General features: G+C 55.3%; 5 protein-coding genes across 10 annotated transcripts; all 5 read left to right on the top strand.

Annotated features, from left to right (window-relative positions):
* Positions 1–10210: 10210 nt before the first annotated feature.
* On the top strand, positions 10211–19095 carry PRELP (proline and arginine rich end leucine rich repeat protein). Its single transcript, XM_030965910.1, has 3 exons — positions 10211–10341; positions 15681–16626; positions 17354–19095. Exons 2-3 carry the CDS (start codon positions 15696–15698, stop codon positions 17530–17532), a joined length of 1110 nt encoding a protein of 369 aa, XP_030821770.1. The 5' UTR covers positions 10211–10341; positions 15681–15695; the 3' UTR covers positions 17533–19095.
* A 3264-nt stretch (positions 19096–22359) lies between these two features.
* OPTC (opticin) lies at positions 22360–27856 on the top strand. Its single transcript, XM_030965586.1, is given in 8 exon segments — positions 22360–22431; positions 23485–23732; positions 24028–24166; positions 25621–25725; positions 25728–25778; positions 26008–26210; positions 26916–27011; positions 27564–27856. Coding segments are annotated over 7 exon segments (987 nt in total). The 5' UTR covers positions 22360–22431; positions 23485–23510; the 3' UTR covers positions 27735–27856.
* Positions 27857–51513: 23657 nt separating this feature from the next.
* Positions 51514–104863, top strand: ATP2B4 (ATPase plasma membrane Ca2+ transporting 4). 6 transcript variants are annotated; one of them, XM_030965585.1, is made up of 23 exons: positions 51514–51666; positions 72442–72929; positions 78043–78240; positions 79397–79654; positions 81224–81349; positions 81595–81723; positions 83176–83211; positions 85042–85203; positions 85306–85520; positions 85888–86130; positions 86973–87107; positions 87773–87879; positions 88573–88807; positions 89990–90169; positions 90797–90884; positions 90985–91091; positions 92373–92564; positions 93397–93610; positions 94243–94454; positions 95316–95423; positions 96177–96359; positions 97916–98005; positions 102269–104863. In XM_030965585.1, the coding sequence occupies exons 2-23, from the start codon at positions 72734–72736 to the stop codon at positions 102563–102565; spliced, it is 3711 nt and encodes a 1236-aa protein (XP_030821445.1). In that variant the 5' UTR covers positions 51514–51666; positions 72442–72733; the 3' UTR covers positions 102566–104863. The 6 variants fall into 6 exon arrangements, with proteins under 6 accessions (XP_030821445.1, XP_030821444.1, XP_030821440.1 ...); XM_030965584.1 differs by having other exon boundaries at positions 97916–98105; positions 102269–102585; XM_030965580.1 differs by lacking the exon at positions 97916–98005.
* Positions 104864–108753: 3890 nt separating this feature from the next.
* ZC3H11A (zinc finger CCCH-type containing 11A) lies at positions 108754–127778 on the top strand. The gene is given in 19 exon segments (XM_030965857.1): positions 108754–111276; positions 112444–112496; positions 114247–114431; positions 115811–115930; positions 116681–116804; positions 117951–118148; positions 118346–118462; positions 119652–119732; positions 119990–120100; positions 120463–120525; positions 120674–120775; positions 121341–121406; positions 122705–123199; positions 124235–124308; positions 124427–124648; positions 124650–124731; positions 125551–125702; positions 125993–126057; positions 126698–127778. Coding segments are annotated over 17 exon segments (2412 nt in total). The 5' UTR covers positions 108754–111276; positions 112444–112496; positions 114247–114377; the 3' UTR covers positions 126984–127778.
* A 1331-nt stretch (positions 127779–129109) lies between these two features.
* Positions 129110–137946, top strand: SNRPE (small nuclear ribonucleoprotein polypeptide E). Its single transcript, XM_030965553.1, has 5 exons — positions 129110–129330; positions 129518–129544; positions 130266–130328; positions 130840–130918; positions 137717–137946. Exons 1-5 carry the CDS (start codon positions 129277–129279, stop codon positions 137944–137946), a joined length of 453 nt encoding a protein of 150 aa, XP_030821413.1. The 5' UTR covers positions 129110–129276.
* The last annotated feature ends 310 nt before the right edge of the window (positions 137947–138256 follow it).

Here is a 138256-nt window from a genome sequence, read left to right as displayed (position 1 = left end):
TCTGGTGCAAACTTGGGTCTGGGAGGCATCCTGAAAGCCATACCATGGTACAGGAGCCAACCCGGCCACTACAGGGCCTATGGCCCCAAAGAAACACGCAATCCCACTTCCTGCAGAAACAAAAGTCACCAGCCCCGCTCACTTATTTAGCTGGTTGTGGCTGGGACTCCGTTGGCACTATCAAACAAAGCCAGAGTTGGCACTGAATTGCCAGCTTGGAGTCCTGGGAGACATCGGCGTGCTCATGATTTTCAGAGCCATCCCTGGCCACTCTCCCAGCGCCCTAAGGCCCCCAAACATAAAAGGGCCTTACCCTCTGAAACACAAGTCACCAGCCGGGCGCAGTAGCGAATTGTGGGACTCCGGCGCTATCAAACCAGCCCGAGTTGGCACTGGTGCCAGCTTGGGTCCTAGGAGAGCATCCCACTGCTCCAGCGGTTTTTCAGGGCCATCCGGCCACTCCGGACTATGGCCCCAAACATAAACAAGAGTCCTATCTCTCCTGAAACCAAAAGTCACCAGCCCCGGTCCTTGATGGCAGATTGTGGGACTCCGTTGGCACTATCAAACCAACCCGACTTGGCACTGGTGCCAGCTTGGGTCTGGGGAGGCATCCCTAGTATATTGAATTTTTTTTTTTCAGAGCCAAAGCCCGGCCACTCCGGGCCTGTGGCCCCAAAACATGAACACCCGTGTATTTTCCTGCGAAACAAAGTCACCAGCCCGGTCCATAGATGGCGGGTGGTGGGACTCCGTTGGCACTATCAAACCCGGCCGGGATTTGGCACTGGTGCCAGCTGCCCAGGTCACAGGAGGAGCATCCCTGCGTGTCATGATTTTCAGGGAGCCAGCCTGCCTCTCAGAGACTATGGCGCCCAAACATAAACAACTGAGCCTTTCCCTCTGAAACCATGTCACCAGCCGGGTGCCGGTGGCAGATTGTGGGACCGTTGGCACTATCAAGCCAGCCAAAGTTGGCGCTGGGTGCCAGCTGGGTCTAAGGAAGCATCCTGCCGTGCTCCGTAGTTTTCAGGGGCCAGCTTGACCCACTCCGGACCTATGTTCCCCAAAACATAGACACCCCGTCCACTTTCCCCCTGCAAAAAAGTCCACCAGCCCCGGTCCTTGATGGCTGATTGTGAGTTTTCCGGTAGCACTATCAAAACCAGCCAGAGTTGGCACTGGCGCCAGATTTAGTCTAGGAGGCATGTCCACAAAGCGGTTTTCAGGAGCCAGGCCTCTCGGGGCCTACGACCCCCAAAAATAAATCCAATAGGCCTTTCCCTCTGAAACAAAAGTCACCACATCCCCGGTCACGCCCGAGGGCACATTTGTGACTCCGTTGGCACTATCAAAGGCCTAAGCCCGAGTTGGCACTGAATTTGGCAGGTCTGGGGAGAGCATCCCTAGCATTATCCCAGCGGATTTTTTCAGGAGCCAACCGGCCACTCGGGGCCTATATTTAAAGCAAAAATATTGGTTTTCCCTCTGAAACAAAAGTCACCAGCCCCGGAACTTGATAGCCGGGTGTGGGATTACGTTGGCGTATAAAACTCCAGCCGAGGGAGGTGGAGCACTGGTGCCAGCTGCAGGTCTGGGGAGACATCGGCGTGTAAGCAGGATTTTCCGGGAACCAACCCGACCTCTCTGGACTATTGCTAAAAACATAAACAACGGGCCTTTCCCTCTGAAACAAGTCACTGAGCTGGTCCTTGATGGCGAATTGTGGGACTCCGTTGGCACTATCAAACCAACCCGATTTGGCACTGGTGCCAGCCCAGGTCTGAGAGGGCATCCAGTATCAGCCAGTTTTTCCGGGAGCCAACCCGACCACTCCGAGCTATGGCCCACCGCGAACTTAAACAACGGGCCTGTCACTCCTGAAACAAAGTCCACCAACTGGTCGCCCGATGGCGGGTATTGTGGGACTCCGTTGGCACTATCACACCAGCCCGATGTTGGCACTGGGGTGCCGCCTTGGGTCCTGGGGAGGGCGTCGCATTATCAGCCCGGTTTTTGGGAGCCAGCCGACCCGCTCCGGGCCTATGGCCCCAAAACGCAGACACCACGTCCCTTTTCCTGCAAAGAGCAAAGTCCTGGCCCCGGTCCTTGATGGCAGATGGGTGTGGGACTCCGTTGGCAACTATCAAACCAGCCGGGAGTTAACACTGGTGCCAGCTTAGGTCTGGGAGGCATCCTGCGTATCGTGGATTTTCGGGAGCCAGCCGGCCACTGCGGGCCTATTGGCCCCCAAACATAAACAACGGGCCTATCCCTGAAACAAAAACTCACCCGCCCCGGTCCTTGATGGCAGATTGTGGGACTCTGTTGGCACTTCTATCAAACCAGCCCGAGTTGGCGCTGGTGCCAGCTTGGGTCTGGGAGGCATCCTGCGTATCGCGGATTTTCAGGAGCCAGCCCGGCCACTCAAAGCCTATGGCCCCAAACATAAACAACGGGCCTTTCCAGCTGAAACAAAACTCACCCGCCCCGGTCCGCCGATGGCAGATTGTGGGACTCCGTTGGCACTATCAAACCAGCCCGAGTTGGCACTGGTACCAGCTTGGGTCTGGGAGGCATCCCGCGTGTCAGCGGATTTTCAGGAGCCAGCCGGCCCACTCGGGGCCTATGGCCCCAAACATAAACAACGGGCCTTTCCCGCTGAAACAAAACTCACCAGCCCCGGTCCTTGATGGCAGATTGTGGGACTCCGTTGGCGCTATCAAACCAGCCCGAGTTGGCACTGGTGCCGCTTGGAGTCTGGGAGGCATCCTGCGTATCGCGGATTTTCAGGAGCCAGCCGGCCACTCGGGGCCAGGGCCCCAAACATAAACAACAGGCCTTTCCCTCTGAAACAAAACTCACCAGCCCCGGTCCTGGTGGCAGATTGTGGGACTCCGTTGGCACTATCAAACCAGCCCGAGTTGGCACTGGTGCCAGCTTGGGTCTGGGAGGCATCCTGCGTATCGCGGTTTTTCAGGAGCCAGCCGACCCACTGGGGCACAGGCCCCAAAACATAAACAACGGGCCTTTCCCTCTGAAACAAAACTCACCAGCCCCGGTCCTTGATGGCAGATTGTGGGACTCCGTTGGCGCTATCAAACCAGCCCGAGTTGGCACTGGTGCCAGCTTGGGTCTGGGAGGCATCCTGCGTATCGCGATTTTCAGGAGCCAGCCCGGCCACTCGGGCTATGGCCCCAAACATAAACAACGGGCCTTTCCCTCTGAAACAAAACTCACCAGCCCCGGTCCTTGATGGCAGATTGTGGGACTCCGTTGGCACTATGAAACCAGCCCGAGTTGGCCCTGGTGCCAGCTTGGGTCTGGGAGGCATCCTGCGTATTGTGGGTTTTCAGGAGCCAGCCCGGCCACTCCGGGGCCTATGGCCCCAAACATAAACAACGGGCCTTTCCCTCTGAAACAAAAACTCACCCGCCCCGGTCCTTGATGGCAGATTGTGGGACTCCGTTGGCACTATCAAACCAGCCCGAGTTGGCACTGGTGCCAGCTTGGGTCTGGGAGGCATCCTACGTATCGCCCGGATTTTCAGGAGCCAGCCGCGGCACCTCCGGGCCTATGGCCCCAAACATAAACAACGGGCCTTTCCCTCTGAAACAAAACTCACCAGCCCCGGTCCTTGATGGCAGATTGTGGGACTCCGTTGGCACTATCAAACCAGCCCGAGTTGGCACTGGTGCCAGCTTGGGTCTGGGAGGCATCCTGCGTATCGCGGATTTTCAGGAGCCAGCCGGCCACTCCGGGCCTGGCCCCAAACATAAACAACGGGCCTTTCCCGCTGAAACAAAACTCACCCGCCCCGGTCCTTGATGGCAGATTGTGGGACTCCGTTGGCACTATCAAACCAGCCCGAGTTGGCACTGGTGCCAGCTTGGGTCTGGGAGGCATCCTGCGTATCGCGGATTTTCAGGAGCCAGCCGGCCACTCCGGTCCTATGGCCCCAAATCATAAACAACGGGCCTATCCCGCTGAAACAAAACTCACCCGCCCCCGTTCTTGATGGCAGATTGTGGGACTCCGTTGGCACTATCAAACCAGCCCGAGTTGGCACTGGTGCCAGCTTGGGTCTGGGAGGCATCCTGCGTATCGCGGATTTTCAGGAGCCAGCCGGGCCACTCCGGGGCCCAGGCCCCAAACATAAACAACAGGCCTTTCCCGCTGAAACAAAACTCACCCGCCCCGGTCCTTGATGGCAGATTGTGGGACTCCGTTGGCACTATCAAACCAGCCCGAGTTGGCACTGGTGCCAGCTTGGGTCTGGGAGGCATCCTGCGTATCGCGGATTTTCAGGAGCCAGCCGGCCACTCCGGGCCATATGGCCCCCAAAACATAAACAACGGGCCTTTCCCGCTGAAACAAAACTCACCAGCCCGGTCCTTGATGGCAGATTGTGGGACTCCGTTGGCACTATCAAACCAGCCCGAGTTGGCACTGGTGCCAGCTTGGGTCTGGGAGGCATCCTGTGTATCGCCGGATTTTCAGGAGCCAGCCGCCCACTCCGGGCCTATGCCCCCAAACATAAACAACGGGCCTTTCCCACTGAAACAAAACTCACCAGCCCCAGTACTTGATGGCAGATTGTGGGACTCCCGTTGGCACTATCAAACCAGCCCGAGTTGGCACTGGTGCCAGCTTGGGTCTGGGAGGCATCCTGCGTATCGCGGATTTTCAGGAGCCAGCCGGCCCCCCCGGGGCCCAGGCCCCCAAACATAAACAACGGGCCTTTCCCTCTGAAACAAAACTCACCAGCCCCAATCCTTGATGGCAGATTGTGGGACTCCGTTGGCACTATCAAACCAGCCCGACCCCCCACCAATCCACTTCTTCCCCTCCTCCACCTCTCCACCAACCCTTTCCTCTAAACAAAACCCACCACCCAATTCCTTATTTCTATTTTGGACCTCAGCACGACTGTTGGCACTGGTGCCAGCTTGGGTCTGGGAGCCATCCTGCGTATCGCGGATTTTCAGGAGCCAGCCAGCCACTCCGGGCCTATGGCCCCCAAACATAAACAACGGGCCTTTCCCTCTGAAACAAAACTCACCCGCCCCCGTCCTTGATGGCAGATTGTGGGACTCCGTTGGCACTATCAAACCAGCCCGAGTTGGCACTGGTGCCAGCTTGGGTCTGGGAGGCATCCTGCGTATCGCGATTTTCAGGAGCCAGCCCGGCCACTCGGGCCTGGCCCCAAACATAAACAACGGGCCTTTCCCGCTGAAACAAAACTCACCAGCCCCGGTCTTTGATGGCAGATTGTGGGACTCCGTTGGCGCTATCAAACCAGCCCGAGTTGGCACTGGTGCCAGCTTGGGTCTGGGAGGCATCCTGCGTATCGCGGATTTTCAGGAGCCAGCCGGCCACTCCGGGCCTATGGCCCCAAACATAAACAACGGGCCTTTCCCTCTGAAACAAAACTCACCAGCCCGGTATTTGATGGCAGATTGTGGGACTCCGTTGGCGCTATCAAACCAGCCCGAGTTGGCACTGGTGCCAGCTTGGGTCTGGGAGGCATCCTGCGTATCGCGGATTTTCAGGAGCCAGCCGGCCACTCCGGGCCCATGGCCCCAAACATAAACAACGGGCCTTTCCCTCTGAAACAAAACTCACCAGCCCCGGTCCTTGGTGGCAGATTGTGGGACTCCGTTGGCACTATCAAACCAGCCCGAGTTGGCACTGGTGCCAGCTTGGGTCTGGGAGGCATCCTGCGTATCACGGATTTTCAGGAGCCAGCCGGCCACTCCGGCCTGTGGCCCCAAACATAAACAACGGGCCTTTCCCTCTGAAACAAAACTCACCAGCCCCGGTCCTTGGTGACAGATTGTGGGACTCCGTTGGCACTATCAAACCAGCCCGAGTTGGCACTGGTGCCAGCTTGGGTCTGGGAGGCATCCTCGTATCACGGATTTTCAGGAGCCAGCCGGCCACTCCGGGCCTACGGCCCCAAACATAAACAACGGGCCTTTCCCGCTGAAACAAAACTCACCAGCCCGGTCCTTGATGGCAGATTGTGGGACTCCGTTGGCACTATCAAACCAGCCCGAGTTGGCACTGGTGCCAGCTTGGGTCTGGGAGGCATCCTCGTATCGCAGGATTTTTCAGGAGCCAGCCGGCCACTCCGGGCCTACGGCCCCCAAACATAAACAACGGGCCTTTCCCACTGAAACAAAACTCACCAGCCCCGGTCCTTGATGGCAGATTGTGGGACTCCGTTGGCACTATCAAACCAGCCCGAGTTGGCACTGGTGCCAGCTTGGGTCTGGGAGGCATCCTGCGTATCGCGGATTTTCAGGAGCCAGCCGGCTACTCCGGGCCTATGGCACCCAAACATAAACAACGGGCCTTTCCCGCTGAAACAAAAGTCACCAGCCCCGGTCCTTGATGGCAGATTGTGGGACTCCGTTGGCACTATCAAACCAGCCCGAGTTGGCACTGGTGCCAGCTTGGGTCTGGGAGGCATCCTGCGTATCGCGGATTTTTCAGGAGCCAGCCGGCCACTCCGGGCCTATGGCCCCAAACATAAACAACGGGCCTTTCCCTCTGAAACAAAACTCACCCGCCCCGGTCCTTGATGGCAGATTGTGGGACTCCGTTGGCACTATCAAACCAGCCCGAGTTGGCACTGGTGCCAGCTTGGGTCTGGGAGGCATCCTGCGTATCGCGGATTTTCAGGAGCCAGCCGGCCACTCGGGCCTATGGCCCCAAACATAAACAACGGGCCTTTCCCGCTGAAACAAAACTCACCAGCCCCCGTCCTTGATGGCAGATTGTGGGACTCCGTTGGCACTATCAAACCAGCCCGAGTTGGCACTGGTGCCAGCTTGGGTCTGGGAGGCATCCTGCGTATCGCGGATTTTCAGGAGCCAGCCGGCCACTCCGGGGCACAGGCCCCCAAACATAAACAACGGGCCTTTCCCTCTGAAACAAAACTCACCAGCCCCAAGTCCTGCTTGCAGATTGTGGGACTCCGTTGGCACTATCAAACCAGCCCGAGTTGGCACTGGTGCCAGCTTGGGTCTGGGAGGCATCCTGCGTATCGCGGATTTTCAGGAGCCAGCCGGCCACTCGGGGCCTATGGCCCCCAAACATAAACAACGGGCCTTTCCCTCTGAAACACCGGAGAAAAAAAAAAAAACATAACTCACCAGCCCCAATTCCTGATTTGCAGATTGTGGGACTCCGTTGGCACTATCAAACCAGCCCGAGTTGGCACTGGTGCCAGCTTGGGTCTGGGAGGCATCCTGCGTATCGCGGATATTCAGGAGCCAGCCGGCCACACTCGGCCACATGGCCCCCAAACATATACAACGGGCCTTTCCGCTGGGAAACAAAACTCACCAGCCCCGGTCCTTGATGGCAGATTGTGGGACTCCGTTGGCGCTATCAAACCAGCCCGAGTTGGCACTGGTGCCAGCTTGGGTCTGGGAGGCATCCGCGTGATCGCGGATTTTCAGGAGCCAGCCGGCCACACTGGTCCACAGTCCCCCAAAGATATACACCGTCCCTTTCCCTGGGATACAAATCTCACCAGCCCCGGATGTCGATGGCAGATTGTGGGACTCCGTTGGCACTATCAAACCAGCCTGAGTTGGCACTGGTGCCAGCTTGGGTCTGGGAGGCATCCTGCGTATCGCGGATTTTCAGGAGCCAAATAGCAGAGGCCCCAAACATATACACCTGCCCTTTGCCTGGGTAACAAAAGTCACCAGCCCCGCATCTCGATGGCAGATTGTAGGACTCTGTTGGTAGTATCAAACCAGCCAGAGTTGGCACTGGTGCCAGCTTCGGTCTGGGAGGCATCCTGCGTATCGCGGATTTTCAGGAGCCAGATAGCCACAGGCCCCCAACCATATACACCGGCTCTTTCACTGCGTAACATAAGTTACCATCCCGGGATCTCGATGGCAGATTGTAGGACTCCATTGGCACTATCAAACCAGCCCGAGTTGGCACTGCTGCCAGCTTGGGTCTGGGAGGCATCCTGCGTATCGCGGATTTTCAGGAGCCAGCCAGCCACTCCGGGCCACAGGCCCCAAACATATACACTGGCCCTTTCCCTGGGAAACAAAAGTCACGAGCCCGTGTTCCTGATGGCAGATTGTAGGACTCCGTTGGCACTATCAAACCAGCCTGAGTTGGCACTGCTTCTATTTTGGGTCTGGGAGGCATCCTGCGTATCGCGGATTTTCAGGAGTCAGCTTGCCAGTCTGGGCCACAGGCCCCTTATCTATATACCGGCCCTTTCCCTGGGTAACAAACGTCACGAGCCCCTGTTCCTGATGGCAGATTGTGGGACTCCGTTGGTACTGTCGAATCAGCCCGAGCTGGCCCTGGTGCCAGCTTGGGTCTGGGAGGCATCCTGCGTATCGCGGATTTTCAGTAGCCAGCCGTCAGCACCCAGCCACAGGCCCCTGGGTATATACCCCGGCCCTTTTCCCTGGGAAACAAAACTCTCCAGCCCCTGGGACTGCCACACCTGATGGGGGCCACTGGGACCATGATCCATGAGGGGTTTGGGGTGGATGGAGAGCATGGAGGGGATGAAGGCTCTCCCTGTTGTGAATTAAGGGAAAAATAGAGAAAAAATTTAAAAAAGCAAAAACAAAAAACACACGCACAAAAAAACCCCCAAACCCAAAACAACAACACCAAAAAACAAAACAAAACAGAAAAAAACCCTTAAAAACGCAAAAAACAAAAAGCAGAAAAACCCTCTGATAAACAACCCCTCCCCCCAAAAGGAAAACCAAAAAACAAGAAACCTAAAACCCATGGAACATGTCCCCATGGATTTGGGGATTTTTGGACCTGTTTTGAAAGGAATTAGCATCAAATTCCTGCAGCATCTCCTTTCAAACAGCATCTCCTACCCTTATTGATCCTGGTCCTTCTCCAGCTGGCAAACTCGAGCCTCCATCCCGACTTTTTGTTTGAACAGCCTGGAATTCTTCTGTGGGTCCTCTCGATGCCTTTTCCTCGCTCCCTCTCCATCTACCTGCTGGATTTCGGGCTTGGGATCGTCCTGCTCCATCCCTCAGCAAGGAGCAATCCCCGGTTTTGGGGCAAAAGGAAAAGCCCCGTGTTGGGAATAAACACATTTTAGGCAAAAAGGGGCGGTGCAGAGAGGGGGAATTTTGGGCAAAGCTCCGGTTTCGACTGCCAGGGCAGGAACAGCCCCTCCTGGGTGGGTGCCAACCCTGGCACGGCCGGGATTGGGATTTCGAGGAGCCTGAGCAGCTCGGGTTTCACGGTCCTGCTGCGGATGGAGAGAGGGGGATGGTGGGGAGAAAGGGAGGAGACCCCCGGACCCCAAATCCCAGGGATTCTGGGACAGGGATGGATGTGGGAGGGCACTTCCCGGGGCTGGGGAGCTGCTCTGCCTCCATGGATCCCAAATTCCAGCGATTCTGGGATAGGGATAGATGTGAGGAGGTGATTCCTTGGTCTGGGGGACTCCTGTGCCCCCCTGGATCCCAAATCCCAGCAATTCTGGGACAGGGATGGATGTGGGAGGGCGACCCCCAGGGCTGGGGGGCTGCTGTGCCCCCCCAGGACCCGTCAGAGCTCTGAACACGCAACAGGTCCTGAGTTCCTCTGAGCCCCTCGTGGACAAAAATGTCCCTTCTGGAGCAGAAATGTGCCCCCCGAGCCCTCCCGGCCGTGTCCCCTCGGTGCATTTCTGTTTTCCAGCGTCCCCCGGGCGGGGACACTCAGCTGGTGCCACCTCTGTGTCACCCCCACCCTGTCCTCACGAAGTACCACCAGGATTTAAACCAAAGCCCATCCCCGGCTGGCAGCAAAGCAACCCCTGCACCCCATTTTCCAGGCTCCGTCCGTCCCGACGGGCCGGGAATTCGAGGCGTGGGGACAGCGGGGTGTCCCTGCGGGTGGCGGCAAGGGGACAGCCACCCTCTGCACAACTCCAGCCCGCCCCTGGGAAAGCGGAGCCGGCGGCGAGGGCAGGGCGTATTCCGTGATTAATTAGCTTTGTTTTGAAACAAGGAGCTGCCTCCGCAGCAGCAGGAGGAGGAGGAGGAGGAATTGTTGCCGTGCGCCGAGCCCGCCGCTCTCGGCTGCCAGAGAAAGACGTGATTGTTGTCACCGTGCCTCCCTCCCAGTGCTCCCAGCCCTCCCTCCCAGCCCTCCCAGCCATAAAACCCCCGCGCCCGGCCGGGCTCGCCCGTGGCGGAGCAGAGAGGAGGAGGTGAAGGAGGTGGAGGTGGAGGTGGAGGAGGAGGAGGAGGTGGAGGAGGAGGGAGAGAGAAGCCAGAGAGAAACTTGTCTTGGGGATTAATAGGAGGCAGGAGGAGGGAGAGGTGCACGCAGGTAAGCTCTGGGCAGGTGTTTCCAATCCCAGGCTCTTCTCACCTTGCCTGAGCCTCCCAGCCAGTACTCCACGGTGCTCCTGCCCTCTCCGGCCTCCCTTCCATCCCCAAAAACATCTGCTCTTCCTCCTTTCCCCCCTCTCCTCTTGGTTCCTCTGTCCTGCAGCGCTCTGCAGTCTTTGTTCTCTCTCTGCTCCGGTTCCAGGAGTTTTTGGGGTGGACGCGGGGGAAATTTGGGGTTTGTGGGCTCACGGGGAAGCCCAGGGGGTGTCACAGCGCTGCGGCCACTGCCAGGCGCTTTTTGGGGGGACATGAGGTGCCCTTTGTGTCCCTCACACCCCAAACCCCAGCATGTTGGGCTCTGCAGCCACAATGGGGGCGCTGGGGGCCAGAACTGGAGGAACTGGGGGGGCTGTGCAGCCCAGGACAATCCTTGCCCTGGGGAGCAGGAGGGAAAACAAGCGAGGAAAGGGACAGGCTGAGGGGAGGAGGGACCCCTCCGGAGGCAGGAATGGCACCAGGAGCCTCGGGGGACATCGGGGCGCCTCGTCCTGCCTGGGGCAGGGGCTTGGAGGGGTTCTGGGGGGCTGCTCCCATGGAGTGGAAACAGGGAATTTTGGACCGAACCGGAGCGGGGTGGGAGCGAGCAGCCCCACAGCTCCAACGGGCTGTTTTCTGCCTAAAATGTAGGTGGTAAAGCCTTTTTTTCCCGCCTGGATCGCGCCGAGCATTCCCCGGGAATGTAATCCCACTTTTCCTGCCCGGGGCCAGCTCAGCTCCAGGTGGGCGGGGAGGTGCAGCCCCCTCCCCGCGGGGGTCGCGTTCGGAGCCGGCTCTTTGTCCCCGCTCCGCCAGGAGGAACAAGCGGGAATCGATGTTCGATGTTCGCCGAAATCCTGGGGAAAAAAAAAAAAAAGGAGTTTTGTTGGAAGGAAAAGGAGTTTTGTTACTTGGAAGAGGCTGATCCCAAACCTGCCCTTGCCCGCCGGCTGGAGAGGTTTAGGGAAAAGCAGCTCCAAAGCAAAACATGGGAATTCATCCCCGTGGTGTGCGGCATGCGAGGGCTTGGAAACTTCCTGGGGGTCCTGGGATCTTGCAGTCCCGGGATCCTGTGATCATGGAATCGTGGGATCATGGGATTCTGGGATTTTGGGATTCTGCGATCCTGGGATCGTGTGATCTTGAGATCCTGGGATCATGGGATTCTAGGATCCTGGGATTTTGGTTTTCTGCAATCCTGGGATCCTGCGTTCTTTGGGATCCTGGGATCCTTCAACCCTTGGGATTCTGGGATTATGGGATTCTGGGATCCCGCGATCCCGGCCGTGCTTCTTGTGGCGCCCAGGGCATCCCAGAGCCCTTCCCTGGCCCAGCCAGAATGCGGGAATCGCGTCCCTGCTCCCCGGGGAATGAGGGATCAGCGCTTCCAGCCCGGGAGGAGATCAAAGCGCAGCTGTGGGAGGTTTCCCCTACCCTTGGAAGAGGCTGGGGAGGAGGGAATGAGGCGTCGGAGCCGCTTCCCAGCCTGAGGGAGAAGCGGAACGAGGCGAGGCGGCTGCTTGTGGGGGGCGAGCGGGGCGTGTGTGGGGTCCGGACCGGCGGCGCTTTGGCAGCCAGAATCCGCTTTTGTCCCTGTCCAGCCATTCCCACTGCGTGTGGCAGCGGGATCCGAGCCGGGAGCGGCGCTGGGAAGGGTCGGGACACGCAGGGAGGGAGGAATTGCTGAGACCGAGAGAGCAGGGGAAGGTGCTCCCGGCCAGGGCCGCCTTCCCACGGGAGGAGGGAGCGGAGGACGGGATGAGCCTTTGGGAAGGATCCCAGGAGCAGGGGACGGGATAAGATTTGGGAAGGATCCGGGAGACTCTGGGGACCAGGGAGCAAAGGACGGGATGAGCCTTTGGGGAGGATCCCGGGGGCTGTGGGAACCCGGGAGAAGAGGACGGGATGAACTTTTGGGAAGGATCCCAGGGAACTCTGGGGATCCGGGAGCAGGGGACGGGATGAGCTTTGGGAAGGATCCCGGGGGCTGTGGGGAGCCGGGAGCAGAGGAAGGGAGGAACCTTTGGAGAGGATCCCGGGGTCTATGAGGACCCAGGAGCAAAGGACGGGATGAGCCTTTGGGGAGGATCCCGGGGTCTCTGGCAGGAGCCCAGCGCTGTTGTCGCCGTGTCCTGGCTGAGCCCTGGCGGGTGTCACCGATCCCTGGCGGCAGAACCCAGCCCCGGCTCCAGCCCGGCTCCGCTGCTCGCTGGGAAAGGGTTGGGAAAGGGCGAGAAGCGCGGGGTTGTTGCATCAGGGCTGCGCTTCCCAAGGGACCCCGGCGACGCGCGGGTGACAGCCTGGCTGCCCTCCTTCTTTTTCCACGATTCCCAGCGCTCCAGAGGCGCTGGATGACGAGCTCCGGGCTGGGTCAGGCTCTCGCAGAGACCCGAGCGGTGCTGGACGCGAGGGAAGCCAAGGAAGGAGCTTTGCCCGATCCTTGTGGTTATTTTTATCTCGTTCTGCTCCGACATTCCCGCTCCCAGGCTGGAAAGGGGGATTTTCCCCCACCAGGGCTGATGGGAATTGCGGGAATGTGCGAGAGGAGCTAACAACGAGCTGGAAAGGGGCCCTGCTCCAAGCTTTTCCTGCCTCTCCCAGAGTTTAAATTCCCTTTATCCCTCTGCGGGAGAGGGATCTTGGACAAACACCGGGATGCAGCTGCTCCCTCTCCCCTCACCGCTGCAGGAGGCACCCGAGGGACATCGCGGGGACCTGGCCCGTGACAAATCCCCCTCGGTGACCTTTGCACGGCTCCCTCTCGCCCCGGGGTGGCGGCTTCTCCCTGCCCTTGGCGCCCGTCCCGGGGCTGGCAGCCAGCGCCGCTGGGAGCTGGGGGTTACTGGGATGCAGGGAAGAGAAACTATGCGCAGAGCAAACCCCAGCGGCATTCGGGGCTGGAATTTCCAGCTGTTGCATCGATTTTTTTTTTTTTAATTTTTGGGGTTTTTTTGTCCATTGTAACCGGGATGGCTGATGAAGCAGCTGCCTCCTTCTGGGAAAAACCCTGGGATCTGTTGGGTGCCTTGGCCCTGCAGACCGAGGAGGTGTCAGGGCTGGTTTTATCCATGAATTGAGCCTTTTTTCCACGCCAGGCCGTCGGTTTCCTGAATTCCTCCGTTGCTCCATGACTTAACTTTTTTCCAGTGGCGTGGATTCCTTGTGGGCAGCTGGAATGGAGCTGTCCCATAGTCTGGCAGGGCTCTGGTCGGATCAGAGGGTGGGATTTGGGAATTCTGCTCCTGAAACTCATGCCAGTAAATCCAACTGGGTGGAGAACAGGCTTCCAGCTTTTCCTGGGAGAGCTGGCTTGGAATCTTCCAGGGATGGTGACGTTGTGGTGGCCTCGGGCTCGTCGCATCCCTGTTTTTTTGGGAATGCTTTCCTGCAGTTTGCTTGGAAAAAAAAAAAAAAAGTGGGTCCTGCTTTCTCCAGGCAGGCTGGGGACCAGCACCCCAGGGGAAGGGTGGTGGCAGTGTCACAGGGCTGGGACAGTCCCTGGGGGATGAGGGGTGGAGAAAAGGGGCGGTGTCACCCTCCCGCCACTGCCCGTCTGTGCTGACAGAATTCCACAGGATTTTGTCACTCTCCAGCCAGAATTCCTGGCTCGGGTGGCTGTTCCTGCTCTGTGCTGAGTCCTCAGACATCTGGGATGTCAAATCACCCGCGGGGTGACAGCGCTGCCCTGTCCCCCACCCTGCTGGGACATTGCTGGGCGGCCTGAGTGGATCCAACACGTGGATCACAGCTTGGAGTATCGTGTCCTGGATGGAATGTCACCTCCCAGCTGGAATGTCACCTCCCAGCTGCTCCCTCCCCTCTGCACCGGGCCAAGCTCAGACCTCAGTTCTCTCGGGTGCTTGTAGGGGTTGAAATCCAGATTCTGGAGCAGAGGAAAAACCCCATGGAAAGCTCTGAGATCCCATGGAAAGCTCTGGGAGCGAGATCCATGTGGTGTGGCCAGGGAAGGAGCAGGATTCTGATGGAATGGGAAGGTCACTGCACAAACAGCAGGTCCCCATCACAGATTTTCCCATTTTCCTTGGCACCAAACCTGGAATGTAGAGCCAGGATCACATCCATCCCCAAGCAGGACCTGCTGCAGCTCTGCTGGGCTCAGGATCCGGCAGCTCTGGGCTCTGTTGGCTCCTTCCCTGCTCCTCCCTTCCCCCAGCGACATGCCAGAGCCCTGATGGAAAGCAGCCGGCCCAGGAGGCGTGCGGGGTTAACCGGAGCCAGATGGGAGCCGGCAGGAACAGGCTGGGCCTGCAGGAGGGGTGAAAACAGAATCATTTCCTGGAGAAAGTAAATTCCTTGGAGCCCCAGGAAAGGGTGGGATGGCTCCAAAGGGAGCTGGCGCTGGCAGAGGTGGCCCTGGAAAATGGTGGCCAAGGGGGTCCCTGCGGTTCCTGGGTTGGGTGGGGGATTTTCCCCCTCCAGGGGTGATGGAAATTGGGGAGGTGACAATCCCTCAACCAACCCCTCCCCAACATGTGATGGTGTTCACAGGGGTCTGAGGTTGAGGGAAGAGACGAGGACCTGACTCCATGCTTCAGAAGGCTGATTTATTATTTTATGATCTATATTATATTAAAACTATAGTAAAAGAATAGAAGAAAGGATTTCATCAGAAGGCTAGCTAAGATTAGAATAAGAAAGAATGATAACAAAGGCTTGTGGCTCGGACTCTCTGTCTGAGCCAGCTGACTGTGATTGGCCATTAATTAGAAACAATTAACATGGGCCAATCACTGATCCACCTGTTGCACTCCACAGCAGCAGATAATCAACATTTACATTTTGTTCCTGAGGCCTCTCAGCTTCTCAGAAGGAAAAATCTTAAGGAAAGGATGTGACGGTGGTCACAGGGGTCTTAGGATGAGTGAAGAGACGTAGACCGGATTCCATATTTCAGAAGGCTTGATTTATTATTCTAAGATATATATTACATTAAAACTACACTAAAAGAATAGAAGAAGAAAAAGTTCTCATCAGAAGGCTAGGCTAAGAATAGAAAAGAATGAATCAACAAAGGTTTGTGGCTCGGACTCTCTGTCCGAGCCAGCTGGACTGTGATTGGCCATAATTAGAAACATCCACATGATACCAATCACAGATCCACCTGTTGCATTCCACAGCAGCAGATAATCATTGTTTGCATTTTGTTCCTGAGGCCTCTCAGCTTCTCAGAAGGAAAAAAAAAATCCTAAGAAAGATTTTTAACGAAAAGATGTCTGCGACAAAAGGATTTTTCATAAAAGATGTCTGCGACACCCAACCCCTCTCCTCGTGTCCCTGCAGGAAATCACCCAGACCATGAGGGCGGCCCTGGCGTTCCTCCTTCTGCTGGCGCTGGCGCTGGTGGCGAGCGGGCAGCGCCGCAAACCGCCCCGCAGACCCACCCGGCCTCCCTTGCCCTTCGAGGAGCCCGTGGAGCCCACTGAGCTGCCCCCTCCCCTCCCTCCGGGCCCCCCGTCCGTGTTCCCCGACTGCCCTCGGGAGTGCTACTGCCCGCCCGACTTCCCGTCGGCGCTGTACTGCGACAGCCGCAACCTGCGCACAGTGCCGCTGATCCCAGCGCGCATCCACTACCTGTACCTGCAGAACAACTTCATCGCCGACCTGCCCGAGGAGTCCTTCCGCAACGCCACCGGCCTCAAGTGGGTCAACCTGGACAACAACCGCATCCGCAAGGTGGACAGAAAGGTGCTGGAGAAGCTGGAGAACCTCATCTTCCTCTACATGGAGAGGAACCAGCTGAAGGAGGTGCCCGCCTTCCTGCCGCCCAACCTGGAGCAGCTGAGGCTCAGCAGGAATCAGATCTCCAAGATCCCTGCTGGGGTTTTCAACAAGCTGGAGAACCTGGTGCTGCTGGACCTGCACCACAACAAGCTGAGCGACGGTGTCTTCAACAAGAACACCTTCAAGGGGCTCAAGAACCTCATGCAGCTCAACCTGGCCCACAACATCCTGAGGAAGATGCCCCCCGGCGTGCCCAGCGCCATCCACCAGCTCTTCCTGGACAGGAACAACATTGAGGACATCCCCAGTGATTATTTCAAGGAGTTTCCCAACCTGGCTTTCATCCGGCTCAACTACAACCAGATCTCGGATAAGGGGCTGCCCAAAAATTCCTTCAACCTCACCAACCTGCTGGTGCTGCACCTGGCCCACAACAAGCTCACCAACGTGCCCTTCATCAGCCCCAAGCTGGAGCACCTCTACCTGAACAACAACTCCATCGAGAGTGAGTTTTTTGGGGAGAAAAACCTTGGAAAAGTAATTTCTCACCTGGTGGGATGTGATCCCTTCAAAGGGGTGGGATGAGGCGGGAGCAGCAAGGGTGGAGGGAGGATCTGCGTGGAAGGGGAGGAGCAGAGTGAATCCCCCCTGGTGCTGCAGGACTTTTCCCAGCTGTCTTCTTTAGGGCCACCTGCCCTTGGAAGGGCTCTTCCCTGGGAAAATCAGGATATTTAACGAGGAGAGTCTGGGCACAAGTTTTAGGGACGGATGCCAAACACACGGCTCGGGATGGTGAGGGAACGTCCCAGAGAGGGGAAGGAACGGGGAAGACAAGGCTGCCATGGAGGCAGAGCAGCCAGGGATGTCCCACACCATTCCTTGATGTTTTTTTGGGAAGCTCGGGGCTGGCTCGGCGGGTTCCGGGGGCGGAGTGATCCCTTTTGTCTCCGGAATGCCACCGCATCCCGCGCTGCGCTCCCGAGGAACGTGACCTACTTCGCTCCTGATCAAAAGCCAGATTTTCCTGGGATTGTCCCTTTCGGCGACAAAACAACCTCAATTTGGGGTTCAATAACAGGGCGGGTTCAAAAATCCCTATCCACATTCCCTTTTCCCTAACCCCTATCCCACTCTTCCTCTTCTCCACATTTCCTTTTCCCTAACCCACCGCTCCTCCTCTCCACATTCCCATTTCCCTACCCCTCACCCCTCTGCGTCCCCTGTCCCCGCAGAAATCAACGGCACGCAGATCTGCCCCACCTCGCTGGTGTCCATCCAGGATTTCTCTCCCTCCGACCTGGACAGCGTCCCCCGGCTGCGCTACCTGCGGCTGGACGGGAACCTGCTGAAGCCGCCCATCCCTCTGGACCTGATGCTGTGTTTCCGCCTGCTGCAGTCCGTGGTGTTTTAGCCCTGCCCCGCCTCTCCCAGGCCCGGCTTTGCTCGGACTTTTCACACACGTGGGACCCTCTCTCCTCCCTCTCCCCCTGCTCACTGCCCGCCTGATCCCTCTCCCCGTCCCCCCTTTTCCTGCCCAGCGGGGACACCGGTGGCTCCTTGGGGACCGCTTTCCCCCAGTGCCACCCCTGGTCACAGCTCGCTGTCCTTGTCCCCCGGCTCCGCCTCTCCCTTGGTGCCCCACAGGGTTTGGGGTCGGTCCAGATGGAGCCGCTGGGCTCGGCGTGTGTCCAGCACCATGAAACATTCCTGGTTGGATTTTGGATGGGATGAACTGGAGCTGAGGGTGGTGGGGTCCGTGGAAGTGCAGGGAGGATGGACAATCAGGCCATCCCAGGGGATGGGGACACTCCTGTCACCCACCCTTCTGGAGAGCTTTGGCTCCACATTTCTCCAGAAGAGGATCTAAATCCCCATCCTAGAACTGTTCCATGGGGTCACAGCCCCATCCCAAAATCCTGATTTCTTCCCTGTAAAATCTGGGAACCAAGGACAACATCCATGGAATAACAGCTCCATCCAAAAATCCTGCATCCGCATCCATGGGGACACAGCCCCATCCCAAAGTCCTGCATCATTCCCTGTAAAATCTTTGGGTGCAGAACCACATTCATGGGGTCACAGCCCACCCCAAACCCCTGATTTCTTCCCTGTAAAACCTAGGATCAAGGGCCACATCCATGGAATAACAGCCCCATTCCAGCATCCTGCATCTTTCCCTGTAAAATCTGAGGATGCAGGGACAGATCTGTGGGGTCACATCCCCATCCCAAAATCCTGCACCTTTCCCTCTGAGATCTGAGGCTCCAGAGCCACATCCACGGCTCAGTTTCCCTCTGGAGCCACACATGGCTGGGTTTTACCCTTTTTTTTTTGATTAGAAATAAAAGGAAGGGAGAAGAAAAGGGAAGAATCATCCTTTGGAAGGGCTATTTTTATCCCTGCTCTTCCCCATCCCCACATGTATCGCTTCCCCCCCCAATAGCTGTACCTGCATTTATTGGGTGTCCGGGTTTAGGGGGGATTATTCTCTTCTTTTCTTCCTGAGTCTCAGGATTTGGATTTAAAGGCCGAGCATTAGAGAGGAGAAAAAAAAAAGAATCAAAATCCAACTGCAATGAGCATTAAATAAACCAAAGAAAGCTCCTTTGTGTCCAGCCAGCAGAACTGACCCTTCCCAGGACGGCCACGGAAGGCCACCGTGTCCTCCTCCCTGCAGCTGGCACAGGGGTGCTCCCCTTTTCCCATTAATTAAAACCTCCTGCTAATTAAGGAGGGTTTTCCCTGATGATAAAATCTCCTTTGCAGCTCTCCCTGCTGTTGGGTAGGGACAGGTTTCAGCCCTAAACCCGGACAGAGACCCCCCTGGATTTATATATATTTATATCTGATGTGTATATAGACTGGTAGAATGTACAGATATTCCCAAAGCCACCTGCACCTCCCAACCCGGCAACTTTATGGGATTTTCACTCCCACTCCCTGCAGCAGTGGAAATAAAGTCATTCACAAGGGACCCTGAGCCTCTCCCTGATCCATCCTCGCCTTCCCCAGGGGCTGCTTCATCCAAAATTTCCTTGCCTGGGGATGACTCTTCCAATGTTTTTGGGGGTTTTGGGGTTTTGGCTGGAGGGATGCTGAATTTGGGAAGGAATTCTTGGCTGGGATGGAATTCCCAGAGAATCCCTGGATGCCCCTGGATTCCAAGCCCCTGGGCTGGTGCAAGGTGTCCCTGCCCGTGGGGTGGGGATGGGATTTGACCCCAAACCTTGACCCCAAAGCAGGGTTTGAGGGGTTGGGCTCACAGCCCTGGTGTCCAAGCAGGTGTCACACCTGCAGGCCAGGTTCCTGCCCCACGTCCTTCCCTAATGAGCAGCCCTGCTAATTAGGAGAGGCTCGTCTTGGCTGCAGCTCCCAGGGCTGTGTCACGCTGGCAGGAGGTGGCACTGAACATCAGGGTGGGTGACAGCCATGAGCTGCGCCCATGGCCCCAGGAGAAGCCCTACAAACCTCCCTGGGGTGAATTTCATGGAAATCTCCAAGGCTGCTCTCCCACCCCTGGCAGCAGCTGGGATCTGTCACAGGGTTCCAAAATCCGGGATGCAGGGACACATGTGTGGGGTCACAGCTCCATTCCAGCATCCTACATCCTTCCCGGTAAAATCTGGGATGCAGGGACACATCTGTGGGACAACAGCACCATCCCAAAATTCTGCATCCACATCCATGAGGTCACAGCCTGATCCCAGCATCCTGAATCCTTCCCTGTAAAATCTGGGATTAGGGGCCACATCCATGGGGTTACAGCCCCATCCCAAAATCCTACATCCATATCCATGGGGCCACAGCCCCATTCCAGCATCCCACATCCTTCCCTGTAAAATCTGAGGATTCAGAGACACATCTGTGGGGCCACAGCCCCATTCCAGCATCCCACATCCTTCCCTGTAAAATCTGAGGATTCAGAGACACATCTGTGGGGCCACAGCCCCATTCCAGCATCCCACATCCTTCCCTGTAAAATCTGAGGATTCAGGGATACATCCACGGGGTTACAGCCCCATTCCAGCATCCTGAATTCTTCCCTGCAAATTCTGAGGATTCAGGGACACATCCGTGTGGTCACATCACCATCCCAGCATCCTGCATCCTTCCCTGTAAAATCTGGGATTCGGGGTCCCATCCATGGGGTCCCAGCCCCTCTCCCAGCCGGCAGCAGCGGGATCGGGCTGGGCTGGGCTGGGCTGGGCTGGGTGGGCGGTGGCAGCGGCTCCTCCTCCTCCTCCTCCTCCTCGTCCCCTGCGCCGCTCCCCCTGCGCTGCCCCCCGCGATTCCCGAGCGGAGCGGGAGGGCGGCAGCGGGGGAAGGTGTGAGGATGTGGGATGGGCCGGGGGGCCGCTCCCGGGGGGGGGCCGAGCGGGTTTGTGCGCGTTTGTGCTGTGCAGAGCACGCACACAGCCGCCCCCCACCCCAATCCCGCTGTTTCATAACCCCGCTGTGAATCCCCCACTGCCAGGGGGGTTTTCCCTGCCCGGGGATGTCGGAGCCATCTCCTCACCGTGCCCCAATGAGGGGAGCGGTGCTGAGCCCCCTCTGCACCCACACTGGCTCCCCCTCCCCAGAAAAACCCAAAACCTCTCCGTGTGTGAAGGTTTGGGATGCTGAACTCCCCCTGCACCCACACCGATTCCCCCTCCCCAAAAACCCCCAAACCACCCCAAGGATTGAACCCTTCACTGTCCTGGGGACCTTTCACCCCAGGGAACTCCACTGCCCTTTGGGACCCTTCACACTTGGGGACCCCTTCACTCTTTGGGACCCTTCACCCCCGGGGATCCCACTGCCCTTTGGGGTCCTTCATCCTTGGGGACCCTTCATCCTTGGGGATTTCTTCACCCCCAGGTACCCCTTCACTCTTTGGGGACCCGTCATCTTTGGGGACCCCTTCACTCTTTGGGACCCCTCACCCCCAGGGACCCCACTGTCCCAGGGTACCCTGATCCAGCCTGCCTTTTCCCACCCCCCAATCTGTCACATCGGCTCCGTCCCGGTGCCCACCGAGCCGCCTAATGAGGGGCTTAATGAAGATTAGCGGCCGCTAATGAGCGGGGCCGTCCTGGCCAGGGGGGGACACGGCGGGGGCTGGGGGGCTGCGGGGGTGTCCCCGGGGAGCTCCGGGTGTCCCCGGGGGGCTGGGGGGCTGGGGGGTGTCCTCGGCCGCCCCCCCCCCTCCCCGAGCAGATGGGTGCTCCGGGAGGGTGGGTGGGTGCGTGGGGGGCGATGCGCCGCTGGCGACGGGAACATTTTCGCGGCCGTGGGTGGGTGGGTGGGCACGAGGCTGCCCAGGAGGGGCTGCCATTCTCGTCTGCCCCTCCCGGGGTGTGCCAGCCCCGCGGTGACATCCCCAAGGAGGGGGGTGGCCTCCCCCCCGCAAAGGACAAAAGGGGCATGGGGGGTTTCACACCCTGCCCCAATGAGGGGAGCTGTGCTGAGCCCCCCTGCACCCACAGCAGCTCCTCCTCTCCAAAAAAACCAAAAAAACCACCCCAAAGAATGAAGGTTTGGGGTGCTGAGCCCCCCTGCGCACACAACAGCTTCCCCTCCCCAAAAAACCCCAAAACCACCCCAGGGAGTGAATGTTGGGGGTGCTGAGCCCCCCCTGCACCCACAACGACTCTGCCTCCCCCCCAAAAAAACCAAAACCACCTCAAAGAGTGAAGACTGGGGGTGCTGAGCTCCCCCGGCATTCACAGTGGCTCCTTGTCCCCAAAAAACCCCAAAACCACCCCAGAGAGAGAAGGTTTGGGGTGCTGCACCCCCGGGAGGAGAACGGGGCTGGATGAGCTCAATGTCCCCATCCATCGCTGCCCTGGCGGGTCTCTGCAGCCCCCCCAAACCCTGGGCTGCTCACTGGGGTCCCCCGGTGCTTTGGGGCATCCCTGGGGCCGGGCACAGGCGGGAGTCCCCCTCTGGTGGCACCTGCTGGGGTGGCACTGGCTCTGTCCCCAGCGCCCCTGGAGACACCCGGGCGGTGTCGCCGCTCGCTCCCCTCCGATCCCGCCCCTCCCAGCCCCTCTCAGCTCGGGCTGCTGGAGCGGAGCCACCTCCGGGCTGGTGGCCTTGGGGACAATGTAAGGACCCAGCAGGGGACCGCGGGTTTGATTGGCCGCGTCCTGCCTGTCCCCTCGGCCAGACCCCCGAGCTGCCCCTTCCTCCTCCTCCTCCTCCTCTCCTCCTCTCCGTGCCTTAAAAGCCCTTCCCAAGCCCTTCCCAAGCCCTTCCCAAGCCCTTCCCCAGCCCCTGCAGCCCAGAGGAGGAGGAGGAGTAGAAGAAGAGGAGGAAGGGACAGGGGGTACGTCCGTCCCGGCCTCGTTTGGCTCCTCCAGAGCCCCCCCGAGCTGGGGCATTTGGGGGATGGGAGGGTTTGGGGGAGTGGAGGGGGCTCAGAGCGCTGGGAAAGGGCAGATCTGGGGGAAACCAGCAGGAATTTGGGAGCAGCGACCTCAGGATGGAGTGAAAAAAATTCCGGGCTGAGTGGTGGATTTGGGGTTTGGGACTTGGGATTTGAAATTTAGAGATTGGAATTCGTTATTTGGAGCTTGGAATTTGGGATTTGGGATTTGATTTGGGATTTGGAATTTGGGATTTGGAACTTGGGATTTGGGATTTGATTTGGGATTTGGGATCTCGCCCTGCTCTGCCGTGGGTGTCCCACGGGAGGGAATTCTCCTGTGGGAATGGGTCCTGGTGGGTTTGGATGTGGAGCTGCCAGCACTGGGGGATGTCCCCGTGCTGTCACACGGATCCCGTGGCCTCTGGCCCGCCAGGATGTTGGAAAAGCAGATTTAGACCGGGATTTAGACCCGGATGTGGGACCAGAAGGGGGAGCAGCAGTTCCGGGGCTCCTGGCGCTGGTTCTCCTCGGCTGCTGGGCTTGTTGGGCTAGGGGCCGGTTCCGCCCGTCCCCACGAGGGCCGTGACCCCCTCATCACCCCCCGACCCCCTCCGCACCCCCCGGGGCTGGGAAAGCCGGGCAGCCCCGGCAGCCCCGCGGGGCCTCCCCTGCACAGCCGAGCGTGAAATGCGCTGAAAAGGGTCACGGAATGTCCCCTCTGTCTGTCCCCTCCCGAGGCTGGGGCTGTCTGTCCCCGCTACCCCAGGGTTGGGGGCTGTCTGTCCCCCCCGGGATTTGGGCTGTCTGTCCCCTCCACCCCAGGGCTTGGGCTGTCTGTCCCCTCTGGGTTTGGGGCTGCCTGTCCCCCCAGGGCTGGGGCTGTCTGTCCCCCCAGGGTTTGGGGGCTGTCTGTCCCCTCTGGGTTTGGGGGCTGTCTCCCCCAGGATTTGGGCTGTCTGTCCCCTCCTGGGGTCGCCTGTCCCCCCCACCCAGCCCTTGGTGACATTCCAGGTCCTGTGACCCCGGCCGGGTGCAGGATGTGTCCCCTGGGCTGGCTGGGGGTGGCCACCCTGTGCCTGGGGACACTTTGGGCTGTGCCAGCCAAGGACAGGAGGAAGGTGGACAAGGCCAAGGCTGAGCTGAGCCTCTTTGAAAACCTGGATTTGGACAACTACGACGTCACCTTGGAGAGCTACGGGGACATCCTGGACCTGAGCAACTACGAGGAGCTCTATGAGTACGGGGACCTTGTCCCCAAGGTGAGGGGGACACAGGAGAGCCCCTGGCTGCATCCTGGGACGGGGATTTGGTGCCAGGGACGGCTGTGGCACTGCAGGAGCAGCAGCCCTGGCAGCTCTCCCAGGACTGGGGAAGGTTTTACCAGAGCCAAACCCCTGCCAGCTCTTGGATGTGAGGATTCCTTCATCCCTCGGGGCCAGGAAGGCCGGGAGGGTTCCTTGGAGAGCTTTCCAAGAAGGGATTAATGACCCTGACTGGTGCCACCCACCCCAGAAGGGACAATTCACCCACACTCACACCCAGCTGTGTTTGCAGATCGAGGTTGGCACCTTGGCTCCCCGTCCCAAGGACCCCAAAACCCTCCCAGAGCCGGCTGAAACCACGGCTGGAACCCCAAAACTGCAGCCCCCGAGCGGTACTGGCCCCGTGCCCCCAGCGCCCATCCCCAGCCAGGGTGAGTTGTGTTCCCTTGGGATTCATCCCCACGTCACACAGGTGGAATTTTGGGGAGAAAAAAGGGAATTTTGGTGCTGCCAGCAGCTCTTCACAGGGTTTTGGGGTTGAGTCTGCTCACAGGAGGGCTGCAGAGAGAGAAATGGCTGGGAAAAAATGAACTCCAGCAAAGCAGCGAGGCTTTAATGAGCAGAGGCTTCGCGACGGTGGCAATTAGATTAGTGACAATTAAAATCCTGCAGCGAGGATAAATATCCTTATTCCTTTTCTGTCACTCCAGGACGGGAAAAATTAAGTGGGAGGAGAAAGGAAATTGGCGCTGAGCTGCTCTGAACCCCCCCTCGAAGGGGTTTGGGAACCCTGGGGGAGAGGAGGGGGATCAGGTGTGGGGTGGGTTTGGTTTTACCCCTCCTGCCCCCCGTGCTGGGGCCTTGGGGGCAGCTGGGACAGATTTTTCTCGATCCAAAAGAATTTTCTTGAGTTCTGCTTTCCCCAGTGGGAAAATTAAGGGGGTGAGGAGAGCTTTGGGTGTAAAAAAAGATGAATTTAGGGGCTTTAAACTCCCCTCTCCTGCTCCTGCACTTCATTTATTTACGGGGTTTTTTTGCTTGGAGTTTCTGGCCCTTCCCTGGAGAATGCAGGGCTGTGACAGCTCTGGGTGCCACCAACTCCGTGTCCCCATGGCAGGGTGGGCAGATCCCAGTGTTCTGGGGTTTTCTATGGGGTCAGGGAGCTGTGACAGCTCTGGTATCGTGGATTCTGTGTCCCCACAATGTGAGCATGTCCGTGTGCTGTTCTGGGGTATTTTATGGGATCAGGGAGCTGTGACAGCTCTGGGTGTCACAGATCCACGTCCCCAGGGCAGGATGGGCTCTTTCTGCTCTTCTGGGGTATTTTATGGGGTTGGGGGGCTGTGACAGTTTTGGTGTCATGGACTTTGAGTCCCCACAGAGTGGGCACATCCTTTTGATGTTCTGGGGTGTTTTATGGGGTCAGGGAGCTGTGACAGCTCTGCGTGTCACAAACTCCATGTCCCCATGGCAGGGTGGAGAGATCCCAGTGTTCTGGGGTACTTTATGGGATCGGGGAGCTGTGACAGCTCTGGTACGGTGGATTCTGTATCCCCACAATGTGAGCACGTCCGTGCGCTGTTCTGGGGTATTTTATGGGGTCAGGGAGCCGTGACAGCTCCGTGCATCACAGATCCATGTCCACACGGGGGGATGAGCTCCTCCTGCTGTTCTGGGATATTTTATGGGGTCAGGGAGCCGTGACAGCTCCGTGCATCACAGATCCATGTCCACACGGGGGGATGAGCTCCTCCTGCTGTTCTGGGATATTTTATGGGGTCAGGGGGCCGTGACAGCTCCGTGCATCACAGATCCATGTCCACACGGGGGGATGAGCTCCTCTCGCTGTTCTGGGGTATTTTATGGGGTCGGGGCTTGTTTGCAGGGCTGCCCAGCTGCCTGCTGTGCCTGTGCCTGGGCAGCTCGGTGTACTGCGACGACGCGGGGCTGGAGCAGATCCCGGCGCTGCCCCCGGACACCGCATACCTGTACGCCGCTTCAACCGCATCGGGGCCGTGCGCGCCAGCGACTTCCGCGGCCTCGGTACGTCGGGGTCACCGACAGGAAAACCCCACCTCTCCAATCACACTGGACAAACCAACAGCCCATCAAATTTCTTTCCCTCCATAAAAGAATGCAAAACAATAAGTTATTTACAGAAAGCGTGTGAGAAAGTTCGTTACAAGAATGTAAACATTAGAAAATCTTAAAAAATCAGGGAGACAGGGAATAAACCACCCTGGCTTTGTCCCTGTTCTCCTCCTGCCCTCAGAGAAGCTGAAGCGCATCGACCTGAGCAGCAATTCCATCTCGTGGGCGGACGCGGACGCGTTCCGGGGGCTGCCCAGCCTGCAGGAGCTGCTGCTGCCCGAGAACCTCCTGACGGCGCTGCCCGAGCTGCCCCGCGGCCTCGTGCGCCTGGACGCGCGCCTCAACCGCATCCCCAGCGCTGGGCTGCGCCCCGAGGCCTTCCGGGTGCGCCCCACACCTGGGGAGGTTCTGCCAGACCCGGGGGGATGCGGGGGTGGAGGGAGGGGAGAAGGGGTCAGCTCCAGGGGGTCAGCACCACGGGGGTCAGATCCAGGGGGGTCATCTCTGTGGGGTTCATCTCTATGGGGGTCATCTCTGGAGGTTCATCTTTAGGGGGTTCATCTCTTGGGGGTTCATTGGTTCATTTCTAGGGGGTTCATCTCTATTGGGGGTCTTCTCTTGGGGGTTCATTTTTAGGGGTTCATTGCTTCATCTCTTGAGAGTTCATCTCTATTGGGGTTCATCTCTAGGTGACTGATCGGTTCATCTATTGGTGGTTCATCTCTAGAGGGTTCATCTCTATAGGGGTTCATCTTTAGGGGGTTCATCTCTGTTGGGGTTCATTGGTTCATCTCTATTGGGGTTCATCTCTAGGTGACTCGTTGGTTCATCTATTGGTGGTTCATCTCTAGAGGGTTCATCTCTATGGGGGTTCATCTTTAGGGGGTTCATTGCTTCATCTCTGTTGGGGTTTTATCTCTGTTGGGGTTCATCTCTTGGGGGTTCATCTTTAGGGGATTCATTGGTTCATCTCTTGGGGGGGTTATCTCTGTTGGGGTTCATCTCTAGGTGGCTCATTGGTTCATCTCTCAGGGGTTCATCTCTAGGGGTTCATCCCTATTGGGGTTCACCTCTGTCCTCTCCCCACAGGACCTGAAGCAGCTGCAGTTCCTCCATCTCTCCGATAACCAGCTGGATTTTATCCCGGTGCCCCTTCCCGAGAGCCTGCGCTCCCTGCACCTCCAGGTGGGATGGGGTTTACCTGAGTTTAGCTGGTCCTGGTCCTTGTTCTTGTCCTGGTCCTGGTTCTGGTTCTGGTTCTGGTTCTGGTTCTGGTCTTCCTCCTCATCCTCATTGTCCTGGTCCTGGTTCTATTTCTAGTCCTTTTCCTAGTCCTGATCCTGGCCCTGCTCCTGGTTCTGGTCCTGGTCCTTTTCCTAGTCCTGGTCCTGGTCCTAGTCCTGGTCCTTTTCCTGGTCCTGGTCCTTTTCCTGGCTCTGGCCTGGCCCTGGCCCTGATCCTGGCCCTGGCCCTGTTCCTGGTCCTGGTCCTTTTCCTGGTTCTGGTCCTGGCCCTGGCCCTGATCCTGGTCCTGGTCCTTTTCCTGGTCCTGGTCCTTTTCCTGGTCCTGGCCCTGGCCCTGATCCTGCTCCTGGCCCTGGTCCTTTTCCTGGTCCTCATCCTCCTCCTCCTCCTGCTCCTGCTCCTGCTCCTGCTCCTGCTCCTGGCCCTGGTCCTGCTCCTCCTCCTCCTCTCCCGCTCCCTGTGACCCAGCTCCACCTCTCTCCCCCCCTGCAGAACAACAACATCCAGACGATGCACGAGGACACGTTCTGTGACAGCCAGGAGCAGGGCCAGATCCGCCGGGCGCTCGAGGACATCCGCCTGGACGGGAACCCCATCAACCTGAGCCTCTTCCCCAACGCCTTCTCCTGCCTGCCCCGCCTGCCCACCGGCCGCTTCTCCTGAGCCCCCAGAGCTGCAAGTGCAGGAAAATGCTCCCAGATCCCATCCCAGAGAGCTCAGACCCTGCTGCTCCATGGAAAATGTGATTAAAGTGGAGGTGTTCCACCCCAGGGTCAGCTCAGTGCTGGGGCAAATGCATAAAATAAAAAATAAAATGAAATAAAGATTTGAAAATGCATTTGGGAAGGTACCCATGGATTTGGGATGGTATAAATGGATTTGGGATGGTATCCATGGATTTAGGAAGGTGTCCACAGATTTAAGAGGATATCCATGGATTTAAGAAGGTACCCCTGGATTTGCGATGGCATCCATGGGTTTGGGATGGTATTCATGGATTTGGGATGATACAAATGTATTTGGGAAAGTATCCATGGATTTAGGAGTGTATCCATGGATTTGGGACAGTATCCATGGATTTGGGAGGGGAATCCCTGGATTTGGGATGGTATAAATGGATTTGGGATGTTATCCATGGATTTAGGATGGCATCCATGGATTTGGGAGGGCATCCATAGATTTAGGACAATATCCATGAGTTTGGAACCGCAGAGAACCCTGGAGATCCACCAGCCCCACCAGTCCCACCAGGATCTCCCTGGGCTGGAGCTGAATCCCCCGGGCCCATCCCGGTTTTCCGCAGCCAGCAGGAGCTGCCCAGCGCTGTGGGATATTTTCCATCTCTGATGGATTCATCCCTTATATTTTTATCCACGTGTAAGGAACACGGCGAGGGGGATGACACATCCCTGGAGAATCCAGAGCCCTGAACTGAAACCACGGAGCTCAGCCCACATCCTCAGAGCCCGGGGAGGCATCCGAAGGCGGCTGGAGAAAACCTGGGAAGAAGATCCAGCTCCTCATCCATGGGGATGGTGTGGGCACCTCCTCTCACCCCTTTTCCATGCAAAACCCAGCCCAGGCGTGGATTGTTGACCCAAAATCCTTGGGAAAATGGGAATTTGGAGTTGTTTTATCCAGAACTGCAGGATTTGTTGCCGCTGTTGTTGTGTCAACAGCCTACGGATCTGCTGCCCCCTCATCCTCCTCCATCCCACCCACCCTTCCAACACCTTCCCACCAGCCTTTATCCCGCTGATCCCATGGGATGGAGCCCCCAGCGCCCCCCTCCCCAAATCCAGCCCCACCTCTGCCCCTGCAGAGCTCTGGAAAAAGTGGGACCCCCCTGTCCCACCGTGTCCCACCCCGTCCCATCCTCTCCAGGGCTGAGGGGACCCCAAAACCACCCAAGGCGCGACAACCCCCCTAAATCTCAACTCTCCCGCAGCAAATCCCGCTCAGAGCCGCTCATTTCTTTCGGAAAAGTTGGGATTTCTGCAATTCGGGCTCCAGCAGGAGGGAATTGTCCGGATTTTCTCCACCGGTCCCTTCGCGTTGGTCCCGCTAGAGGGCAAAGGCAGCGCCGGGAATGTCGGACCTTCCCTTCGGAGCGCTCTCTCTCTCCCTCCTGGAGCCTTCGGGGATCCCGGGAATGCCCGCGGGGATCGGGAACAGCCCGGGAAGGATCCGGGGAAGGGCTCGGGGGAGCTGCAGGGGCTGGGCTGCGGCAGGAGGGTGAGGGCAGTGAGGGGATGGCGCCCGGATTTACAGAAATCCCAAATTTCCGAGCGCAGCGAGGGGCTCTGGGGGGCTCTGCTGGGGCAGAGTTGAGGTTCAGGGCGGGTGTCTTGTGTGGCTTTTGTGGCCCTGTCACCTCCAGCGAGGAGGGAGCAGGATGGGGCCGAGCGGAGGCTGTTTTGGAGCTCAATTATTGATTATTGGAGCAGTTATTGATCACGCCCTCGTGTCCTGGCTGGGAACCGCCACCCCCTCCTGCCACTCGGGACTGTCCCCAGGCGCTGCTGGAACACCGGGATCCTGTCCTGGAGCAGCCAGGAGGGCACAGAGCCCTCCGCGGCGCTGCCATCGGGGCTCTGCATCCCTGTCCTCGCCTCCATCGCTGCTGCCTGGCCCGGGGAGCGTTTCCGAGCGGATTCCTGGCTCTGCCTCCCTCCTCCCTTGTCGCTGTGCCGCTCAAGGTCACCTTCCCTCGGCGGGGCTGGGCTGTCACACATTGATCGCTCGGCTCTGGCAGCGCCGGCTCGCAGAGCCCCCGCCAGCTCAGCATCCTGCGGCTGCTCCAGATGGCCCCCGCCCCCTGCTCGCCTCCTCTTCCTCCTCCTCCTCCTCCGCCTCCGTGCTGCCCTCCCAGCTCCGCTCCCAGCCCCACAACAGAGACGGAATTTGGGGGATTCTCCAAATGTCCCCGCAGAGCGGGACCCGCTCCCTCGCTGCCCCTGCGGGAGGTGGCCCGGGGGGTGTGGGGGGAGCTGGGACAGCGGGTGACATCCCGGGGACACAGGGACTGCGTGTGACACCCCCGGGGGACTGTGTGTGACATCCCGGGGACGCAGGGACTGCGTGTGACACCCCCGGGGGCTCAGTGTGACACCCCTGGGGACTCTGTGTGACATCCCGGGGACACAGGGACTGCTGTGACATCCCGGGGACACCCTGGGGGGGACACCCCGGGGGCTCAGTGTGACACCCCTGGGGACTCTGTGTGACATCCCGGGGACACAGGGACTGCGTGTGACACCCCCGGGGGCTCAGTGTGACACCCGGCTTCTGTGTGACATCCCGGGGACACAGGGACTGCGTGTGACACCCCCGGGGGACTGCGTGTGACATTCCGGGGACACAGGGACTGCATGTGACACCCCCGGGGGCTCAGTGTGACATCCCTGGGGACACTGTGTGACACCCCGGGGCTCAGTGTGACACCCCCGGGGCGCGTTGACATTCGCCTCCTGGGGACTCTGTGTGACATCCTTGGGGCACTCAGTGTGATAAACCTGGGGACTGCGTGTGACATCCCTAGGGACACAGAGATTGCGTGTGACATCCCTGGGGGGCTCAGTGTGACATCCCTGGGGGACAGTGGGTGACATCCCTGAGGGACTCTGTGTGACATCCCTGGGGACAAGTGTGACATCCCTGGGGACAAGTGTGACACCCTTGCGGGACTTCGTGTGACACCCCTGGGCCACAGCGCGTGACACCCTTGGGGGACTCTGTGTGACATCCGTGGGGGCTCTGTGTGACACCCTTGTGGGACTGCATGTGACATCCCTGTGGGCTCTGTGTGACATCCCTGGCCACAGCGTGTGACACCCCTGGGTGTGTCCAGGAGTTCCCTCCATCCCCTCAGCAGCTTCCACCTCCAGCTCCCCATTCCCAGCTCCCTCTCCCTTCTCCTCACCCAAATTTCCTCTCCTTTCCCCCCACCAGGAGTAGCCCTGTGTCCTTTGGCCACCACGTGGGGACAGAGCTGTCCCCTGGTGTCCCCTTGCAGCTCAGGGATGTGACACTGCAATCAGGGAAGGACCATTGGACTTTTCAGCCTCCTGGGCCCTGGAAAAGCTGGGAAGATCCCTCAGAATGACCAAAACCTCATTTTCCTGCCCCAATCCCAATGGGGTCATTGCTGGAGTCATTAATTCCCCCTGGGATTAACAAATTATTCTGTTTATTAATGGTGCTGCTCCAATTGTGCACTTTTCCCCTTTTTTTTTCCCAGAAAATCCCAGAGCTGGGATTGATTAGCTTGGAGCAGGGGATGAAAGGGACACCCATGAATTATCCCTGAGGTGTGGACAGCCCTGGGGTCCCTCCAGGGAAACCCAACAATGGGAATGGGAACGGGATGGGGGGAACAGCCTGAGCTTTTCTTCTCCCCATTTTCCCCTCCACCACTGGAAAAACATAAAAAAAACCAAAACAAAACAAAACAAAAAAAGGAGGAGGAAAAAACCGCAGCAAAACGCTGCAAACACATCCCTTGTTTTTTTCCACATCCCCCTCCCCCTCGAATTGTATAAAAATAATCCGTAGAAATTCAGATTTCTCGGGCTCAGCCCCCTCCCTGCTGCATTCCCAAGGGATTGGGGGTTCCTGCAGCATCCCGGGGCTTTCCTGCCTTTCTCTGGGATCGGGATCCCGTGCCCTGAGCGGCTCGGGGTGGGAGATGCGATTGCCACGCCGCTATTTTTAGCAGCCACGCGTTAGGTGCTGTCAACAGGAGCCCTGACAAAGCCTGGGAAAAGCTCCGGGATGAGAAGTGTGAATTGCCGGGAATGTGGGAACGGCTCCGAGGGGCCAAGGGGGTTTGGGGGCTGGGATGGGACGGGGGATGCTCAGGATGGGGAGGTGGTGGCAGCCAGGAGTGGCAGTGTCACCTCCTTGGGGGGGTGACAGCAGCGTGGCTCCCCCAAAATGGGAATGTTCTCCCAACCCAGGGGCTCCTGGATCCCCCCCTCCTGGAGCAGCGAAAATTCCCTCCAGCCCCATTCCCAGGGGATCATCTCCCATCTGGGCATGGAAAAGTGACGGAATGGAGGAAAACTCCAGCAGAAGTGGCTTTTCCAGGCCTCAATCCCAGATTTTCCAAGGACCTCATCCAGTCTCCTGATGGGCACGAGGCTCTCCCCACTGGCAATTCAGTGTTCCCCTTTTTTTTTTTTTTTTTTTTTACCTTAATCTGAGCTCTTCCAAGCGGGATTTGGGGATTTGGGTGGGTTTGGGGGGGATGCTGTGATTAGGAGGGGTTGGAGAAGCCAAGGATGAGGATGAGGATGAGGATGAGGATGAGGATGAGGATGAGGATGAGGATGAGGATGAGGATGAGGATGAGGATGAGGATGGGAGGAAAGGAGCTCTGATTGATTGAGGATGAGGACGGGAGGAGGGGAGCTCTGATTGATCGGCGTCTTTTAAAATAACCACACCAAGCCTGGATCTTCCCCGGCTGTGGGATGTGGAAAACCTGGAGAGGGGGAAGAGAGAAACAGCTCCGAGTGCAAGCGTCGCTAATTTATGATCAGAGAAATGCTGGAGCTGCAGGATTGCAGGGAAAGGACCCGGCTGAGCTGAGGAGAAATCCAGGGAGTTCTCCAGGGCTCGGGAAAAGCTTCCCCACAGGGAAAACTGTGGGAATGCAGAGCACGCTTAGCCCAAATTGCTGCTCGAGGAATTGAAATTATTTCCCTTCCCTGGTGCTTCCAGCTGCTTTTTTTTCTGGCCCTGCTCGTTGGGATGAAATTCCCTGCGAGGATTTGGGGGAAATTCCCCTTTTTCTGATTTTTTTTAGGGTGATGTTCCTTTGTGCACCCAGAGCAGGGTGGGGGAATTTGAATTCCCACATCCCAGAGGAATTTCCTTCTGGCGTTGATTTTTTTTTCCCCCTGGGGTGTGTGACCCGGGGGTGGCAGCTGGTGGCATCACTGTGGCCCCGCTGTCGCTGTCCCCATGGCTCCTCCCTCCCTGGGGACACGGAGATTGCCGGGAGAAGCCTTCGATCCCTTCAGGAAAGTGGCATGTGGAGCAAATTGTTTCTAAATTCTGGAGCGCCTGAAATCGAGTCGGGACTTGGGACAAACAGGGGGGAAAATAAGGGAAAAAAGAGGACTAAAAGAAAGGAAAAATGGGAATAAAATAAGGGGGAAATGGGAATAAAATAAGGAGAAAAGGGGAATAAAATAAAGGAAAAAGGGGAATAAAATAAGGGGGAAAGGGGGATAAAATAAGGAGAAAAGGGGAATAAAATAAGGGGGAAAAAAGAGGAATAAAATAAGTGAAAAAGAGAAATAAATAAGGAAAAAAGAGGAATAAAATAAGAAAAAAGGGGGAATAAAAGAAGGAAAAAAGGGGAGAAATAAGGAAAAAAGAGGAATAAAATAAGGGAAAAAGAGGAATAAAATAAGGGAAAAGGAGAATAAAATAAGGAAAAAAGGGGGAAATAAGGAAAAAAAGAGGAATAAAATAAGGGGAAAAGGGGAATAAATAAGGAAAAGAAAAAGATGAAAATAAGGAAAAAAAGAAGAAGAAAATAAGGGGGAAAGGGGGAAAATAAGGGGAAAAAAGAACAGTAAAATAAGGAAAAAATGGAATAAAATAAGGGGGGAAAAGAGAGATGTAGGCAAATGAATGCAGGTGAAAATAAACATCCAGGCAGCCTGGACTGGCTGAGGGATGGGGATGCTGGGAAGGGTCTGGATCAGGAAATGTCTCCAAAGGGGCTTTCCCAAAGGTTCCCAATGCCCCAGGGCTGCGGGATGGGGCCGGTGGCATCCCCAGACCCAAATCCCGCTGGTTTTTAAGCCCCACATCCCCTCTGCCCATGCTGGGGACGCCCAGGGCAGGGTGACATCCCTCGGATTTATGGCCTCAAACCCCTCTGATTGTTGGTGTCACTTTGTCACCGCCGCCCCGAGTGCCAGCAGGGCTGGGTGACACCGCCAGCAGCAGGGGACAGTCCGGGTGCCACCAGCTGCTCCCACACCCCGTGATTTTCCCACTTCCACACAGCTCCCTGCTGTGGGATGGCCAAATGTCCCTTCCTTGTCACCCCCCCTGGGTTATTTTGAGCCTTTTCCCAGCTCGTGCTGCCACGGGACTCTGAGGGAGCCCACGGTGTCCCCGTGTGTCCCTGGCCACCCCCAGCCCATCCCTGAACTTTCGGCAGCTCCGGGAAGCGGCTCCATAAATCAGCGGAGAGCCGGGAAATGAAAATCGTTAGGGTGATAGATGGGGTTGATTTCGCTTTTAAGGAGCGGGATCGTGGAAAAGAACAGGGCAGGAGCAGGGAAAAGGAGGTGCTGAGTTTCCCATTTGGGAAAAATTGTGGGATAAAGGTGGTGGGAGGAGGAGAAATGAGGGAATGCTGAGGATTCCTTGCAGGGATGGAGGGAATATGGGAAGGGGTGAGGGTTTTCCAGGTGGCTCTGTGGTTTTGGGGTGCTGTGCTGCACTGCTCGGGGTGTGCTCACCCCATGGGGGTTTTTCTGGCTTTGGAATGGTCCAAATTCACAAGGAAATGTTATCCTTGGATCCAGGTGGGGTGATTGTCCACTAGATTTGGCAGTGCCTGCAGCACCCATGTCCTGCAGAACCCAAATCCTGCAGAACCCAAATCCGACAGGATCCACATCCAGCAGAACCCAAATCCTGCAGAACCCAAATCCTGCAGAACCAAATCCTGCAGGATCCACATCCTCAGCACCTAAATCCCAGGATTTGAATCCCAGGATGATCTGAAATCCTGCAGAACCCAAATCCTACAGAACCTAAATCCTGCAGAACCTAAATCCTACAGAACCCAAATCCTGCAGCACCAAAATCCCACAGGATCTACATCCTCAGCACCCAAATCCTGCAGCACCCAAATCTGAAAGAACCCAAATCCCACAGGATCCACGTCCTGCAGAACCCAAATCCCACACAATCCAAATCCTGCAGCGCCCAAATCTTGCAGAACCCACATCCCCCAGCACCCACATCCCACACCCCCCCTTGTCCCTCAGCCCCAGCCTGGCCCCGCAGCAGCTCCCTCAGCCAGGGGCAGCAGTGCTCGGGATGATTTCAGGATTTGGCCCCAGGCTGGCAGGGATGGGAGCCTGCATCAATAAATCAGCACTGCCCCGAGTCACAGGGCATTTCCTGGGATTAATGATTTGGGATGAGGCCAAAAATCCCATTTACCCCACCCGGCGCCGAGTCCCTTTGTGCCAAGGTCAGCAACGCCTTTTCCAGCCAATTTTTAAAATTATTATTAACAAGAATAATCAAGTGTTGGAAATGGATTTTCATTCCCAGCACGGCGAAGCCTCCAGGCTCCTGCAGAGAGAGGGGGGATGGACACCCCTCAGACTAAAAATGGAAATGGAAACAGCATCCCTGTCCCCCAGGAGGCTTTTCCAGCCTCTCCCGGGGACAGGAGGGCATTGGGGACATTCCTTGGCCTCTCCTGGAATTCCCACCGGGATTTGACACCCTGGGACGGCTGGGAAGGGATGGGGCAGGGAAAACGAGCAGGATGCGGTCCCTGGGCGATTTCCCGATGGATGTTTGCGGGTTGCCGTGGCAACGGGAGAGCCGCGCTGGTCCTCGGCTTTGCTTTCCTCAGAGGGGAGAAAGTTTGGGGTCCTGGCTGAGGGCGGGAGCGGGGCGGGGGGAATGGGGTGGGATCGGAGCCATGGGATGCGGTGGGAATGGGGTGGGATCAGAGCTGTGGGATACAGTGGGATCAGCGCCATGGGATGCACTGGGAATGCAGGAACAGCCCCTTGGGATGTGGTGGGCATGGGGTGGGATCAGAGCTGTGGGATACACTGGGATCAGAGCTGTGGGATGCACTGGGAATGCAGGAACAGCCCCATGGGATGCACTGGGAATGCAGTGGGATCAGAGCCATGGGATGCAGTGGCATCAGAGCTGTGGGATGCACTGGGAATGCAGGAACAGCCCCATGGGATGCACTGGGAATGCAGTGGGATCAGAGCCATGGGATGCAGTGGCATCAGAGCTGTGGGATGCGCTGGGAATGCAGGAACAGCCCCGTGGGAAGCTCAGGCTCTGCTGCTGCCGCTCCCACGCGTGTTCAGGGACACAAAACCACCCAAACACATCGGGAAAATTCCAACCCAAACCCAAGCTCCACTCCTCGCTGCCGTGCGGAGATCCAGTGTGGAATTCCAAGGCTGTGCTCCCACTCAGGATCTCCGGTTGTTCCTCTGCAGTCTCCACCTGTGTCCCCCCTGCCCCTTTCTGGGGACAATCCTGTGCAGCACCAGGATGAAGCTCTGGATGCTCCCCTGGCTTCTGAGGCGCAGCTTTGGGGTGGAAGAGGATCCCAAAGATATTCCAAGGTGGATTTCAGGCCCTGGGCAAATCCTGGCCCTGGTTTTGCCCCTTTCCCAGCCCAAGGAGAGCAGCCCTGGTTGTCCTGGAGGAAAATCCATCCAAGGAGACACCTCCAGCCAAAGCTCACCCTTCTCCCAACCCAAAAGGGAACCCAGCAACCTGGGGAAATCCCAAATCCTGCTGGAAGCCCAGCCCTGCTCCAGAGCCTCTCCAGCTCTCCCTGCTTTTGCTGAGGAGTTTTATGGCTGCTCTCTGTTTGTGATTAATCATTTGGGTTTAATTGCTGCTGCTCCAGCTCAGCCAGAGTTTGATTCCTCTTGGCTGCTTCCCTCAGGATGGAGGAGCCCAGACCAGGAGCAGCCCTGTGGCAGCAGGAGAGGCAGTTTGGGATCAGGATCCCGATGGATCAGCATCCCAACAGAGCCCTGGGAGCTCCCTGGTCCCACAGCCAGACTGGGGCTGGAAAATGGGATTTTGGTCCAGTGCTCAGGGTTTGGTTCCAGCTGGGAGCCAGCAGAGCCACCAAGTCCTGCTCAGTGTCCCCACCTGCTCTGTCCCTCCACTGAATTCCCAATCCCAAATTCCTGCCCCAAAGCCATCCCAGCGCCCTCTAGGACCCTGCTGGATGAACTGGCGGCTGGGCTGGGGGTGACCCTAAAACCAGCCTGTCCCCACTGCCACCCTAAATCCAGCCTGTCCCCACTGCCACCCCAAAACCACGGCACGGGGCTGGGCACCAGGGCAGCCCAGCCTCACCCTCGGCTGCCAGGTGGGCAGAGGGGACAGCGCGGTGACCCGGGGCCGCCAGCAGAGACAGCAGCGATGGCAGCAGGGGACAGAAAAGGCCGCCCTACTTAGCGGGGTTTATTTAAGGAGCCATCTCCGAGCAGGATGGGGAAACAGACGGGAATGGGAAAAGCTGCTGGGAGCAGGGGAATCCCTGCTGGAGGGTGAGGTGGCACCCGCGAGGGGCGCAGCCACCCCCTGCTTTGTCCCCGGGGGCACCGCCAGCTCCCACCCTCCCTTATCGCTAATTAACACTCATTCATTAATTCACGGCCTCTCACACTCTGTCCCCAGCGCGTCCTTCCCGCGTTCGGGGTGGGGAGCGGAGGTGCTGCCGTGGGGTGGCTTTGGGGACATCCCCAAAATCCGGGATGTGCCGGAGCCTTTCCCTGCTGACCGCGGGGCTGGAAAGGAGCCGGGAGAGCGGCACCTCGGCCAGCAGGTTCGCTCCCCTTATGGAAAGGCATTTGGGATGTGTTTATTCCTGTCGGAGCCCTTGGCCCGTGGCGGGGAGCGGGATTAATCCGGGAGGAGCGGGCGCCTGCTGCCAAGATCCCCCGAGAGGCACAAGGGGCTGGATTTGGGGGGCTCCGGGCCGCGGGGGAGAACTGGGGGGTCCCGTCGGAGCAGCGGGGTGATGGGTGGGTGTTCCTTCTTCTCTCAGGGATCCCAGGAGGAACAGCCACAGGGGGAAATGGAAGTGGAGGAAAGGGGAGAGAAATCTGCGGAATCACTTTGGGCTCCGGAGCGGAGTTTTGGGACCGGTTCGGTCCCAGCCTGGCTGCTCCTCGCTCAGGGCTGGGTGAGTTCCGCAGCTCCGGGGAGGCAGGGATTGGGAGAGGATGTCCTTAAAGCCGCATTCCCAGCGGGATCTCCTGCAGGGACACGCGGGTGACACTCGAGAGGGGCACGGAGCGCCGCTGGAACCCTGCCCCGGGTGCCTCGGCCGGAGCCAGGCCGGGCTGCGGGAGCTGCTCCGTGTCGCTCCGAGCCGCTGGTGACAAATCCCGTTAATGTCGCCGTGGCCCCGGGGCTGGCGGTGGCCCCGGGCCAGCGGGAAGGGCTGCACCGACCTTGCTCGCTGAGCTTGTTAATTATCCCAATTCGTGATTACCATCCATCACCAATATGATGACAATTATCATAGTCACAATTATCATGGGGAATAGGTGACAATTATCATTATCATCGGCTCCTCGGGGACCTTGGCACCTTCTGCCCGTGCTGCTGCCCTGGCACCTCCACATCCATCACCGCCCTCTGCAGCCTGTGTGCCCAGCTGTGCCCGTTATCCACGGATTCTCTCACATTTATCCCTCTCACTGCCCTCATCCACCCGCCCAGGTGCTGCCTCAGGGCTCGAGGGGATCTTTAGGAGATTTGTCCCTCTCCAGAGTTATCCTCACCCTCCTCAGGCGGGCAGGAACGGCCAAAATCCCTCCTCGGGATTTTCAGGGAAGGCCTGCAGAGCCCAGAGGGTATTTTCTGATCCCCCAACCCGGCTGGAAAACCAGGATATTACCGGGAAAACGCATTTTTGTGAGGACGGCGCTGCCTGGCACAGAAATCCATCCCGTCGAGGAGCGGGGTGCTGTCACCGAGCCCACGCTGGGCTCTGAGCACGCAGCCTGGAGCGGCACCAGGCCCCGGGAGAGCCGGGACCGGTCGGCCGAGCCCAGCGTGAGTCACGGCGGCCGCGCCGCCATCCAGCCATAAACACCCCGGCTTAGGAGCCGCGTCCCAGTTTCTCGTGCTGTTTGCATCGATCTGCCTTCCAGGCTCTGCTTTGCTCCAGTTTTTAATGTAATTTCACCAGCCATTAGCCCAGAGCGCAGCTCTGCACCCTCCCTCACTTCGCAGCGGTGTTTTTGCTTAACTTTTCACTGATTTTTTCTCTTTTTTCCCCCCGCTAAATATCTCGATTTGAGATCGCCTTGGTAGCAAAATCCTCACTGGTTTTGGGACCCTCGCCACGACTTGGCAAAAGTGGCGGGAGCCCAGGGTTTGTGCCTCCCCAAACCAGCCCAATTATGGTCAAAATGCTGCAAAACCAGCCCCGAGAGCCTCCTTGACCTTCTGGAAGCTGCTCCAAACCCCCGGGAATGACCCTGAGCTTCACCCAGATGATTTCAGCCGTGATTTCCTGGGGGGTCTGGCTGGGTGTGGGGTGGTGTTTTTTTTTTTTCCACGCTGAGGGAAAATGAAAATGCTGAGGCACAGAAAGACTCTCACTTCCCTAAATCCTAATTATAGCACCCAGAGCTTTCGGGCTCAGCGGGTGCCCCGAGCCTCGTGCAGCCTGCGGGGGTGGGAAACTGAGGCACGGGAGTGCTGAGATGGATTTAAGGAGGTTTGGGAAAGGGTTAAGCTCCTCCTGAGTTTGCTCCGAGAGCGGTGGCAAAGGATGGGGAATATTCCCTGTCCTTCCCCAGGTTTGCAGAGGAAAAAACCATGGGGAAAACGGGAGAAAATGAGATTCTGGTGCCTTCAAGGTTCGTGGCGCCTGCAGAGGAATCAGAGCCGCCAGTCCCAGCTCCGGCTGCGGCTCCCTCGGGGCTCGGTGACAAGGAGCGGGCAGGCGGGGACACGGGGCGAGCGGGGACACCGGAGCTGTGTCACGCCAAGCGACAGCCCCTGGGGCTGCCAGCGCCCACGAGCAGCGGCTCCGCAGCACCGCCAGAGCCGGGCAAACAAAAAAAAAAATAATGCCCAAATCCCGTTTGTCCCAAAGCCAACTTTCCGCTGGAAGCCACCAGCTGTCCCCCGGCCAGGTACAGAAACTTTGCCACGGGTTTGGCTCCCCTCATTCGTTACCGCCTGATTAATTACCCTGCCGCCTCTTCTCCCAAACAGATCTGGGTATCCAGGCGCTAACGAACAACTGCAGCAATTAATTGCAAGGGTGAGTCCACTCCTAATTAGGAGCAGATTTAGGGATGAGCGCTGGGAGAGCTCTGGTTGTGCCTCCGCTCGAGCGCGGGCTGCGGATTCCAACCTGGGGCTTTTAATGAGTAATTGAGGAGTTGATGAAGCCGGAGCTCGTGCCGGAGATGCCGCCGGGGAATCGGGCTGGATCCAGCCGGGACCCAGCCGGGATCCAGCCCTGCTGGGAGCGGTTTTGCTGCCAGGAAAGGAGGTGTGAATGTGGCCGGGTGTCCAGCTCTGCTGGGGAGATCCAGCGCGGCTCTCCACGGCTGGGAAGCTTTTTGCAGCTGCTTCCATGTTCCCAAAATATGCTTAAATATCGGAATTTTCCACTGTGCTATCAGAGTGTCACCTGGAGGGGGGACAGGGCTGTTCCTTTTGGATGTTTGGGTGCCTCAGGCTGGGCTCTGCCTGTCCCTTTGGGAAGCAGCTTTGAAATCTCAAAGAAAAGGGGATGCTGCTCCTGGCTGTCCCTGAGAAATCCCAAAGAAAAGGAGGATGCTGTTCCAGCTGTCCCTAAGCAATCCCAAAGAAAAGGGGATGCTGCATCCATGTCCCCTCCCTGTCTCCTCCCTGTCCCTGGCCAGGCTGGGCCCAGTCCCCAGTCACGGTGGGCTCTGCTTAGGGCTGCTCCCCCTTTGTGGGAATTCCCAATGGAGCTGGGAATGGGTATTTTCCACTTTTCCCTGCGGATCTCCCCTGCTCAGAGCAGAACCGGGTGAGCCCCGCACTGTGCCAGTGCCAGAGGTGATGCTTTGTCCTCCAAGGGTCACTCAGGGCTGGGGGGGCAGCTGGAAATTAAAAAAAACAACAACACCCCGAAAGCCCTGGAGAAGAAAGGGCCAGAGAGCAGCTGAGTTTCCATCAGCGCTGGGTCACTGGAAAATCTGAGTGGGGAGCGAGAGGGAAGGAACGAACTTCTGCTTCCTGAGGGAGGGAGGGAGGGGCCATCGTGGGCTGAGAGCGCTGCCGCAGCTCGGGCCCTTCCCCGGGCTCCCCTTCCCTGGAAAATGCCGCTGGAATGAGGAGCCCGGCCCGGCTCGAGGGGCTGCTGAGAATGGGGCACAAAAAGCAGCTGATGTGTCCGCAGGATGGACAGTGGTGTGTCCGCAGGATGGACAGTGGTGTGTCTGCAGGATGGACACTGGTGTGTCCTCAGGATGGACACTGGTGTGTCCGCAGGATGGACACTGATCTGTCCACAGGATGGACACTAATGTGCCCACAAACTGGACACTTATGTGCCCACAGGCCGGACACTGATCTGTCTGCAGGCTGGACACTGATGTGCCCACAAACTGGACGTAGATCTGTCCACAGGATGGACACTGATGTGCTCACAGGATGGACAATGATGACACTGATGTGCCCACAAACTGGACACTGATGTGCCCACAAAGTGGACATCGATGACACTGATGTGCCCACAAACTGGACACTGCTCTGTCCCCAGGCTGGACACTGATGACAGTGATGTGCCCACAAACTGGACACTGCTCTGTCCCCAGGCTGGACACTGATGACAGTGATGTGCCCACAGGCTGAACACTGCTCTGCCAGGCTGCAGCTGCTCAGTCTCCTCCAGGATCCGGGCTGGAAAGCCTCGATCCCGATCCCAGCTCAGCACAGGCTGGGATTTCAGGGAGAAGGGGAGGAAGGATATTCGTCACAAGGGGAACGGGACAAAGGACGGCTGGAGGGGCTGTGTGGCAGGGCTGGAGGGTTCAAACCCTCCTGGATGGCACACAGGGAATCTCTGCCTCCAGTCCCTGCTGCCTGCCTGCATTCCTCCCTCTGGGCAGAGCTGAGCCCGCACCTGCAGCCGTGGTGCCCCGAGGGATTGCTCCAAGCCTTCTCCACCTCCTCCTCCTCCTCCTGCTGCTGCTGCTCCTCCTCCCCGTCTGCTCGCGGCGCTGCCCACAGCTCCTGCCTGAAAGGAGAGGCTCTTCCCGGTGCCCCGAGCTGGGATCCGCAGCCAGGACAGACAGAAGCGGCTCTGTGGAGCTCGGGGAGGAGCGCAGAGCCCGCGGATCCCTGGGGGTTGTGCTCCCACCCAGCCCTTTGGGGGTTCTTCCCTGCAAACCGGGGGCTCGGTGGAGGCACAGCAAGGGGACAGAGCTCCAGGGATCCCAGAGCTCACCTAGGGAATGCTGGAATCCCAGCATGGTTGGGGTGGAAAGAGATCGTAAAGATCACCCAGTGCCACCCCTGCCATGGCAGGGACACCTTCCCCTATCCAGGGTGCTCCAAATCCCACAAACCCGGCTGCGGATGCTTCCAGGGGTGGGGCAGCCACAGCTTCTCTGGGAAATCCATCCCAGCTCCTGCCCATCCTCACAGGGAACAATTCCATCCCAATATCCCATCCAGCCCTGCCCTCTGACAGTGGGAGCCATTCCTTGTGTCCTGTCACTCCATCCCTTGTCCCAAGTCCTTCTCCAGCTCTCCTGGAGTCCCTTTAGGCCCTGGAAGAGGCTCCAAGCTCTCCCATGCAGAAACCTCCTCCAGATGCCCAACCAGGCCAGGTGGCCCATGCCACCCCCCTGAAACCCCCTGCACAGGGGGCTCTTCCCAGGAGCGTCTCCATCACCAGATGTTCTTCTCTGGGATCCGCCAGCAGAGCACACCTGGACAGGGGTTTGGCTCTGGAGCACACCTGGATTCAGATTTGCGTCCCTTCCTCCAACACCTACCCCAGATCTTTGCCCCAACCCCAACCCTCAGCACCCCAATCCTGCAGAGATCCTTCACCTCTCATCCCCTGGGCTGCACCATCCCCTTCCTGGGCTTTGGGGACGGATTCTCCCTCCCCTCCTGCCCTTCCTTGGTTGTTTTATTTTTTTTTTTTTCCCGGAGCTCAGCCTCATCCATCGCCATCCTTTATGGATGAGATGTGTCATTCCTGACCCGGGTTCACCGCGAGCTGCCAGGGACGCTGCCAGCCCAGCCCGTGGCCCTCGTTAGCTTAATTGCTCCTCGGGAGGCCGGGACGCGCCAAGCCCGGGGCCTCCCGGTGCTCCATCACCGCCTGTCACGTCCCGTGTGGAGCGGAGCGGCGCTTGGAGGAGGAAAAAAAAAGGGAGAAAACGGCTCGGTGGCACTGGAAATGAAGGGCAGGTTCCCACGTCAGAGCCGGGAGCTGGCATCGGCTGTCGCGGCAGTCAGCGGGGACAGGAGCTGCTGGCGTCACCGCTGATGTGCGACACAGGCACAGCAGGGAGGGAGGGAGGGACATCTGTGCCAGAGCCGCAGCGCGGACCCTCCCGCCGGATCCGAGGTGATTCCTGCAGCCCCGACGTGTTCCTGGAATCCCAGCGAGGCTGGAGAGTCCCTCCAGGATCCTGGAGTCCGAGCTGTGCCCGGTCCCTGCGTTGTCACCTGGAGTGTCACATCCACGCCTTCCTTGGGCACATCCAGGGGTAGGGACTCCAAAGCTCCCCGGGCAGCTCCAATCCTGCCTTTTCCAGGAAAAATTCTTCCTGGTGACCAAGCTGAGCCTCCCCTGTGTGAGGGCAGTGCCGCGCCCAGCAGGTGGCTGGGATGTCCCTGTCACCTTCCCAAGCAAGGCAGGGATCTGCTTTACCAAGCTGGATTTCCTGGGTGCCAAAAGCTCGGTGTCCAGAGGGAAAATCCTGCAGGGAAAAATCCTGCAGGGAAAAAATCCTGCAGGTAAAAATCCCACAGGGAAAATCCCGCAGGTAAAAATCCCACAGGTAAAAATCCCTCAGGGAAAATCCTGCAGGGAAAAATCCTGCAGGGAAAAATCCTGCAGGTAAAAATCCCTCAGGGGAAATCCTGCAGGGACAATCCCACCCTCAGTGTGACAGTGGCTGTGTCCCAAATTTCCAGCTGCACCAGGTGTCCCAGGCCATGGCTGTTCCCAGTGAATTCCCATCCCTTTTTCTGCAGTGTCCGAGCCCTGCTGCTGCCTCTCCTTCCTCCTGCTGCCGTGAGCTCCCTCTCCTCTCCCTCTCTCCCTGCTGTGACTCATTTCTCTCTGGCCAAGAGAAATTCTTGGATTTTTAAAGAAGCCCTTGGAAGGGTTTCATACCTGCAGAAGCTCCCGGCAGGTGCCATGGAGCTTTTCCAGGCTGGATAAAGGGATGGATGGATGGATGGATGGATGGATGGATGGATGGATGGATGGATGGATGGATGGATGGATGGATGGATGGATGGGGGGGATGGACGGATGATGGATGGATGGATGGATGGATGGATGGATGGATGGATGGATGGATGGATGGATGGATGGATGGATGGATGGATGGGGGATGGATGGATGGATGGATGGATGATGGATGGATCCATGGATGGAAGGATGGATGGGGATCAAGGAGCTCTCAGCATCCAGGACCTGGCAGATGGAGCCAGGTTTGGAGCTGGGATGGGACCCCACACTGGTGCAGAATTGTCCCTGTCCTCAGCCTGGATGGAGCAAGGATGGGATGGTCCAGCTGCTGCAAAGCCTCTGGGAAGCACAAGCCAAGTGTTGGGAGGGAAAAGGAAAATATTCCAGCTTCAGAAGGATCCCTGCAGGTTCTGAGGAGCCTCAGCCTCGCCCTGCTCCTCTTTGGGGAAGGTGGGAACAGGTCCAGCTCCACAAACCTGGAGCACTGTCCCATCCCTGGAAGTGTCCCAGGCCAGCTTGGAGCAACCTGGGTCGGTGAAAGGTGTCCCTGTCCCCAGGGATGAGCTGTAAGGTCCCTTCCCACCCAAACCATTCCAGGATCCCACGAGATGGCCTTGGCTTCCCTCTGCTCCTCTGCTGATCTCCAGGGAAGCAGAGGACACTCCCCTCCCTGCCAGGGACACGGGGCACTGCTGTCCCCACCCCAGGTGACATTTCCTGGAGCTCATTCCCTGCTCCCTTCCCAGCTGGAGGTGAAGGGGGAGCTGCCACCTTAATCCTGGGCCGCTAGACAGTGACAGGAGTTTGGGACCTGGGATTATCCCACCCCTGGGATCCCATAACTCTGGGATGGGAATTTCTGGCATGTCTCAGCGGCCCCAAATCCCAGATCACCCCCTCCCGCCTCAGCGTGGCTTTCCCAGCCCTTATCCACCAGCTTTTCCCGGTCAATATTTACACTCCGCCTTTCCCAAGGAATTCTTGGTGCCTCCTCCATGCCCGGCACGCTGCCAAGTGGAGGGAGGGCATCAGCACCGGGTCACATCTGCACCTCCCAGAGCAAACTCCAAGCTCTCCCTGGCAGCAGGGGCCCCTCGGGAGCCGTGGGTGTGCCCACGTGCTCCTGGAGGAAAGTTTCTCCTCCGTTTTTGTGATTAATTCCTTCCTCCCACCACAGCCACCCGCAATCCCATCTATATCCATGGCTCCCCACTCCTCCTCAGCTGTAAAATATTTATAAATCCCTACATTAGGGCCCTTTTTCTTTTTTTTTTTTTTTCCCTTTCTCCCCTGCCGGGCTCCCCGGCTCTGCCGAGCTTCAGGAACTGCTTCATTTCCATAAATCTCGGGGAAGCTGTGAGGAATAATTTCGGTTTTTGCTCGGGGAATGCGCTGCTTTTTTTAATTGCACTCATCTGCAGCTCCTTAGCAATGCATTATTGATGGTTATTATTCCAATAAAGGAGCCGTTCCTGGTTTGTTGCACTTGGAAATGTGTCTGGTTTTCCTTATTCCCTTTTTCTTCCTGTTTTGGGAAGGGGTCACCTTTGCATCCAAGATTTTTCCGCTCATTTTCACCCCTTTTTTGGGTATTTCACTCCTCTTTTGGGTATTTCATCCCCTTTTTTTTTAGTATTTCATTCCTCTTTTGGGTATTTCACCCCTCTTTTGGGTATTTCACCCCTCTTTTGGGTATTTTATTCCTCTTTTGGGTATTTCATTCCTCTTTTGGGTATTTTCCCTCTTTTGGGTATTTCATCCCTCTTTTGGGTATTTCACCCCTCTTTTGGGTATTTAATCCCTTTTTTTTTTAGTATTTCATTCCTCTTTTGGGTGTTTCACCCCTCTTTGGGGTATTTCACCTCTCTTTTGGGTGGCACCACAGCTTTTCCCTGTGGCATCAACACCAGTGATGTCCCCTTATTGTCACCCAGCCTCCCCAAGCACCTGAAGGTGGGGTTAGGAGGGGAAATCGACCTTTCTGGAAGCAGGAATCCAGAGGATCCTGAAGGATGGGAATGTCTGGAGGCTCCGGGTGGCTTTGCTGGAGCTCCACGTGTGGCACAGGGGCTGCCCCGCTGGTTTGGCCTCCAGATTTTGGATTTTGGGAGTCTCTCGGGTCTTTGAAAAAGCTGCTCGCTACCCCAAAACTTGGTGAAGGTGACAAAAGTGACCCAGCTGGGGTCACCCCTGCCTTTGCTGTCGCATCCCAGGATTTCACGTCCACTCTCTGTGGGTTCACCAAGATCCAGGTGGGACCAAGAGCATCTCCAGCTCTTCCAGCACCTTCTCCCCGCATCCCTGGAGGGAAGAACGGTCCCAAAGTAGGGCTGGGGAGCTCCCCCGCCTCCCCGGCTCGGGGCTGACAGCTCGGGAGTGACGGGCAGAGCGTTTTTCTCCCTCTCCCTCGCTGTCACTTCGCTCCCCTCCCTTTCAGCACCGCCCACCGCGCTGTCACCGCCGGCAGCGGGGACTTTCCTCGGGGCCCACGAAGGTCCCCGAGCTGTTACCGCGCTGCAAACACCGAGTACAAGGTTCCTCCTTGATGTGAGGAATGAAACGAGGTCGGAACTGGAGGGATAAAATGTTCATTTCGGGATCTCGGGGGTTTTCCCTGGAGTTGTTTCCCTGGGAGTTGCTGGGGAGGGGAATGGGGGGGATCCATGGAAAAGCACGGATCCAGCATCCCGGAATTCCCCTCATCCCACCCAGATGTTCCTCCTGAGCTGTCACAAATTTTGGGGGTTTAATAACGAGCCCTAAACAAATTTAAATCCTGCCGTGCTTCCAACCGGGGATGTGCAGGGATGGGGAAGGGAAAGGCTCCAAGGCACTCTGGTGATGAATTCTGTAGGTGAGCAAACAATTTCATCTCCTAATTACAGCCATAAAGCAAAAAATCCCTCCCAATCCCCAAATTCCTCCTCTGGCGTTTTCCCTTCTCCTTTCAAGGCCCTTTTCCCTGATCAAGGAGCTGCTTAATTAGGAATTAACGGGGCTGTTGGAGTAATTGGGAGCAGGAATGAGCTAGGAGAGGTTCATTAGTGCGGTGATGGGTAATTAGCAGTTCCGTGGCTGCGGGAATTTTTGTGGGGGTCTCCAAAGGCCTTGGAGTGAAGGGAAAGGTGGGAGCAGAGCAGGGAATTGGTGTGGATGCCATGGGACGGGGATGGGACCTTTTCCATCGGCATCCCAAACTCCAGGCAAGAATCCAAGCCTTGAACAGCCACCTCTGGGTGCTGCAGCTCAGGGATGAGCAGGGAGAAGGAAAAGAGGGATAAAAAGCAGGAAAAATCCTTTCAATCCCCTTTGCAGCAGCTGTGGGAGCATCTCCAGCTCCGTGGTCCCTGCAGTGCCCCCAGGACCCCGCGGCATTCCCGGCAGAGCCTCTCCAGGGTTTATTTATCCCCGAGCAGTGACAGCGCTGCCGCTCCTCTCCCTATATTTAGCCCTTGAATGGAGAGAGATTTCACAGACGCCTGACTCTGCCTTGTGCTCCAAAGTCACTCAGTGTTTCCACGAGAAACCCAGGGGGTCCAATCCGGAGCTCCGTGACAAAATCCTTCCCAAAATCCTTCCCCAAAATCGTTCCCAAAATCCTTCCCAAAATCTTTCCCCAAATCCTTCCCCAAAATCCTTTCCCGTGTATTCCAGCGGCGCTGGATTTACCCCGTCCGCCCCCTCCGGCGATGAGATCAGGATCTGGCCCCGGGTTTTGATGGGTTTGTAACTTGGCTGATACAACTCGGCTGATTTAATTCATTTTTCGGGTAAAAAAACTCCACCTACAAGTTCCCAGCCTGGGAGGCATTAAAAGCAAATTAATCCAAATATTAGAGGCTGGGTTTAAAGGGAAATCATCAGGGAAGACAGATTTTTTTTTTTTTTTTCATTCTTTTTTTTTAGGGAAGAGCTTGGGGGAGAAGTTTTCTGTTTTGGGGTTATTTATTTTACCTTGGTGCTGCTGGGTCTCCTCAAGGCCTGGCACTGCCCACTGCTCTGCTTCACTTCCAGAGCAGCCAGAAAAGCGCTGGGAGAAGAAAAGAGGTGGCAAAAATTGGGATAATAGCCGAGATTCCCATGGGGATTTAGGGCCTTGATGGAGAACTTGGGTGCTGCTGGTCACTGGGGAGGTTTGGCTGATTTTCCAGGGAATGGGAAGAGAGAGGCCTTTGGGATGTGGTGGGGATCCAGAGGAGCCTGCAACAGGTGCTGGGTGCAAGGAACAAGAGAATCCATCTAGGAATCCATCTAGGAATCCATCTGGGAATCCATCTGGGAATCCACCCAGGAATTCACCCAGGAATCCATCTGGGAATTCACCCAGGAATCCACCTGGGAATCCACCCATTAATCCACTCAGGAATTCATCTGTGAATCCACCCATGAATCCGCCTGGGAATTCACCCAGGAATCCATCTGGGAATTCACCTGGGAATCCACCCAGGAATCCCTCCTGCACCCAGGAGAGAGCTCCTGGCTGGATCCCAGCTGGGAAATGGGATTTGATCCCTGCATCCATGGCCAGACCATGGGAAAAAAAAAGGGAATAAATCCCAATCCAGCCGTGATCCGAGGAGGATGAGGAGGACAAACGGCCCTGCAGGGACTTCCTGGTGGGATCCAGAATCTTCCTCAGAGCTCTCCTGTGAGCTCCTGACAAGAGTCAAACCAGCATGTCCCCATTGTCACCCCAAATCAGCCTGTCCCCACTGCCACCCCAAATCCAGCTTGTCCCCATTGTCACCCCAAATCCAGCCTGTCCCCAGTGCCACCCCTGTGTTCAGGGGTTGTGTCCTTCTCCTCCCTGCTCCGGGTGCACTGTGGGGACACCTCTGTCACCACCCCGGGGGTGGCCAAGCCACCAGGAGGAGCAGGTGGCCTGTGGCTGAAGGGGGTGGAGCAGGAGGGAAGCAGAGATACACACAGAGGGTCCCAAAATATTCTGCGAAGGAATTTTTCCCATCTGCAGCGTGTGGGGACAGCTCGGTGCTGGCTTGGAGGTGACATTCCTGCTCCTGCCAGGATTTTCTCCTTTTTCCTCCATGTGTTTCTCCTTAAACGTGGCCTGGAAGAAGCTCTGGGGCTGTTCATGGTTCTGTTCAGGAATCACCACACAGGAATCACATTTCCCATACAAATTTTGGCTGCTCCATCCCGCAGCCACTGCCCCGGGTGGAAAATCTGCTTTTCCCCCATTTCAACCCAAACCCAGGAGCCTGAGGAGGCTGCAAATTCCCAGCATAGCCGAGCTGCCCTGCTCACACGGCTTCCCTGAGGCAGGAAGGCTGATTTCCTTCCAGGAGCCAGAATCCAGATGGTCAGAGATTCCTTCCAAGCTCCCAGAACCTGTTGGAAAAGGCCATTATGTCTCAATAGCAGTTTTGCACTGGAAGTGGTGCCTGCCAGCTGCTCCAACTCCTCTTTTCCAAGCTGTTCCTTGCTCATGGAGAACCAGTCTGGTCAGGGCTGGCAGATTTTGGTGGAGGAATAAAATCCCTGGGTTTATTCCCATTTTTTTGTGTCAGGCAAACGTGGAGCGGTTCAGTGGAAGAGGCCTGAGTTTGGTTTTTGAGACTCATTTGTCCTTGTCATGAGAATCCTCAGCCCTGAAATATTTTATTTTCGGTAGGAATATTTTATTTTATTTTCAGTAAGAATAACCCTGTGAACTCCCAAGGAGGAATTGAGGAGGAATTCCAAGCCCAGGGCATTTTCCTTTTCCCAAAGCTCCCAAGGATGCGGAGATGGAATTAAATCCAACATGGGCAGCTCTGATGTCATTTAGGTGACTCCAAACAACATTCCCTGCTCCAAAACAACCCCTGGATCAGCTCAGCTGAGCGGGAAGGTCCATCCCAGTGAGCTGAGGGAGGGATTTTGCTGGAAAATGTTATGGAAATGAATTCCCAGCCTTGGGCTCCACATCCAGGCCTGGCTCTGGCCTGTGCAGCACCTCAGGGCCTGGGGGCCTTGGGGATGTGGAATTATGGAGGTGCAGGCCCTCAAGGGGGGAAAAAACCCTTGGGAGCGCTAATGAGGGGTTAATGAAGGGCTAATGAGGGGCTGTGGCCGTTCCACTGGTTTAACTGGAAGTGGAATGGCCAAACTGGGCCTTGGGAGGGGATTATTGAAGGCGCCCCCTCCCAGCCCTGCTGGGCCCGTGGCTACCGCGTGTGGGCAGCAAGGCCAGAGCTTTTCCTGCTTTGGGAAGGATTCCATGAGGGATTTTATCCGGGTTCCTTTAGAAAAAGGGGTGAGGGTGGGATTTGGGGTAGGGGGGTTGGTCATGCTGGACCCCGGTGGCTCTCAGGGTGATGGTGGCCCATGAGGGGACAGGGTGGGTCAGACCTGGGGATCAACACCAAAACCGCTAAAAGCCCACAAAGAACCCCAATTTTGCCACAGGTCACAAAGTTCCTTCTGCCTCCCCCACACCCGGAGTGGGGAGCGGGTTGGACATGAGGGTGCCCTCGCTTTTTGGGGTGCTCACACTGCCCCTGGGGGTCCCCACATTGCCCGGGGAGTCCCCACATTATTTGGGGTCGCACCCCCTGCTCTGCCCGTGGGGTCCTCCCACTGTTTGGGGTGCAAATATTCTCTTGTCCTGGGGGGTCCCTAAACTTTCTGGGGGTGCATCCCCCCACTCTTCCCGGGGGGTCCCCAAATTGCCCAGGGGTGTCCCCATATTGCCCGGGGGTGTCCCCATATTGCCCGGGGGTGTCTCCATTCTTCCCGCGGGTGTCCCTACCCTGCCTGGGGATCTCCATTCTTCCCAGGGGTGTCCCCATTCTTCCCGGAGTTCCCCATCTTGCCTGTGAGTCCTCACCCCGCCTGGGGGTCCCCATATTACCTGGGGGTGTCCCCATTCTTCCCGGGGGTGTCCCCACCCTGACTGGGGGTTCCCATATTGCCTGGGGATGTCCCCATTCTTCCCGGGGGTGTCCCCACCCTGACTGGGGGTTCCCATATTGCCTGGGGATGTCCCCATTCTTCCCGGGGGTGTCCCCCCATTACCCACGGCTGTCCCCACCCTTTCCAGCCGTGCACCCCCCACTCTACCCATGGGCTCCTGCCCCAGTTTGGGGTCCTCCCACCCCGCTGTCCCCCCTGGCCGTGCCCTTCACCCAGTTCCTTTCCCCGTCCCCCTTAAGCAGCCGTCGGGGCGTGCAGCCACCTTAAGGGAGCCCCTCCCCCGGCGGGCTGGGACGAGCCCTCCCCCTCCCTGCCCGCCGTCCCCTCCCTCGCCGGCCCGGCCCCGCACGGCCCCGCACGGCACGGGGGTTGCCATGACAAGCGTTTTCTCCCGTTAGCTCCGGGACCGCTCCCCCTCCATCCCATGGCCAGTCGCGGGGGCTCCGCCGCCAGCCGGGCGCCGTGGGACCGGAGCCGGTGAGTGCGCGGGGTGACCCCGCCAGCGGGGTACGGGGGTCCCCAGGGGGGTTGGAGGTGTTGGGGACACTGCGGGGACGCACGGGAGTGGCGTGGGGAGGCCGTGGAGGGGGTTCTTTGTAGGAGCGGGGGGTGCGGGTGGGTGGGAGCATCGCTGTCCTCGCTGTGCCGGGCGGGTGGGGCGCGGGCAGCGGGGATTTCACCGCCCCGCTCCGTCCCAGTGCAGCAGGTGGGATGGGGGGGACTCGCCGTGGGGTCTTACATCATGGAGGGGCTCGGTGTGGGACCCCCCCGACCCCAATCCCACTTGGGAGAGGTGGGGTGATGGGGTGAGCGCGGTCCGGCCGCTCTGGGGCGTGGGCGGCTGCGGGGCGTGCAGCCCCCAAACATCTTGTGGGGGGCAAGTCCGGCAGCCCCCCGGTGTTTGGGGTGGGCGAGGACGCTCCGGTCGGATCCTACAACTTGTTGCCCGCCCTTGGGGAGGCTGGTGAGGGGCGCGGGGGTTCCCGGTCGCGCGTGTTGCTGGATTTTTTGGGGAGGCAGCGAGTTGTGGCATTGCGGGGAGGAGGAGGATGAGGATGATGGAGGAAGGAAGAGGCGGGGGAAGGGGAGGGGGGCTTGCGGCAGCCCAAGGACAGAGCGGGGATGGTGCTGCGTGGGTGGGTTTGGGGTGGTTTTTCCCCATCTGTGGGATAGAAAAGGGGGCTGCTCCCTGCCTGGAGTGGGGTGACTGGGGTGGGGGGCGGTGGGATGCGGTGAGGAGGGTGGGATGCGGTGGGGAGGTGCGTGGGGGTTGCCCACGGCACGGCTGGGCACGTCCCCCTCCTGCCTGCACCAATCCAGCTGGGCAGAGCCACGGCAGAGAAAACAGGAGCGGGGAGGCGGAAAATAAATTAAAAAATAAATCAGGAAATCTATTGGAAGCCCGGCCAGGCTCTGGCCTCGTCCGCCTCCTCCTGCCTCTGCCCTCAGCGCTCTCCCTGCATCCCAGCCCCGGCTCCGGAGCCTTCCAGCATCCCTGGCCTGGCTCGGTGGGTCCGTGCCCCCGGTGGGCTGCCCGGCGGCGGGGGCGGGGGGACTGTGCGGAGCTGGGTGGTCCCTCCCTGCTTCGCCAGAGGCGAGTGGAGATGTTGGGAGGGGAGGAGGGACAATAGGTTATTGTGCTCTTATCTCTGGAGACCTGAGCTTGGGTGGGGGTTTGCATTGCGAAGCTCAAACCAGTGCAGCCAGTTTCTGCCCGTGGCCGTGGACCGGCAGCCCTGGACGTGGGTGGACGGGCAGGAGCAGAGGGCAGCGAGCTGGGGTGGAGGTGAGTGCTCGGAGCTCGCCAAGAGGCACCCAGAGCCGTCCTGGGGCCAGGGGACCCCGAGCTGAGCCCCCCACCCCAAACCCCCTGGGCTGCGTGGGCAAGGCAGGGTTTGCGCCGCTGCCTGCGCCCTGCCTGGCTCCAGACACTGCCCTCAATCTTTCGCTTCTCTGAGCACTGAAACGCACCTAAATTATTAAATCATGAGCGAGAGAGGCTGACGCCCCCGCGCTCCGCCAGCCCCACCCCGCCGCGCCCCGGGGATCCCTCCCCGGCCGTGGGCTTCCCTCCTCGGCTGCCCCGTCGGGTGACCCCCCCGGAACCCTCCCCGCGGGCTGCCTGGCGGCTCTGGGGGGCTGCAGGTGCCCCTCGGATCTCAGGGGTGCAGGACCCTTCCTCAGCGGTGGGCGCTGGGTGGGCTTGGAGGCCGAATTGCACCCTGTGGCTGCCTGGGGCCGGGCTGGATCGCCTCGGGTGCGTGGATGGCCGTGGCACGGGGAAGGTGCCGGTGCCGGGATGGGGCAGGTGGAGCTGGGAAGCGCCCAGGGCAGGAGGCAGCGCTTCCCCATTCCTGCCCTGGCACCGCGCATTCCCCGCGGGCTCCGGCCCCGTCCCGCCCTGGCCGCCGGCGGGGCCGCGGCTGCCGCTCCCCGCCCGAGCCCCGGCTCCTTCCCCGCTTCCTTCCCGCCTGGAAAAGCGCTGGGAAGTGCTGCGAGCGCTGTAGGTAGAGAGGTTTGAGAGGGCGCAGGCTGTTGTTGGGTGTTGGTTTCTTTTTTTTTTTTTTTTTTTTTCCGCTGGCGATGATGACGGAGGGAATTCCCTGCGCTGCCGGCTCGCCGCTCGCGTGCCGTGGGTCCGCATCTCTTTCCCGGGGGAAATCTGTCGCTGTCACCCGAGCCTTGCGGGAGCCTCCGGAGCCGCCGTGCCCGAGCCCCCGGGCAGAGGCCGGGCAGGGCGGGGGCAGCCGAAGGGTGGCACAGTTCCTTGGGCAGGATGAGTAAGAGCAGGGAGGGACGGCTGCTCCTCTCCACTATTGTTTAGCAGTCGAAAGCGCCGGGGTGGAGCTGAGCTGGAGTTTCCCCCTGTCCCCAAGCCCTGGGAGACGAGCCCGCTCCTTCCTCGCCCGCCCCTCTCCGGGGCCGCGGGTTCTCCGCGCGTTCCCCGCTTCTCTTTCGGGTTATGTGGTTTGGGTTTTTTTCCCCCATTTTCCTGTTTCTCCTCCCTGCTAGGCCACGAGCGGAGTTTTCCCGCAGTGGCCACACGCAGTTCCAGCAGCGCGGGTTGGAGCCCGCGGGGATTTGAGGACCCAAATCCCTGCGGTGGGGAGAACTCGCAGCCGCCGCCCGTTTGCTGCTGCTGCTGCTGCTGCCGCTCCCCGCGCAGGGCCCGGCGAAGGGCTGGCAGCTCTGGCTTCCTCCTCGCCCACGGCTCCTCCCCGCCGGGCACGGCTGCGCCCTGCTGGGAAAGGAGCCGGCGGAGAACCTGCGGTGAGAGCCCGGGGATCCCGCTGGGCTCCGGGAGCGGCTGGGCAGGGACAGCGAGCCCCGGCTGGGAGGCACGGGGTGACCATGGAAATGGGTGCGGGTCCTCTGGGAGGTGACCGATGGTCAGTGTGAACATGGCAATGGAATGCAGGTCTTGGATGGGAGTGACCCATGCTCCATATGACCATGGCAATGGGAGGTGACCAGTGCTTGGTGTGACCATGGCAGTGGAAGTGACCAGAGTGACCAGTGCTCAGTGTGAGGTGACCATGGCAGTGGAAGTGACCAGTGCTCAGTGTGACCATGGTGATGGATGCAGGCCCTTCGATGTGAAGTGGCCACAAGCGGTGCCACTTCCCTGGTGTCCCCCATCTCCTGTGGCTTGCTGGCACCTCCTGGATCCAGGGATGCTGCAGCACTCCCAGTAAGGAATGACTGTTCTCACACACTGGAGTGGATCTGGTGTGCAGGGCTAGGAATTTGAACCCATCCCTGTCCCCCTCATGTTGTGCTGGGTGGGATTAGGGATCCCATGGGTGGTGATGGGGCTGGAGATGCTCCTGGGGGAAGCAGCTTTGATGGCAAAGGTGGCAGATGTGTCCCCAACCTCCCTCCTCTCCACATTGGTACAGGCAAAGGTGACGAGCTGGGGGACAGGGACAGGCAGGTGACAGGATCCTGCCCAGCCCAGTGGTTTTCCAGTGGAAGCCACTGGTTTTCCCACTGACACTGGGACAGCAAATGTGTTTTGGGGTGCAGGGCCAGCCTTGGGGTCCCTGGGAGCAATGGGTGACAGCCACAATCCCTGTCACCTCCTACCAGCGCCGAGGCCGAGCTAATGAACCCTGTGACTTTGATGTTTTAATTAGTTGCTTTTGGCTTTAATGCACGGGGATAATAGAGTTTCTATGGACTTATAAACCCTGCCCCTCTGCTGGATCATTAGGAAAAGGGAAAAAACACACGAGGTAAGCCTGGGTAGGGACAGGAGGGAAGCTGGAGCCCTGTGGAGTGCATGACACCCGCTGGAGTGTCACCCACCCAGCTGGTGACTCTTTTAAACCGCTAATTAAGCACCTTAAATCCTGGGAGAGCTCTCTGTGAGTAAGAGCTGAGTTCAGAGTCCTCCAGCGTTTGTGAGCTTCTGGGAGGGGTCTCAGATTTGAACGTGGGAAGCTGATGCACAGCGAGGCCCCTGGAATCAGGGATTGGGGTTGTGGGATTCCCTTTTGGGGCTGGGGGGTGACCAGGCCACTGTGGCCCAGGCTGGTGGCGAGGGACATGGGGACCTTCATGGGGTGCTCCTGGGCAGGGATTTCTGGATCGTGGCATCAAGTCCTACATGGGGACCTAAATACGGACCAGGAGGGTGCAGGCTGGGGAGGGGACACACAGCTGTGACACCAGCAGCCCAAATCCCGCAGCTTCGGGATTTGGAAGGGACGTGGGATCGATCATCCATCGTGGGATCGATCATCCATTGCCCAGTGCCAATGGGGGGAGAGCTCCTGGCTTCGGGAATCCCTCCCTTCCCTGCGGCACCAGGTGCTGTGGCAGCCCCCAGGGCCACACCAGGGCCACACTGCAGGGACCAGGCCACACCAGTGCCACGCCAGGGCCACACTGCAGGGAGTGGGCCACACCAGGGCCACACTGCAAAGACTGGGCCACACCAGTGCCACACTGCAGGGACTGGGCCACACCAGTGCCACACCAGTGCCACACTGCAGGAGGGGCCAGGCCACACAGCCACACTGCAGGTAAAGACAATGAGGTGAACCAACAGAACTGCAGGGCACACCAGAACGCAGGGGACCAGTGCCACACTGCAAGGACCAGGCCTGTCCCCTGCCACCCGTGCCCACTGCAGCCACCCGAGGCCGGGCCCTGGCCTGTCCCCAACGGGGGGAACTCCTGGCCAGGGCAGCAGCAGCCAAAGGGAAGCTTCGGCCAAGTGTCGGCGTTTTGTGCTGACGGGGAAACTTTTCCTTCGACGCTTCCACGGCAGGGATGAGTCGGCAGCTGGGCTGAGCCGAACGGGGCGCCGGGGGCGAGGAGCAGCCCCGAGTTTGCCATTCCGTGCCGTGTCCTCGTGTTTTGCCGCCGCCGGGCCGCCGTGGGCTGCGGGAAGGAGCAGCGAGCTGTGCCTGGGCAGAGCGCGGCGCGTAGGAGTCCCCACCCGGAAGAGTTTGTCCGGCGGGGCCGGGGAGGGAGGAATCCGATCCCTCCTTTTCCCAGGCTGGGATCCCAGCGCGCTTGGCTCTCCGTGGCCTTGGCCGGCTCCCCGCTGCCGAACCCCCCTCAGCGTGGGTCTGGCCCCCCGCTCATCCCGCCGGGCCGGGAAGGGTCCCGCAGCAGCGATTCCCGACATCTCCTCTTTGTCTGCGGCTCGGAAAGGTCAGCCCTGCCTCGCTCCGTTAAGGAGCTGTAAATAATCCCGCTCCTTGTGCCGCGGGGCCGGCTCCAGGGCTGAGCCCAGCATCCTCCTCCTCCTGCCCGGGCCCAGGAGCCGTGCCAGGGGAGGTGATGCCAGCCCGGGGGGGACGCAGCGCTTCAGAGCCGGGGGGCAGCGGGGTGCGGGCGGCCCGGGGGGGACAGCGGCGTGTCCCATGCCAAGGGCAAGACTCGGGATGGCTGCTCCCGGCTCCTGCCTTCTCCAGGCTAAAAATAAGCCGCTGGCCCTCACCGTGCTGCCTCTGCTCGGTCTGGGGGGGCTGGCGGTGGGCAGGGGGTGAATCCGGGCTCCGGGGGGACCGCGGGGCAGCGCAGGCCCGCGGGGCGGTGGCAGGGCCTGCGTGGGGTTGGAAGTGACCTTTGCTCTTTGAGCATCGGGGTCGGTGATCGGATTTTCAGGTCCGGGCTCGGATTTCGGGCAGAAGGTGTCTGATTTTCGGCGCCGTTTCTCGAGATGCTAATTAAGGACCCTGCTGCAGCAGCTGGAGCTTTACTGTCCCTTCACCACCCCTCGCTTGGCCGGGAGGTGCCCGTGGCCCCTGGAATGCCCCGTGGCCCCTGGAATGCCCTCGGCTTTTCGCTTCTCGCCTTTTGTTCCTGCTTGGGAATGCCGATGCCTCGCCTCTCAGGGGCTCCAGCTTTTCCAGAGGCTTAGTGGCGTGGCCCTCACAGCATTCCAGCTCCTCGCCTCCCTTCCCACCTTCTCAAAAATAACCCCGTGTTGCTGGAGCGCTGCTGGGGGCACAGCCCAGGATGCGGTGGCAAAGCTGCTTTCCCACTCCTGCCATTCCACAGGCAGCCCAGGGACACCGGGACGAGCCAGGAGATGGCTCAGTCCTCCAGCACTGTCCCCTCTCATCCTTACTCTGTCAAAGCCCCCTGATTTTGGGATGATCCCCGGGCAGATGGCTCTGAGTGGGATCTGCCGGCTGTGGGATTCTTGTGGCACCTGCAGAGCTCAGCCCGGCTGCGTCCCAGCCCCGGCGTGACAGATTGCTGCAGCTGGCAGCCGGGATCTTCCCGGAGCTTCCCGCTCCAGAGGGGCTTCCTGACGGAACCAGGCACGTGGCTGTGCCAGCAGCAAGGATCCAGCATGGCCTTGGTGATGGGGACATGCCTGGGGCTGACCCAGGCTGGGAGGGAGCTCGTGCTCCGGCGTGAACCTGAGTTAAACATTATTCCTGCCTCTGGAGCAGGGAGGGATTAGTGCAAGGAGTGAGAGCTCGGTGCAAGGAGGGGGAGTGCAGGGAAATGAGGGCAGGCTGGATTTGTGGCCGTGCTGGCAGCTGGGAATGCCAGGCTGGCACTGGAGGAGTCTCAGGATGGCCGGAGCGAGGCTGGAAGGGGTCACAGTGTGGGTGACAGCCTTTGGAGCAGTGGGAATGACAACCAGGATTCATCCCGATGGCACAGGCCTGGCTGCCTTCACCTGGGGCTGAATCAGCTGCAGGGAGCCGGGATCAGAGACTTGGCTGGGCTGGGAGAAGCTGGGAAGCGTGGCTGGGATCTTTCCTGGGTGTCCCTCTCTGCAGACGTGGCTCTGAGTCACCACATCCTGCCTGGGAAAGTTTTGGGTCCCCACACTTTCATCGGAGCAGCCGGGCAGAGCTCTGGGATGGGCCTCAGAGGGTCCTGCTGGATTCCCTGTGGGAGCCAGGCCATCCCTAGGGACAAACCTGTGGGGCTGGGGGCCACAAACCCCCAGGTGCAGGCTGGAGCTGGGAGAGGGTGAAACTCCACATCCTGCATTTTCCAGTGTGACTGGTGCTGGCTATTTTTAGTTGTCCAAATTAAGCTCGCCTTAAATGCTGTCTTTTGAGGTTTCTTTGAGGGAGGAGGCCTGGAGTGGTGTTATTTCCCAAGTGACTGATTGCTCTCCAATCTGACCCCAACCAGACTGGCCAAAAAAACGAAAGGAAGGAGCAAAGCTGTGGCTGGGAAGCATCTCCTCTCCGCAGAGCTGTGCCCGAGGGTGTTTCCTGAGTCAGCAGGAGATTTCCTGGGGGAAGGAGAAAGTAAACAGCATCCCCTTGGGGAAATCCAGCTGAAAAACCTCATCCTGCTACCTGCTCTGGCATCCCCAGGGTGTGCTGTGCCCCTTGGGAGCCGGCCTGGCTATTCCACGGGGTGTTAAATCCGTGGGTTTCTCACCTCAGGGACATTTTGGATTTACTGGAGTGTGCTGGGTGCTGGTTGGGGCTCCTGGAGGAGGTGAAAAGGGCTGGAACCAGGGGCGGGGTGCTGAGATGCTGCTCCCTGTTTTGGGGGAAGCTCATCCAGAGGGGGCTGTCCTGCTATCCATGGATTCTCCAGAGTGGCTACAGCCCATCCCATGGACCCAAAACCCATCCATGCCATGCTCCAGCTCTGTATCCACCGCTGGATTCTCTTGTGCCAGCTCCTGACCTTTCATCCCTTGGACCTGGGAATCTGGGATCTGTCCCCTCTGGGAATAGGGTCATTGGGAAAGGATCCAGGAAAAGCCAGCAGGGAGCAGAGGATCCCTTGTGCCTTTCATCCCTTCCCATTCCCTGCTTCCCTTCTTGGCACCGTTTTCCCACCTCTGCCCATCCCTGGATGCGCTTGGTGCCTGTCTCACCTCACCGGGCACCTGCTGGAGCATCCCCCACCCAGAGCTGGCTGCAGGAATGGCCTTTCCTCGCCCTGCATCCCCTCCCTCAGCAGCAGCAGCAGCAGCAGCAGCAGCAGCAGCCAGGCGTTTCCGTGCAGGTCAGCAGCCAGGGGATCCTCCGGCTCCTGCAGTCGGACGTGAAGTGCATGGAATCCCGGGAAGCTGCTGCAGATGGAGTTTCTGCAGCGCCGGGGGAACGGGGCCCTGCGGCCCCAGGGGCTGGAGTGAGGAGCTGGAAGTGTTTCCTGGCGTTCCCTGGTGCTTCCAGACTCGGGACTGTCCCTTTTCCCTCTGGGAAGGACAATGAGGGAGCCTCCCTTCCTCCTCCCACTCCCCCGGACGCAGCTGCCTGCGCGGCCCGGCCTTGTTGTGTCTCAGTCCCTGGGACCTGGCTGGGATCTGTCCCCTCTTGGGGTGATCCTTTGGGAACAGGGCCGTTGGGAAGGGATCCAGGAAAAGCCAGCAGGGAGCAGAGGGATTTTCCCAAATCTCAGCCTCCTCACCCGGGACCTGCCTCCCCTTGAGTGTGGGAGCAGCCAAGGTGGTGCTGGGGGACCCCAAACAGTTCTGGGGGATCCTAAACAATTCTGAGGGATCCCAAACAGTTCTGGGGGATCCCAAACAGTACTGGGGGATCCCAAATAATTTCGGGGGAATCTAAACAGTGCTGGAGGATCCCAAACAATGCTGGGGGACTCCAGACGATTCTGGGTGACCCCAAACAGTTCTGAGGGATCCCAAATAGTTTTGAGGGAACGCAAACAGTGCTGGGGGATCCCAAACAGTGCTGGACAACCCCAGTCCGAGCTCCCACCCTTCATTCCCGCTCTCCTCGTTATTCCAGGAGCAAACCCCCCTGCCCAGCCCCTGCCTGGGCTCTGTGGGAGGTGATGGAGAGGATGAGGAAGGCCCCTGATACTGCAGAGAAAATGCTGGGGAAGGGAAGAGGAAACAAAGCCTTGGGGATGGAGGGGATTCCAGCAGGCAGAGCAATCCTGGGCGGGACAGCTGGGCTGGAGGGGAATCCTGCCCGTGGGTTTGGCATTTTTCCATTGGGATGGGGAGCGGGAATCACACCCTGAGCCACGGGTGTGTGTGTCCGTGCTGGGCGCCAGTGTCCGGGGAGATCCCTCACTGTGTTCCCACAGATCCCTTGCTGTATCCCATGAATCCCTCACTGTGTTCCTGGGATCTCTCACAGTACTCCTGTGGATCCCTTGCTGTATCCCATGGACGCCTCACTGTATTCCGCAGATCCCTCACTATATTCCCGGGATCCCTCACTGTATTCCCAGGATTCTTCTCTGTATCCCTGTGGATCCCTCGCTGTATTCCTGGGATCCCTCACTCCATTCCTGAGATCCCTCACTCCATTCCCGGGATCCCTTGCTATATTCCCATAGATCCCTCTCTCTATTCCCGGGATCCGTCTCTCCCTTGGCTCCGTGGCCGCTCGGTGCCAGCTCGGTGCCCCTAACACCGGGATTTCCCCACTAATCTGGGCCCTATCGCTGCTAAAGCCGCAATTATCCCTGGATTAGCGCTGGTGCTTAGAGCCCCACCTGGGGTCGGGCCGTGCCAGAGCCTCCCACAGCCCCAGCTCCTGCCAGGACACAGGGGCTGGTGGCCACTGTCACCTCGGGTGACCCCAGGGCTGCTTTGTTTGGAGGCTGGGCAGAGGCTGTGGGGTTTTGGGGGATGTTATTTGGGGTGTGAGCATCCCCGGCAGCACCATCACTGTTGTGTCTGAGGTTGAGCTTGTCCTAGCAAGGCCAGGCTGGGCTTGGAGCACCCTGGGATAGTGGGAGGTGTCCCTGCCCATGGAATGGGATGAGCTTTAAGGTCTATTTCGTCCCAAACCATTCTGGGATTGCATCCCAGCATCACTGCAGGTGGGTTTTTTGGGGAGCTGGGATTTATGGCAAAGCCTGGCTTTGGGGCCATGGAAGGCCCCAGTCCTCCTTGTAGGGACATGATGTATCTATGTGAGGGAAGGGATATCCCAGTTTGCCAGGGTTACTGGTGCAGCTGGGAGGTGCTGGGAGGAGGGAACACGTGGGGTTGGATGTGGCATAAACAGGATGGCAGGTCAGGACTGTGCCGGGCTGCAGGGCGGGGTGTGGAGGTGGGAATGCCAGGGTTGGGAATGACTGACAGGGTTGGGAATGTCAGGGTTGGGAATGTCAGGGTTGGGAATGTCAGGGTTGGGAATGACTGACAAGGCTGGGAATGTCAGGGTTGGGAATGACAAGTCTGGGAATGTCTGGGTTGGGAATGACACGGTTGGGAATATTAGGGTTGGGAATGTCAGGGCTGGGAATGTCAGGGCTGGGAATGGCTGACAGGGGTGGGAATGATTGGCAGGCCTGGGAATGACACCCCAAACTCCACAGCTCCAGATCCGGGTGTCTGCAGGGTGGCAGCAGGACAAAGTGCAATTTTAGGGAGCAAAGAGCCCCATCCAGTTGGAATAACTGCCCATGATGATGATGATGGTGGTGGTGGTGTTGGTGCCTCTCCCCAGCTCATATAATCAGCACTTAATTAAAGCCCGCTAACGGTTTTTAACTGCTCTGACTCCCCCCAAACCGGGAGTGTGGTGCCTGCTCTGGATCAGGGCAGTGCCTGGCGCTGGTGGGAAGCGCAGCTCGAACAAAGCTCCTCTCAAAAGCACATCCAGGGTTTTTCCAAGGTTTTTTCCATCCCTCAGAGACATTTCCTCCAAAACACCGGTGGGGTTCAGCTGGGCCGGGGTGTTGGGGTGGGTGAGACCCTGTGGGTCACCCCTTGAGTGGGGGGATGCCCAGGGTGGGTGCCCAGCGTGGTGCCCCTTCCCTCCCCGCCTCTCCCACCCACCCTGGATCCCTCACGGTGCCTCCAGGCATTTCCCACCCCCAGCCCCTTCCCGCCCGCCTAGATTCCCTCCCATATTTATTTTCCAAGCTGATTCCTGCTGTTTGCTCAACTCCTCGCTTCTCCCACCTCGAGGGGCCGGGGAAGGAGGACCCTGGGAGGCTCCCGGGGGTGGCTGTGCCCCCTCCCAGCTCATCCCAGCTCAGAGGAGCTTTCCCTTCCCCTTGCCCTGCCCCTCCCCGTGCTCTCCTGGCCCATCTGGCTCTCCCCTCCTATTTCTCCATATTTTCCAAGCTCTGATTTGCCTCTCCCGCCTGTTTTTTTTTTCCTTTCCTTTCCTTTCTTTTTTTTTTTTTCCGATCTCCACACCACCACCACGGAACTTTTTCTTATCTTTTTTATTTCCCCCTTACTGGCCGAGGGGGGGGGTCTCCATTTAAGGATTTTTGAGGATGGGGGTTCTTTTCTCCGGGATAAATATTGCCTTCCCCCTGCTCGCCTGGCTCCCTTTAATTAGACTTCTTACTGCATGGAACAGTTCGCAGTTATATATGGAAAACAGCCCACACTTTCCCAGGAGCAGGGCATGTTGGGAAGGGAAACGGGAGCAGCCGGCGCGCTCTTCCCTGGGAGCCGCGTGTGTTTTTCCTATCGCTTTTCCCGACTTTATTTTTTTAACCCTTTGCAGCAGCGAAAAGTGCTTGCAGCCTTTCTTTTTATTATTTAATTTAATTTTTTTTACCCCTCTCCCATCCCTTGTTGCTGGCTTAGAAAATCCCTGCTAGGCTTCGGGTTTTTTGGTTGTTTATTTTTTTTGATGGGAAAATATGGATTTAGGGCTGGAGGAGTGTGGGGAGAGGGATCCCAGCTAGCCGGGCTGGCAGGAGTTACAGGGTGGCCGGCAGGGATGTGATCCAGAGCGGGAATTCTCGGAGCTGGGAGCAGGGACACCCATCCCGGCTCACGTGGTGGCGGTGGCAGGAGGGGCATTGCTGTCCCCAGCCCTTCCCCGTGTCCCCAGGGCTGCTGCCACCCTCGGGAGCCGAGTGCTGGGGTGCCCTTCCCGCTCTGGAATTGTCTGGGTTCCCCTGCAGCACATCTGGAATTGTTGGGGATCCCCTACTGGCGCATCCCCAGCTTTAGGGGATCCCCCAATTGCCCTGTGGTGTCCCAGCAGCCCTGCCTCTCCTGCCTCAGTTTCCCCAGAGGGGGATTTTTGGGAGGGATTGCTGCCAGTTTGGGTTTTCTTTCCACGGGATTCTTCACGGAGCAGGGAAGAGGAAGCGGCTCCGGCGGTGACAAGGTGAGCCACCAGGTGCCCCCCGCTGTCCTGGGGTGTCCTGGGCACCCCAAAACCCACGGGCTGCCCCTCTCCTCCTGCTGCCTGCCCCAAGCAGCAGATGCTTCCCCTGGCTGCTGCTGCTGGAGGAAGTGACGGGCCCGATTTTCATCCCCCAGGGATCTTCGGGGTAGGAATCCCCTGTCCCTGTGTAATCCTGCTAAAAATACCGTGCCTGTGTCCTCCTGTCCTGCCCGGTGGCTCTCCTGTCCTCCGAGTGTTGTTTTCCCTCTCAGACTGCCCGTGCTCTGGGTTTGATTTAATTTAAGCTGAGTTTAAAAATTCCTGTGCTTTCTGAAGGGGATGTGGGAAGGTGGGAGTTGGGATTGGCGGGATCTCTGCTGTTTGGGGCCGTGCTCAGGTGTGTGGGGAGATGAGCTGGACACCAACTGCTCCTGGGCTGCCCCATCCCATGGGAGAGCTGGGAATGGTAGGAGCATCCCTGCCCTGGGCTGGGATAACCCTGGCTCTGCCCCTGCTCCTGCCAAAATCCTGCTGTCCTGGGATCCAAAAAATCCAAAATCCTTGGTTGGGGAGAGCTGGGAATGGTGGGATAACCCAGACTCTGCCCCAGCTCCTGCCTAAGGAGTGTCCTGGGATCCAAAAAATCCAAAATCCTGGTTGGGGAGAGCTGGGAGTGGTGGGATAACCCAGACTCTGCCCCAACTCCTGCCTAAGGAGTGTCCTGGGATCCAAAACCCAAAATCCTGGTTGGGGCTGTGCCCAGGAGCGGCTCTGGAGCAGAGGGCTCTGGGCTCCTCCCTCCTGCCCTCAGCACCCTCCCGGCCCTGTGGCCTCTGCTCCAGCCTGGCCAGCTCAGACACTGCCCCCAGCCTTTCCCTGGCCTCTCCTGCTCCTCAGGGGCCTCCCAGGACAGCATCCAACTGCTGGGGCTGCAGCATCTCCCTGCGAATGGGATCCCCATCCTGCCAGGGTTCTCGGTGTCACCTCCCTGCTGGCCAGGTGTGACAGGGACTCTGCCAGGGCTGGGATGTGGCCACTGCTCCGTGTCCATCCTGGAGTGCTGCCAGAGCAGCCCCAGGGCCTGCTTTGCTGCCTTGTTTTCATCCTCCGGTCCTGCTCCACGATTCCAAGCTGTCCAAATCCCAAAGCTCGGCTTTGGACTCGCTCTGGGCTGTGAATCAGAGCTAAGCCAAGCGCAGGGTAGGTCTGGAGGAGGGATGGGAGGTGGAAGGGGTAGTGGGGTGGGAGATGCTGCTCTGGACACCTCCCTGCAGCAGATCCACCTGGAGGGAAGGGAAAGGAGGAGAGAGGAGTCACCCACTGTGTGCCAGCTGCTGCCACATCACCCCGTGGTGGCTTCCCAGTGCTCCCAGGCTGGGAAGAGCCCATTTCCTGGTGCCAGGTGGGATGGAGGAGTGGACAAAACCTCGTGCTGGCATCCAGGACAATCCTCCCAAGGGCTGTGCCACTGTCACCTCCAGGGACCAGGAGAATTTGGGGAGAGAGGGACAGATGCAGAGCAAAGAGCAAAGCAGCCCAGCTCCTCCCTACCTGAGGGCTCCTGTGTAGAATCACGGAACTGTTGAAGCTGGAAGAGATCTTTAAGATTGTCAAGTCCAATCTTTAAGCCAGCAGTACCAAATCCAACGCTACAGCACCACATCTACATGTCTTTTACTGTCCTCTAGATGTTACACTCAGGTGTGACATCCACATTCTCTGATTTTGAGAGCCATATTGTCTGATTTTGCTGATCAGACGATCACAAACAAAACCATTTGGTGTTAAAAGTACCAGAGCTGCTGGGGAGGTGGCAGAGGGGCTGCCCAGGGGATGCTGTGCCCCTGCAGAGGGTGAGGCCTGCAGGTGTTTGCTGCTGCAGGAGAGGCTGGTTTTGCTCCCCATCCTCCTGCATTCCTGCACCGGCCCTGCTACCTTGTAAAGCACGAGAGAATAATGAGAGGAGCGGCGCTGATTTAGTGCAGGCGCCGCCAGAGAAATACCAAGGCCTTAGATGGAAACATTCCCCCTGACAGCTCGCCTGGAGGCTCCCTGCTTTTCCTTTGCTTCCACCCCCATGGAATTCCTGGGCTGCTGCACCCTGAGGCTCGGGGAAGCCCCGGCTGGGGGCGAGGGCAGATTCCTGACCCCCGGCACCGCCAGCTGCGCCGGTGGCTTTGGCACGTGGATGTGACGATTTTGGAGGCCTGGACAGCACAAACCAGAGCTGTCACAGCCCCTGGTGGCAGCAGGCTCAGAGCCGGGGGGTTTGGCGTTCAGGGCTGTGGGTTTGGGGGCTCAGGGGTGTAGATTTTGGGGCTCAGGGCAGAGGGATTTGAGGAGCCGCGTCGTGGAGCGCTGCATCCATGCCAAGGCCGTGCCCAGCGTTCCGCCTCCAGCCTCTTCCCTGCCCTTTGCAGGAGTTAATTGCTGCCTTGGGCACGCCAAAACCCAGCAGTTTTCCAACGTCAATTAGCAGGAGGCAAAATAGGAGCAAAAAGGGAGCCAGAGCAGCTGGAATGAGCGGGGTGGTGGCGGCGGCCGCGTGAGTGCCCCGCAGGATGGCGGCAGGGACATTCATTTTGGGGAATGTCACCTCCTCCTGCCTTTTCCTGCTGCTTTCACCGTGACCTTGGCCCTGCTGCCATCCCTCCTCTTAACCTGGCAGGAGGAAGGAGAGGAGGATGGTGTGACATAGCCAGGCGTGGGACAATGCTCTGGTGGCCTTTGGTGTCACCTGCGTGGGGACGAAGGTCTGCGGCCAAGGGGGTGACAGCCGGTTTGGGGACAGGCCCCAGCCTTGTGCCCTGCACGTGGCAGCCCCGTGGCTGCGCTGCTGGCACCGGGAATGGTGTGCCTGGCACAGCCCTGTGGGAGGAAATACTACGGGGCTGTCACCGTGGGTGACGGTGACATCGCCGGTGGTGGTGACACCGCGGGGCCAGCGGCTCTTGTGGCACCCTGAGCCTGCGGTAGCTGGTGGCTTGTGGCGTGTCCCCTCCCTTGTCCCCAGCCCAATGTCGTGGACAGGGGAGGTGCGGAGAAGCCGCTTGGGAAACAGGAATTCTCACTCGTGGGAAACGGGAATTGTCACTCGTGGGAGTCGGGAATTGTCACTTGCGGGACCCGCCGGGATGCGGGACATGGGGACCCTGCCCTGCCCGCGGGGGCTGGCGAGGAGCAGCCTCAGGGGCCGGATCCCAACAGCGAATTCCCGCAGGAATTCCCGGACTGCAGCTCCAGCCCCGCGCCCTGGGCTCCGTCACTGCTCCGTGCCTGGTTTGTCACTCGCTTTGTCACTCGCTTTGTCACCGGGCTGGTGACTCAGTTTCCCTGGCACAGCGCTGCTGCTGCCACGCTCCGTGAGGCACCAGCGCTTCCTGGGCGTTTTCCTGCTCCTTTTCCAGGACATTCCCTCCACTTTTATTCTCCCCACGTTTATTCCCCACGTTTTTTCCCCCCTCCTCGCCGGATGGAGCCTGCGGGCTCCTTCCCCCTCTGCCCCGCCAGGAGCGAGGGGGTCTGGCTGTCACCGGGCTGTCCCCCGTGCCAGGGCTCGGCTCTGCAGTGTCCCCAAGGTGTGGCACTGCGGGGTGGCACTGCGGGGTGCGGGGGGGCCCCTCCGGGCAGGGCAGCGTCGCTGTCCCCTCCCCTGGCGGAGGAAGCGGATGCTGCTGCGGGAGGAGGGGACATCCCGCGGGTGCCACAGGTGGCTGTCCCCGGGTGCCCCGGGTGCCACCGCTTCTGCTTTCGGCACCTGCAGCCGCCCGGGGCAAGGAGGGGAGCCAGGGGACAGCGGCGTGGCCGGGGGAAGGGGACAGGTCCTCCTGGGCTGGCGCAGGGTCCCTGAGTGCCGGGGGCTCTGTCCGGGCTGTCGCAGCCTGGCCTTGTCCCCTTCGCCTCTCCGTGGCACCAGGATGGAGGTTCCGCCGCCGTGACCTTCTGCCACCCTGCCCCGCCTCCCCGAGGGTGACAATCCCGGCTGGGATGTCGCCTGCCCCTCCGAGCCAGCCCCGAGCATGAGGTTTGTCCCCGTGCGCCACCTCCTTGTCTCCTCCCCCGCCGCAGGAGGTGACAGCCCCGCGGTGTCCCCTGCGGGTGGCCTCGCCCGGCGCCGCAGGGGTTAAGGAGGGAAGGCTTCCCTTGCCAGGGGTGTTGCTGGGAACAGGCAGGAGCAGGAGCGGGAGCCGCTGCCATCTGCACATTGCGATTTGGTGAGTGTGCAGGGGAGGGGCCCCCCAGGCCCACCGGGCCCCCCGGCTGCCCGCGGTGGCTCCGGGGGGACACCGGGGACCCCACGAGCCCCCCCCGAGCCGCTGGCACCGCGGGCTGGGCACCGCGTGCTCCACGTGGCCCTGTCCCGCCAGCGCAGGGAGCCGGCTCAGCCCCGGCGTGGGGGTCGTGCCCCTTCCCCCGGTGCCCTCCCTGTCCCCAAGGCTGTCACCTGTGCCCAGTGCCAGTGCAGAGCCTGGTCCCGCATTCCCGATGGGAAAGTGTCTCCCCTGGTTCTGAGGGGCTGCAGGGGGGTCTGGTGCCCTCCCCAGCCCCCCCCGGTGATGGCAGCACCCCATGGGTCTCTCCCGGGGTTCCTGCCTGGATTCAGCCATTCCAGAGGATTTTCACTTCCCTGTGCCCTCCCCAGCCCCCCCAGTGATGGCAGCACCCCATGGGTCTCTCCCGGGGGTCTCTCCCTGGATTCAGCCATTCCAGACGATTTTCACCTCCCCAGCCCCCGCAGTGATGGCAGCACCCCATGGGTCTCACCCTATGATTCCTGCCTGGATTCAGCCATTCCAGAGGATTTTCACCTCCCCGTGCCCCCCCAGCCCCGCTCCCGGAGGAGTGAGTGGGGTCAGTGCGGCCTCTGCAGGGGCAGTCCCAGCCGGCAGGGCAGGAAAGGGAAAAAATCTCAAAGCCGAGCCAAGGAAGGGTAATTTTGAGGGAGTTGATTTTTTTTCTTTTTTTTTTTTTTTTATTATTTTTTTTCCCTTCCTCCCCACTTGGCAACATAAACAGCATCCCTGACAGCTTTACATTGAGTTTGCCATGGCAACCTCCGGCAGCCAAGTGTTCCCAACACCCCATTCCCAAACTGGGAGAGGAGATGGACCCTGGTGGGTGCTGCTGAGAGGGGCAGAGTGTAGGGCTGGGATCCAGGTGCTTGGGGAAGGTGATGCCACCTGGATCCACCTGATCCCAGCTGGGATTTGTGGCTCTGGGCAGGGAATGTGGTGGCTGGTGATGCTTTTCCTTGGCCTGGTGGTGGGAGATGTCCCAGCTGGGGCACAGATTTCATCAATGGAAGAACCTCCTGAGCTTGAGCAGGGTTTGCTGATCATCCGTGGGAGGATGGAGCAGTGCTCCCATCCGGGGTCTCATCTGATATCCTGAGGCAGGAGGATCCCTGTCCTTACCCAGGGACCCAACCATGGCTGCTGCTGGCACGTGCCAGGCTCCTGGTGCCATCGGCAGTGCCACCAGCATGGCAGCAGGGCCGCCCACGCCGTGGCTGAAGTTGTCACTTGTGGCATCTCCAGCTGATTAATTTTTCCTCGTCGCTTTTCTCCGAGGTTGAATCCAGCAGCTGCTGGGGCTGGGGTGGGCAGAGACCACACTGGGGCGGTGGCCCTGGCCCTGGGCACTGTCCCTGGCAGGACAGAGGTGCCCCTGGCAGGACAGAGGTGCCGTGCTGCCGTTTATTATTCCGGGCAGGTTCAGCTGCAGCACCGGCTCCGCCGCTCCTCGCCAGCTCCTCCTGCCTGGAGCCCGCACGCTCCTTCCTCCCCTCACACCCCTCTCCTTCCTCCCCTCACACCCCACCAGGCTCCAGGGTGGGTCCCCAACTCAGGGATGGCATTTGGGAGGTGACACAGTCGGTGTCAGCACAGGGAGCTCAGGTCCTCTCCCACCTGGGCTGTTTTCTTCCCTCAGGGAGAGTTTGTTCCTCTCCAAGGTCTGGGGGCTCTGGGAATGGATTCCCAGAGTGAAGGACAGAATGTGCTGGGATCACTGGGAGCTCCTCAGAGCAATGGTTCTGATCCGGGTGGATCCCCTGGGAATGGGGCTGTGATGCCAAAAGGGCTGGGGGAGGGTGCTCAGAGCAGACAGGAGCCATCCCACACCTCGCTCCCAGGCTGGGATTGCAGGGTGGGACACAGGGATGGTGCTGGGTCCCTCCTTTCCTCCCAGGACAGAGCAAATTCCAGGCTGGAATCTCGCAGTGGGACACAGGGATGGTGCTGATCGCTGCCCCCTGAGCTCTGTCAGGGGTAATTAAGGGCTAGGCCGTTACAGTATTAATTAACTGTCTCCCTCTTAACCTCTGAGCGCTTCTCAGACAGCGCCGGTTGCTATGAAAGAGGAGGAAATGAGCGTGGTGGGGTGGGGGAATTAGCGTTTTTTCTCTTAATCAGCAGGAGCCTGCTTAATTGGGCCTGCCACCTCCTGCTTCCCGCTGCTGGGAGCTGCTGCCTTGCAGGGATGGATGAGCTGAGCTCCAGGAGGAGCCGTGGGATAACAGGGCTGGGGATGGGCAGGGATCCCTGCTGGATGGGGCAGCAGAAACGCTCTGGCTCGAGGAGTTTGGGTGTCCAGGAGCTGCAGTGTCCCCATCCCTGTGTCCTTCCATCCCTGTGTCCCTATTCCTGTGTCCCAATCCCTGTGTCCCATCTCTGTGTCCCCATTCCTGTTCCCCCCATCCTGCTGCTCCCCTCCCTGCAGCTGGGGCACAGGTCCCTCCCGAGGTGGGGACATTCTGGCTGTGTCACTGCTGTCCCCGAGGTGCAGTTGGTGCCTGTGGCGCCCTGATAGTGCTGGGACCTGCCCTGGGGGTGCTGCTGGCAGGATAAGGAGGGCCAGGCAGGGGGGTTTGGTTCTTTGGGGTTGTGCTTCCCCAGAGATTGAAAGTCCCTGGGGCTGGGGCTGGAATTGGGGTGGTTTGAGACAGCCCTGGGGCTGGAATTGGGGCTGTTTGGGATGGGGCAGTTTGGGACTGCCCTGAGGCTGGAATCAGGGTTGTTTGGCATGGGGCAGTTTGGGACAACTCTAGAGCTGGAATTGGGGCAGTTTGGGTCAGCCCTGGGGCTGGAATCGGGGCAGTTTGGGATGGGGCAGTTTGGGACAGCTCTAGGGTTGAAATCGGGGCTGTTGATGACATCCCTGTGCTGATTTGGTGCCTTTCTGTGGGGTTTGTGAGGGCTGGTGCATCCCCTGTGTTCTGGGATCAGCTGTGGACGTTCTCCCTCCTCCCTCCTGTCCCTCCCCAGCCTGCTCTGCCACCCCTGGGCCCTGTCTTGGGTGGATGCTGCCGGAGCGGCCGTTCCCTTGTTGTTCTTTATTTATTTTGCCCTCAGAAAGATTTTATTTTCTCTCCATGAGAGCCTCCCCTCGCAGCCTTTTTGCCTCTGGAGTGCCGGGAGCTTCCCTGGAGCTCAGGAGCACAGCTAACCCTGGCTGACAAAAAGCCCTTTTTCCCTCTGGCCTGTGCTGTTCCCTTCATGTCCCTATTTGTCCCTAGAACTCTGAGATGCCAGCAGGGAATCCCAGCCCCCAAATCCCTGAGGAATGGGGGAGCTGTGGGATGCTCGTGGTCCCTGCCTGGCTTGGTTGAAGTGTTTTTGGGGCTCCCCTGTGCTCGCTGGGTGGCAGCTCCTGGGGACACTGAGAGCCACTCGCTGCCCTCAGGGAGCCACCTCAGAACAGGTCATTAACGGAAAAGCCTCGATTTCTGAGAAACTCTCAGGTTTTGGTGGCTTCTCTGCCACTTCCCCCTTCTCTTTCGTGGTTCCTGTGGCATCTTTCAGCTGGTGTAGAGCCCACGGGGTGCTGCAGCCCCTTTCTCTATTGGGGTATTGGGATATTGGGTCATTGGGATATCAGCATGTCGGGGTATTGGGATATTGGGAATTTGGGATATTGGGAATTTGGGATATTAGGACATTGGGATATTAGGATTTTGGGATATTGGGATACTTGGATATTGGGATGTCAGGATATCGGGGTATTGGGATATCAGGACATTGGGGTATTGGGATGTTGAGATTTTGGGAATTTGGGATATTGGGACATTGGGGTATCGAGAAGTTGGGATATTAGGATTTTGGGATATTGGGATATTTGGATATTGGGATATCGGGACATTGGGATTTTGGGAATTTGGGATTTTGGAATATTTGGATATTGGGACATTGGGATAATTAGATATTGGGATATTAGGATATTTGGATATTGGGATAGCAGGATATCAGGATTTTGGGAGTGGGACATTGGGATATTTGGACATTGCAATTTTGGGATATCAGGATATCAGGATATTGGGATATTTGGACATTGCAATTTTGGGATATCAGGATATTGGGATATTGGGATGGTTCCCTACCTGCCAGCAGGGCAGGGAGTGATGCTGCGGCCCCCACGTCCTGCCCAGGGGAGGAAGCAGCTGTTTCCCACTGCTGAGGGGTATTTTTAACCCAAAATCACCGGGAGGGTTTGTCTGGGCTGAAAGTGAAGAACCACCTGGGCTCCTTTCCTGCCCGGCCCCGCAGCTGCGGCTTTTCCCCGCTCCACACTCCGAGCTCAACTTCTCACCCAGGAATTCCCGCCCAAACCACGCTGACACCGAATTCTCCCTAAAAATCCCCTCCTTGGGGCAGTGACGCTCCCCTCTCCCACCCCATGGGGCGCCTCGCTCCTTCCCAAGCCCTTCTGACGCCGATATTTTTGTTTCTCATGGTTGTTTTCACAGCTCCAGTTGCTGTGGTATCCAGGGAGCCCCTCCTCCTCCTCCTCCTCCTCCTCCTCCTCCTCCTCCCGCTGCAGGAGCTGCACGCCGGGCGTTGCTAAGGTCGCCTCCGCGGTAACATGCACATCCTGTTTACACCTTCATCCCGACAAGTTGGGCTCGGATAGAGCCACCCGTTCCCCCCGGGAAGCCCCCAGGGAAGGGGCCACACGGAGCATCCCCCCCCGGAGCCGCCGGAGCCGCGAGCGAGGCCGCGCCAGGAGCGCCGTGCCGGTGGCACCGGCACCGTGACAAGATGACGAACAACGTGGCCGACCACCACCCCGGGAACTCGGTGGCCGAGGGCAACCATGAGGGGGACTTTGGGTGCTCCTTGGTGGAGCTCAGGAACCTCATGGAGCTGAGGAGCGCCGAGGCCGTGGCCCGGATCAACGACTCCTATGGCGGCGTCCAGAACGTCTGCAAGAGGTTGAAGACGTCGCCGGTTGAAGGTGAGTGGGCTGGGGTTGTCACCTCTGGGGTTGTCACCTCCAGGATGGAGCCACATGGAGGTGACGTCTAAGGGTGATGGCTCCCGTGGTCTGAGGTTGTCACCTCTGGGTTTGTCATCTCCAGGATGGAGCCACGTGAAGGTGATGTCTAAGGGTGGTGGCTCCCATAGTTTGGGGTTGTCACCTCTTGGATTGTCACCTCCAGGATGAAGCCACATGGAGGTGATGTCCAAGGGTGGTGGCTCCCGTGGTCTGGGGTCGTCCCCTCTGGGGTTGTCACCTCTGGAATGAAGCCATGTGAAGGTGACACCTGAGGGTGGTGGCTCCAGTGACTGTCCCGTGGTCTGGGATTGTCACCACTGGGATGGAGCCACACAAAGTCACATCCAAGGGTGGTGGCTCCAGTGGCCATCCCATGGTCTGGGATGTCACCTCTGGGGCTGTCAGGGATGTGGGATGGGCTGAGGAGCTGCTCCCCACAGCCCAGGTGCTGCTCCAGCCGTTCCCTGTTTAATCATTGACGGAGTGGGAGGGGAGGTGTAAGGGTTGGAGGGCACTGGCGAGGTGGCCAGGTGCCACCTGCAGCTGTTGGTGGCACTTTGGGTTAGGGACAGGAGCAGTGTGTCCCCAGAGGGGGTGGGGGATGCACCCAGGGATGGGGAGATGGGCCCAGGTTCCTCCTGGACTGAGGCTGCTCCAAGGCAAACCTGGCAGCACAGCTGGAGTGGTGACAGTGACACCTGGGGTCACCTCTGGGAGGATCTCAGGGTGTCACCTCTGCCCTCACGGGCTGGGCTGGCTTTTGGGGTCCCCTCATCAGCCAGGCTGGTGGCACTGGTGGCACTGGGGGTGCCTTGGCACTGCAATGGAGCCTTCCCTGGCACTGAGGGGGTGCAGGGGGCAGAGAGGCCCCTGATTCCAGCTCCGAGGGGATTTCTGGAGCTGTGGGATGGGGGCAGCCCTAAAACTGTGGGATGGGAACTCAGCCCTAAAACTGTGGGATGAGAACTGAGCCCTAAAACTGTGGGATGGGAGCTCAGCCCTAAAACTGTGGGATGGGAGCTCAGCCCTAAAACTGTGGGATGGGGGCAGCCCTAAAACTGTGGGATGGGAACTCAGCCCTAAAACTGTGGGATGGGAGCTCAGCCCTAAAACTGTGGGATGGGAACTCAGCCCTAAAACTGTGGGATGGGGGCAGCCCTAAAACTGTGGGATGGGAGCAACGTGGGATGGGAGCTCAGCCCTAAAACTGTGGGATGGGAACTCAGCCCTAAAACTGTGGGATGGGGGCAGCCCTAAAACTGTGGGATGGGAACTCAGCTCTGGGGCTGTGGGATGGGACTGAGCCCTAAAACTGTTGGATGGGGACTCAGCTCTGGGGCTGTGGGATGGGAACTCGGCTGTGACAGTCTGTGGGATATTTTTAGTGCTGCAAGGGGGGGATTTGCAGCTTTCCAGCTGCGAACGGGACCGGGAAGGACAGACAATATCGGGATGTCGTTAGAGAAGGGGGGGAAATCCCGGTGGAAATACAAAGCCCAGGTCACAAAACAATGTGCTCAGCCCTGCCAAAGTGGGATCACGCTGCTTTGGGGTGGGAGGAGAGGCAGGAGGAGAACCCAAAAGGATCTTTGAGGGGAGGTGAAGGGTTCAGTCCCACCCCGATGCCCCTGGCACGTCCCTCCCATGGAGCTGAGCTGCCCCAATCCCAGAGAGCACAGAAAGGTTCTCTGCTCCAAATCCCCGGGGATTTTTGGGAAGAGCAAAAGCCCAAGGGGACCCGTGGCACCTCTGTCTGACCCCACTGAGCAGGGGTCACATCCCAGCTCCGTTTTATCCCCATCCCCATTCTCGTTGTCCCTCTGCTGATCCCCCTGCTGGGGTGGCACAGGGCCTTGTCCTCCTGTGTGTCACCAGCCCGGGGTGTCCTGCCAGCACCCCTGTCCTGCTGTAGGACCGTGCCTGGGAGTGCTCTGATCCCATCTGGATCCGTGTGGCTCCCGACCCTCGGTGCCACCCTGTGCTGCAGGCCTGGCTGTCCCCTCTCCAGCCTGGCACTGTCCTCGTGGGCAAACACTGGCCATGGTCCCCCAGAGCCCACCTTGGGTGGCCCTTGGGCTGCCCAGTGTCACTTTGGGGTCTGCTGGTTCTGGCAGCTCCAGCTCTGCCCCAGGAGGTGCCAGCAGACCCCAAACCCTCGAGGCAGCTCCCAAAGTGGCTTTGGGGTGCCGTGGGGTGTGACTCTGCTGAGTCACCTGTGTCCCCTGGGTGCCAGCGCAGCCACCCTGACTCACCCAGGGCTGCCACCCCCGGCCCCATTCCTGCAGGGAGGCTCCTTGTGCCACCCCACAGCCACTGTCCCCAGGCAGATGTGGCACTGGTGACAGCTCCCTGCTGTCATGTGTGGCCTCCACCCAAAATTTCTGCCCCATTTCCTGTGCTAATCCTGACCCCAGAGCCTGCAGTGGCCCCATGGGTGGCACCTGCCCAGGGCTGCTGCTCTTTGTCACCTTCTGATCGGCCCCCCAGGCCCTGCAGTGGCATTTGGGTGGCACGGGCTCTTTGTCACCCTCCCTGTGCACAGAGCCATCAAACCCCCCCCCCAGTTAGGGTGGGGGACAGCCCTGGGATCATTCCCATGGGTGGGATCTGCTTTGGGACCGCTGTGGGACCATCCCGTGTCCCCATGTGTCCCCACGTGTGTCCCCACGTGTATCCCAGCTGGCTCCATGGCCATGAGCCACATTTTCCACCCTCTGCTGGGGAATGGAGGCCGGGACATCCCAGGATCCTGCTCAGCCTCCTCGTCATGGCTGGGTGGGGACACCGCTGTGCCAGCTGCCAGCTGTCCCCTCCCTCCCTGCAGCTGGGCTGGAGCCACCGCGGGAGCAGCGTGGGATCGATCCTGCAGCTTCCTCCTGCTGCAGGGACACGGGGCTGGCACGGGGATGTCCCCAAAGTGACACGGGGCTAGCACAGGGTGTCCCACAGAGTGACACAGGGTGGGCATGGATGTGTCCCCGAAGTGACACGGAGTGGTCACAGGGGTGTCTCCCCCAAAGTGACATGGGGCTGGAAGGGAGATGTCCCCAAAGTGACACAGGGCTGGCGCAGAGGTGTCCCACAGAGTGACATGGGGTGGGCAGGGAGATGTCCCACAGAGTGACACAGGGTGGGCACGGGAGTGTCCCCAAAGTGACAGGGCTGGCAGGGGGTGTCCCCACAGAGTGATACAGGGTGGGCAGGGAGGTGTCCCCAGGAATGACTCGGAGCTGTCCCCTGAGTGCAGGACCCGGGTCCCCTGTCACTGCCAGGCTGCTCCAGGCACCACCAGGATGTGCCCAGAGCCATTCCTGGAGCATCCCGGGGCCTGGCAGTGGCCCTGGGGACATCTTAAGGTGGAGAAGGAGGGGATGGGGGGGTCCCTTAAGGTGGTGCTGGGGACACAGCTGTGCCACTGTCACCATTGCTGCCTCATGGCCTGGTGCCCCACCAGCATTTATGGCTTTATTCGGGGTGGCATTGTCACTTTGCCACTGTCACCCATTGCTGCCTGGTGGGACCCCATGAGCATTTATGGCTTTATTAGGAGTGGCAGTGTCACTTTGCCACTGTCACCATCACTTCCTTGTGTCCTGGTACCCCTTCAGCACTTATGGCTTCATAGGGGTGGCTGTGTCACATTGCCACTGTCACCCACTGCTCCCTCCTGCTACCCCCCTAAACATTTATGGCTTTATTAGGGATGGCCGTGTCACCACTGTCACCCATTGCTGGCTCATGGGTTGGAACCCCCTCAACATTTATGGCCTTATTAGGGGCGGCCGTGTCACTTTGCTGCTGTCACCCATCACTCCATCCTGACACCCTGTCAGCATTTATGGCTTTATTAGAGGTGGCCACATTGCCGCTGTCGCCCATGGCTGCTGGCAGGCTCTGAAGGGGCTCAGGCTCCCTTTTATTCGCCATTTTTCCCCATTTTCCCCCCATCCTCACTCCCAGCTCCGTGTCCTGCTCCCTCCCTGTGTCCCACCTTTTCCCTGCAGCACCAGCCCAAATCCCAGCTGGGATCTGCTGTCCCCAGGGCTGGGAGAGGCTCCTGCAGCTCCAGGGGCTGCCAGGGACAGGGCTCAGGTGGCCACGGGCACTGCCAGTGCCAGAATTGCCCAATTTGCCCAGATTTGCCCAGAATTGCCCAATTTGCCCAGATTTGCCCAGATTTGCTCAGATTTATGGCTCATTTGATGTAAACAAGGCCACCAGTGCCAGCTGGCAGCACCTGGGCACTCGCCAGGCTGCAGCCTGGTGTCCCCTGCCCAGGGGTGACAGTGACGTTCTCCAGGCTGCAGCCTGATACATTATTTATTTGTTTGTTTATATTTTGGGTTTATTAATTATTTATATTTTGGTTTTTTATATTTTGTTTTATTTGTTTATATTTGATATATTTCTATTTTATCTTTTAATGTATTATTCACTTAATTAATTCCTTTGTCTATACTTTATTTATTTCTATTTTATAAATATCTATTTTATCTTTTAATGATTAGTCATTTAATTAATTCCTTTGTTTATACTTTATTGATTTCTATTTTAGTTATTTATACTTTATTTATTTATGTTTTATAATCTATATATTATTTATTTATATTATAGTTGTTTATATTTTATACTTGATGTAATTTCTATTATTTATTTGTCTCTATAGGTTTATTTTATTTATTTGATTATACTTTATTTATATTTTATTTCTAATTTTATTTATTTGTTTATACTTTATATTTTAATTTTTATTTCACTTGTTTATAATTTATTCATTGTTATTTTTATTTATTTGTTTATACTTTTATTTATTTATAGTTTATTTTAAATTTTATTTTATTTGTTTATACTTTATTGATATTTAAATTTTTATTTCTTTTATTTATTTGTTTATAATTTATTAATTTTTATTTTTATTTTATTTATTTGCTTATACTTTATTTATTTACCCCTTGTCTCCCCTCTGCCAGCACCTCACATTCTCTAGGTTGGTCAGGGAGCTGCTCCTGGATGAACTCCACAGGGACAGCGGTGGGATTTGCCCTCATCCCTGTTCTCCCCACCCCTGCAGGCCTGTCTGGGAACCCCACGGACCTGGAGAAGCGGCGTCAGGTCTTTGGCCAGAACTTCATCCCCCCCAAGAAGGCCAAGACGTTCCTGCAGCTGGTGTGGGAGGCGCTGCAGGACGTGACGCTGATCATCCTGGAGATCGCAGCCATCATCTCCCTGGGGCTGTCCTTCTACCACCCCCCGGGAGGGGACAACGAGCGTGAGTCCCGGGGCTGGGGACACAGGGGTCTGTCCCATTCCCTGTGGGGATATCCTGGGATCTGCCCCTTTCCCTGTGGGGGGACTCTGGGATCTGCCTCATTCCTTGTGGGAGCAGGGGTTTGGGATGGGGACTAGTGGGATCTGACCCCTTCCCTGTGGGAGCACTCTTGGATCTGCCCCATTTCCCATGGGGATATCCTGGAATCTACCCCTTTCCCTGTGGGGATATCCTGGGATCTGCCCCTTTCCCTGTGGGGATATCCTGGGATCTGCCTCATTCCTTGTGGGAGCAGGGGTTTGGGCTGGGCACACCAGGGTCTGCCCTGTTCCTTGTGGGAATGGGTTTGGGATGGGGACTTGGGTCTGCCCCATTTCCTGTGGGGGCACTCTGGGGTCTGCCCTGTTCCCTGTGGGAGCAGGGGTTTGGGATGGGGTCTGTGGGATCTGCCCCATTCCCTCTGGGAGCAGGGGTTTGGGTTGGGGGCATTGGGTTGGTGGCATCTCCCCTATCTTTGGGGTCTTTGGGGGATGACCAATTATCCAGTGGGGAGTTCTCTCCGGGCACTGTTTGGGGTTATCCAAGCAGGAATTCCCTGCTCCAGGCAGTGTGTGGGGTTATCCCATGGGAATTCTATCATATGGAGTTATCCCATGGGAACTCTCTCATATGGGGTTATCCCATGGGCTCTCTCCCGGGCAGTGTGTGGGGTTATCCCATGGGAATTCTATCATGTGGGGTTATCCCATGGGAGCTCTCCCAGGCAATGTTTGGGGTTATCCCATAGGAACTTCTCTCATATGGGGTTATCCCATGGTATCTCTCCTGGGCAATGTGTAGGGTTATCCCATGGGAACTCTCTCATATGGGGTTATCCCATGGGTTCTCTCCCAGGCAGTGTTTGGGGTTATCCCATGGGCACTCTCTCATATGGGGTTATCCCATGGGAGCTCTCCCAGGCAATGTTTGGGGTTATCCCATAGGAACTCTCTCATATGGGGTTATCCCATGGGAGCTCTCCCAGGCAGTGTTTGGGGTTATCCCATGGGCACTCTCTCATATGGGGTTATCCCATGGGAGCTCTCTCATATGGGTTATCCCATGGTTTCTCTCCCGGGCAGTGTTTGGGGTTATCCCATGGTTTCTCTCCCGGCAGTGTGCGGGCAGTCCACGGGCGGCGTGGAGGACGAGGGCGAGTCGCAGGCGGGCTGGATCGAGGGCGCTGCCATCCTGTTCTCCGTCATCATCGTGGTGCTGGTGACGGCCTTCAACGACTGGAGCAAGGAGAAGCAGTTCCGGGGCCTCCAGAGCCGCATCGAGCAGGAGCAGAAGTTCACGGTGATCCGCAAGGGCCAGGTGATCCAGATCCCCGTGGCCGAGATCGTGGTGGGGGACATCGCCCAGATCAAGTACGGTGAGTGGGGCTGGGGCTGGGCTCCCCCTTGGAGCCTCTGAAGCAGAGTAGAAACCCATTTTGATTCAGGTGAAATGTACATTTTTGAGTTGAGTCTGTAGTTAGGAAACAGCCTGATTGCAAAAGCCTAGGCTCAGAGAAACTGCTTCAGTGAAAGAGATAAAGAGGAGGAGACAGAAAGTGATAGAGAGAGACTGCTGTGAGAGCGGGTCAACCTGACCTAAGAATTCTTTCTGATAGAGAAGAACCAGCAGCAAATGTCACGTGAAATTCGTAAAAGTGAATATGTATGAACCTATGGTGAAATTGTATGCATATGTATTTGAGAGGGGGATAAAAAGGGACCTGAAGTTCTCAGAGGTACCCATGTCATTTTAGGAGAATGATTCCCACATGTGTCCAGCGCTGTAACAAACATAGCGGCTTTACAACTTTCACAAAAGTTGTGCAGTTTTGATTATCTCCACAAAACGCCTCCTCCCTCCTTCTCCAGCCCTTCTTCCTTGAGGACGAGCAGCAGCTCCTCTGGTTGCTCCATGGAAATGGTGCTTGGAGGTGATGGAGCTCCATGGCAGCATTTTCATGGAGTAACCAGCTCCAGTAACCAGTGGAGCTCCATGTGCTCCACTCACCTTCTCTTTTTGGCCTGGAGCTTCAAGGAGCTGCTGAATCATAATTAATTTATTTTATTAGTTTGTGTTAGTTTATTTTCCCAACCTTGTCCCTGTTGACGATGTTTCCTTATCCAGGAGATGTTGAGGAATATATCCTTGGCCAGGAGATGTTGGGGAGTGTTTCCTTATGCAGGAGGTTTTGGGGAACATTTCGTTATCCAGGAGATGTTGCTGGATATTTCCTCATCCAGAAGATGCTGGGGAGTGTTTCCTTATCCAGGAGGTTTTGGGGAACGTTTCCTCATCCAGGAGATATTGCTGGATATTTTCTTATCCGGGAGATGCTGGGGAATATTCTGTTACCGAGGAAATTTTGGGAAATATGTCCTTATCCAGGAATTGTTGGGAAGCATTTCCTTATCCAGGAGGTTTTGGGGAATGTTTCCTCATCCAGGAGATGCTGGGGATTATTTCCTTACCCAGGAGTTGTTGGAGATTATTCCCTTGGCCTGGAGGTGCTGGTGGATGTTTCCTTATCCAGGAGCTGCAGCCCTTGGGATCAATCAGGCCCTGCTCCTCGTTTCCCAGGGGGAATATTCCTCCCATTCAGGAAGGAGATTGATCCAACACTGTGTTTGTTTTCCCAAGAGCTTGATTCCGTACTTGGCAGGTGGATGTGGTGGATTTTGGATGCATCAGGAGCTCTGGGAAGGATTCATTAAAACCAGATGGGGAAACACTGAGCAAAATCCTCCCCAGGAGTCTCCAGCAAGGATTTGGGAGCTTTTGGATTTAATTTGATTGCACCTGTCCCTCACAAACCCCACCTGCTGCTTCTCCTCCCTCCAGAGCTGCTCTGAGCCTGAGTGTTGGATCCTTTTGGAGCATTCCTGTGGGATGGGGCAGGCAGGGCCGAGCCCAGGCTGGGCTGATCCCTGCTTTTCCTCCTCTCCAGGTGATCTGCTGCCAGCGGATGGGATCCTGATCCAGGGCAATGACCTGAAGATAGATGAGAGCTCGCTGACCGGGGAGTCAGACCAGGTGAAGAAATCCATGGATAAAGACCCCATGCTGCTGTCAGGTGAGGGCTCTGGGATGGATGCAGGGCTGGGATGGCATCAGGGTGGGCCCTGCTCTCAGGGAGGTGTCCAAGGCCAGGCTGGACAGGGCTTGGAGCAATCTGGGATAGGGGAAGTTGTCCCTGCCCGTGGAGGGGGTGGAACAGGATGGGGTTGAAGGTCCCTTCGGAGCCAAACCAGTCTGGGACTCTGTGGGGTGGGAGCTGGGGGTGTCACCTGTGTGCCCATGGCATTCCTGCCCTGCCAGGTACCCACGTGATGGAGGGCTCGGGCAGGATGGTGGTGACTGCCGTGGGCATCAACTCCCAGACTGGGATCATCTTCACCCTCTTGGGAGCAGGAGGAGAGGGTGACGAGGAGAAGAAAGTGAAGAAAGGTAAGAAGATATCCTGAACCTGCCTTTTCCTTCCTTTCTCCCTTTCCTGGGAAGCATCCGCAGGCTCCTCCCACATCGGGGTCAGCTCTCCTGGCCCAGGCAGCGACAGGGAGAGGTTGGGGGTCCCTCCCTGTCCCCTCCACCTGGTCCCCCTGCTCCCAGACGTCTTTGGGACCCTTCTCCGGCGCCCTCCTCTCCATCCTGGAGCTGTGGGGTTGGGCGATCAAGGATCCCCCAGGAAGAGGGGCTGGTGGCAGCGCCCCTGCAGTGCTCTTTGCCCACCCTGTGGTGGTGGGGAGGTGAGGCCTGGGTGCCCACAGGGTGTTTTTAGCCCATCCAAACCCTGCAGGACTTGGCTGAGGATCTCCTGAGCATTCCCTGAGCTCCCTGGGGCAAAGGAGGGGATGGCAGGAGGCAGAGGAGAGGTGGGACAGCAGCCAGGCTGAGGTGTTCCCATCGTGCTGGCTCTGGAGCACTCTCCTGTCTCAGCAGCTGCTTATTCCCTGCTGGGGAAGCTCCCTGTGTCCCTGATGCCCTGCTCAGCAGGTTTGGCCTCACTGGGATCAGGCGCTGGCAGCAGCATCAGGCTGGTACTGCCAGCTGCTCCGGCATCCCCGCGCCAGGGAGCCCTTCCCGGGAGGCCATGCCAGGCGGGAGAGGCTCCCGGGCTGTGCTGGCTGCCAGCTCCCAGCTCTGCAGCTGGATCCTCCTGCCTTCCCCAGCTCCCAGTTCTGGGTGTGGATCCTGCCTTCCCCAGCTCCAGGATCACTGAGATTTTGGAGCTGTGGAGCTCTCAGGTTCAGCTGCCACCATGGAGGTGGCAGGACAAGGTGCCCTGGAAGTGGCACTGGGAATGGCACTGGGAGCCACCCAATGCTTGGAGCTTTCCCAGCCTTCAAGCTCAATGGTTTTGAGCAGAGCAGGCCAGGGGGTGCCACCAGTTTGTCCCCACTGGAGCTGTGGGGTGACATAAAGCCCTTGTCACCTGAAGCTGGTTGAGATGCAGCAGCTCTGGGCACCCCCATGTGCCACCTGGACAGATTTTGGGAGCTCACACCTCCCTGCTCTGGGTCTGGTGCTGCCCACGGTGGGGAACAAATCTGTGCTTCCCATCCGATCTGATGGCAGCAGGAGGGAGGGCCCTGGAGCTGCAGGAGGGTTTCTTCTCCTGAAAATCTGCTCTGTGGCTTCTCCTCCTGAAAATCTGAGGCACCTCCAGCACCCTCGAGGCACTGCTGGGGTTTGGGGGTGATTTACAGGTGGGGAAAAGCAGAATCCTTGGGACAGGGGTGCCCAGGGCAGCCCGGGAGCTCTGGAGCCTCGAGCTGTGTGTGGACCAAGGCGTGGTGGTGTCCAGAGGGTGCCCACAGGAGTGGCCCCTGGGAGCATCCCAGCTGCATGGGGAATGTGGCTCCTTGTGCTCAGCCCTCCCCCCTTTCTCTCTTTGAACAGGTAAAAAAAGCGGAGCCCCCGAAAACCGCAACAAAGGTAACGCCAGCCTCTCCATCCTTTGAACCAGCACCACACTAACTACCAAGCATTCCTCCTTCCTCCTTCTTCCTTCTTCTTCCTCCTTCCTTCCTTCTCCTCATCAGTCTGTGCTCTTTGCTGCTCCGGCGGGACTCTCGCCTCGTTTCTCCAGGACAGGGTGCAACGGTCCCATGGTGTCCCCAAAACCCCAACCCAGGGCAGGGGATGCCTTGCTGGGACTGCCCAAAAACAGAGGCCAGACCAAATTAAGGGAATAAAAAGCAGTTTTATTTATTGAAGGGCCTTCAGGTACATTTAGGGCAGATGGAGCCCACCCAAAAATGGACCACAGGTCACGGGGTTTTCACACTTTTGTATATTGGGGGTTAATCTGCCAATTACAGCTTCAGGTAATGAAGCCATTGACCCCAAATTTGCTCCCCCAACTCCCTTTTGTTCCCATCTCTCAGGGCCTGACCAGTGAGGTGTTGATTCCCAGGCCTGGAGAGGAATTGTTTTGTAAAAATGGGAAAGCAGCAGCTCACACTGTGTGTGGAGTTTAGAGTTAACCACTAAAGAATTACAGAATTATAAATGTATGGAAAAGATAAAAACCAAAATCTTAATGCATCACTGGGATGAACCTTCCCATTGTTCCTGTGTGGGGAAAAACCATTTTTCAGAGAGGATTTCTGGCAGAGCATCCCTTCCTTGGGATCACTCCACGAGTCCCAGCAGGGATTTGGTGGTTTAAAGCTGTCCCTGCACAGGGTTGGCGTTCAGGGCAGAGCTGGAGGTGCCCTCCTGGCATTCCTGGGATGAGATCTCCCCCAGGGCCTGGCCCAGGGGACGCTTGCACCCTGTCCTGCCATGGCCTCGACTCCGTGAGCGTCTCCTCGGCAGTGTTTCTCACCCTGTTCTTTGCAGGCTGTGGAGGAAGCCCCATTTCTGCACCTCTCTCTCCACCCCTCTCTTTCTCTGTTTCTCTCTCTGTTTCTCTCTCTCTCTCAGCAGTTTGAGTTGCCCTCCTTAAGTCAGCTGTGTCCGGGTGCTTTGTTGTGTCCGTGTCGGGTCTCTTGTCACCGTGGAGCTGCTCCGGGGTGGCCTCCAGCCCAGGAGGGGACAGGTCCCGGGGTGGCCCTGGGGCCACTGCTGCTCCTCCAGCTCCACCAGCTCAGCAGGAGCCTCTGGTGGGCTGCCTATCCCTCTCCAAAGCTTCCAGGCTTGGGTTTGCCCAGGGCAGCCTTCCAGCTGGCTTAGCCCAGTTTTAGGAACGGGAAGCCGGGCTGTCTCGGGTCCCAAAGGCGTGGTGGATGGCTCCAGGCTGGGATTGGAGGATTCCTGGCTCCCTGCTCTTCAGTCTCCATCCCAGTTTCTAACCCTCCCCTCCATCTCACCCCCTCCGTCGCTTCCCTGGCGAGCAATTCCTGCTGGGCTGCCCACAGGGCACTGCAGAGGTGGCACTGGGGGAACTGGGGACACTGGAGCATCTCTGGGCTCATCCCAAAGCACTCCCAATCCTCTGCAGGCTTAGAGGCTGGAAGAGACCCCAAAATCTGGCCTAGAGGGTCTCTTGCAGAGGTGTGACGGGTGCCAGAGTCACCTCTGAGGATCCCTGATCTGTGGGCAGGGGGTAGATGACAGAAAAGCAGCCCGGAGAGAGGTGGCAGGGCCCTGGACACGGAGCTTCCATGTGCTCGGACGCGTGTGTGGTCGGGAGTGGTTCTTGTCCTGGATTTCTCTCTCTCTCTCTCTCTGCCACCACCATCCTCCTCCGTGGTGTCCTCCAGCCTGGCCTGGGGCTCTCCTGTTCACACGTGGTGTCTTCTTTTGCCCCCCGGGCTGTAGCTAAAACTCAGGATGGTGTGGCCTTAGAGATCCAGCCCCTGAAGAGCCAGGAGGGGGTGGAAAACGAGGAGAAGGAGAAGAAGAAGGTGAAGGTGCCCAAGAAGGAGAAGTCGGTGCTGCAGGGGAAGCTCACGCGCCTGGCGGTGCAGATCGGGAAGGCAGGTGAGTGACAGTGACAGTGACAGTGACCCCGAGCTGGTGGGGAAGGGCTGACCCTATGTCCTCTCTGTCCCCTGTGTCCCCTGACCTCGTCCTCGTCCCCAGGGCTGATCATGTCGGCCATCACCGTCATCATCTTGGTGCTCTACTTCGTCATCGACACCTTCGGGGTGCAGAAGCGGCCCTGGCTGGCCGAGTGCACCCCCATCTACATCCAGTACTTCGTCAAGTTCTTCATCATCGGCGTCACCGTGCTGGTGGTGGCCGTGCCCGAGGGGCTCCCGCTGGCCGTCACCATCTCGCTGGCCTACTCTGTCAAGGTGAGACCTGAGGGTGAGGAGGGACTGTTGGAATATCACCAATATTGTGGACAGGACGTGCCTGAGCCTGTCTGGCCCTGCTGCTGAACCAAAGAGCAGCAACTTGGGTGTTTCACCCCACAGACACTTTTGGCTGGCTGGGTGTGTGGTGTTTCACCCCACAGACACTTTTGGCTGGCATTGTGTATGTATGGTAAGCACAAAGGCAGTGGCCACGTTAGAAGCAGGATCATAGGTGAAATTTGCTATAGTCTGCTAGGATTGAACTTCTTTTCAAAATCAATTGCGTTATCAGAGGCAACTTTCTGAAAGGGAAAGGGGTGACTGGGGTGAGGTCAGTCAGCCCTGACCTTCTCGCTGCTTGCAGAAAATGATGAAGGACAACAACCTGGTGAGGCACCTGGACGCCTGCGAGACCATGGGCAACGCCACGGCCATCTGCTCGGACAAGACGGGCACGCTGACCATGAACCGCATGACCGTGGTGCAGGCCTACGTGGGGGACACCCACTACCGCCAGATCCCCGACCCCGAGGCCATCCTGCCCAAAACCCTGGACCTCATCGTCCACGGCGTGGCCATCAACTCTGCCTACACCTCCAAAATCCTGGTGAGCTGCAGCACCAGAGCTTGGCTGTGTCCCGATGACTTGGGAGGGTACCAAGGCTGGACGGAGTTAAAGGGATAAAGTAGGGTTTGTTAAAATATAGTGAGAGTGACCTCAGAGCTGGTGGGGAAGGGCTGTCCCTGTCCCATCACCTTGTCCCCTCTCCTGCCTTCAAGGATACACCTTGGGCAGTACAAGAGCCCGTCCGTGGCTCACCCAAGATGGACACCTGGTCACGAGTTTTCACACTTTTATTAAGTTTTGGTCCATGTCCATATTGGGGGTAATTGTCCAGTCACAGCAGTCCCATCCTCCCAGTTTGCTCTCCTCAATTCTCTGTTGTTTGCACATTTTGGGGCTGAAGCTGCAGCGGTGTCCTTGGTTCTGGGGCTGGAAAAGGATTCTTTGGTATAACTGAGCTGTGAGGAGAACGTGTGAAGTTCAGAGTCATATCCTAAGGCAGTACAGAGTCTGGAAAATAAAAAAGCTTAAACTTAAGGCATCATTCCATCCATCGTTCCATCCATCCTTCCATCCATCATTCCATCCATCCTTCCATCCTTCCATCCATCCATCCATCCATCCATCCATCCATCCATCCATCCATCCATCCATCCATCCATCCATCCATCCATCCATCCATCCATCCATCCACCATTCCATCCATCCATCCATCCATCCATCCATCCATCCATCCATCCATCCATCCATCCATCCATCCATCCATCCATCCATCCATCCATCCATCCATCCTTCCATCCATCCTTCCATCCATCATTTCATCATTCCACCCTTCTCCACACCTGGGTTTGGCATCCTTCATCATTTCTCCCTCCTTTCTGCAGCCACCAGAGAAGGAAGGGGGGCTGCCCCGCCAGGTGGGCAACAAGACCGAGTGTGCCCTGCTGGGCTTCGTGCTGGACCTGAAGCAGGACTACCAGGCTGTGCGCAACGAGGTGCCCGAGGAGAAGCTCTACAAGGTCTGGAACAGAGTAGAAATTTAGCAGGGTAGAAATCCATTTTGGATTTAGGTGAAATGTGCTGCTTTGAATTATTAAGTCTGGAGCTTGCTAGCATAGATGAAATGTGCTGTTTTAACTTGTTTGGGCTGTTAACTGCTGTGCTCACAAACTGCCTCAGCTAAGGAAAAAGAATGGGAACTCCCAAATTAAAAAGGGAGATAAGAGGGGCCCCTTGAATTTTGAAATGAAGGTGAGAGCCTAAGCTGAAGCTACAAGAGACTGACAGAGTGATCAGAGAGTTCTCTGTACAAGTTGTAACTTGAAACCAGTAAAATGAAAATACATAAACCTGTAATGAATAGGACCTAGAGAACCTATTTGAACCTATAATGAATATACATAAACCTATAAGGAATAGGACCTACAGAACCTATTTGAACCTAAACCTATAATGAATAGGACCTATAGAACCTATATGAACCTATAATGAATATACATAAACCTATTGTGAAACTCTGCATATGTACAAGTAAGGGGGATAAAAAAGGATCAGGAATTCTCAGGGGGTGTCCTTTAGGAGGAACAATCCCCACATGCATCCAGGGCTGTAATAAACATACCAGCTTTACACGTTTAAAAGTTGTGGAGTTAAGTTTTGGGTTTTTTTTTCCCCCAAAAATCAGGTCTACACCTTCAACTCCGTGCGCAAGTCCATGAGCACCGTGCTGAGGAACAGCGGCGGCGGCTTCCGCATGTACAGCAAGGGCGCCTCCGAGATCATCCTGCGCAAGTAAATCCTGCTCCTGCCCCAGCCCCTGGGAATCCTGGGCATCCCACGGGGCAAGGGGGCATGGGGGTGGGTGCTGGGAGGTGCCCAGTGGGGTTTGGGGAAGCTGGAGGGAAAGGGGGTGTCCAGATGGAGTGCCAGGAATGGGTCTGGGAAAGTCAGAGGGTGCTGTGAAAAAGGGACGGCCCCTTTTTGTAGATGGGGTGCTGGGAATGTGCCAAGTAATTTTTGGGTGGGTTTGGGAAAGCTGGAAGGAGCTGTGGGAGGGGAATGCCCCCTTTTCTGTGGATGGGGTGCTAGGAATGTGCTGCGTGGTTTTTGGGTGGGTTTGGGAAAGTTGGAGGGAGTTGTGGAAGGGCAATGTGCCTGTTTTGGAAGTGGGGTGACAGGAATGTGCCAAGTGTTTTTTGGGTAGGTTTAGGAAATCTGGAAGGGACTGTGAAAAAGGGACAGCCCCTTTTTGTAGATGGGGTGCTGGGAATGTGCCAAGTGGTTTTTGGATGGATTTAGGAAATCTGGAGAGAGCTGTTAAAGGGGGCTGTATCCTTTCTATAGATGGGGTGACAGGAACGTGCTGAGAGTTTTTTGGGTGGATTTAGGAAATCTGGAGTGGGCTGTGAAAAAGGGACAGCCCCTTTTTTGTGGATGGGGTGCCATGAATGTGACAGTGCCTCACTCACCTCCCGGTCTCCTCAGGTGCACCAAGATCCTGGACAAGAACGGCGAGCCGCGGGTGTTCAAGGTGAAGGATAGGGACGAGATGGTGAAGAAGGTGATCGAGCCCATGGCCTGCCACGGGCTCAGGACCATCTGCCTGGCATTCCGGGACTTCCCTGCGGATGCAGAGCCCGACTGGGACAGCGAGAACGAGATCCTGTCTGACCTGACGTGCATTGCCGTGGTGGGGATCGAGGATCCCGTACGGCCCGAGGTACCAAATCCCCCCCGGCCTGTGCTGTTCCCGGCCCTTTTCCTGCTGCTCAGGGCTGGGATCCTCTCAGGAATTCCAGCAGTTCCTCTGTGCCCATCCCTGATGTGCCCCCAAGGAATTCCAGCAGCTCTTCAGTGCTCCCAATGTGTTTAAAAAAAAGCCTGGACATGGCACTTGGTCTGGTTGAGGTGTTAGGGCACAGGTTGGACTCGATGATCTTAGAGGTCTCTTCCAACCTCATTCTGTGATTCTGTGAATTCCATCAGCTCCTCTGTGCCCATCCCTGATGTGCCCCCAAAGAATTCCAGCAGCTCCTGTGTGCTCATCCCTGATATTCTCCCAAGGAATTCCAGCAGCTCTCCCTGCTGTTCCCTCAAGGAATTCCAGCAGCTCCTCTGTGCCCATCCCTGCTGTAGGCATTTCTCTCCCATTTTTTGGACAAAACAACACCATGGCAGCGTGTTCCCACCCAAAATTCCCAATCCTTGGGGTCTGTGCTGCACCAAAGGTGGATGGAAACAGCCAGGAAGAATCCCTGGGCTCCTGGAGCTGGTTTTCCCTCTGAGCTGTGTGCTGGGCTAATGCAATAATGCCCCATCCCTGCCTCTGGATGCAGTCTGGAGCTCTCCCCCTGCTCTCCTGGTCCCTGATGAGACGTTCAGAGATCTGGGAATTGCATTACAGATCCCCTGGCTGCAGCAGCTCTGGAGGCTCCTGATTCGATTTGCTCATTGCTCACTCCAATTTCCTCTCTCCCCTGATGGATAAACCCATTAGTGGGGTGGGAGGGGATGAAATTCCGGCTTTTATGGACGGCCTGGCCATGCCTCGGCACCCAGGGAAGTGACAGTGAGGTGGCAGCAAGGTGGCAGTGAGGTCCCTTCACTTTGGAAAGGAGGAAAGGCTTCATGGGGCTGTGAGCAAAGGGTTGGGAATTCCTTGGAGGTCCCAGAGCAGGAACCTGTCCTGTCCTGGTGTTTCTGCTGGATCCAGGAGAGCCGTGGGAGCCCCAGGGAGGTGACAGTGAGGTGACAGCAAGGTGGCAGTGAGGTCCCTTCCCTTTGGGGTGGCAGATACAGCTCCCCCACCCCTCCAGAGCCCTCTCCAGATCCTTTTAGGGACGAGGAGCTGCCTCACTCGCGGTGTTCCCAGTGCCAACCCCGTCCCTGTCCTTGTCCCCAGGTGCCAGATGCCATCCTGAAATGCCAGCGTGCAGGCATCACCGTCCGCATGGTGACAGGGGACAACATCAACACTGCCCGTGCCATCGCCACCAAGTGTGGCATCCTGCTGCCCGGGGAGGACTTCCTGTGCCTCGAGGGGAAGGAGTTCAACCGCCTGATCCGCAACGAGAAGGGAGAGGTGGGAGAGCTCGGCCCTGCACGGGCAGGGAGGCTTCTGCAGCTGCCAAAACCCCGAATCCTGAGGGGTTCCCTAAATCCTGAGGGGTTCCCTAAATCCTGATGGATTTCCTAAATCCTGAGGGATTTCCCAAATCTCAAGGGGTTTCCCAAATCCTGAGGGATTTCCCACATCTCAAGGGGTTTCCCAAATCCTGAGGGGTTTCCCAAATCCTGATGGGTTTCCCAAATCCTGATGGGTTTTCCAAATCCTGATGTTATTTCCCAAATCCCAAGGGGTTTCCTAAATCCTGATGGGTTTCCCAGATCCTGAGGGGTTTTCAGGATCTTGCTGGGTTTTCCAGTTCCTGCTGGATTTTCCAGATCCCAATGGGTCTGGAATGGGTTTTCAGAATCTTGCTCGGTTTCCCGAATCCTGCTGGGTTTTCAGGATCTTGCTGGGTTTCCCAAATCATGCTGAATTTCCCAAATCCTGCTGGGTTTTCCTCATTCCCTTGCATAAGGAAGCTGCTGGATTGCTCAGCAGTGTTTGGGGTGAAGCCTCTGTCCTGTCCCATTTGGGATTTGCTCTCTGGTGGGACAGAAGATTCCTGGGGTGGAATCACTTCCCTTTTTCCTGGTCCTGCAGGTGGAGCAGGAGCAGCTGGACAAGATCTGGCCCAAGCTGCGGGTGCTGGCACGCTCCTCGCCCACGGACAAGCACACCCTGGTGAAAGGTGGGCACTGCCCTCCCCAGGGGCTCCTTCCTCGAGTTTTTCCAGCCTGATCCAGGCTGGGATCCTTCCCTTGGAGTTTAATTTCTTGTTTCCACCACAGGAATCATCGACAGCACCGTGGGTGACCAGAGGCAGGTGGTGGCTGTGACAGGGGACGGGACCAACGATGGCCCAGCCCTGAAGAAAGCAGATGTTGGGTTTGCCATGGTAGGGGCCAGCCTGGGGGTTTTCCTTTGCTCCATGGGATTGCTACCAGACCATGGAAACTCTTTTCCAAATCTGTGGGATGGATTAAAAACCCCAAAAGGGATTTTATTAGGGTGTTGGGTTTGAGTCTGAGCTGCGTAGGGCTGTGAGAAAGGGGTTGGGAATTCCTTGGAGGTCCCAGAGCAGGGACCTGCCCTGTCCTGGTGTCTCTGCTGGATCCAGGAGAGCCATGGGAGCCCCAGGATTTGGTTTTCCCTGCAGCTTTTCACCCCAATTCCAGGCACGGGAATTGATTTATGGGGGAAAACTCCAGTTTGATGCCTTTTTATTCTGTCTGAAAGGAGCAGGGGAATAAACCTGTTGTTTTAAACAGATTCCCTGTGGATTAATTTAGGGACATGAGCAGGAGCTGGATGGGGAGCAAACGAGAGATTTTAGGGAAATGTTTTTAGGGATGTGCTGAACATCCAAACACAATTCCAGAAGCAGGGAAGGCTGTTCCCCTAAACCCCATGCCCTGCAGCAGGCAGGGATTTCCCCTTTGAGGAGGGATTGGGATCTGGGGAATCCAGGAATGGGCTCGTTTTGGGCAGGGCTTGGAATTCCTGCATGGAATTCCTGCGGGGCGAGCGCCTCGCTGTGCCGGCTCCAGGAAGCGCAGCCCAGCCCGCTGCCCTGGAATTCTGACAGGGATTTTTGGGGATTTTGGGGGATTTTGGGGAAGCTGCGGGGCTGCTCTCAGCCCAGGGCCAGGGCAGAAACCTCTGGGCTGAGCTCTCCCTCCCTTGGGCTCCCAACAGAGGTGCCCAGCCCGGGATGGAGCCAATCCCTGGTATGAGGAGGGAGCTGTTTCCCAGCTGTTTCCCAGCTGTTTCCTGTCTGATTTCCAGCTGTTTTCCTGTCTGTTTTCCTGTCTGTTTTCCAGCTGTTTCCTGGCATTTTCCCAGCAGATTTCCAGCTTTTTTTCCAGCTGTTTCCCAGCTGTTTCCAGTCTGTTTTCTGTCTGTTTCCTGGTGTTTTCCCAGCTATTTCTCAACTGTTTCCCAGCCATTTTCCAGCTGTTTCCTGGTGTTTTCCCAGCTGTTTCCCAGCTGTTCTGCGCCATGACTCTGTCTGGGGAAGCTGCGCTGCCTCAGAGCCTTTCCCTGAAGGCTCTGGAGCTCTGCTGCCCCTGCCAAGCAGGGATTGGCACCAGCTCCAGGGGCTTTTCCTGCTGGGCACATCCCTGGCACGCAGCAGAGCCAGGCAGGGCCGTGACTCACCCCTGGCTTTGTCCCCAAGGGCATCGCGGGCACGGACGTGGCCAAGGAGGCCTCGGACATCATCCTGACCGACGACAACTTCACCAGCATCGTCAAGGCCGTCATGTGGGGCCGCAACGTCTACGACAGCATCTCCAAGTTCCTGCAGTTCCAGCTCACCGTCAACGTGGTGGCCGTCATCGTGGCCTTCACCGGTGCCTGCATCACCCAGGTGAGCTCACCTGGGCAGGTGGGACACAGGAAGTCTCAGAGAAAAGAAGAAATATCTTAGGGAGTGTTTTAGGAAGGTGTTAAGTACCCCAAAGTGATTTTGGAGAAGTTTTCAGGAGGAGAGCGAAACAAAGAGAGAACAAAGGTTTATTTTGGTGGCATGACTGTTCTCCCCCTCAGGACTCCCCCCTGAAGGCCATGGAGAAAAGGAGAAATTTTTAGGAAGGTGTTAAATACCCAAGAGTGATTTTGCAGAGGTTTTCAGGAGGAGAGCAAAACAAAGAGGGAACAAAGGTTTATTTTGGTGGTGTGACATGTTTTTCTCCCCTGAAGGCTGTGCAGGGAGCTTGGAGAAAAGGAGGAATGTTTGGGAATGCTTTAGGAAGCTGTTAAATATCCAAGAGTGATTTTGCAGAGGTTTTCAGGAGGAGAGTGAAACAAAGAGGGAACAAAGGTTTATTTTGGTGGTGTGACTGTTCTCCCACTCTTTACCTGCAGGACTCTCTCCTGAAGGCTGTGCAGGGAGCTTGGAGAAAAGGAGGAATGTTTGGGAATGTTTTAGGAAGGTGTTAAATACCCAAGAGCAAGTCTTGAGAGGTTTTCAGGAGGAGAGTGAAACAAAGAGGGAACAAAGGTTTATTTTGGTGACCTGACACCTTCTCCTCCCTCAGAACTCCCCCCTGAAGGCCGTGGAGAAAAGGAGAAATATTTGGGAGTGTTTTAGGAAGGCGTTTAATACCCAAGAGCGATTTTTGAGAGGTTTTCAGGAGATGAGTGAAACAAAGAGGGAACAAAGGTTTATTTTGGTGGCATGACACATTCTCCCCCCTCAGGACTCTCCCCTGAAGGCCGTGCAGATGCTGTGGGTGAACCTGATCATGGACACGTTCGCCTCGCTGGCGCTGGCCACGGAGCCGCCGTCGGAGTCGCTGCTGCTGCGCAAACCCTACGGGCGCAACAAGCCGCTCATCTCCCGCACCATGATGAAAAACATCCTGGGCCACGCCGTCTACCAGCTCACCATCATCTTCACCCTGCTCTTCGCAGGTCAGCCGCAGTGCCAGAGTGTCCTGGGAGGGAGGGGAGAGGGGAAGGGGGAATGGAAAGGGGAAAAAAGGAAAGGGGGAAAAAAGGAAAAGGAAAAGGAAAAAAGGAAAGGGAAAAAAGGAGAAAGAAAGGAGAAGGGGAAGGAAAAAAGGAAAAGGAAAGGGAAAAATGGAAAAAGAAAGAGAAAAGGAAAGGGAAAGGAGAAAATGAAAGGAAAAAAGGAAAGGAAAAGGAGAAAAGGAGATGGAAAAAGGAGAGGAAAAGGGAAGAAAGGGAAAGGGGGAAAGGAAAGGTTTTTTCTTTTTTTCTTGGTTTCTATTGGTTTTGCTGTTGGTTTTTCTTTCTTTCTTGGTTTCTATTGTTTTTTTTTCCTATTGTTTTTTCTTTCTTTCATGGTTTCTATTGGTTGTTTCTATTGGTTTTTCTTTCTTTCTTGGTTTCTATTGGTTTTTCTTTCTTTCTTGGTTTGTATTTTGGGACATTTTGGTCATTTTACATCAATAACCTTGGTAGAAAATTCATTCGGTGTAAACACGGATCCTCTTCTCAAACTTCTCTCTGTCTCTCAGAAATGCTGTAAAACCTCTCCCACATCTTCCCTTCTCCAAATCCCCTTTTTTTCTCCTGCTCAGGGGAGAAGTTTTTCGACATTGACAGCGGCCGGAATGCGCCCCTGCACTCTCCCCCTACCGAGCACTACACCATCGTCTTCAACACCTTTGTGATGATGCAGCTCTTCAACGAGATCAATGCACGCAAGATCCACGGCGAGAGGAACGTCTTCGAGGGCATCTACCGCAACCCCATCTTCTGCTCTGTGGTGCTGGGCACCTTCTTCGCCCAGGTGACCCCAGCATGGGCGTTTTGCTTTGTTCCACTGGGATTCCGTTGCTTCCAGTTTGCTCCATGGGTTATTCCGCGTGGGTTATTCCACTTTGCTCCATGGGTTATTCCACATGGATTCCGCTTTGCTCCATGGGTTATTCCATGGCTTCCGCTCTGCTCCACGGGTTATTCCACATGGGTTATTCCACTTTGCTGCATGGGTTATTCCACATGGGTTATTCCATGGGTTATTCCACTTTGCTCCATGGGTTATTCCATGGGTTATTCCATTATTCCACTTTGCTCCATGGGTTATTCCATGTGGGTTATTCCATTATTCCACTTTGCTCCATGGGTTATTCCATGTGGGTTATTTTGTAGGTTATTCTGCTTTACTCCATGGGTTATTCCACGTGGGTTATTCCATGGATTGATTATTCCACATGGGTTATTCCATGGCTTCCACTTTGCTCCCTGGGTTATTCCACATGGGTTATTCCATGGGTTATTCCACATGGGTTATTCCATGGCTTCCACTTTGCCCTGTGGATTATTCCACTGCGATTGCTTCCAGACCATGGAAACTCTGATTTAGTCCAAATCTATGGGATGGACTAAAAACCCAAAATCCCAGCCTGGGTGTGAGGTCCCTGCTCCTTTCTGGTGTCCCATAAGTTTTGCAGTCTGGATAAGAGGTCTTTGCACCTCCCTGGTGTTCTACAAAATTCCCAGCCTGGAAGTGAGTGAGGTCCTTGCTCCTAAAATTCCCAGCCTGGATGTGAGGTCCTTGCTCCTCTTGTAATCCCAGGAGAGAGGGAAGGGTGTGCCCCAAGGGGACCTTTCCGTGCCCAGGGTGTGACTCTTGTCTCCTGTGCTGCAGATCATCATCGTGGAGTTTGGTGGGAAGCCCTTCAGCTGCTCTGGGCTCACCCTGACCCAGTGGTTCTGGTGCATTTTCATCGGAGTGGGAGAGCTCCTGTGGGGCCAGGTAAGGGCCAGCCCCAAAATCCTGCCCCATCCTTCCCTCCCCTGCCCTTGGTCTCCCTGGTTTTTCTCCAGGGCAGCTCTTTAGGAAAGCGTTTAGGATGGGGCTGATGCCCCTCCCCACCCCAGCAGCAGGAGAGGGACACACCCAGCAGTGACAGGGACATTCCTGGCGTCCCCACTGGGTCCTGGCAGCTCCCCATGGCTGGTGGCACTGGAGCTGATGCCTTGAGAAGGCTGAGCTAGAACAGAGGCCAGACAGAGCTAAGGAATAAAGCAGGGATTTATTAGAAGGATCTCCTCAATGGATCCACCTTGGGCAGCACAAGAGCCCAGCCAGGGCTGCACCCAAGATGAACCAAAATGGTCACAAAATGAACCCAAGATGAACCCAAAATGGTTACAAAATGGACATGTGGTCACGGGGTCTCTCACTTTTATAAGTTCTACTCCATTTGCATATTGGAGTTAATTGTCCAATTCCAGCTTTAGGTTATGAAGTCCCATCCTTCTTGTTTCTCTCTTCAGTCCATGTTGTTAATGCTTTTGGGCCTAAGATTTTGATAATTTGAAATTTGGATCATAGAGAAGGAATTGTTTTGTGTCCCTACTCTGTGAACAGAGCTCACCAACCCTTCCTACAAAGCTCAGACCCGCACACTAGAGCAGCACAGAATCTAAAAACCCCAAAAGCTAAACCCTGAGGTATCCCCACCACCTCAGGCTAAGTCCCTGCTGTGTCCCTGCCTGTCCCCAGGTGATCTGCACCGTGCCAACGAGCCACCTGAAGTTCCTGAAGGAGGCTGGGCATGGCATCACCAAGGAGGAGATCCCCGAGGAGGAGCTGCCCGAGGACGTGGACGAGATCGACCACGCGGAGATGGAGCTGCGGCGGGGGCAGATCCTGTGGTTCCGGGGCCTCAACAGGATCCAGACCCAGGTACTGGGGGGCAGCAGGGCTGGGGGGGCTCTGCCTGCTGTGTCTCCTCCTCTCTCTCCCCCCCTGCAGGGGTTCTGTCTGCAGAGAGGTGACAGCTGCTGCTCGCAGGATGCCTTCACCTCCCGGGCCAGGCTTCCACCTGTGCCATTGAAGGGAGTCGGGATAACCTGGATTTTGGGATAGCTGGGGCCAGGATAACTTGGATTTTGGGATAGCTGGGGCCAGGATAACTTGGATTTTGGGATAGCTGGAGATGGGGGGAGGCTGTTCTGCTGCAGGCACTGTGCTGCTGGTCAGCAGGAGGATGGATGTGCCACTGACGGTCACATCGGCAGCACAGGAGGCTGTGAGGGGAGCACGGAGCCCCCCAGGCTCTGCCCTGCTCTTGCTGAGCTGCTGGGTCACCTCTGTCCCTCCTCTGTGACGAACCAACGGGGACAGGGGCTGGGGCAGAGTTAACTTCCCTTCTCTGAGCTGTCACCTCCACAGTGTCACCTCGATGGCCTCAAGGTGAAGCTCAGCCTCGGTTCCTGGCTGGTTGTGAGCGCCGAGGGGCAGCTGGGCTCTGTGTGGGGGTAACCAGAGCTTCACTGACATGAGGAACATGCTGGGAGCATCCAGGCTCTCCTGGAAGTGGTGCAGATGTGCTGGAAATCCGGGAGCTCTGCAGGGCTGCAGTGCCAGAGGTGCCCCTGGGGCTGAGCCTGGAGCTTCCCGGGTGTTTCCCTGTGCTGGAGCTGAGATGAGCTCCTGCCACGTGAGAAATGGGCGCTGGCACATCCTGGAGCTTCTTTGGGGTCCAACCTGAGCATTGGGGGGGCTCCTGTCCCCATTTGGGGTGTGTGAAAAGGGCACAGGGGAGAAGAGGGACATCAGAGTGGGGCAGGAGTGAAGCCATGTGTGAAACACCTGCCCAGCCACAGCTGGGGCTGGAGTAGGTACCCAGAAGGTGCCACAGGGCTGGCTGGCATCACCCAGCCACAAAGTGCCCAGCAAGCCACGGTGGCCCCTGAATGCTGCACAGTTCCTCGAGCCTTGGGACACATCCACATGGCCCCACCACCGGCTGCTGCATCCCCAGCAGCCCTGAGGCCTGGCAGAGGGGCTGGGACATCTCCTGCTGCCACAGGGGCTGTGGGGAGCCCGTGGAGTGTCCCCACAGTGGCCCCACAGGGCTGAGGCACCAGGAGCCCTTCCCCAGCAGCTGCCCACTCGCACTCTGCCCACCCTCTCTGTCTCTCTCTGCTCCTCCTGCAGATTTTTTGATAACCCCAGGTGTTTCCTCTGCCACTGCCTCCCACCACAGCCCTTTCCTGGTGGGGGGATCGACTCTGCTGCTCTGGGAAGGGCAGAGCTGGACACTCTCTCTGCTCCAACAGCAAACCCCACATGGGTTTCGGGGAGTGTGGGGTGGGCTCTTTCCTCCTTCCTCCTCCTCTTCCTCGCCTCTCCATCCTCCTCCTTCCTTGCTGTCTGTCTGTCTGCCCGCCCTCCCCTGTCCCCCCTGTCCCTGTCCCTGGCCAGGTGTCGCTATCTCACTCTCTGGTTCTTTGCAGATGGACGTAGTTTACACATTCCAGACCGGCGCCTCCTCTTTGCAGGGAGCCCTCAGGAGACAGCCTTCCATCGTGAGCCAGCACCACGATGTAAAAAATGTTTCTAGCCCAACCCATGTAGCTCTTTCCTCCGTCAATTCCACTCCCACCACTTCTGCTGTTGCTGCTGCTGCATCTCCTCCTGCGGGCAGTGAGTGATGGTCTATTACAATGCATGACTTTAATGAGCACACAGAGCACCTGCACCCCCCTAACCCCGCCTGCTCTCTCTCCCTCTCAGCCTTGACTCTCACACTCAGTCCCAAACCTGAAGGATGGGGCGGGAAACCCTTCAAAACCCCAGGTTTTTTTTTTATGCTGTTAACAAAGTTATGAACCTTTCTGGTCCTTTTCCCCCCCCAGTTCCTTGTTGCTTCCTCCAGTTTTACGTCTTCTCCTCCTTTGCAGGGCTGGTGTTTGTGTCCACCCTCCTCAGGGTGGGCAGAAATTGGCAGTTCTTGCTCAAAACCCCCAAGTTCACAAGCATTGCTGGGAGGAGGGCATGGCTGAGCCCAAATCCTGCTGGTTCTTCCCACTGGCCAGCCCTGGGACACCCCAGGGATGGGCAGAGGAGTTGCTTAAAATCTCTTCTGGAGGCAGAGTGGCTGCTGGGACTGTCCCCAAGGAGGGACAAACAGGATTTGCTCCTGCCCTGGGTGCTGCCTGTGGCTCAGCTGGTGACACCTCGGGGCTGCTGTCCCCCTCTCTGTCCCCACCTAGGGACTTGCATGGCCTGGGGACATCTCTGTGCTGCCCTGGGGAGCCGGAGGATCCTCAGTGCCCACCTTGCTCTGCACACTCTGGATCCCAGGGTGTGCAGACACTGCTCTGCATGGAAATGGGCATGGAAAACAATTCCTGCTGGATGCCAGTGGGAATTCTGGGTCCTGGATCTGGCACTGGGTCTCCAGACCCTAAAAAAAGCATGGAACACAATTCCTGCTGGATCCCAGTGGGAATTCTGGGTCCTGGATCTGGCACTGGGTCTCCAGACCCTAAAAAAAGCATGGAACACAATTCCTGCTGGATCCCAGTGGGAATTCTGGGTCCTGGATCTGGCACTGGGTCTCCAGACCCTAATAAAAGCCCTCTCTGTGTTCATCACAGGCTGCTCTGCACATGCTGGATCCCAGGGTGTGCAGACACACAACTGTGCATGGAAATGGGCACGGAGGCCACATTCCTGCTGGATGCCAGTGGGAATTCTGGGTCCTGGATCTGGCACTGGGTTTTCAGACCCTAAAAAAGGCCCTGTCTGGTGCAGGGCTCTCTCTCTCTTGTTCATCACAGGCTGCTCTGCACATGCTGGATCTCAGGGTGTGCAGACACACAACTGTGCATGGAAAACAATTCCTGCTGGATGCCAGTGGGAATGCTGGGTCCTGGATCTGACACTGGGTCTGCAGACCCTAAAAAAATCTCTCTCTATGTTCATCACAGGCTGCTCTGCACACTCTGCTGTGCAGACACAACTGTGCATGGAAATGGGCATGGAAGCCACATTCCTGCTAGATATCCATGGGAATTCTGGATCCTGGCTTTCCAGGGCCCCCAAAAAAGGCCCTGTCTGATGTAGAACCCTCTGTGTGTTCGGTGTTGGGGCTGGTGAGCACGTGGCCGTGGGTTCTGTCTGCAGGCTGGGAGCAGGGAATGTGGCTCTGCTGGATAATTGGCTTTTTTATTGCACAGTCACTTATCCCCGTTCTCCTCTGATTAGAGAAATACCCTCGGTGACTTTCTGGAGAGCTTTCAGGCTCTGCTGTTTATGCACTGTGGGGGAGGAGAGAGAATTTGGGATAATTTTGTTTTCTCTCTGTTTAGCTGACTCTGAGGCTGGCAGCTGATTGGGTTTAACCCCAGCGATTCTGGAGCAGCACAGCTGCCTCCTGCTCCTGCCTGCATCTGGGAAAACCTCCAGGATTTTCTGATGGAATAAAATCTGCTTAGAGGGGCTCAGAGCAGAGGGTTTGCATGGGTGGGGATGAGACCAAAATGCAGCTTTTTTGCAGTCTGTGGATCCATTTTGCAGTGAGGGAATAGAAAACTTGGCTAGCTCATGCAAACTTCACCAGGGGCTAACCCAGGTCTCCAAATTTCCTGCTGTTTTCTTGCCTGGATTTCTCTTGTTTCCCTCTGCTGCTTCCCTCTCTCCCAAAGCTCCTCTTCCCTCCACACAGATCCATGGTGTCCCTCTCCCGTGGATGAGTTGTTCCAGGGCTGGATTTGCTGTGTCCCTCCTGGAGCTGCTGGAGAGCTCTCAGGAATCCATGGTCAGGTTTTGGCAGAGCCCAGCTGCTCCCGCTGGGAATTCTGCCCTGGGCAGAGCCAGGGGCACAGGATGACATCCCGAGGGGCTCTCACCCAGCACGTGGAGGTTTCACGTTCCACAGGAATCGATCCCAAGCCTGGAGGTTGCATTTGGAGCTTCCAGGTGGAGAGGAGGCGGGAGGAGCCGGCCGTGGGAGGGAGGGGCGGCTCCCGGCTGGGATTCAGCTCTGCTGGCGCTGCCTGCCTCATTCAGAACACATTTCCTCCCCGTTCCCTTCCTTTGAGAGGGAACAGCTGAATTCATCTCGCAGCAGGTGATGGAGAAGGGAGGAAAATCTGAGGGAAGCTGCAGCAGGAGCTGCTTGAGGGGGCTGAGCAGGAGACTGAGCACAGATTGCCTGGAATTGCTCCAGGGAGCACTCCCTGCTGCTCCTGGCAGTGCTGGACAAATCTCCAGGGCTCTGGAGGTGATTCCTTGGGAGAGGAGATCTCCTGGTCCCACACAGAGAGAGAGAGAGGCTTCTGTGGAGCTGCCTCTGAATCTGAATTTTAGATGCCACCACCTCGTGGCTGTGACAGTTCCTCGGTTCTCCTTGGCCACCTTCTGGTGGTTGTGACAGTCCCTGGGTCTCCTTGGCCACCTCCTCGTGGCTCTGGCAGTCCCTGGGTCTCCTTGGCTTGGTGGGATTGTTCTCCTTGGTTCAGTTGGTGTTTTAGGGCTCAGGATTTGCTGATCTCAAGTTGTGGCTGATGTGACAGATGATCAGTCTGAGGTGGCCCCGGTGGTGTCCCTTGTCCTGTGTGTTCACCTGAATTGATCCAAGGTCATCAGTGTGCAAATCCAGCTCCAAATTGGTTCCCAGCTCCTTCAAATTCCCATTTTTCCATGCCAGTGGTGCTCCAGGCTCATACAAAGCTCCTTCCATGGGGTCAGAGACTGAGCACAACGACTGAGATTGCTCCAGGGAGCCTTCCCTGCTTCTCCCAGGGGTCTGGGAGAGGAGATCTGGTTCCACACGAGCTCTGCTCCATGGAGCTGAGGCTTTTGTTGCTTCCCTGGAACCCTGGCAGGGCCAGGATGTGACACTTGTCACCCACCTGAGCCCAAACCTGTGAGCTGGAAGGGTCTGAGGCTGGAATTCCAGAGGATCTGGAGGGAGCAGGGAATCCACTGTGCAGGTGTGTTCCCAGAGCTCTCCCTCGCAGTGCAGGGGAGGTGGCAGAGCCATGTCCTGGTGCTCTGGATCTCCTCCTTGAGCCTGGATTTCAGTGGAGCTGCCCCAGGAATGTGAAGGAATTCCTTCAGAATATCCAACAGAATCTGAATTGATCTCCAGCTCCAACAAATCCCCATTTTTAACTGCCTTTGGAAACCGCTGGGTCTCCTGCAGGTGCAGGGAAGGCTCCAGAGCTCCAGCAGTGTGGGGACCCCCACAGAGACCTGGACCTTCACCTGGATCCTCACAGCACCCACCTGGATCTGCTCCCAGGGGCTCCAGAAGAGCTGGAGACCCCTTTGGAAGCCCCTCTCCTTTGCAGAGCTGTAGGAAGGACCCTCCCAACCCCACCCACGGCTCCCACAGTAGAGTTTGCCCCTGCTGTTTGCCTAACCCACCTCTTTTTGGAGCCGTAGTTCCCCCACCTCGTCCGTCCCTTGTCCTCGTGTCCGTCCGTCCACCCCGGGGCGCGCACACCCCCGCACCAATTTAACGACTAATTAACGCCTTGTGGCTTCCATCCATCCGGACTGGTGGTGTTGGGGTGGAGGTTTGGAGTCGTCCTGTGTCTTTTCTTGCAGCTTCTGAGGCTGGTGGGTCCCCAGCACCCCCGTAGTGCCTGACTCTGCCCCCAGTTCACCGTAGATGTCTCATTTTTGACCGAGCCTGTCTGTTCAGTGGTGATTTTGTCGCTGTGGTCGTGCCGTTGTTTTCTTTTTTTCGTTGTTGTTTGATGGTTGTCTCTCATCATTTATTTCACTTCCTCCCTCGAGCCCTGCCCTCTGGCAGCACCGCTGACCCTTTGTTTTTTCCTCCCCATGCCGCCCAGATCAAAGTGGTGAATGCGTTCCGTAGCTCCCTGTACGAAGGCCTCGAGAAACCCGAATCCAGAAGCTCCATCCATAACTTCATGACTCACCCAGAGTTCATCCTGGAGGAAGACGAGCCTCAGACACCATTCCTTGACGGCACCGAAGACGAGCCCGAGCCTGACGGACTCCAAAAGCGAGGTGGGGGCAGCCTGGGGGGCTCCACGGCCCTCAACAGGAACAACAACGCCGTGGACAGCGAGTTCAGCTTCCCCGAGCCCGGAAGCCCCTTCCACAGCCTGGAGACCTCTGTTTGACCTTAGAACTTGGAATTCCCCCTCCTCCTCCTCCTCCTCTTCCTCGTCCTCATCCACCTGGGCCCTGTGTGATCCCAGCACCAGTAACTGATCACACTGCTGCGGTCAAACTGTTCATGCCTGTATCATCAGCTGGGTTTTTTGGGGTTTTTTGGGGTGGGGTGGGGGTTTAATGTGTTTTTTCTTTTTTTTTCATTTTGTTCTTTTTTTTTTTTTACCGTTATTTAGCAGTGGGAACCAGAGTACCACCACGCTGGGTGTTGGGAGAGGCTAAGCCAAAAAAAAACCAAACAAAAAAAACCCCAACCAATTGTGCATCTCCATCCCTGATTTTTCGTGGTACTCACCCAGGGGAAGCTGCCAGGTTCTTTCCTCTCCAAGAGTTGGGCTTTTCACTTGGAGTTTTCACTTTGGAAAAATGCATGTTCCAAGGAAATTCAAGTTGTTGTAGTCTTACACTCCCTCAGCCCGAAGGCTGGGGGTGCACTTGTGACTTGATTTTATTTTATTGTGGTTTTTTTTTTTCACATGTGGTTTTTAGGGGTTTTTTCTTCTAATGTTGGGGTTTGCTCTTTGCTTGTGGGATTTGCCCCCCTACCCCGTGGGAAGTGGGGAGGGGAAGTCACTGCTCCAGTGCAAAAGTTGAGGAATAAACTGAAAAATCCCAGCCAGGAGAAGGTGTTTACTCCAAGGTTCAGAGATCCAGGGATGCCCACCAGTCTTCCACCTTTGAAAAATGGTACCTGGGCTTCTTCCAGCTCCCCCTCTGTGTGTGCCCACACGTTTTTCTCTCTCTGTTTCCAAACTGGGAGATGAGAAATGAAGGGATAAATTCTGATTTTCCTGCAAAGGTGGAGGTGAAACTGCCAGGGAAGAGGTGAGGAGAGACCCCAGGTTGTGAGGGATGCAGCTTCTTCCTGAGGAATTCTCTAGGAATTCTCTTCTCCTCCTCTAGGAGAGGCCTCTCTGCTGCTCTTGGTCAGGGGGGAAACTCCTGGGGAGAGGATTTTTGCAGCTCTCCCAGCTCCTGCCCTCCAGAGCCGAGGGATTTTTGCCCTTTTTTCCGTGCCCTTGGGGTCCAGCACCCCTCAGCCTCACAGTGATCTGGGAGGAGGCTCCAGCCATGCCCAAAAGCTGTGGGAGGATGAGTGGGGACCTCCTGAATCCTGGGAGGGATCACCCCAGCTGTCTCGTGGTGCAGTGGAAGGCAGGGATGCCCTTGGATGATCCCAGATTTTCCTGGAGGTTTGGTTTGGATGGCTGCAGGTCTCCCAGAGGAGGAGCTGCTGGAGGCTTGGCCTCACTTGGCTGCTTTTTTTGGAGCCCTTGAGCCCTGCCTCACCTCCAGCCCTGGGATAACCCAGTCAGAGTTCCTTTCTTTGGAGGTGGCTCTGGATTGTCCCTCTGGCCATCCCTGGAGCAGGAGGCAGGGCTTGGGCTTCTTCTCCTCCATCCCCTCCCCTTGAGCCCTGCCTCACCTCCAGCCCTGGGAACAACCCAGTGAGAGTTCATTTCCTTGCAGGTGGCTCTGGATTGTCCCTCTGGCCATCCCTGGAGTTGGAAGCAGGGCTTGGGCTTCTCCTCTTCCTGGGAGCCTCCCTGCTCTCCTCCATCCCCTCTGGCTGAGGGGAACAGAGAAAATGAGCTGGAAATGAGGCCATTCCCACCCCTGGATGGGAAAACCCTGGGATTCCAAGCCCTGAGGGGTTTTTTTGTGGTTTTTTTTTGGGGGGAAGGCTGACTCTGGCTGGGTTCTCCTCCCCTGCCCCACCAGGAACGCACAGTGGAATCTCCCGTGCCTTGTCCGAGCACTGCCTGCAGCACCTCCTGCCACGCCAGGCCCAGATCTTTGCCAAGATTTAAGTGTTCCTTAAACCACAAACACAAACCAAGTGTCTCTGTGTCCTTCCCTGGGCTGGGAGGAGGAGGAGGGGAGGATGAGCTCCTTTTTCCCGCTGAGGAAAGGCCTTTATTCCAAAAATCCCAAATATCCTGAATATCCCCAGTGTCCCACCCTGGTACTGGCGAGCTGGGCTTTGTTCACTGCCAACAGCAAGAAGAAATTGCCACCACTGCCCGTCCCCAGTGCAAATTCAGTGTCCACCCCATGCCTGGCTCCTCCTTGCCTTCCTCCCCCATAAAAAAATAACCCAGGGGAGTGAGGGGATCTTGGGTAAAACACCAGGAAAAATAACACACACAAAAAAAATCCCCAAACGAGGGGTGGTTGTGGGGTTTTGGTTCTGTGCTAAAGGTGACGTTGCTTAAAAAAAAAAACCAAAAAAAAATCACTTTTTCTATTTTAAATACTTGCAAAAAAAAAAACAAAAAAAAAGAGAAGATATGGTGTTCTTACAAGCTTACATAAATATTTATTAAATACTTTTTGGGGGATGCACCAATTTTTTTTTCCTTTTGATATTTTTTTTAATACCTCAGACCTGTTGAAAAAAAGAAATAAAAACAAAAAAAAAAGAAAGACTCAAACCAACAACAACTTCAAGCCAACTTTGGAGGCTCTCAAAGTCACTCCCAGAAATCTGTGACTGGCAGGGTTTGCCACAAGGGTCTGGTCGTTCCTTTAGTTTGCTCTATTTTTGTCGTTCTAGTTTTCCATTTTAGGAGTGGGGGGAGGGAGAAATAATGCTATATAAATATTATGCAAAAGAGAAAAAAAAGAAAAAAAAAAAGAAAAAAAAAAAAATCTAGTTTTCTTTAGCTCAGAAACTGATATTTTTACGTCAGCCATATGTATTTTGTTTAAAGAAAAAAAAGATAAAAAAAGAAATCTCGTCCCGCCACTGCTTGAGGGCAGTTGCAAGGGACACTTTAATTAATTCCGTGGATTAATTAATTCAGCCATCGGATGCCAGTCAGCTTCCTTTTCTCTGAGCAGCCATCTTTCTACTAGCCGTGAGTTGGATGACACAAATGGGGTTTTTTTTATATAAATATCTATAAATTATGTTGGTGTATGGCTGGTTGCTTCAAGTATAAATGTTTCTTGTGCAGATTTCCTGTAAAGTTTTGGTTTTTTGGGTTAAGTTTCAGTGATATCCTGGCAGCAGCTGACTCTTGGCTTAAGTTATTGAGGACATTACACAAAAAAAAGAAACAAAGAGATTTGGGGGAGATTGGTGCTCCAAAAACAAAGGCATGGTCAGCGGCACGGACTTTTGGGGACTTTCTACAACATGCCTTGACTAGGGGGAGATATAAATATCCATATAAATATATATTGTTATGAATAATTTCTGGTTTTTTTGCTTTGTTTGAACTGCCACGAGTGCGCGCGGAGCAGGGGAGGGCCGGCGCCGTGCCCGCCAGGAAGCGAAGCCACCCCCTCCCTCCTCCTTGTGATCAACTTGCCTTGGAATGCTTTGTTATTAAAACACTCTGAACATCCTTCTGCATCCAGTTCTTGATCCCAGCAGGGCGGATTTGCGGATTTTCCGTGGATTTTCTGTGGATTTTCCGTGGAATTGGCGGATTGGTACCAAAGACACCGCGGCCTGTGCGCGGCTCGCTGGCCAGGCAGCTCTTGAGGTTTTCTCCTGCTGAGGTTTTTATGATTTGCACAGGGAGAAGGGTGTGGGGAGGGGGTTTAATTTCTTTTTTTTTTTTCCCCCAAAGGTTTTCCGTGCAATAAAGTGAAATTTTCCAAGCGATCTCAAGAAGGAAATAAACTAAACCGTGTTTGAGCATGGGCGGCCTTTTCCCCCTCACAGCCCCAGGCCTGGAGGCCTCAGCTCCTCTCTGAGGGGGAAAAAAACCTGAGCTGGGAAAAAATCCCATCCCAAATGCCCAAAGGGCATCTCCAGGTGCCACTGCCAGCTCCTGGCACCCTCTGGCACCACCTGAGAAGGTTTTTGTCCCTCTGTGGGGGACACCTGGGCCTGCATGGCTTCTGCTCCATCCCCAACCCCGCTGAGCCCAAAACGCCTCCTGCACCCCCAAATCTCCCCTGGGGACATAGGGATGTGGGGGAACCATTTTCCTTCTCCTTTTCCTGCTCCTTTTCCTGCTCTTTTTCCACCCAAACAGGATTTTTTCCCCCCAAACGGGGATTTTGGCATTTCTTCCTCTCCAGCATCCCCCCTGTCACCCCAACTCTGCTCTCCCCAAACTCCCCAATTTTCATCCGCAAAACCCATGGTTTAAACTGCCTTTAGTTTATTTCCTCCCCTTCAATAAATATATATATATATACAGTCTGAACTCAACATTTATGTGTGTGTATATATATTTATCCAACGCTTCTCACGAAACAAAAAAAACTTTCTTTTGAAGAAGGCACGTGGAGCTGAGTTTTTCTTTTTTTTTTCCAGTAACTCAGTATAATAAGCACTGGTATTTTTGTATAAAAAAAGGGAGAGAGAAAAAAGAAAAAAAAAAAAAATACAAAACAAAAGACTGAATATTATGTGGTATGCATGACATTAAAAAACAAAACAATGGTGGTTTCAAAGCAATATGTACCCTGGTGTGTTTGCCATATCCTAGAGTCCAGCTTAAAGTGCACCTGATCTGTATTGCATTTTGATATTAATCTCTATGTACAATGTTTTGCATGTAATTTATATGGATCTTGGGAGAAAAAAAAAAAAAAGAATCTGAATGAATTGTCCGTTGGCTTCTTCTGAGATAACAAACTCCAAGCAGAGCTAAAACTCCAAAATGGAAGCAGCAGAGTGCTTGAGGGGTGGGAAAAGGGGGTGCAGTAAGAAAAAAGAAATGAAGAGGGAGAAGGGGAATGGTTTGGAATCAATAAAGGTTTTGGCTGTTGAGCAGAAATGATGCATCCAGAGAATAAAATGTGTAACTGTGCCATGCTCCGTGTGTCCGGCAGCTCGGGGGGTCTGTCCCAAACCCTCCCCAGGAATGGCTCCAGTGGGGTGGAAATGGATGGGGAAGCAACCCAAACTCCCCTCATTGTGGGGTTTCTGTCATTTCATTGATTATTCTTCCATAATCTGCAAGCAAAATGCCCAAATTGCTGCCAAATGCTACCAAAATGGTGCTGCTGGGCTGTGAGGGGCTGCCCTGGGTTAATAATTGGTATAGACCAATGTGTGGTATTCATGTTCTCTGAAAAGAGAGACAAAATTCCCCCTCCCAGGATTTTTCCTGCGGAAGGCAGCAAGAAGCTTTTGGCTGTTGAGCAGGAATTATTACATCCAGATAATAAAATGTGTAACTGTGCCGTGCTCCGTGTGTCCGGCAGCTCAGGGGGTCTGTCTGTCTGTCCCAAACCCTGCCCAGGAATTCACATCCCTGAGGGGGCGTGAGGGAGGGGATGGCACCTGGGAGTGGGGACCATTCTGGGGACATCGGGGGGAATTTCCTCACGGAAAGGGCGGTCAGGATTTGGAAGTGGCTGCCCAGGGAGGTTTGGAGTCTCCCTCACCCCTGGAGGTGACAAGGAAGGACTGGACGTGGCACTGAGGGCTCTGGAACAGGTGGATGATCTGGGAGGGATTTTCCAACGTAAACTCTGTGAGAAGAGGGCAGGATGGAGAAACACGGCTATGTTGGCTTCACAGGGAGAAGATGTGTCCCTTTCTGGACGACTTTTAAAACGTGGGGAAGCAAAAAAAACCACAACAAAATCCACCCCCGCTCCGCCCCAGCCGCCCGCCCGCCCTTCACCCGTCGGGGGGGTGAAGCCACTTCCGGCCGCCATCTTGGCAGCGGGCGCCATCCTCGAGCCGGGCACAGGGACACGGCGGTGGCCCCGGCGGATCGCGGCATGATGGAGAAACACGACCCTGTTCGCTTTACAAAGAAAAGCTCTGTCCCCTTTTTGAGGCTTTTTGAAGCGCAAGGGAGCCAAAAAACCGGCAAAATCCACCCCCCTTCCCCCTCAGACCCCCTCCCCTCTTCCTGTCGCGCGGATGAAGCTAATTCCGGCCGCCATTTTGGCTGAGGGCGCCATCTTTAAACCGGGCACCGGGACACGGCGGCGGTGACGATGGATCGCGGCAGGATGGAGAAACACGGCTCTGTTTACTTCATTAAAAAAATCTTTATCCTCTTATTGAATGAGTTTTGAAGTGCAAGGAAGCCAAAAACCAGCAAAATCCGTCCCGGTTCCCCCTCACATCCCCTCTCTTCCTGTCGGGTGGGTGAAGCCATTTCTGGCCGCCATCTTGGCAGCGGGCGCGCTGAGGCTGCGCGCGCGCCGGGCGCCATCTTTGAGCCGGGCACCGGGGACACGGCGGCGGCAGCGGCGGCCCCGGCGGAGCGCGGAGATAGCGACACGGCGGCCCCCGGGGGCTCGGTAAAACTCCCTGAGCGACCGTAAATAGAACGCTTCGGAGCCCCGCAGCGGCTGGTGGGAGATGGGGAGGAACAGGCGAGGGGGTGGTGCTGGCTCAACCCCGGCTCCTCCGCAAGGCCGCGCGGCCCCCGCGCTGTCCCCACAGCGGGAGGGGAACGCTGAGGGGCGAGGTGGAATTAGAGGGGAATAAAGCCGGCATTATATGGGAATAAAACCGGGATTATGTGGGAATAAAGCCGGGGTGAGGTGGGTTTTGTACCCCCGGGGTTTTGGGGAGGGGGAGCTGCGTGCCCGGGGTAGGCCCGAGGCCTTTCCTTAGCGCTCGTCCCCTCTCCAAACTGGCGATCCCGGCTCAGGTGTTTTCTAAATCTCCTCATTTTTCACGTCAAACCTCCTTTTTTTCCTGTTGTAGCAACGCGTCTGAGGGGCATTTCTAACGTAGTCACCTCATTCCCTAAAGGAACTTCAGGAGCTGAGTAACTCTGGATGCAGCCGGGCTGAATTCCGCCCGGAGGTTGTTAAAAACAACGCGAATCCGTGAATTTTTGGTGTGTTTTTCTTATTTTTTAAAGGTTATTCCTCCCGGAGGTTGTTTAAAAACAACGCGAATCCTTGAATTTTTGGGGTGTTTTTCTTGTTTTTTAAGGGTTCTGCTTTCTGACGTCGATTTTTGTTATGGAAACGCCAAAAAGAAAATTTTTTGTTGTCGTTGTTGTTGAAGGGATCAGAGCCTCCAGGTTATTCCCAGAATTGCACTCAGGGTCGCATTTCCTAAATAAATAAAACCCGGCTTTATTTGGCTGTAAAAAATAAAAAATAAATAAAAAGGAATAAAGGATTTTGGGGTTGAATTTGGGCACAGCTGAAGCAGAGCAGGAGGAGTTTTCCAGGAAAAAACTTCCTGGTGGTGTCATTTCCCAGCTCTAATGACATTTTTCCAAGGTGAAAAATCGAATCTTTTTGGGAAAATCGATTTTTTTTGAGATTTAAGATTCTTGTGAGGGGGAGAAATTGTCACAGGAAATTGCTGCCAGGCCTTGGGGTTGAGCTCAGAAATACAAAAAAAAAAAAAAAAAATTTGCTTTAATTATTCCTGTTTTATTCAAGAGTGGATGGAGCAGCTTCCCTTGGTTTGGGGTTGATTCCTGAGGAGGAAAAGCTGAAAGGGAGAGAAAAAATGGAGAAAAAATGGCTAAAAAGGGGTTAAAATGTGGAATTCCTGGTGCTTTTCCTTCTTTGTCACCTGATAAACAGGAAGTGAATCATCCAAGGAATTTAAGGCACAAAGGAAGCAGCAGGAGAAGCTTTTCCAGGGAAATTTTGGGGTTTGAAATCCAAGAATTCCTCACAGGGAGGTGCAGGAAAACTTCTTTATTTTCCCTTTAAAAATAGAAAAGTTGTGTTGGTTTTTTGGCCTGCTTTTTGCTGACCCTCAGCTGCTGCATTTTTGATTTTTTTATAAATAATTGGAAAAAAAAATATTTGACCACAAAAATTTTCATTAATTTCATGAAAATTTTCACGAATTCTGGACAAAAAAGTGTTTAAAATTCTCATTAACTTGAATTCATTCAAGACCTGCTGAGTGCACCAGAGTTACTCATTTTTATTCAGATTCTTTTTTATTTACCAGTTGAAAATTCCACCAAAAAAAAGGTTTTTAATGAACCTTTTTAATTATTAAATCACCGTGATGAAGTTTAGACCTTGGAGGGGTTTTTGGGGGGGGAGGTTTGGTTGATTCTTTTTGTGTTGTTGCTGTTTATTTTCCAAGGTTTTATTCTAATTCTTTAACCAAGATTCAGACTGAACTGAAATATGGAAAAAAAAAAAAAAAAAAAAAAAAAGATTTATTTTCTAAAGGAATTCAATCTGAAGGGATTTTCTTTCCCCCCTGCGTGGTGGATGTAGAAATGTTGCATTTTTAGGTGTGGAAAATACCTGAGGAGAGGAAATTCCACCTTCCAGCCTGGGAATTCCTCCTGCTCTGGGTTGGAATTCCTGCTTTTCTCACCCCTCACTCCCAGGATTTCTTTGGTGGCTTCAGCAAACAGAAGAATTCAGGCTTGAAATTTGATTTTTAACTCCCAAGAGCATTGGGGAAAACACCTGGGAAAACTTGAACTTCTACCAGAAGGAGCTCCAGGAGTTTTTAGGTGTAAATTCCCTGGAAAATCCATGAGCTAAAATCTGATTTTGAAGCTCCAAAAATGAATTTAACCCCGTGGAGATGGAAGAACAGGAGGGAACCCTGCACTTAAATCCTGTTTTGTTTTTATTCTCTTTGTCAAACAGTCAAAAAAAAAAGAAAAAAAAAACCACAATAATTAATGTGAGAACCCAACTTTTCCTCTCTTTATTTTAGATTTGGGAAAATTCCCTGGCCAAAAAAAAAAAAAAAATCGTGGAAAATTCACAAAATTTACTTTGTGTGAGTAAAATGTTCCAACTGTTTCTTCTTAAGCTGTAAAGAACAATTTCATTGAGTTCTGTCCTCCCCAAAGAGTCAGAAATCCTTTGCACAGAAATGTCAAGAGGGGTAAAATTGATTTTTATTTGCATTTTAGCTGGTTTGGTTGCAAGGTTGTGTGGAAAAGAACCCTAAAAAATCAGATTTTTAGAAGAATATCCGAAAGGAAAGTGTGATTTGTGTGAAAACAAACGCTGAATAAATCCATTTCTGGTGGCACCCAAACCCCAATCAGCTGCTGAATTGGAGCTAATGATGGATGAATGATTAGGGAACAGCACAAATGGAAAAATTGGGATATTTGATGGAAAACCCAACTAATTCCTGCCCCAAATTCCCAAACAATTCCTGCTTTGCTTTGGCTGAGGGATGGAGATGGATGAGTTTGTCCCTGTGCTGTCCCCATGTCCCCAAATCCCCTCTCACCACCCTCACCTCATCCAAAACCCCTCAAATAATCTCATTTTCCCCTCAGAGTTTGATGGGCCAAAATTCCTGATTTTTTTGCTGCTTTTCTCCTTGTTCTGCTGTCCCTGCCTGCTTTGGGGTGTGTATAAACACATTTCTGGGTTTATACACGCAAATTTGGGGTGGTTTTTTTTTGTTGTTGTTGTTGTACAGGTGATAAATATGGGGGAAGGTTTTTGTGTTTTCTTAATAGGTGAAGAAATCTCAGAAGACCCGAAATTGCAACTTACTGAATTAAATAATTAAAAAAATTAAAAAAAAAATTAGAAATTTCCCCAGCTGTGGAAGATGGAGCCTCATTTTTTTTTGCAGCCACTTTGAATCCTGAGTTCATCTTTCAAAAAAAAAAGGCGCTGGGGCATTTTTTTATAAATTTTTTTGTTGGTTTTTTTATGGTTTTTTTTTTTTTTTTTTATTGGAAGAGCTAAAATATCCCTGGCTGTCTCCAGTGTGCCAGATTTGCAATGGACTCAATTCCTCCATTAGTTGTCAGATTGTTCTGAGAGCACCTCAGAGTTTGGAATTGTTGGCTGAGAGGTTCCCTTGGAATTGTCAGGAGGAAAAAAAAAAACAAAACAAAACAAAACAAAAAAAAAAGGCAAAATTCAAAAATTCTTTCTGCCCCTTTGTTATTCATTCACGGACTCCTTCGGCCTACAGGAGAGGGGAACTGCATGGCTGGGAAGATCAAAGCCTGTGCTCAACGTGGCCAGGTGGGTGAGCTCCAGAATCCCCTGGGATTGAGGGGAAAATCCCCTGGGATTGGGGGAAAAATCAGGGAAAAAATGCCCTGAGATTGGGGGAAAAAATCCTCTGGGATTGGGGGAAAAATCAGGGAAAAAATCCTCTGGGGTTGGGGGGAAAATGCCCTGAGATTGAGGGGGAAAAAATCAGGGAAAAAATCCTCTGGGATTGGGGGGAAAAATCCTCTGGGATTGGGGGGAAAATGCCCTGAGATTGAGGGGAAAAAATCCTCTGGGATTGGGGGAAAAATCCTCTGGGATTGGAGGGGAAATGCCCTGAGATTGGGGAAAAATGCCCTGAGATTGAAGGGAAAAATCATGGAAAAAATCTCCCTGGGATTGGGGGGAAAAATCCTCTGGGATTGGGGGAAAAATGCCCTGAGATTGAGGGGGAAAATCAGGGAAAAAATGCTCTGGGATTGGGGGAAAAATGCCCTGAGATTGGGGAAAAATGCCCTGAGATTGAGGGGGAAAATCAGGGAAAAAATGCTTTGGGATTGGGGGAAAAATCCTCTGGGATTTTGGGAGAAATGCCCTGGGATTGGGGGGAAACATCAGGGAAAAAAATGCCTTGGGATTGGGGAAAAAATTGGGAGAAAAACGCCCTGGGATCAAGGAAAAATCAGGAAAAAATTCTCCTGGGATTGCAGGAAAAGTGCCCTGGGATGGGGGAAAAATCCTCCTGGGATCAGGGAAAAATCCCCTGGGATTGGGAAATGGGATCTGGGCAAAAATCCCACTGGGACTGGGGGAGAAAAATCCCCTGGGGCTGGGGGAGAAGCCTCTGGGATTGAGGGAAAAAATGCCCTGGGATTGGGGGAAAATCCCCCTGAGGTTGTGGGAAAAAATCCTTTGGGACTGGGGGGAAAAAATCCCCTGGGATTGGGGAATAAGATCAGGGGAAAATCCCCCTGGGATGGGGGAAAAAGTCCCTCTGTGATTGAGGGAAAAATTTGCTGGGATTGAGGGAAAAAATCTCCCGGGATCAGGGAATGGGATTGGGGGAAAATCCTGTGGGATTGGGAAATGGGATCAGGGGAAAAAACCCTGAGATGGGGGAAAATATCTCCCTGGGATTGGGGAGAAAAATCCCCCTGGGATTGGGGAGAAAAATCCCCCTGGGATTGGGGAGAAAAATCCCCCTGGGATTGGGGAAATCATCTGGGATTGGGGAATGGGATCAGGGGGAAAAATCCCCCTGGATTGGGGGAGAGATAGGGAAAAATCCCCTGGGATTGGCAGAAAAATCTGCTGGGATTGGGGAAATGGGATCAGGAAAAAAAACCCCTGAGATTGGAGGAAAAAGTCCCCCTGGGATTTGGGGGAAAATCCCCTGTGATTGGTATTAATAGTATAATATGGAATAATACATGATAATAATGTTACAATACTTATTTATTATTAAGATACTGTATCATCAGTAACTCAAAATTACACCAAAGTTTTGAAGGAGTGCCTCTCTTTAGGGTCACCCCCTAAGTTTTTGGTCACACACACAATTTTTCTCTACCTCAAAACTCAGAGCTGTTATTAAGGTCACAAATTACAATTTATGCTGCAGTTTTCGCCAAAGCTGCCTAAAAATTTGTTTTAAAAAAATTGAATTTTCAACGATTTCTGCTTCATCTTTACGCCCAGCTGATTTCAACTCACTACCTCCTTCCACAACCAAATCAATTCATAGGAAACAACTCTAAAAACCCCAATTTTTCTTTTCCAGGGTTACTTTTAAAAAGAAGCTGTCAGAGCTAAGCCAGGAGAAGCCTTTGAGAAGCCAATTCCTGCCCAGGCTGGAGGAGGGAGAGCCCTGGGAGGAGCAAACCCTGAGTAGTGAGTGAGGATCCCTGCAGCATGTCCAGCCAGGGGGATGACTGCTACTTCTACTTCTACTCCACCTGCAACAAGGTGAGTCCAGCTCCCCTGGAATTCCTCAATCCCTGCCTGGGCTCTGAGCAGGGACTGGGAGAGGGAGGAAATCAATTCCTCTTCATTAATTCATTAATTCATTGTTGATTATTGATTCATTGTCCAGCTCCCACTTCTCAAAACTGGATTTTTTTTCCCTTTCCAACCCTTTTGTTTTTAACCTGTATCCTTTTCCCATCCCGTTTTGTAACCTTTGTGCTTTTCTTTTCCAACCCATTTTTTTAACTTGAGTGGTTTTCCCATCCTATTTTTTAACCTGTGTCCTTTTCCCATCCCATTTTTTTAACCTGTGGTTTTCCCATCCCAATTTTTTTTTGACCTGTGTGTTTTTCCTTTCCAACCCATTTTTCAAGCTGTGTGATTTTCATTCAGATCCAATTCCCTCTGGAATTCCTCATTCCCTGCCTGGGCTCTGAGCAAGGAGTGGGAGGAAATCAATTCCTCTTCATTCATTGATTAATTCATTATTGATTACTGATTCATTTTTCAGCTCCCAGTTCTGACATCTGGGGTTTTTTGTGCTGGGTGATTTCCCTTTCCAACCCTTTTTTTTTTTTAACTTGTATCCTTATCCCATTTTGTAACCTTTGTGCTTTTCTTTTCCAACCCATTTTTTAAACTTGAGTGGTTTTCCCATCCCATTTTTTTGACCTGTGTGTTTTTCCTTTCCAACCCATTTTTTAAGCTGTGTGATTTTCATTCAGATCCAATTCCCTCTGGAATTCCTCATTCCCTATTTAGGGTCTGAGCAAGGAGCAGGAGGGAAGAAACAAATTCCTCTTAATTAATTGATTAATTATCCAGCTCCCAGTCCTGAAATGGGGATTTCTTTTAGCTCTCTCCTTTTCCCATCCCATTTTTAACCCTGTTCTTTTCCCATTTTCTCATTTTTTAAACTGTGTGATTTTCCTTTCCAGCACCATTTCTTTTTAACCTGTGTGCTTTTCCCATCCCATTTTATCCCATTTTTTTTAACCCATATTCTTTCCCCATCCCATTTTTAACCCCTGTCCTTTCCCCATCCCATTTTTAACCCTGTCCTTTTCCCATCCCATTTTTAACCCATATCCTTTTCCCATCCCATTTTTAACCCTGTCCTTTTCCCATCTCATTTTTAACCCATATCCTTTTCCCATCCCATTTTTTTAAGCTCTCTGCTTTCCCCATCCCATTATTTATTAACCTTTATAATTCTCCTTCCCAAACCCATTTCTCCTTTGAAACTGAGTGGTTTTTCCCCCATTTTATTTGCTGATTTCTGGGAATTTCAGGGAGATTCCTGTTCCTTAATCCCATTTTTTCCTGTGAATTTCAGGGAGATTCCTGTTCCTTAATCCCATTTTTTCTGTGAATTTCAGGGAGATTCCTGTTCCTTCCGGCACTGCGAGGCCGCCCTGGGCAGTGAGACCGTCTGCACCCTGTGGCAGGAGGGCCGGTGCTTCAGGAATGTCTGCAGGTTCAGGCACATGGAAATCGATGTGAGTGCCCCCCAAAAACCCCAAAAATCCCTGCCAGAGCATCCCAGACATTTGGGGGGATAAATGACCTTTCCCAGCAAAAATTTTGTTACCAGGAATGAGGAAAAAAAATCAATTTTTAAGGTGTTTTTCAACAGGAAATGTTAGCTTTAAATGATGTTGTTCCCTAAATTTTTGTCAGATTTCACTCTTTAAATGTGGTGGGAAAAAAATTCCTGGGAGCTGGAATTTCTCCCCAGATTTTTATCCTAAAAAATCCTGGAATTCCTGAGAGCTGGAATTTTCTCCCCAGATTTTTATCCTGAGCTCTTGGAATTCCTGAGAGCTGGAATTTCTCCCCAAATTTTTTATCCTGAGCTCTTGGAATTCTTCCTGAATTTTTTTTATCCTGATCTCTTGAAATTCCTGAGAGCTGAAATTTCTCCCCAAATTTTTATCCTGAGCTCTTGGAATTGTCCAGAGTAGGGAGAAAAAAAACAAAAGATGGGGAGGAGCTAAAGCTCTGGAAGATAAATTCAGGTGGATTTCACCAGCAATTGAAATCTGAAAATAAATTTTTTTCTCTGTGAATAATCCCATTATTTTGGATTTTGTATTGATTTAACTCTGTGACAGTGTCCTGCCTTTCCCAGCTGAATGCTAGGAAAAAAATCCAGCTAAATTAAATTTTTCCGGTCTCTCATTTTTAGCTTGGATTTGTGGTTTTTCCCACCAATATTTTTAGCTTGGATTTGTGATTTTTTTCCCCAGAAAAAGCGGAGTGAGATCGCCTGTTACTGGGAGAACCAGCCCGGGGGCTGCCAGAAGCACAACTGTGCATTCCACCACACCAAGGGCAGATATGTGGACGGGCTCTTCCTTCCCCCAAGCAAAAGTGAGTTTTCCATCTCATTTTCTCTCAAAATACCCAAAAATTCATGCTCAATATTCCTTAAAATTACCTGGATGTGATCTTCTTTCCTCCAAGCAAAAGTGAGTTTTCCACCTCCTTTTTTCAACAAAATATCAAATAATTAATGCTGAATATTCCATTTGAACCATGTGGATGGGCTCTTCCTACCCCTGAGCAAAAGTGAATTTTTAACTTCCTTTTTCAACAAAATATCCAATAATTAATGCTGAATATCCAAGAATTCATGGGGAATATTCTTTAAAATTATGTGGAAGGGCTCTTCCTTCCCCACAAGCAAAAGTGAGTTTTCCACCTCATTTTTCCTCAAAATATCCAAGAATTAATGGTGAATATTCCTTAAAATTACCTGGATGTGATCTTCCTTCCCCTGAGCAAAAATGAGTTTTCAACTTCCTTTTTTCAACAAAATATAAAAGAATTTAAATGGAATATTCAGCATTATATGGACAGGCTCTTCCTTCCCCCAGGCAAAAGTGAGTTTTCCCTCTCATTTTGCCTCAAAATATCCAAGAATTTACAGTGAATATTCCTTAAAATTACCTGCACAGGCTCTTTCCATCCCTGAGCAAAAGTGATTTTTCCACCTACAGAACTGAATCCAGGAATGTTCTCTTCTTAAATTTTCAGTTTCAGGGTCAAAATTTGGAATATTTTTCTTTTCCAGCCACACTTCCTGATAGGGAGCTTTGCAGTCAGGGGAAAGGAGCAAAATTCTAATTTTAAAATTTTTTTCCTTGCTCTGTACTTGGTGATTTTTGCTTTTCAAGGTTCCTTTAATCCCTTTATGGGTGTGGAATCAGAACTGAATCCAGCAGTGTTCTGTTCTCAAATTTACAACATTTGGGGTAAAAATTTGGGATATTTTTCCTTTTTCCTTCCCTTTCCCCTTCTCCTTTAATCCCTTTATGGGTGTGGGATACAGAACTGAATCCAGCAGTGTTCTTTTCTCAAATTCACAACATTTGGGGTAAAAATTTGGGATATTTTTCCTTTCCCCTTCTCCTTTAATCCCTTTATTGGTGTGGAATACAGAACTGAATCCAGCAGTATTCTTTTCTTAAATTCACAACATTTGGGGTAAAAATGTGGGATATTTTTCCTTTCCAGCCACTCTTCCAAGCCCCCCTGAGGCTGCAGAGGACGAGGTGAAGATGGTGCAGCTGCAGCAGAACAAACTGTCCGTTCAGTCCAACCCCTCCCCACAGCTCAGGGGGGTGATGAAAGTGGAGAACTCTGAGAATGTCCCCAGTCCCACCCATCCCCCAGTGGTCATCAATGCTGCAGATGATGATGAAGATGATGATGGTAAGAAAACTTGAGTTTATTTCAAATATTTCTGCTTAAAATCGAAATAAAAATCACAAAATTTGCTGTTTAAGCTGCAGAAAAGAGTAATAACTTTTTGTTGTTGTTGAAATATTGAACTATCTAAAAATGAAACATTGTTGTTAAAATTCCTGGTCCATAAATAATTTCATTTTGGGTTTGATTTTCCCTTCCAGACCAGCTTTCTGAAGAAGGAGAAGAAACCAAAACCCCAGTGCAGCCCCCACCCACAGAGAGCCACAATGGCCTGAGGGTGATTTCCACAAGGAAATCCAATCCCAGTGCAAAGCAAGGTAATCCAGGGGCTGCAGTTTGGGAGTAAAAAGCAAAATATTCCTCAAATAAAACAGAACTCAGGGATGCTGAATGGAATTCATTCCCACCTAAGCAGGGAAAAACCTCCTGGTTTGGTTTTGTGGGGCAAAATAGAGTTTAGAGTGGAGTTTGAGGGGTTTAGAGTGGAGTTTGAGGGGGTTTAAAGTGGAGTTTAGGGGGTTTAAAGTGGAGTTTGAGGGGGTTTAAAGTGGAGTTTGAGGGGGTTTAAAGTGGAGTTTAGGGGGTTTAAAGTGGAGTTTAGGGGTTTAAAGTGGAGTTTGAGGGGATTTAAAGTGGAGTTGAAATGGAGTTTAAAGTGGAGTTTGAGGGGGTTTAAAGTGGAGTTTGAGGGGGTTTAAAGTGGAGTTTAGGGTTTAAAGTGGAGTTTGAGGGGGTTTAAAGTGGAGTTTAGGGGGTTTTAAAGTGGGTTTGAGGGGGTTTAAGAGTGGAGTTTGAGGGGGTTTAAAGTGGAGTTTAGGGGGTTTAAAGGTGAGGTTTAGGGGGTTTAAAGTGGAGTTTGAGGGGTTTAAAGTGGAGTTGAAATGGAGTTTAAAAGTGGAGTTTGAGGGGGTTTAAAGTGGAGTTTGAGGGGGTTTAAAGTGGAGTTTAGGGGGTTTAAAGTGGAGTTTGAGGGGGTTTAAAGTGGACTTGAAATGGAGTTTAAAGTGGACTTGAAATGGAGTTTAAAGTGGACTTGAAATGGAGTTTAAAGTGGAGTTGAGGGGGTTTAAAGAGTAAAAATGGAATTTAAAGAGTTAAAGTGGAGTTGAAATGGAGTTAAAGTGAAGTTTTAATGTCCTAAAAGTGGAGTTTTAATGAAAATGTCCCTTCAGGCATTGTAGAAATCCAGATCCAAGGAATTGATGTGGAATACAGAACTGAATCCAGCAGTATTCTTTTCTCAAATTCACAACATTTGGGGTAAAAATTTGGGATATTTTTCCCTTTGGGATTTTTCTGTCCAAGGAATTGAGGAATCTTTAATCCCTCTCCATGACTTTGTGCACAAAAATGTGGATTTTCCCTTGGAGGGTGAAAAAAGCTGCCAGTTTTCCAAAACCCCACCTGTTCTGGAGTTTCTTAACTCCTGGGGAGTGTTGAGAGAGTTTATTCCCAATATTCTGGGAAGGATTTACCTCAATTTCCTGAACTATTCTGTGCTTCCAGATGACAACTTAAATTTTGGAATAAAAACCTTGGAAGAGATCAAACTGAAGAAACTCAAGGAAAAAGCCAAAAAACAAGGTGGTGAGTTAATATCCCTAAAATCCCTCCTTATCCTTCTCCCTTCTGTTCATCCTTGGCTTTTATCCTGATTTTCCTTGGATAATTTGCAAGGAATTAAATTTTTTTTTTGCAAATTGGGAGATCCTACAGGGACAAAATGGACAAAATTCCTTTTTTGTTTTTAGAGGGGCTACACTGGCATGTGGCAGCTGGTTTTTCTGCTTGGAATTCCAAGGAAAATTGCTAAATATTCTGATTTTTCCCTGTTTTTCATGCAGAAGGTCCTTCAGGAGTGGCTGTGGATCCTCTCCAAGCCCGGAGCATTCCTGTGCCAGAGAAAGAAAATGTCAGGACTGTGCTGAGAACTGTGACTCTCTCCTCCAAGGAAGGTAAAAAAAATCCCAAAATTCCCATTTTTTTAATGGGAAAATCCCTAAATCTAATCACTGATCATTAGGATAATTATCTTAATAATCCTGAGATGGTTAATTAGGATAATTATCCTAATAATTATTCTAATAATCCTGAGATGCGCTGCTGCATTTCCTGATTTGAATTTTTAAGGTTGTGTTGGAAAAGTTGGGAATTTTTGTAGATGCTGGGTTGGGTTGGGATTAATTCAGGAATTTTTATCATTAAAACCAATTTCCCTCCCAATCCTTCTTTAATTCCTGTGTTTGACAGCCAGAAAATGGTTTTTTGGGGGGATAAAGGGATTTTTTGGTGCTAAAAAATGATTTTTTTGTTTTAGGGGAGGAGCCTGTGATCCAGCTGAATCTTCCTGACAGACTGGGGAAAAGGAAAACCCTCATGGGTGAGAGCTTTTTGTGAAACATTTACATCAAAACCAGCAAATTCTGTTAGCACCTAAAACCCAAAACCATTCCAAATCCATCTGGGAGGATTCAGGTTCCTGCAGAGGAATATTCTGAAGGAATTTCTTATTTTGTGTCTTTTGAAAGGTGGGAAAACTTTCCTTCCCCTGAGGAGGAACGTTGCTGACAGGCTGGGGAGGAAGGCAGAGCTGCAGGAAAACTCTGAAAAGGCCCCAAAAAGAGGCACAGGTACCAAAATCACCTGGATTTCCCTCCTGGAATTTGTGTGCAGCTGTTCTTTTGGGATTTTCTGGTTGAGATTTCTGTCCAGCTTTTCCCTTTGGGATTTTCTGCTTGGGATTTTCTGTCCAGATTCTCTGTTTTGGGTTTTATGTCCAGTTTTTCTGTTTGGGTTTTTCTGCTTGGGATTTCCTGTCCAGCTTTTCCCTTTAAGGTTTTCTGTCCAGCTTTTCCCTTTGGGATTTTCCTTTTGGGATTTTTCTGTCCAGCTTTTCCCTCTGGGATTTTTCTGTCCAGCTTTTCCCTCTGGGATTTTTCTGTCCAGCTTTTCCCTTTGGGGTTTTCTGTCCAGCTTTTCCCTTTAGGATTTTCTGTCCAGCTTTTCCCTCTGGGATTTTTCTGTCCAGCTTTTCCCTTTGGGATTTCTGTTCCTCCTCTCTTCTCCTTCTTCTTTCTGCACATTGATTGAGGCTTCAGGGTCACTCTGAATCCCACTGAGGTGCTCTCCTGTCTCATTTCCCACCCAAAATTGAGATTTTTGCCACTTTTTAAAAGTTTTTGTCTTGTTTTTTAGTTCAAGTCCTGAAGTCCCTGAAGGAGAGGCTGGGGCTGCCCTCTGAGCAGAGCAGCACTGAGACAGGTAAAAATTAAAATATTGAAATTGAAATATTAATTTATTTTTCCCATGCAGCCTTAAATTGTTAATTTTAAAGCATAACTGGCTCTGATTTTCCAAATCCAAGTGGTTTAAAGGAGAGGGAGAAGTTTTGTTCAGGGAATTGGGATTGTTCAGCCTGGAGAGGAGGAATTTTGGGGTGATCTCATTGTGGCCTGATGGAAAGATGGAGCAGGAATATTCCCAAGGAATGGAGGGACAGGATGAGGGGAATGGCTGCAGACTGATGGGGTTTAAATGGGATTTTGGGAAGGGAATTGTTCTCTGGAAACAGGGATGGAATTCCCAGAGGAGCTGTGGCTGCTCTATCCCTGGGAGTGTCCAAGGCCAGGTTGGACAGGGGATAAAAAGAATAAAATGGGTAAAATTAATCAAATGACACCCTGGGATGGTGGGAGGTGTCCCTGCCCATGGGATTGGATGATCCCTTCCAACCCAAGCCATTCCAGCATTCCCTGGGCTGCTTTGGGTGGGATATTGGCAAGAAATCCTCCCCTGGAATTCCCAGGCAATCCGTGGCTGCCCCGGGAGCCCCCAAGGCTGGATGGGGTTTGGGGCACCCTGGGATCATGGGAAGTGCCATGGGGTGGGACTGGGATGATCCTTAGGATCTTCCAACCCAAACCATTCCAGGATTCCATAAAAAAATCCCAATTTCAAGACTCCTGATTCATTCCCAGGGCTGCCCCATCCCTGGATGCCCCCAAGGCTGGATGGGGTTTGGGATCATGGGAAGTGTCCCTGCCATGGCAGGGCTGGGACTGGGATCATCCTTAGGATCTTCCAACCCAAACCATTCCAGGATTCCATAAAAAATCCCAATTTCAGCACTCCTGACTCATTCCCAGGCTGCAAATTCCCAGAGAATCCGTGGCTGCCCCATCCCTGGATGCCCCCAAGGTTGGATGGGGTTTGGAGCACCCTAGGACCATGGGAAGTGCCATGGGATGGGAATGGGATCATCCTTAGGATCTTCCAACCCAAACCATTCCATGATTCCATTAAAAAATCCCAATTTCAAGACTCCTGATTCATTCCCAGACAATTTGTGGCTGCCCCATCCCCAGGAGTGTCCCAGGCCTGGTTGAAGCAACCTGGGACAGGGGAAAGTGTCCCTGGATGATCCTTAAAGTCCTTCCAACCCAAGGAGCACTGAGAGCCCTCAATCCCAAATTCCCTCAGCGCTGGGAGGAATTCTGGAGACTTTTCCCCCCTCTCCTTGATCTCTGTTTTATTCCTGGTTTGGATTTTTGTGCCCTCAGACAAAGCTGCCAAGCCCATCGAGGAGATCAGAGTGAAAACCCTGGAGGAAATCCGCCTGGAAAGAGCTAACCAGAGGAGAGGAGAACCCCCAGCCAAAATCCCAGGAGAAGGAAGGAAAACTGAAGATCCAAATTTAGGAGCAAAACCCTCCCCTGCTGCCCGCAGCAAATCCCTGATGGGAGCCCTGGTGGAAAAAAACCACAAAAGGTTGGGAGAGGAGAAGGAAAAACCCGAGGAATTCAGCAGCAGGGCCAAAAATGAGGCAGATGCCAGGAAACAGAACATTCCTGCTCCAGCTGGGGCAGGCAGGGTGCAGCTGGCAGAGCCTGGGAGAGCCAAAGGAGCTGGAGAAGTTCGGATCAAAACCCTGGAGGAGATCAAGAGGGAGAAGGCGCTGAGGCTGCAGCAGAGCGGGGAGAACGTTCCTGCTGGCCCTGCCCAGCCTGAGGCTGCCCTGAGGGGCAGGAAACTGCTGAGGGTCACCAAGCTCCTGGGTGAGCAGGGATCCATCCCTGGGAATTCTGAGTGTCCCCTGGGAGTTGGGCTTGTCCCCTGGGAGTTGGGCTTGTCCCCTGGGAGTTGGGATTGTCCTTGGGAATTGTGCTTCCCCTCCTGGGAGTTGTGATTCTCCTTTGGAGTTGTGATTCTCCTTGGGAGTTGTGATTCTCCTTGGGAATTGTGATTCTCCTTGGGAGTTGTGATTCTCCTTGGGAATTCTCATTCCCCTTGGGAGTTCTGAGTCTCCTTGGGAATTGTAGTTTCTACCTGGGAATTGTGCTTTCCACCTGGGAATTCTGATTGTTCTTGGGAATTCTGATTGTTCTTGGGAGTTGTGCTTCCCCTGGGAATTCTGGTTGCCTTTGGGAATTCTGCTTCACTCTGGGAGTTCTGCTTCTCCTTGGGAATTGTGCTGCCCCCCATGGGAATTGTACTTTCCACCTGGGAATTTTGGTTCCCTTTGGGAATTGTGCTTCCCCATGGAATTGTGGTTTCCACCTGGGAGTTCTGATTGTCCTTGGGAGTTCTGCTTCTCCTTGGGAATTGTGCTCCTCCTTGGGAACTGATTCCCTTTGGGAATTCTGCTTCTCCCTGGGACTTGTGCTCCCTCTTGGGAATTCTGTTCCCTCTTGGGAGTTCTGCTTTCCACCTGGGAATTCTGGTTCCCTTTGGGAATTCTGCTTCCTTCTGTGAGTTCTGCTCCTCCTTAGGAATTGTGCTTTCATTTGGGAGTTCTGCTTCTCCTTGGGAATTTCCCTCTTTTTTAATCTGCCCTGGATTTGTGTGGTGGAATCTTGCCAGTGCTGGAATCCTTCCCATTCCCCTTTGGAATATTGTTTGGGAAGGATTTATCAATTTCTGAGCAATAATAATAATAGTGAAAATAATGATAATAATGATAATGATAGTCCACAGTGGGACTGAAGGAGACAGCAAATCCTGCAGGAATTGCTTCCTGTTGATAAAAATAGGGAAATAACCCCCCAAGAAAACATAAAAAACAATTTTTTGATGTTTTTGTTGGTTTAAAGCACCTGGAAGAGAAGAAAAAATGATCGTGGAGCTGAACAAACCTTCCCCCAAAAGTGGCTCTGGCCCTGCTGAGGTGAGTCTGAACAAATTTTAAAATTTCATATTTCTGATCAGCTCTTCCCATTTCCATAGATTTTTATTCCTGGATTTTTCCCCTAAAAACCCTCTTGGTGTTTTTTTTCCCCTGTCAGAATTCAGGGAATTCTGGAATTCAGGTGAAGAGCCTGGAGGAAATCATGTGGGAGAAACGGCAGCAGAAACAGCGGCAGGAGGAGAAACTGCAGCAGGGAGCTGGGGCAATTCCAGCTGAAAACCAGGAAAAAAACCAGGATAAAAACCAGGAAAAAACCCCAGGATCAGGGAGCCCCGAGGCTGCTGTGGGGTCAGCCCAGCTGGGCAGGAGGAGAGGAGGAAAAGTCCCCCGAGGATGGAGGGGGAACCGCAGAGAAGGAGCCGGGGAAAAAGGGAGCTCAGCTGCCCGAGAGGAGAGGCAGAGGTGGGGCTGAGATGGATTTATGGGAATGGTTTGGGTTTGGGATGTTGTGTGTGGGGTTGGGGTTTGTGGGAATGATCTCTGTGGGGTTGGGGTCTAGGGGAATGATCTGTGTGGGGTTGGGGTTTGTGAGAGTGGTCTGTGTGGGGTTAGGATTTAGGGAGCTCAGCTGCCCGAGAGGAGAGGCTGGGATGGATTTATGGGAATGGTTTGGGATGTTGTGTGTGGGGTTGGGGTTTGTGGGAATGGTCTGGAGGTGAGATTTATGGGAGTATTTTGGGGTGGGAGTTTGTGGGAATGTTTTGAGATTGGGGTTTATGGTAAAGCTCAGTGTGGGGTTGGGATTAGTGAGAGTGGTCTGGGGTTGGGGATTGTGGGATGGTCTGTGTGGGGTTGGGAATGTTCTACGTGGGGTTGGGGTTTGTGGGATGGTCTGTGTGGGGTTGGGGTTTAGGGGAATGATTTGTGTGGTGTTGGGATTTAGGGGAATGCTCTGGGGTTGGGGTTTATGGGGATGTTTTGGGGTTGGGATTTATGGGAATGCTCTGTGTGGGGTTGGGGTTTAGGGAGCTCAGCTGCCCGAGAGGAGAGGCAGAGGTGGGGGCTTGATAAAGGGGTTTGATTGATAAAGGGGTTGATAAAGGAAGGGATTTGATAGCTAAAGGGGTTTAATAAATGGATTTGATAAAGGGGTTTGATAGATAAAGGGATTTGATAAAGGGGTTGATAAAGGAACAGATTTGATTGATAAAGGGAGGAGTTTGATAAATAAATTTTCCCCTCCTTTCCCTTTTTTCCCCCCTCATTTTCACTCCATCCCAGCCAAATCCAGGGTGTGCCTGAAGCCTCTGGATGCCAAAGCCCCTCCCAAGCAGCCCCTGAAGAGGAAGGGCCCCGAGGGCCACCCCCCTGCTGTGGTGGCAGTGAAGCCACTCAGTGCCACCAGCGGGGACACCCAGGAGCCCCCAGCCAAGGTAAGGCCCCAAATTCCCCCCAAAAAAAAAAATCCTGGAAAACTGAAATTTTCTCCAGCTCTCCCAGCCCTTTTCACGCCACAACTCTCAGGGGCAGCACATTCCTGCTTTGGAGGCATCTCCAGAATTCGCTGCTGGGATTTGGGAATATTTTGTCCTTTCCAAGGCAAAAAATCCTTTAAAAAGACCCAAATTCCTCATTTCAGGAATATCCTGCTTCAGGTGAAGCAGAAAAGGAAAAATTTGGGATTTTTTTAGATCCTAAAATTCGTCTTGTTCCTCATTGCCAGGTTGTTCCCCCTTCTTCAGAGGACAGCCTGGACTCCAACCCTCGGAGGGAGAATTCCCAGAGCAGGTAACCCCAAATCCCGATCCAGGGCCCCAAAAGTGATCCTGAACTGCCAAAATTGATCCTGAACTGCCAAAACCAATCCGGGAGTTCCCAAAACTGATCCAGGACCCCAGAACCGATCCAGGACTCCCCAAACGCAACCCAGGACTCCCCAAACCCAACCCAGGACTCCCCAAAACAGATCCCAACCCCCCAAACCAATCCAGGACTCCCCAAAACTGATCCCAGCCCCCCAAAACCAATCCCAGCTCCCCAAAATTGATCCTGAACTGCCAAAATTGATCCTAAACTCCCCAAACCCAATCCAGGACTCCAAAATTGATCCTGAACTTCCCAAACCAGTCCAGGACTCCCCACATCCCACCTCAACCCCCCAGACTCAACGCCAGTCCCCCAAACCCAATCCAGGACTCCCCAAACCCAATCCAGGGCTCCCCAAACCCAGTCCTAGCCCCCCAAACTGATCCCAGCCCTCTCAAACCAATCCAGGACTCTCCAAACCCAATCCAGGGCTCCCCAAACCCCACCCCAGCCCTCCCAAACCCATCCCAGCCCTCCCCAATCCCCTCCTCCTGCAAACCCAAATCGTCAGGCTCCCCCTCCAGGCACCCCCACGCTGATTCCTCCCTTTTGCTCTCCCCAGCCCTGAGCTGCAGCCTGGCACCCAGGGGGATTCCCTGGCACAGTCAGAGGTGTCTGGATCTTCCTCCTCATCCACATCCTCCTCCTCCTCCTCGCTGGAGGCTCCCCTGAAGCTGCGGCGCCTGAGCTCGGCCGGCGGCGCCAAGGCCGCGCTCTCGGTGGAGGACGACTTTGAGAAACTCATCTGGGAGATCTCTGGGGGGAAACTGGAGGCAGAAATCGACCTGGATCCAGGCAAGGATGAGGATGATCTCCTGCTGGAACTGTCTGAGATGATTGACAGCTGAGAGGGGAGGTTTTTTTTGGAAAAAAAAATGGGGAAAAAAGACACGACACCAAAAAAAAAAAAAAACCCCGAAAAAGCAAAATTTTCTCCTCACCTCCCACAAAAATCTTGTAAATGTTGTTGGATCCGTGGAGGAGACCCTGCCCCAGCTGGAAGCACAGTTGGATTGTTAGGATTAGGCAGGGTCTGCTCTCAGTTATCCCAAAATTCCGGGCTGAGTTTGTCCCCCCACGGGACAGGACAGAGCACTTGGAACGCCCTGAGGGGCCACAGATCCCATCTCCAGAGCTCCCTCCTGGACAGAAAATCCCCAAAAAAAAAAATCCCTGGAGTTACTGTGTCAGCTCTGGGAGCCACGGATGGACTCGCATTTGGGGGGAATTCAGGGAAAAGAGGCAAAATCTGAGGCAGGATTTTGGACCAAAGCCTGCCAGGGTGAGCCTGGCTCGGGGTTATCTGGGGGATTTTTTCCATGGGGGAAGGCAGAATTCCTCCTGGGATTTGGGAAAAGGAGCATTGCTTCAAGTGCCTCTGGGTTCTGAGGATTTCTCCCTGCAATGAACCTCCCACATCCAGCTGGGATCATTTTGGGAGAGAAAAAAGAAAAGCACCTGGAATGTTCCCTCTTGGCTGCTTCCCTCTTTTCCAGCCCTTTGGAGATGGGATTGAGTGAAATCCCCGTGGGGTTTTTGATTTTTTTTTCATTTTGTTTTGGGATTTGTTTTTTGTTTTTCTGTAAATATTTTATTCTTCCATTTTATATTTGTATGATTCTATTTAAGGGATTAAAGGTAGGCTGCTCAACTGTGTGGTGTCCGTGGGGTTTTTTAAGGAATGGAGTCAACGAGATTGGGAATGCTGAGTGTTAATTAGGAGTTAATGAGGGGGGAGAACATCCTGAGGGAGCTGGGGAAGGGTTTGGAGAAAATCTTGAGGGAGCTGGGAAAAGTTTGGAGGAGTTGAAGGAACCAGGGAACGGTTTGGAGACTCCTGAGGGAACAAGGAAGGGTTTGGAAAAAATCCTGAGGGAGATGGGAAGGGTCTGAGGGAGCTGGGAAGGGTTTAGAGGAATCTGGAAAGGGTTTGGAAAAATCTTGAGGGAGATGGGAATGGTTTGGAGAATCCTGAGGGAACCAGGGAAAAAGGTTTGGAGAGAACCCTGAGGGAGATGGGGAAGGTTTGGAGAAATCTGGGAAGGGTTTGGAGAAATCTGGAAAGGGTTTGGAGAGTCCTGAGGGAGCTGGGGAGGGTTTGGAAGAGCTGAGGGAACTGGGAAAGGTTTGAAGAGAATCTTGAGGGAGCTGGGAAGGGTTTGGAGAGTCCTGAGGGAACCAAGGAAGGGCTTGGAGAGTCTGGGGGTGGGAGAGGTTTGGTGGGGAGTGGGAGGGTTGGAGAAGAAGGGTGGAGAGTGGGGCAGGGAGGGTTTGGGAAATGAGGGTGGGAGAGGGGGAGGGGGGGTTTGGAGAGTCCTGAGGGAGCTGGGCAGGGGCTCAGCCTGGAGCAAAGGAGGCTCAGGGGGAATTTCTGGCTCTGCACAACTCCCTGCCAGGAGGGGACAGCCGGGGGGATTTGGGATCTTATCCCAGGGAACAGGGACAGGAGGAGGACGCAGGACGTGGGAGATGTTTCAGGGATTTTTTTTTTTTTCCTTCTTGAGGGACAAATGAACAGGAAAGTTCCGGTGCTGTAAGAGCACAAACATCACTTTATTTTAGTTGGGTGTTTTAGGACATAGCTCTGAGCCAGGGGAATATTTTTAGGGATTTTTTTTTGTGTGAATTATGGTTATTAAACCCAAATAAAAGAATGGCATAAAACCCCGTAATGCTAGCGAGAAAAAGCTCTAATAAGAGCCAAAAAAAGTCCTAACAATAATGATAAAAAAAAGAAAAAACGGCCGCCCTCACACCGCCGTTATCCCACAGTGCTTCGCGCGCTGCTCTCCCCTCACACCGCCACCATCCCATAATGCCCCGTGTTCCCCATCCTGTTCCGCCACTATCCCACAGTGCCCCGCGCTCCTCCATCCCCTCACACCGCCGCTACCCCACAGCGCCCCGTGTTCCCCATCCTGTTCCGCCATTATCCCACAGTGCCCCGCGCTCCTCCATCCCCTCACACCGCCACTATCCCACACTGCCCCGCGCTCCTCCATTCCCCTCATACCGCCACTATCCCACACTGCCCCGCGCTCCTCCATTCCCCTCATACCGCCACTATCCCACACTGCCCCGCGCTCCTCCATTCCCCTCACACCGCCGCTACCCCACAGCGCCCCGCGGCCCCGCGCAGCCATGGCGTACCGCGGGCAGGGCCAGAAGGTGCAGAAGGTGATGGTGCAGCCCATCGTATCCTGCCGCCAGCGCTCAGGGCACCGGGGGAACCGCGGGGAGGCTGCGGGGAGCGCGGGGCTGGCGGGCGGGAAGGGAGCGGAGCGGGCGGGTTCCATGGCGGGGTCCCCTCAGGGGTTCGGGTCCCGTCCCGGCCGTGCCCCGGGGCTCCCGGCTGTGCTGTGCCCTTAACGCTCGGCTCCAGAACCTGATCTTCCGCTACCTGCAGAACGTGAGTGAATCACCGCGGGGAGGGACCCCAAATGCCACCCGGTGCCAGCCCTGTTATGGCAGCGACACCGACCCCTGGGCCAGGCTGCTCCAGCCCGGCCTGGGACACCCAGGGATGGGGATTCTGTGGGAATTTGCAGTTTGGGAATGAGTCAGAAGTCCTGAAATTGGGATTGTTAATGAAATGGTTTGGGTTGGAAGATCCTAAGGATCATCCCATTCCCAGCTCTGCCATGGCAGGGAAACCTTCCACTATCCAGAGCTGTCATTTTATGCTTTTTAAACATTTTACCCATTTTATCTTTTGTATCCATTTTATAAATTTTATCCATTTTATCCCCTGTCCAACTTGGCCTTGGACACTCCCAGGGATGGAGCAGCCACAGCTCCTCTGGGAATCCCATCCCAGAGAGCAATTCCTTCCCAAAACCCCATTTAAACCCCATTAAACCCAACTTAAACCCCATTTCTTCCCATTTAAACCCATTTTAACCCCATTTCCATCCTATTTAAATCCCATTTAAACCCCATTTCCATCCTATTTAAATCCCATTTAAACCCCATTTTTTTCCACTTAATCCACCCAAACACCAGAGCAGCCCCTGCTGCTCCTCCCCCTGCAATCCCACGGGACATTCCTTGGGAACCCCCCGTGATTTGGGGGTGGGGATGGACCCTGACCCCCCCAGGCCCCCCCCAGAGGTGATTTTGGTGCCTTGCAGAGATCCAGGATCCAGGTGTGGCTCTATGAGCAGGTGAACATGAGGATCGAGGGCTGCATCATCGTGAGTGCCACTGTCCCCTTGTCACCCCCTTGCTCTGGGGTCACCCCTCTGCCTTCTCCCCTCCCCTGAAACCCTTTCTGCCTTGTGCTTCTCCTGGCAATTGCAGGGTTTGGGGTTTTTGGAGTTTTTTGAGGTTTTTTTTTTTTTGTATTCGAGGTTTTTTGGGGGGGTTGGTTTGTTTTTTTTTTTTTGAAATTTTGTTTTGTTTTGTTTTGGAGGTTTTTCTTGGGTTTTGGGGGTTTTTTTTAATTTTTTGGGGTTTTTTTTTGGAGTGTTTGGGGGTGTTTTTAGGGTTTGTTTGGGGGTTTTATTAGTTTTTTGGGTGTTTTGGTTTTTTTGGTTTTTTTTATTTTTGGGTTTTTTTCAGGTTTTTTGGGGGGTTTGGATGGGTTTATTGTGTTATTTGGAGTTTTTTGAGGTTCTGGGGTGGTTTTGGTTTATTTTTTGGTTTTTTTTGGGGGGTGATTTGGGGTTTTTTGGGGTTTCACTGAGGTTGGTGCTGCTCCTGCAGGGCTTTGATGAGTACATGAACCTGGTGCTGGACGATGCTGAGGAAATTCACTCCAAAACCAAATCCAGGAAGCAGCTGGGTAGGGCAGGGGGGAGGGGCTGGAATTAGGGGGTGGGATGGGGGATTTGGGGGTGGGATCTGAAATGTCAGGTGTGGGATGTGAAATGCAGATGTGGGACCTGGAACCTGGATGTGGGAGCCTAAAATCCACAGTTTGGGATTGGGATCTAGGTTTTGGGGCCAGGATCCAGCTGTGGGATGGGGATTTGGGTGTTGGGGCTCAGATCCAGCTGTGGGATTGGGGTCGAGGTTTTGGGGTTGGAATCCAGGTTTTGGGGCTGGGATCCAGCTGTGGGATTGGGATCCAGCTGTGGGACACGAGTTCAGGTTTTGGGGCTGGGATCCAGCTGTGGGGTTGGAATCCAGCTGTGGGGCCAGGATCCAGCTGTGGGACTGGGTTCCAGGTTTTGGGATGGGAATCCAGGTTTTGGGGCTGGGATCCAGCTGTGGGATTAGGATCCATCTCTGGGATTGGGATCCATGTTTTGGGGTTGGAATCCAGCTGTGGGGCTGGACTCCAGCTGTGGGATTGGGATTTGGGTGTTGGGGCTCGGATCCAGTTGTGGGATTGGGGTCCAGGTTTTGGGGCCAGGATCCAGGTTTTGGGCTTGGAATCCAGGTTTTGGGGCCAAGATCCAGGTTTTGGGCTTGGAATCCAGGTTTTGGGGCCAAGATCCAGATATGGGATTGGGATCAAGCTGTGGGACAGGAATTCAGGTTTTGGGGCTGGGATCCAGGTATGGGATTGGGATCAAGCTGTGGGACAGGAGTTCAGGTTTTGGGGCTGGGATCCAGCTGTGGGGCCAGGCTCCAGCTGTGGGATTGGGATCCAGGTTTTGGGATTGGAATCCAGGTTTTGGGGCTGGGATCCAGCTGTGGGATTAGGATCCATCTCTGGGATTGGGATCCATGTTTTGGGGTTGGAATCCAGTGTAGTGGGGGACTGGGATCCAGCTGGGTGGGATCCAGGTTTTGGGACCAAGTTGGGATCCGGGGTTGTCGCTGTGGTTTTATTCTCCGGCCCGTGTGGGCAGCGGCATTTGGGCTGTCCCACCCCAGTTATCCAGGTTTTGTGCAGCTCCCCCATTCATCTCTGGTTGCCATTTTGTCCCAGCGTTGGGTTCATGGATCATGCTGTAGGGGACAACATCCCCCCCTGAGAGGTCCCAGGGGCAGGTCGGTGGGTTGAAGCTGGAAACGGGATCCCGCGGAAACCCTCAGCTCCCTGGGTTGTGGTGTAGTTCGGGGTTTTCTTTGGGCAATAAAATGGGGTTTTTGTAACAAAATCTGGGAGTGGGGTTTCAGTCTCGGGGTGGGGAAAAATGATTTCCAAGGGTTTTTCCCTGTGGGGTTGGATCTGGGGGTTCAAGTTTTCCCAGACCAAGCCCTTTATCCCAAAAACAATCCCTTCTTCCCCAAATCAATCCCATTTTCCTAAAAGTCATCCCTTCTACCCCAAATCATTTCCATCTTCCTAAAACCCATCCCTTCTTCCCCAAAACAATCCTTAATTTCCCAGAACAAATCCCTTTCTCAAAAAAATCCCTTTATCCCAAAACCAATCCCTTCTACCCAAAGCAAATCCCTTTTTCCTAAAGGGAAAAACCAGTCCCTTCTTCCCCACAAAAAATCCCTTAATCCTAAAAATAACCCTCTGTTTTCTCCCCAAAACCAATCTCTTTATCTCATAAAAATCCTTTTCCCAAACCAATTCCTTTTCCCCAATAACTAACTTCTTTGTCCCAAATATAATCTTTTTTTGATCTCAAAATCAATCCACTTTATCCCAAAACAAATCTCCTTTTCCCAAAAAAAATCCTTTTCCCTAAAACTAACCTCTTTATCCCAAAAAGAATCCTTTCCCCCCCACCAAAACTGATATCTCTATCCCAAAAGCAAATCCCTTTTTGCCAAGAAATCCCTTCCCACTCTGCCTCCTCCGGGGGATTTTCCATTCGCAGCTGGAATTCCTTTCCCGAGCTTCGGGAATTCTGTGGGAATTCTGCCGGGAGCGTCCCAAATTCCTGACAGAATGGGGAAAAAATCTTCGGAAGGCTCTGGACAGAAGGGGGAGCTGCGGGCTCGGCTCTGCCCGATCCCAGTCCCGGCCGGAATTCTCGATGCTGGCTGGAATTCCCGATGCTGGCTGGAATTCCCGATCCTGGCTGGAATTCCCGATCCCAATCCCGGCTGGAATTCCCAATCCCGGCTGGAATTCCCGATCCTGGCTGGAATTCCCGATCCCAATCCCGGCTCTCCCCGATCCCAATCCCGGCCAGAATTCCCGATCCCAATCCCGGCTCTCCCTGACCCCAATCCCGGCCAGAATTTCCGACCCCAATCCCGGCTCTCCCCGACCCCAATCCTGGCCGGAATTCCCGATCCCAGCTCGCCTCTCCTCGACCCCAATCCCGGCCGAAATTCCGCGATCCCAATCCCGGCTCAGCTCTCCCCGTTCCCAATCCCGGCCGGAGTTCCCGGGATCAAGAGGAGGAGGAGGAGCAGGGCCGGGATTCCTGGCTGGCTCCTGTTTTCCCGACCCTTTTTTGTCACCCCCAGATCCCGCAGCCACTCGGGGCGCTGCAGGAGGGGAGGGAGGGGAGCCCCGATTTGGGGGCAGTGACGGCAGCGGGGCCCCACAGAGGGGTTTGGGGACAGCTGGCCCCAAAATTCCGTTTGGGGGCCCCATCAGCAACGAGCCCTTATCAGCAGGGCTGGTGAGATAAGGGGGGTGAGATAAGGGCAGAGCAGAGGTGGGAGAGGAAATTGGGGGCACTGAGGGTGGGTGTGTCACCCCACAGGTGTGCAAATCACTTCTGGGGACTGGTAAACCACCCCGGGTTTGTGTCACCTCTGCCTGTCCCTAGACACTGCCACCACCCCGGGTTTGTGTCACCTCTGCCTGTCCCCAGACACTGCCACCTCCCCATGCCCCTAGGCATGTGACACTTGTGCCACCCCCATTTGTGTCACCTCCTCGTGTCCCCAGCCACTGCCACCCCCCCGGGTTTGTGCCACCTCTGCCTGTGCCAGCCATTGCCACCTCGCCGTGTCCCCAGCCACTGCCACCTCTCCGGGTTTGTGTCACCTCCCCGTGTCCCCAGCCATTGTCACCTCCCCGGGTTGGCGGCTGGAGGGGACGGGGACCCAGGAACCCCCCAGGGTGGCCGGGTGACCCCCAGGGACACGCGGGCAATGGGGACAAAGCTCTGGAGGGGCTGAGCCCGAGCTTGGGGGGCTCCTCATCCCGGGGCTGCGCTCGGGGGGAGCTCGGGGGGCTCGGGGAGGTCTCAGGGAGGGCTCGGGGCTCTTCCAGCCGGGCTGGGATCGCTCCGAGGCTTCATCCCGACGGTGGTCACAGCCCTGGGGAGGGGAGGAGCCGCGGCCAGGCTGATTCCTGCAGGGGCAGCGTCCCCTTCTCCTCCAGTGCCAGCCCGGAGCGCTCCCGGGGCTTTCCCCGGGTTCATCCCGGAGCTCATCCTGGAGTTCATCCCGGGGTTCATCCCGAGCTCATCCTGGAGTTCATCCCGAAGCTCATGCCGGGCTCCCGGCCGGAGTTCCTCCTGCCTTTCCCGGCTGTTGGCAGCAGCGAGGGTGTCCCTGAGCACAGCGAGTCCCTTTCCTGCTCCATCCATCCCCCGGCCCGCCTCGGGGCTGGAATTCTGCTCCTGGAATTCCGCTCCTTCCCCTTCCCCCAGCCTTTCCTCGGCCCCTCAGTTGAATTTCCCAGAGGGATCAGCCCTGGGAATCCGCACCAGGAGCGCTCCGGGCCGTCCCGTCCCGGAGCGCTGCAGGAACCAAACCCCGCCGTGCCGGGGCAGATTTGGGGGATCCGCGGGATGGAAAATCGGGATATTGCCGAGGGGATGCTCCTGGAAGCAGAAGCGGCTTCATCCCGGCTGGATTTTGTGCTTTCACCCTGGAATGTGCAGGGATGGAGGGATGGAACCCGAACCCCCCGCTCTCAACTCATCCTTGCGGGGTCCTGGGGGTCTCTGGGTGGTCCCATCCCTTCTGGCCGTGCCTTTTTTTTCAGGATGGCACAACCGTGCAAAAAAAAAAACCAAAAGCCAGGGCGTGGGGAAGGAAAGAAACATTCCTGCCTCGTTGTTCTGGAGCGTCCCACACACGGAGCCGGCCCTCGGGAAAGCTCCGTGCGCGGCCGGGATCTGCAGGGAAAGCAAACAATGGCATCCCCGGGGACAACAATGGCCCATTGTCCTTTGAAGCCCGAACAATGAGACAATGGCCCTCAGTCCGCTCCCTCCATTCCCAGGCACGCCCCCCCCGCGGCCCCGGGACCGCCCGGGCCCGGGGGCTCCCGCTGGTCCCGCGGAGCCACCGCGCTCGCCGCTCGCTGTCCCCTCGTCCCGCTCCGTCCCTCGCTCCCGGGGTGAGTCTGGGGGGGTCCCCGCGGCCTCTCCCGCTTCGCGTGGGGTGTGCAAAGGAGGAGGAGGAGGAGGAGGAGGAAGGTTTCCCTTGGATCCTCCGTGGTTTCGGTGGCGGGGAGGGGATGGAAAAGTCCCGTCGGGTCACGCGGGCAGTGCCCGGAGAACAGCGGGGCTTTGTTGTCTCCGGGGGTGGCCACTTGTCAGCTCGCCCTGAAGGATTCCTGGGGAATCCGAACCCTCCTCCTCCTCCTCCTCCTCCTCCTCCTCCTCCTCCTCCTCCTCCTCGTGGCGCTGGGAACGAGCCCTCCCTGCAGCCGGCAGGTCCGGGCAGGAGGCGGCAGGGCCTGGGGGGCAGGGGGTGCCCCCAATCCTGCGGGCTCTGGGGCACCCCGAGACCCTCTGAGCCGCTCCCCAGATGTCCCCAGGCCACCTCCAGGGGATCCACCCGCTGTGCCTGTGGTCCCGAGGGTGAATCCCAGCTGGGGACACCGCGGGGTGGCAGCGGGGGTGGGTGGTGCCACCCCGAGGGTCGCTCCGGGAGGGCACAGCCGCGGTGCAGAGCAGGGGAGAGGCCGTGGAATGTTCTCCTTGTGCCTCCAGGGGCTCCCAAAATCCGGGCGTGCTGCAGATCCAGGCTGCGGGGAGCCGGGAGCGCCAGTTCCAGGGTCGGGCGCGGATCCGCCCTGGGGTCAGCCCAGGTGGCACCGGGCCCGGTCACCTCTCCGGTGCCACCCCCGTGTCCCTGCCAGCATCCTCGGCCTCTCCACCTGGGGTCTCATTTGTCCTTTTCCCGGTGCTTTTTTGGCGCGGGAATGGAGGACACTGGGACCTGGCTGTCCCCAAAGGCCACCAGCAGCCTCCAGCTCCCTTTGCCGGCTTCCAGGACCCCCTAAAACCCCAGATCCCCCCCCAAAATCCGCTCCTGCCGGTACCTACGGGCAAACAAACGCACCTGAATAGGGAATGAATGGAGTGAGAAAAGAGCCCGGAGCACTTTGTGCTCGCAGCGAGCCGGGAACAATCGCTAAATACAAATCAGCGAGAGAAAAGGCAGAGAGAGAGAGAGAGAGAGGGAGACAAAAGCAAGAACGGCGGCACAAAGGAGAGGAATGAAATGGTAAAGTAAAGTCAAACAAAAAGGAGCCGGGCTGAGACAAAAGGAGGGAACAATATCCCCGAGGCAATAGGCTCCCGAACAATGGGGACAGTGACAGCGGCACAAAGACACACTGTTTGCAAGTAGACGTTATCTCACACAGCCACTGGCAGGCCTGGCCCTGGCGCTTCTATTTTCAGGGATGCTTTTGTGCTGCGCTGAACAATATTCCTTGCATGGCTGCAGATACAGAGATCAGGGGAGGCTTTTTTGGGGTTTTTTTTTTTGGTTTTTTTTTTAAGCCTTCCCGGTGCCAGCTCTGCCATAAAAACAGGTTCAGCCCCTTTGGAGGATGCAGCAGAGCGAGCTCAGGGTGATCTGGTGACAGTGCCAGGGGAGGGGGTGGCAGCAGGAGGTGCCACCAGGCCGGGTCACAGAGCAGCGGGAGCCTCGGCGGTTTTGGGATAGACAATCCGGAGTTTTAGGATGAACAGTCGGAGTTTTAGGATGGATAATCTGGAATTATAGGGTGGACAATCTGGAATTTTAGGATGGACAATCTGGAGTTTTAGGATGGAGAGTCTGGAGTTTTAGGATGGACAATTCAGGGTTTTGGGATGCACAATCCGGGGTTTGAGGGTGGACAATCTGGAGTTTTAGGATGGACAGTCCGGGATTTTAGGATGGAGTTTTAGGATAAACAATTCGAGGTTTTAGGATGGACAATCTGGAGTTTGAGGATGGACAATCCAGGTTTTACGGGCTCGCAGTTTGCATTTGAAGAGCCGCGGGACCGGGCAGACCTGCAGGATGGGTTTTGCGGCTCCTTTTGTTGGTTTTTAACCTCTGAAGATGCTGGCGGGGCCGGGAGCGGCTGGCACGGCTGGCACGGCTCCCTGGCACCCCTCGGCCGCGGAGGAGTCACCCGGACCCGGTGACACATGGGGGTGGCACAGTGTGGGGGGGACAATGTGCGGGGCACGGCTGGAGAGGGGCGAGGATGTCCCCGGAGATGTCCCCGGGGATGTCCTGCTCAGCTTTTGGCACTCCTGAGCCACAGCTCCCGTTTTTCCCTGTGGGGTTGGGGCTGGCAGGGGCTGTTTGGGGTTGCTCTGTGCCCATTCCCTGGAACTCCTCACCCATGGAGAGCTCCGGCGGTGCCTGCGCTGATTTGTGGGATCACAGAGGTGACATCCCAAAAAATCCTCTTCTGGAGCCTTCCCAGCTGTCCCCCAGTGCCTGGCTCACCCCAGGAATCACGGTTTACCCCCCTCCAGCACTTTTTGGGGTGTGTTAGCAGCGCCCAGATCCACCCCAATCCCTCCTTTAGGACATCCCACAGATCAGCCACCCTTCCCCGCAGCTCCCGGGATCCTCCTGCCCTTCTCCCCACCCGAAATCCGCCCCCTCCTCCCACACCAACCCCTCCAAAACCCCGAGGACGTCACCGGGTTACCGAAAACCAGCGGGGGCACGAGAAATTGGGGTGTCGAGAAGCCGGGGCCGCCCCTATCGGGGGCCGATCTCCTGTTCGAGCAGCTGGGCTCGGCTCTGACTTGAAAAAGCGGCGCTTTCCGATATCGATCACCTTATCTGGGGGCACATCCTGTTGCTATTTTGGCTGTTTCCTCCCCTCGGCAGCTGGGGAGCAGCGCCAGCTGCTCGAAACCTGAGGCACGGGGGGGTTTGGGGCACTGAAAAAGGACCCCGAGTTTGGTTTGGGGGGTGATGCGACACCTCAGCCGAGCAGAACTTGATTTGGGGCTCTCAAATCAAAGCGGAGCCGCTCGGGGGGAAAACGGCTCCCGAATCCCGGTATCTGATCTTGCGGCGGGGCTCCGCACGTGCCCCGAGCCGGTTGTGTCACGGT

Source organism: Camarhynchus parvulus, chromosome 26 (assembly GCF_901933205.1).
Source record: "Camarhynchus parvulus chromosome 26, STF_HiC, whole genome shotgun sequence".
Classification (NCBI taxonomy): domain Eukaryota; kingdom Metazoa; phylum Chordata; class Aves; order Passeriformes; family Thraupidae; genus Camarhynchus; species Camarhynchus parvulus.
This window is presented reverse-complemented; position numbering and strand designations above follow the sequence as displayed.

Excerpts from the sequence above, each read along its gene's own strand:
- PRELP (XM_030965910.1), top strand. The coding sequence starts at position 15,696 with ATGAGGGCGGCCCTGGCGTTCCTCCTTCTGCTGGCGCTGGCGCTGGTG. Across the intron at positions 16,627-17,353 it reads GAACAACAACTCCATCGAGA|AAATCAACGGCACGCAGATC; the intron begins GTGAGTTTTTTG and ends CTGTCCCCGCAG.
- ATP2B4 (XM_030965585.1), top strand. The coding sequence starts at position 72,734 with ATGACGAACAACGTGGCCGACCACCACCCCGGGAACTCGGTGGCCGAG. Across the intron at positions 83,212-85,041 it reads CCCCGAAAACCGCAACAAAG|CTAAAACTCAGGATGGTGTG; the intron begins GTAACGCCAGCC and ends CCCGGGCTGTAG. Across the intron at positions 96,360-97,915 it reads TCAACAGGATCCAGACCCAG|ATGGACGTAGTTTACACATT; the intron begins GTACTGGGGGGC and ends GGTTCTTTGCAG.
- SNRPE (XM_030965553.1), top strand. The coding sequence starts at position 129,277 with ATGGCGTACCGCGGGCAGGGCCAGAAGGTGCAGAAGGTGATGGTGCAG. Across the intron at positions 129,331-129,517 it reads AGGTGATGGTGCAGCCCATC|AACCTGATCTTCCGCTACCT; the intron begins GTATCCTGCCGC and ends GCTCGGCTCCAG. Across the intron at positions 130,329-130,839 it reads GGATCGAGGGCTGCATCATC|GGCTTTGATGAGTACATGAA; the intron begins GTGAGTGCCACT and ends CTGCTCCTGCAG.